The sequence below is a fragment of the Motacilla alba genome, chromosome 1A, assembly GCF_015832195.1.
Source record: "Motacilla alba alba isolate MOTALB_02 chromosome 1A, Motacilla_alba_V1.0_pri, whole genome shotgun sequence".
Taxonomy (NCBI): Eukaryota; Metazoa; Chordata; class Aves; order Passeriformes; family Motacillidae; genus Motacilla; species Motacilla alba.
This window is the reverse complement of record NC_052031.1, coordinates 59,921,533-60,065,711: the sequence shown is the minus strand read 5'-3', so window position 1 is coordinate 60,065,711 and position 144,179 is coordinate 59,921,533. Positions and strand designations below refer to the sequence as shown.

Genomic DNA, 144,179 nt, shown 5'->3' with positions numbered 1-144,179 from the left:
TCCTCCTCCTGATTTCCCTTTTATTCTCCTTTCTCTGTTAACGTAATTACTTGTCAAGATTTTTCTTTCTCTCATATAAATATTTTGTCTCCTGCCCCATTTTAGCTTGTGATGGAATCCAACCCTGGTTCATCCCCATTGCCTTTTCCCCTCAGTCTTCTTTCTGGACTTAAAACACTTGTGGAATAAATGCCACAAAACATTCACTACCCCTTTTCTATCTTTCTTCTCCAGTTAACAATTCTCCTCACATTTAGTGGATTTTCTCACCCCAATCATCAATCACCTTGTCACTGTCTTTGAGGATCCCCCCACTGCAGCCAGCATTTTACTGATTCCATAAATAGTCCTCTTGACCTCCCAAGAGGAGCCTGATCAAAGAGAGGGCCTTTGTATTGTTTTAGTTTTCCTATTCTAAAACTATTACATTTACCTGTTAAAAGCAGATGCTTCTTGACTGCCTTTTGCCCAACTCCTTTAATTGTTCCAATGACCTCACTGTGTAATTGTCCTCCTTGCACTCTTTTTATCTTCCCTTTTTCCTGCTTTCATTACTGAGAAGAGCTTCCTGGCATGTTTTACCTCACAAATGCATCTTTGTCTTTTACCTCTGAGACATCCCTTTTCTACACCATTACAGATGCAAGTGATCTATTTCTTGGGTTTGCAATCTAGGTTTAATCTTTAATTTAGGGTGCTTTTTAACACTGACATGTAAGACCTATTTTAAATGTGACAGGTTCTTTTTCAGTGGTGGTGGTGGTGGGAGCTTGCAGAGCACTGCAAAGATAGAGTTTCATTGTCCCTTTAAGTCCTTAAAGCTTTGCCATCTCACAATTCAGTTGCTGTGGCATCATGTTGTCTGTTCCTGTCAGAGGCACTTTTGTGCTGCCAGTGTGCATGTGGCAGGCTGCTGCTAAGGTCATTTTCCCAGTCCATCACTTTGACTTTCACACTCTGCAATTGCTCTCACCTTCTGGGTTGTATCAAAGAGAGTATTTTTTTTTTTAAATTTTCCAAGCTCTTCAGGTCTTATTGCAAGTATCAAGTTGACGTTTTCCTCCTGCAGGTGTCTGTGAGGCCAATTTTCATCACACCCATGTTAAATTCTGAACTTCATGCATTCAGGCCTCTGGTGACACCTTCACCTATCTTTTGTTTTGCACTGCCTTGCCTAGAACTCTGGTCATTTCTTTTAAAACCTTTTAAACCTTTTCTGGTCAAACCTTTTAAAACTGCTTAACTACCATTCTTCTTTGATGAGGTGCACACAAAAGCAGGGACTGCTGGGATTTGGGTATATTCTGATATCAGAAGCCAAGCACGCCCACAAATGTTGCCTCATTATTTTCCTTTACTCCTCTCATCTGTTTCTGTCCATCTGTTTTGTCATAAAGTTTAATTCTAATCTCTCTAAATGGAAAACAGATTTATATGTTCACAACACCAAACCTACAGCATTTGACACATCAGGATCCTAAACTGTGACTAAAATTCAAAGACGAAGGTCATAGGATAATGTAAAAATAAAAGTAGATGTAATTATTAGAATAATTCTACCACTATTTTTCTGATGATGCCAGTATCATCATTTCATGATCCTTTAATGATCTTTATTTTTAAATTATTCATCTAATTTTCACAGTATTTTTGAAATATTGGTATTGGGGGTTTTGTCACAACAAACTAATCAAGATTAATTTCTGTACGTGAATCCTGGCAGAATTTTGCCATCAACTGTTCATGAACATTTTCTCTAAAACAGTCTGTAATATTGTGACACAACAAATGTTAAAAGGACACATTAACATTCCTGCCAATAATGACAAGAGGGAGTTAATCCATATGTTGATATTCTGTCAGTCAAAAGCAAACTGAAAAATAAATCTGTGTTTAAGCAAAAAATAAACGGAACATTGCTTAATTTATTTTTTTTTATTTGTTTGTTTGGCTGTTGTCCTCACCCATGGCTTTCTGTACCTAGTTTGCATAAAAATAAATATCATAGCTCATTGTAGACATGTTATGGTCTACATGTAAGACCTATTTTTAGGTCTTCCTATGTTAGAAAGATAAATTAAATTTGCTTCTCTTTTTCTGAAAGCTCTTTTTCTTGTTGTATGGTCTAATAGTAGGAAGCAGAAAGAACAACAGGTAACTTTTCAAAGCCTTTTGTGCAGATCCATACATCTGCTATGTCATTTTTATACACAGGCACTTTCTCAGCTCATATGTCAGGGGCAGAGGTGTGCTAGGGGCCCTGACAGTGCAAAACCATCAGAGCAGAATTTTTAAAACTAAACTGTCCTACTGGTTATATGAAATGTACTGTACTTTTTAAAATTTTCATTCTATTTGTAATGTCAGGATTTGAAATTCAAGTTTTTCTGAAATTTCCCTCTCTCTACATGGCTATCATATCCTCCTAAACTTCAGTACTGAATTTCAAGGGACACCATCATGTCTTTAAAAGATCTGCTGAATTGAGAACACAGCTTTATTCTTAACAAGTTAAGATAATCTTTCCTCTGTGTGCCCTGGCTAACAAGGTATTTTGATAAAATATTCTCCGCATGTATAATGTCAGAGCCCCTAATGTCCCTAACCTCTGAAACAATTTCTAGAGCAGATAATGAAAGTCGGTGCCTGCGTGTCATTTGTGCCTTTGAAAATGTCCCCTGAAGCCCAGTGACACAGTGGAGTGCTGTTCTGATACCGAGTGCTTAGAAGAACAGTCAGTTAATGGTTTGACATTTTCTAATCTGGATGCATGAGATAAATCATAAAAGAAAACCCAGTGAGCTCAATATACTGGAAAATATCAAATAATTTTGTCTTTTATCCAATCAGGTGTTGTACAGAGTTGGATTTGGCACTGCATTGCTCGGGCAACTTTGGGAAGTGCTGTGTGTTTCACCTGAATTTGTATATGTGTATATGAGGGTTCTAACAAGTGAATGTCTCTGCTGACTCCACTGTGCTAACTCAACCCCAGCGTTTAAGCATCTGTACTTCCTAATGGTCAGAAAAACAGGGTACAGCCATGGCCTTGAAAAAACCCTGATGAAATTAGCCTGACCACTATATGGATTGCATTAAAAAAAAATTCTAATAATAAAAAAACCTATCTATCCTTCTGCATGAATTCCTTTCAGGCCTCCTTGGGCCTAAGAGGTCCTAGGGAGAAACTATGATTTGTTCTTGATATAAAGAACAAACTGCTGCAGCTGCCCTTCCCCGTTCACCCTGTGACTCTGTCTGCACTGAGGGTCAGTGTTTCGAGTGTGACAGAGGAAGCTGTAATAAATCCCAAACTGGGAAGTGACAGACAGCTGTGTTTGTGTGCAAAGTTTCATCTTAGCCCCCTCAGTCACTGGTAGGGGTTCTTGATGACTTTCAATGTGTCAGGCAGAAGCAAGAGCAATCCTGAATCCAGTTCAGTGGCAAATTTCCGGCTGACCTCAGTGAGGACAGATTTTTCTCTCTGGCACCTCCCTCTCAGATATCATCATACACATCTGCTCTATCTGCTTCGCTTTGAGAAAGGAGGCCTATCATCTCCTCAGGGATCAGCAGCAGCAGAGAAGACCTCTAAGGTTAACTCAGTAATTTCATGGAGCAGTTACTGATTAACCTCTTTCTGTTGGACTCCTGATATGAGGGTAAACAAGATCCGTGCCACTTGTTAGGTGGAAGACAAGAACTTGTTTGTGCAGTAGCTTTTATTACAGGTAGTTTTTGACTGATATAAACAAGAATGCAATGTATAATAAAAAAGTAACAAACAATACAGCCCTCTAATGGTAAAAGTGAAAGTTAACATTTCAAAGAATAAATAACAATTGCATGAAAGAAATTTTTTTATAAATCACAAAACAGTACTGCCCATAATCCTTTCTCTGGTACTATGGAGATCAACTGGACTAAAGTAAAGAAGATGTTAAATGCAAAGAGCAGGTGATGATGAATCCCAAAGCACAGCAAAAACATGTATCCCTGACTTTGAAAGGCAGCAGAACTGAAAGGGACAGGAGAAACAGGAAGGATGCAATGCTTGCTCTGTGCCTGCTTTCCATAACCACAGAGCTCACAAACTTGCACTGTGCTTTGGGGGTTCCTTTGCTGGTTTCAAAAATCAGTCACTCTACTGAGGACATTCATCTTTCCTAAGCTAAACCAGGATGTGACTTTGACCTGAATCCTACTTTTGAGTGCTGAGGAATGAGCCTAAAGCTGTTTTCATCACTGACTGTACTTATGGTAATGCCCTACAGTTTCCAAGGCAGTCATCCTGTGGTGCCATTGAAGCAGCAACAGAAACAAATGGATTTTATTCTCTTCATAAATGCAAGAAAACACAGTTGAGTTTGATTAATTAAAACAGGAGATGGTCACAGGTGTTGCACTGGGAGAGGTTCCTGGCTCTGTTCTTCATCCACATCTCTGAGCTGTTGGTTTCTAATGCATGCTCAATTCTTCCACTGTAAATAGTCCAAGGGTGAACAGAAGATGTGTGAGGAACTGGCTGAAGATACTTACTAATAAAGTTGTTTGTGTTGAACTATTTCTGTTGCTATGTGGGGGAAGCCCTCAGGTTTAGGGACATATTTCTCCCTGCAAAGTTTTCTGCTTGATGTCTGTTTTATGCCTTTTGCAAGAGTCTATCTCTAAATGAAGGAATGCAGTCAGTAATGAAGTCCTGGCTGGCTTGCTAACAATCAAAGTTGAGAGCCTCATCACTATCCCAAAAACTATGTTTTGTTCTCATACCCCTATAGCAGTCTCTACAAGTCTGACAGGATGATAGGAAACACAGACCATTTCCCCTCTTTGCTCATATTAATGAATGAGGAGCTTAATGTAATTTCTGTTTAAATCCAGACCTTCTACCAGAAAGTTTACAGCTGTGTTGGAGCTGGCCAACACGGACTCAGTGTATCATATAAAGATTCCTTAAAAATCCCTTTTCTCTTCTCCTGGCTGCTATGGCATTCACATCTTACATCATAAAAATAAAGCCTTCTTCTCCCTTGTCTTTGTAGAAGAGAGCACTGACTCCTCACTGATATAACTGTGTGCTACTACTGTGAAGATAAATCCATGAATAAAAGACTAAAATCTGCTCTTACAGCAATCAGTAAGTAGAGACATGTCCAGTTTGGACACTTTTTTAATACATTCCTACTTTCAGCTGAAGGTGTAATTTACTTTCTATATAATATAAAGTGTTCAAGGCTGGTGTATCTTTCAAAATATTTGTTTAGGCTGCTCTTTGCATTGAGGCATTTGGTGAAACCTGATTATTCTGAATGCTGTTACAATTTGAACTGCACATAGAATCTCATAAGTATTACAGAAGCTCTATATTTAAACCATGACTTAACAAGACCTATAGGTTTCCAAAAGAGACAATAGTTTTTGACTGGTTTGCACCTTTTCTAAAATGGGAAGAGGCAGCAAATACTAATATCAGTTTAATTAGAAGTAACTCCAGGAATAAATCCATTAAAATTGCATCAATGGCAATTCAGTGCATTTTTTCAGCTATTCTGAGTTTGAAATAGAAGACAGTCAGGTTTCTGCAAACCACTTACTATTAATATTATTTTTTTCATGTTGCAACTCAAAAGAAATCCAGGCCAAATAGATCATATTTATTCAAGTGAGTGATACAAACGGTGACAAAGTAGACATGGAACTTGTCAACTTTGCCACAGTATGTCCCATACCATTCACACATATGGTGACAGGACAAGGGGGAATGGCTTCAAACTGACAGAGAGTAGTTAGTTGTGAGGATTTCTTTACTGTGAGGGTGGTGAGGCACTGGAACAGGTTGTCCAGAGCAGCTGTGGGCGCCCCATCTCTGGAAGTGTCCAAGGCCAGGTTGGATGAGGCTCTGAGCAACCTGGTCTAGTGGAAGGTGTCCTCACCCATGGCAGAGGGTTGTTCTTCAAGGTTCCTTCCAACCAAAACATTTCTATGGTTCTGTGATCCCATATCTTACACTCCTGCTATTTCCTTTGCTACAAAGCAAGATGTTGGAAAGTACAAGGGTTTACATGAAACGAAAATAATTTTTCATTCTTCATTTTTATGAAAATAATTCCTCAACTGTTTTTCTTTGAACTGCCAGATGGGATGTGACAAAACAAAATACCTAAGGAAATAGTAATGTAAGAGATTTAAATTATATGTCCAGGTTCTACCACTGGCAGTCTAAGTAAACATCTTTCTTAGCTTAGTAGGATAAAACTGATTAGTCCTAATTGAGTTTCCAGCAGATACAGTCTCTTTAATTGATCTCCTGTGTAACAAGATATTTTTCTGAATGAAATTATCTCCTGTGTGTGCAAACATATTTAATAGGAGCAACTGTGCTCACTGAAATTTTTAATGGTTTGAAATTCAGATGGAATTCAGACACCAATGGAACTTTGAGGCAGTCCTTTTACAAGCACGTGAGGGCAGGTGGGTACTACTAGATCTGAACCAAATATTTCTCATATCCAGCAAAATAATGGATGCTACCAGAGAAAAAATATCCTCCATCTAAGGAAGATGGCCGAGACTCTAAAATAACACCTGCAAAAGGGTTCACAAGAATTAATACACACAAGCAGAGGCCAAATCCCAAACCAGTCCTTTGTTATTTATCACTTTAGGCTTCCCTGTCATCAGGATGTCACAGACTCACTGCTATGAACCCAGGTCCATGTGAACGAGCATTTTTCTCACCATCAGTTCAGGTCTGTGGAATGAAGAGGGAGTCTGATCCAAATAAAGAGGGTGGAAAAGAAAAGGAAAGGTGTTTAATTGAGCCTGAGGCATCTATCCTCACTCTGAAAGAAAAAACATGCCAGAGGAAAAAGCAATAAGGAGAACCTGGGGAACTACAGGCTGGTGAATCTAATCTCAGTTTTTGGTAAGATTTTGGAGTAAATTCTTGTGTAAAATATTTGCAAACACATGAAAGACAATAAGTGATTGGGAGCAGCCGGGATGAATTTAGCAATAGAAAGCACAGCTGATCAGCTTGATTTGTTTTCCATGAAGAGATGACTTGATCCACGCACAAGCAGACACAGCAACAGATGTTGTTTACCCTGACTCCAGGAAGAGTGTCAGCATGGTATTCCATGACGATAAACTGGAGAACTCCATTTTGGATGGAGTATAAAGTGGAAAACTGCTGGATTTTTTTTTTTCTGGCCTAAAAGGCTGATGGTCAGAGGTTTAAAGTGGCAGCTGGGTACCAGTGGCATCTCTTGGTGGTTGGCACTGATATTATTTAAAATCTTCATTAATTGCTGGCAGTAAAAAATACTCACCCAATGGGCTGCCAAACAAGAGCATATTGGGAGAGTGGTTGATATACTGGATTGTAAGGCTGCCATTATGAGGGCCCTTCATAGCCTAGAGATGTGGGTCAACAGGACTCTTGATAATTTCAGCAAGGAGAAATGAAAGTCCGGGAATAACCACATAGACCAGAGTAAACTGGGACTGGACAGCTAGATAGAAACCATGAAGGAAAGAACTTGGGAGTTTTGGTGAACAACAAACTGAATATTAATCACCAGCGTGCTCCTGTGGTGCCAAAAAATGCAAACTGGATTTTAGTACTGAGATCAGAGACAGCAGGTAAAGGAAGAGATTATCCCCTTCGTGTTCCCATAGAACACTTTTTGTGCAACGCCTTATGCTAGTTAAAAGCTGCAGGAGTATTAAAAATTGTGACCCAGATGAAAAAAAAAGTGTTTTTACAATCTAATGACCCAATAGAAAAAGTGCCTTTAAATTGAACACTTTTCTCCTTCATGAGATCTCTTTATTTTGGGGGATCTTTATGTTTTACAGGGAGGAGACTAGTTATGAGAAAGTCTAACAAATAAGGAAAAATGGGATTTTGTCACAGAACATCAGAAAAGAGCTCATTAGGCTTGAGAGTTCAGGAATTCCAGAAATTCAGGTAATTTGCAAAAGCTTTGGTGCATCTGCTGTTTTGATGGGTGTCTGAGCAAGGAAACAAAAGCCTCCTCTGCTAGAAAAGGTTCTCAGCATGGACATGAAAGGAGACATGAAAGCTACCAAAATAAACCCCAGTTTTATATACTTGATATCTTCCAATGCTATAAGGAAATGGCTCATTTCAAAGTTTGAATCTCTCTAAAAAAAGCAGTTGATCCATTACCTGTATCATGATCAGCTCCTGCATCTCTGGATTGCATTTACTGTTTAGGAAAGCTGGATGCAAGGTTCATCAGTACTCCTGCCGTGGTCAGAGTTCCTCTTACGGTGGGTAACAATAGTATTTTTTCCAATACTATTTTCCCAGAATAGTGTCTCAATGGCTGATTTCAGATATGTTTGCTCCCAAGAAAATTTTGCAGCTTTCTTTTACCTGTCTGACTTTTCACTTCCTGACTGGACTGCTAGTCTACACGGGGTGCATGTTGAAATGATTTTGTTTTTTCTACCATAATGTGGACCTTCAGCTGTAAGGCAAAAAATATTACTCTCACCTCTTTTTGCTCTGACTCTGCTGCATTTGCCAGAGATGTTTTGGTATTAGACAAGGCACACAATAGGACAAATAAAGGTTGGCCTAGCCTGATGTTATTTTCAACTTTCAAACAAAGATTCTGCTCATTAATAGTTCCCTTCAAAGCTGTACAGAGCTTTATGGTCTTGGTGCACTAAGTCAATGTTTGCAGGTACCTCTCTCTTTGAATTGACTCAAGAGGAGGAATTAAAACTCATGTCTGATGAATACCAATTTTACTGGAAGAAATATGAGATAGATTATGAGAAAGAAAGAAAGCTGTAAAAAAATTCTAGCAGAATAGATGGGTTGAAGAGAAATTATTTTTATTAAGCCAGTAGCCTCCAAACAGTTCCTTATATAATTCCTGCTTCCAATGTATTATTAAGATGATTCTTCTGAAATGAAAATCATTGAAATTGATATTAGAAAAACCAGCAGCTCAGAATAATAACCAGCAGCTAAGCTACTGGTTCTGAATAAGGATTTCTAATTCTCCTTAAGCTTTTCTCAAATTCCTCTTATTTATGACCAAAGACATCCACAAATTGGAAAAGCTTCAGCCTGAAGAATATGGCTTATGTGCTTTGTGTGAGAAAGAGTCAGCACAGCTTCACAAAGGCTCTTCAGGGCTCTCCCAGCAGACTCTCAAATGACCAAAATCAGCAGCTTCTCAGACAATCTTATCTTTAATAGGTAAATCCAATATTAGTCATCACCTTGCTCAGGGTGTTTGTGGATCCTCTGGCAGCTGTATTGCTCAAAAAGCCCAGGGTTTTTTGTTATAAAGTGGATTTCTAGAGGAACCACATATAAGAAGAGTTGTAACATTTAAAATGAGAAAAATTATTTTCTCACATGCACAAAGAACAAACAGTGGTTTCTACAAACCACTGGGTTTGTGGGTGTCATGGTTGAGCAGAGCAGCACAGGATATGTTGCATTTTGGAGGCCTCTAACTAAGGCCCTTGCAGAGAGTTGTTTCAGTTCAACAACTGTGCAGCTCTATTGCCAAGAGAGCTATTGTGCTGCTATTGTTATACAATTTAATTTTTCAGCCCAGATAAGGAATTATCTAGTAATGAACCCTGTTACATAGATGTGGTCATTTATATTATAAATGGTGACAATTATTTCTGTCTGTGAGGCACTTGTACATCATGCAAGGTATTGCAGTCTCACAGGATTAAACATGCTCTCTGTTCCAAATCACTGGCCAACATAATTTATTACATGGGGCTCCTTTTTGCTGTATTCAGCTCCTTCAAACCCCTTCATCTGCTCAGAAGACTTTGGCATGTTTTCTTTTGTGCTCTTCCATCCTAGTTTTTCTATTTTTTTACTTTCATTTTGCATCAATTATTTCAATATAATGAAAAGGAGATGACGAAAACCAACTGGTGTGAAGAAAAGACACCTAATGATTTTCATGGAACCGAGCAATTGTAGCTCAGGTTCTTTCTCTGTGGAAATGTTCTGTCATCAGATACCACCCTGAACTGCCACCTACTGCCTGGTGTGTTTGTGCTTTGTTTTAAAGCCTTCATTGTGAAAAATGTAATTTTTCATGCCAGGCCTTGATCCTGCTGAGGGTTGTCTTGACAATGAGTTATCCAAAATTCTCCACAGGACAGGAAGCTAAACCCCTGTACCAACAAAAGGAAAATGAGGAGAGTTATCATTTGTACTCCCACTGTTTAAAAGGAAAACTCATGTGCTTCAAAGGTAAAGGCAAAATTGAATCAGAGGAGGAAGCACAACTCACTCAGGTCAGCAATTTTAACCACGTCACCAGCATGAGATCTTGCACCTGCAGAGACCTTGAAACAATAGCTCAGAGTGGGATTAACCACTGCACTTAACTCTGCTAAAAGTACATAAACAGAGTACAAACATGTTTTTAGCTGCAACCCTCTCCCCTGAATTCCTCTGACAAGGGATGCAGCTCCCTGTATCCCAAGGCTTAGCTCCAATGCAGCCCAGCTACAAAATCTGGGGACAAATTTCAGAGCAACGTTTCATTGTCAGAAAGGGCTTTAGAGACACAAAGGACACAAAGTAAAGAAGCTGAAACTATGAACTCACGGGTCTAAGAGGAGAGCATGGAGACCTGGTGTGTAAACCCATGAAAGAAACAACAGGGAGCCATAAGACAGTAAAATAACAATATCAAGGCTTGGTGCCCTTGCCCTGCCCACTGCCTGACCTGCAAACTCTCAGGGGCTTCTTACTAGGAAATGAGAGCACACGAATTGTTTAGACTAAAAGTTTGGTAAGTGTAGCTGTTCCTTGCATGTATTAGCTAGCAAATTACTTCTTTGGCTTTTCAAGTAATCTGTGAAGCAACTGAATAAATGCTAAAGGCTGCCGGAGTAAAATGATCCATGGAGAGTTAAAACAGCAATATTGAAAAGAGCTTTGTAAATTTTACTTTGTTTTTCCATTTGGAAAATTACTATCAGCTTCTCTTTTCCATACTAAGCTCTGACTGATTAGATGGGAGTATAAACCAACAAAAAAAATATAAATCAACTCAATCAACTAAAATACTTCGCTATAGTCAAATGTTTAGTTTTACTTCCTACACTATGTAAAAGAGACCCCTTAAATTGGCAACTCCTCTTCCACATTTCCAACCTTTTATATTTCTGATGTATTCTTTGTTGTTCTTATCAGAACCTAAAACTCTTAAACTTGATATAGAGTTCATGGATAGGAATAAAAAGTCTAACATGGAAGTTTATATTTGATAGAGAAATAGGAGAAATATAAATGAGATGATACCTACAAAAGTGTTCATCCAACCAGTGGAGAGAAATATGTGAATTGATCTGGTTTTGAAACTAATTTATCTGTGAAAATCTGATGAAATTGTGCCAAAAAAATATTTTTCTATCTTTCTTTAACTCAAGGAATTGTGAGTTGAACGCAGCCAAATCTTATTTAATGATTAGAAGCCATTCAGAAAGATGGCAGCTCAGCTCTGTAGAACTTATTTAACATTCAGACTATTTTTATTATAAAAGTAGTTATTTTATTTATCTTTTTTGCTTAGATAGAAGAAATATGACAGAGGTAGATAGAGGTGGGAGACAAGACATCTTATTTCGATGAATAGAAAGTTCTTAGGCTGTGTTGTGGAAGACAAGTTAAAATGCTACCCCATAAAATGAATGTGCAGTGTGTAAAATATAGAATAGCAAGTGTCTTCAGCTTACTGTAGTAGAATATAAGATGGAGTGGATGTGTTTTAGGGTAAAATTATGCACTGTCTGCTCTGAGAGCAAGAAATGGGAATGGAAATATTGAAATGTAATAAAGCCACTATTGAAAAATCTGATGGGAGGAAACTTGTCTACAGCTATTTTGTTCTCAGGTCTTTATGTGGCCTGACATTTCTAGCCAGACTAGCAGGCAGCAGCTGCACCACATTGGGAGCTACACTAACAAAGATTGCTCTCCTGTAGAGCTGAGCCATCAGGACAAGTTTCTGAGCATTTCTGGCATGAAACAGAGACTTGTGCTAGAATCCTTCTACAGCCTGGATGGAGAAGAAAGAAGCTGACACCTTGCAGGCTCCTTTCAAACAGTTTTGAAATACTCTGTGCCCTCCTCTGTTGGCCCTCACACTGTAAACAATATACCTACATCTTGGATTTTAACACCTCTGATACACCAGGCATAGTTGGAACACCCCTAGCTCTGTTCCATGCCTCACTTCAACACCTTTTCTTTCCTCTTTCATGCCTTCCCCATGCCCAGGAGCCTTTACAATTCTGCCTTAGAACAGAAGCCTCTGCATGTGTGAGAGCTGGGCAGAAGGGCAAATGCATCTTTGTGCACTCTGTGATGAAAAGGTACCTGGCAGTTTAACTCCTGTGATTTCATTCAACTCCCAGCAAAAGGCACGCCATGGGGTGGATGTGGCGTCTAACAAAACCACTTTGATAATACAATGGATAAAATACAGGTAGAGAAACAGGCAGAGGCTTCATAGGAGAATCACCTTACTCAGAAGCCCATGACAGCATGGCTTTGACTGTCTTACCTGTCTCCTGTAAGATTTCCAGGAGTCTCTTTATATCTGGTTGATGCCCAGCAGTAATTTCATTGTATTTCTTCTGTTTCCAGTAAAGGTAACCCAACCTTACAGACAGAAGCCAAGAAAACCCTTAAATGATGTTTGTGAATACCCTTTTCTGGGAGTCTCTGCTATCAGGGCGACCCCCAGATGTGTTAGAAAGTCTTTTTCCCAACCCAGCTGTCGAAGAAGGAGTCAGAAGTCTTTGGCTGAATGTTGCTCTCAAGGTCGTTTATTAATTGTTATCTAAAACATTTTCTGTCTGGCCGGCAGCAATCTGTTCAGCAGGTCAGCCAAAGGCACACTGCCCTCCCATGGGGACGGTGTTGTCTTTTATGCTCTAAGCTACGTACCTGATATTTACAATTATGTTCCAATACCTATCACCTATGTTAGACAGTGACTTTCTACTCTAAACCAATCTGAAAGTCCCAACATCGCCCAAATCATGGAGGTTAGGAGGAAGAGAGAAGGACAGGGCATGCCCAAATCCCTCCATCTTGGGACTTCAAACCTCCGTTCTAAAATCCCCAAAATTCCACTTTTCACCCTGTGACAACTGCTATTATGCTACTTAAACTTTTGTGACTTGTAATTCTTCATACAGAGTTGGTAGTTTGTTCCATGGGCTAAGATCGAAATCCCATGTGTCTTTGGCTTCCTGCCAGGGGCTCAGAGCCCCCTGCCAGGGACTCAGGCCATCCAGGGCACCCAGAGGGGTGTCCTGGGTTCCAACACCCTCTGACTGCTACAATGTGCTTTTTGATACTAAAACCCCCCCTCTGGTCCTACAAAGACTGCCCTTTTTACAGGACTCCAGTGCTTTTTTTTAAAACCAAATATTTCTGAATTAGGAGCCTTCTAGAAGTGCATGGAGAAATGCATTTTAGTTCTGTTCCTAGGTTTGGGTCTTTCTACTCCTCCACAAAAATAACTGGTGGATAACATGAGCAAACTGTCCCTTGCATCCCAAGAAATCCAGTTCAGGCTGTCTCACAAAGATAAAGATATCAACACAACAGCATTCACATATCACTTGCAAATAAGACACAATTATGTAATTTTGAGATTAAAGTAAACCTGGAATAAGATAATAAGTTCGCTTCCCTTAGAGATGATTTTAGGGATTTTGTAGCAAGAACTGAATATGAAGTTCTAGCAGTTTTTTCACTAGTATAATATTCTGCATCACTCCTTATTGTCAGATGAATATTTTGTACAAATTTCTCTGTCCAGACAGTGTGATATCCCGAGACTGTTTCAGGATACTTTGCAGTCATATTTTTAAATTGATATGTGCAGAGAAAACAATTTTTGAAAACAATATGCTCCAAGTATAAAATCAATGGTTTCCTTGATTGCATGTCTACCCAGAAGAAAAGTTCTAATTCATTTACAGGCTATTAGATTCAAACCAGAAATGACTGGATGAAATTCAGTGAGTCAGATGAAGTGGTAAGTCAGAACAGATAATGCTTATGTCTTAAAATATATTAAATATATTAGAAAGAAAAAAACAACCCTAGTAATCTAGATAGATATGTAGCACAATGTTTTGTTTTTCTGAAGGGAAAGAGTGACAGCTCAAGTCCAGAAATACACCTTTTCCTCAGAGATCTGTTTGGTTTATCAAACTAGCAGTACAATTCTACATATTTTCAAAGGCCAAGAACTGGAGCTGAAAATTTGGGCACTGATTCATCAAGGTACCTGAGGATGAACTCAGTCTTGAAATTGCTCTAATCAAAGACAAAGTTCCTGGTGCTACTGCCTAGTTTTAGAAAGCAAATTTAGCACTAATGAAAGGGTTCCAGAATTAAACATATGAAAGCTGTCATCTCTGTCTGTGGAGAAAAAAAAAATTACATAAGCAGAAGAAAAGCAAGCTTTTTTTGGCCTTTCTTGCCCACCCCATCCTCATCACCACTACCCCCATGTGTTTAAACTTAATTTAATTCCTGATACAGTTTTTGATGTTCTCAGTGGCAATTTTAGTTCACACCAACAATGATAGTGCTGCATTGAACAAATTCTGACTAATAATGGAAAAGGCAGTTTGTTGTTCTAGCCAGTCCTCTTGACCAGCCTGTTCCCTGAAGAGTTCAGTATCCCTTTTTCCTCTTCTTGTCCCAGATTCATTGCTTGGACTTGTTTTCCAAGGTTTCCACATTAGCAACACCTCAGCACGATGTCTGCTAGGTTTTTCTCTCTCTCAGAACAAGTCAGGACACTTGTCTGACTGACAGGTTTAATTAGGAGTAGCTGGAGCATGATGCAATCAAATACACAAAGGTGACAAAGAGAAATGAGATCTGGGGTGGATTATTGGAGGCCTTTAGCACCCTCATAAGCTTCCAAAGGTGCTAGGCTGTGAAAAAAGTGGTTTTTTTAGGTAGAAAATTTTCAGAAGAGTCATGGTTTCTCAACCAGGGAACATTTTTAATAAATAATAATGAGTAGCTTAACTGAGACCCCAACTAATATTCCGCAACAATTCCCTGCCTTTGGCATTGATAAGCTTCTCATCAGTACCAAGTATCAACATGTCTCTAATGCAACACTGAAAACCAAAATTCTTCTGTGTGTTATGATCAGGGAAGGAACTTTGGTGGGAGTTGGTTTGGAATGTTTTTGGTTTTTTTTTTCAGTGCGTGTTTTCCACAGTGTCCTGCTACACTGAATAAGAATTCTGCAGCTTCTGCAAGCTCTTACCTGAATTTGATGAAGACATGAACTGTCATGAGTTATCCTGCACCCATAGGACAGGACAGGGAATCCCCCCACACTTCCCACATGGGACACAGGGAGGCTGTCCTGAATTACAGTCCCTACCCTGAAAAACTGCAGAATTTCTACAGCCTCCTCAGAAATCAGGATTCAGGGACAGCTGGAGATAGAAATGGGAGACACATGCAATTTTTCTCTCCCAGCTTTCTGTCTTTGACTGTGCCTGGAAAATGCACAGGGAAGAACATGGCATAAAAGCAAGGAGTGGGTAGTTATTCCTGAATGTTGGCCTTGTTTGGAGATATGAATAGTTACAGGATATAGATAAATTTGTCTTATGTTTGAATGGGCTAATAGTTTCTATACCCATGATGTTCTGGAGGAAAAGTTCCAAAATTGCCAAATCACCATTGAAAAAATACTTCCCAGCGAATAAGTTTGAGATTTAATTTTTTACTATTATGACTAATTTTGTGTCAGCAAACTATTTTATTATCTCACTAATTTCCCCTTCTTTCTGATCATTTATGATTACGAGGAATAGCACAAGCTCTACAAAGACTCTTGAGTGAAAATATCAATGGCAAGCCATTTATTTACATTTGCAATAGCTTTTCAAAACTTCAATAATTGAATTGAAATTCAATAATGCTGTATTAACTAAGGTCCTTTTATTGCTTGCTTGTTAGCTGTTACAAAGAATCTGACAGATCTGTGGTGCATGACAAAAATGTTGATTTTTCCCCAATGTTTTATACTTGTATATCAGAAACTATTCCTGTTTTATTATAAAGTCTGCCGGTTTTCCTGCTATGGAAATCAGATTTACTGAGATGTTGTTTTGTGAAATCACTCTTAAAAACTGGCTTAACTTTCTCTGTTTTTTTTTTTTTTTTTTTTTTTTTTATCAGAGCCTTACTGAATGCTTTAGTAAACAATTTTAACAGCTATTATCAATTGTGTAAGTTTGTTCTGAATATCTCTTCTGCCAATATTTCCTTTTCTAAAAGGTTCTCAAACTTCTACCTGAATGCAGGACTCTCTTTTAAACCTCTCCACAGTGAAAACTGGGGTACAACCTCAAATTTTTTTTTTCACTTTTTTCCTCTTCCTTTTTACACCTGGATAATTTTCTGGTTTGGCTGATTCTCTGTTTCGCTCTCTGCTTTGATGTATTTTGAAAAATTCCTATAAAGTTTTTCTGCCTTCAGCAGGCTTCTTATCAAGGACATTACTGATGTGCCTCCTTGCCATTCTGTGTGTCATGTGCTGCTTTCTGTTCTTTTTTTTACATTTCTTATTTGGACAAAAGAGGGAATGCAAATACTTATTTTTCATCTGAATCCACCATTGCCTGGCAGTAGGATGAAAGGACTACATTTCACTGGACTTATGGAAGAAATCTCTTCATAGAAAAATAGGGAGGTTTGGGAGACAGTTCTTTGAAGAAAAAGTAGCTTTTGGGGACAACTGCTACCCTGAAATTTACTACTCTACTCACAGTGCTTCCACACACTGAGAAATAGATTTGTTTTTAAACTGTAGGTATAACCTTTGAGTACAGATATTATATACTGCACGAAATATGTGCTGCTGAGTGACATTTGCCTAAAATGTCATCTTCTAAACTCCTGAATCAGAACTGAATCCTTAAAGAAAGCACTTAAACTCTCGATTAAACTGACAGTCACACTGGTTACTAAATTTCCCAGGTCTTTTTCTGTGGGTGGATTTTTGCCGATTTTTTGGGGGAAAGTATGAATTAGCCAAGCAGTGGTAGTCACTGAAACAACTTCACCTGGGCACAGCAACAATAGAATGAACAGACCTACAAGCAGGGGGGAAAGGTTTGTCTTGACTCTTCAGGCTTAACACAGCAGACACTGCATGGCTCCTATCCAACACGCTCATGGTCTTTCAGTTTACTTTTTATTGATGAATCTTCCCCTTTTTAGTTTAATATCTTTTGCCTTTTGTATTTGTACTCATCCACAGTGCTGGACCAAGACCACAGACTCAAGCCAAGTGAGAAATCCTGTCGTCCACCTCCAAGGCTTGGTGAAATTCCACTTTGTTCAGTTTCCAACATCATGTAATCTCTATCTAATAAACTGGCAGCAGAGCACTTGGTATTTCTAAAACATTTGTAAGCACTTTATCCAATTTATAAAATATATTCAAACTTAGCTGTATGTGGAATTGATAGAAATTGAGGCACTTGGTGTTTTAAATCACTTGGTGCCGATTCTTTCATTGCATTGGTTTTTTTCCCATTTCAAAACCAGAAAATAATTATGTGCACTTTTTTCTACTAATTATACAAAACTCTTCAAATGTGTGTTCTCAGGAGTTCACTATCTGCTATAAAGAAAATTAACCCTATCCCAGGCAAAAATACCCTTTAAAATACCCCCCTCCCCCGCCTTATTTTATGGCATTGGACAGAGTGGGACCTGATGTTAAGTGATCAAGAAGGTGCACTTAGGATTACAGGGAGTTCACAAAGGTCCCCAGCTGTTCTTCTGATAACACTGCTGGGCTCTGACTCTTTCTACAATATCTGACAAATCAATTTCCAAACAATATGTCCCACATTTAGGGAAGCATCTGAAAAAGTTTTGCAAAGTGATCTGCAGGGGACTACACCTGCTGACAGATTCAGAGCCTTTGAAGAACAGCTGGACTCAGATCTCCCTCCGATGCGTTTTCATTTTGCAGTCACAGAAGGCTCTTCCTACAGCTGAGCCTGTATGGGATGCAGGAATATTGTTTTTCTGTTCTACATGGGCCAAATAATTTAATTTCAGCAAGGAGGTTGTCTGCAGCAGTACCCTATCTGGTGAAGTTGCAAGGCCTGTTACTAATTTAAAGCATTCTAGTTTCATCTCTCTTCTATGCTTACTTACTTTTGCATAATATTGGCTTTTTCATTAATATATTCACATAAACTTGGTTCTTGAATCTTCATCCAAACTCACAGTGGTTGACTGCCTTAAATCCAGAGGAAGTAGTAGGGTTCTGAACACTTAGAACTGCTGCTTTGGTACTGGCACAACAATGACATCGTGCACTGGTTAACCACTCTCGGCCCTTAGGGAGGGAAAATATAGAGAAAGGAAAAAATACAACTGTAATAAAAAAAGGTACTTTCAATAACCTTATGCATAAGAAGAAGCACCAAGGTTGACCCATGGGATACAGCAACTGCAAAATTTTTAAGAGAATGGAAGAGAAATTAGATTTACCTCTTTCTGGAGGAGAACTCTGAAGAGCATAAACACAAGTGATGCTGTAGGCTGAGGTGACTGTTAAATAACAGGGGAATGTAAATTATTGTCCCAATAGAACAGAAGCAAACATACGTTCAAACAGGTTTATTTTTCAGAATATAAACTTTAGCATAAATTACAATGGCATTCCTAAGAAAAAACTCATGTACACACTAGATGATGCATGGAATAATTCCTTTTTTTATTTTCTCATATCCAGTGTATTAATTAAATTTGAATACTAGTTTTAGGCTCTTTCTAATGGGGAAATTTGAATAGACATCTTGACAATTTGAATTTGAAGTAAGTACAAATTTTTTAGTTCTGAAAAGCAAAGATTTTCACTACAGGAATCCTGAATTTCTTCTTCAGGGTGCTTTGAATATATTGGGACTTGGTTATTTTCTTTAGAGTACCTAATTCCTAAACTGCAAAGGAAAAGCAAGTTATAAATATTCATCTTCTCTATTATTCATATAAACATTAGCTGAATCTCTGTCCAATTAAATTTTTTTAAAAATAAATCTTCCCAGAAAGGGCAAAGATCTCTTATTCCAAGACATGGGTGCAGAGCTTTAAAACTGTGAGATGAAAGTACTGACAGAAGAAGAAACTGGTTAAAACTGAGTTCATTACTTGTCTCCTATAACACAGCATAAGTCAAACTTTCCAAAAAACAAGCAGAAAAGAATGCCTTGAGAAAGAAAACTGTGTTTACAAAATGAAGTATGGACTCTTGGCTTTCCCTCAAAGTGTTGCTAATACTTGCTGCTCTCACTCTTGCCACGCACAAATCCACACTCGACCTCCTCTAATCTGCCTGTAGCCTGGTGGCTGTCCTGGCAGCCAGTTCCCCAGAGCCCTCTCATCATTCTGCTCAGCCTTCGTCTTCCCAGCACTTCTGGCAATGGCCAGCACCACACCAGCTGAGCCCCCAAACTCAGATTTACGTGGCACAGGATGAGCTGGGGCTCCCAGACCCACTCGTGGCAGCTGCTCTGGCATCTGCTCTCCTGAGCTGATGGTGCAAGTGCTCAGTGCCTCCCATCACTGAGCTGCGTCTACTTCTGGCTATCCAAATGCTTAGTTGCTCCTTTGATTTACCCCAAAAGGAGAGTATTTAGCTTGTCCTTTGGCTTTTCTTAACTCAATAACTAGTACCAATGATTAATATATTCCAGTATAATACAATTGCAGTGAGGTATCATAGACAACTTTTAAAACATCATCTCTTTTTTCATAGAAAGGTAATTCAGATACACTGTCAAAATGCTTGCTTTACATCCAAGACTCCTAATAGCAACATCTTGGAACAAACTAAGGAATATCTCAGCAATACAGTCAAGAGAAAAAACAGATTCACCACTGCTAATTTGGCATTAACTTGCAGCTTACTTTTCTTGACAGCTTAAAGAGTCACCTAAAGGAATTTTCAAGTTTTCTTTTTTATCTTATCTTTATCCTTGTTTAATTTATCTATCTGTCTATCTATCTATCTATCTATCTATCTATCTATCTATCTATCTATCTATCTTTATATATTTATCTTCCTCCATCTATTTTTGGTGCTAATGTAAATTAAGACTATCAGTGTTTCATAGAGTGAATTTGGAGATTTCAGCACTTTGAGATGCCTACAGGGTTAATTGCACATCACCAAAGTAGGAAATAGCCTAGTAATCCTCTGACACTAATTATACTTTGAAATCTCTCTAGTGACTGGTCCTGTCCTGGTGTTTTATGAACAATAAGGCTTGAAAAAACCCTTGGAAGGTTTGATTTCCTTACGACTTTCACATAGTGATATAAAGTGGGCTGCAAAGACATCAAGTTCCTTGCTCAGTGCTGTACTGTCAGTCAATGATAAACTCTGAAATGTACCCAAAATGACCCACAGCAGATTCCTTTCCATTAACTGCCAGGCTGTATTTTCTCAGATACTGAATTATGAGATTCACAAGTCTTCTCTTTTCTACTATGGAATACAAAGGATCAGTAATTGGAGGTAGGCAGACCTTTTTATTTTTGTTTTATAAAGCTGTATAATGTTACACAATTAAGAAATTTCTTCATAGGAAACTTCTGGGTCTTATGGTTTTGCAAAGGTTTAGGGCATTATGGAGCATGGGCCTATTTTACTGTTTTAGCTCTTATTTTTGTGGGGGAAAAAAACCAAAAAAGTAAGCACACACACAAAAAACGAGAAATTTTTAGCTTGAGCTCATTTGTTTTGCCTCTGCTTTAAAGATCTATACTGGAAGATGAAAACTGAAATCTTCAGACATATTCTTTTTCAAAGGTAGCAATTATGAACAAATTGGTTTGAGAAAGGCAGAGAGAATGGCCTTTCATTATGAGGATTTCAGAAGGAGAAACTTCTCCCTGGAAAAATATGTAGGCAATTGTTTATTTCTTTCAGTCATTGTTAATAAAATGGAAGTACTGTTTTATAAAACTGTGGGAGAAGTACTGTCAGAAATCTCTCTTTAGTTGAGACATCAATATAATGTATTCAATTTTTCATTCACATCTCATTCTTTTCTTCCATTAACATCAGCTCTATTTTTAGACCCAGACTGCCATGGTGTGGTGTTTGTGTCTGGGACAGAGTTAATTTTCTTCACAGTAGTTAGTACAGGCTATGGTTTTGGTTCGTGCTGGAAATACTGTTTATGCTGCAGAAGGATGGAAAGCTACTGCTCAGCTGGGTTTACCCAGGGTCAGGGCCTTTCCTGCCTCTCCCTCCACAGGGAGTGGGCTGGGGGGGCATGAGAAGCTGTGAGGAGGCACAGCCAGGATAGCTGATCCCTCCTGAACCTAGGGATAGCCCATACTGTGCATTGTCATGTTCACCAGGCAAAGCTAGGGAAGGGGGAAGAGGGGGGATGTTGGGAGAGATGGAGTTTTTCTTCCCAAGTCACCTTTACCTGGGAGGGCACCCTGCTTTCCTGGGGATGGCTGACCTCCTGCCTGCCCATGGGAAATGGGAAATGGGAAATTAATTCCTTGTCTGGCTTGGCCTGTGTGTGTGGCATTTGCTTTACCTGTTACAGTGCCTTCATCTCAGTCCACGAGTCCACTTTTACTCTTCTGATTCTCTCTCCCATCCAGCCAGGGCAAATGAGTGAGAAGCAGTGCGGGGGGTAATTGCCAGGTGGGGTAAACCAATACACTCAGCAAGCACTTCTTGTGAGGGAAAGAGCTGCTACAAAATGAGGCGCGAAGTCTAGAGTGGTCTCAGCAAAGAACTGCACACTCTAGTGCCATAATGGTGATGAATGCCTTTCTCCTCATTCTGATCAAGCAAAATAGTGGAAAATGACCTTAGCACTGAAGCTCTTCAGCCTCTTAAGTGTTTGTTTCATATTCTTTGATGATATATGTCAACCAATTTCTGTTAAACAATGTAACAAAGAGTAGGAACCTCGTTTTGCACAGCAAACTCTGGTGACTGTGACCTGGAATTCAAAAGCTCTTCATGTGCCTGCCATCTGATATCTCCTGATATTTCCTAGCTGACTGACAGCTTTATCAGACCTCCAACACACTGGTGACTTCCAAGCACTACAAAAAGCATGTTCAGCACATCTAGAAACAGCATTAGGATGATTCCCAGGTACATTCTCACTATGCAACACCCTTCCTTGACCACAAGCGTCGTCTGCTGGTGTTTGCCAGCTCTCCACTGGACAAGAAGTGTGTTGGATCAATTAATGCATGCTCAGCATCCTCTCTTAGTATTTTATTACTTTATTATTCACAGGCAGTGAACTTCAGTGAGCAAATTCAGTCTTTCCCAGGAGATGCATGATGCATTTTGGTATAACACGGAATCCTACATTTCCCACATCCTATATTTCCCACATATACTCACTAAGTGTGAAAGACTCTTTAAGGCAAACTTGTGTTGGTATTAAGGAAGTCTAATACATTAAAATAACTCGAACAAAACCCCTGAATTTGAATTGAAAGTTTTAGAAGGAAAAACAGGCTTCTGAGAATTGAATCCTTGTTTTTCAAAAGGCTTTAGATACTTAGGAGTTCAAGTCTCCCTGATTTGCAATGAATACTAAGCTTTCACAGGTTGTGGATGATTGTAAAAATTAAGATAAATGTCCCAAATTACTGGGGTGCTTTTATGAAGTTTCCACTGAATCACTGTGCTAACCACTGCTCACAAATCAGGCCAGGATCATATACACACTTGCTTCTCGTTGATAAGAAAAAGATTTCACCTTTCTTTTCACTGCAACAATCACAATGTGTTAGTATAACTTAAAGGGTAACAGACTTTTATTTTCATAATCAGCCTATGGTTTAAGTGAATTACAAAGCAGAAAAGTGCTGTTAACAATTCAGTTCACAGAACTGCCATAGTTATCCTATGTGACATTTTAAACCTAGTATTAAAGCAAATCGTCTAGCCATAATAAAAGAAAGATTATGGATGTTGTAGTGCATGAATTATTGAGAAAAACAATTCTAGCCAAGATAAAATGGAGAGTACTGGAAATCATCCCTTTATTCTACTTCTATCTGTAAAGTCAGCTTAGACCAAATGAGGTGATTTTAAGCTTTGATCAAAGATTTGTTTAAGATACAAATTTTGCTGAAATATTAACAAAAGCTTATCTAGTCTTTCAAGCTGGATAACACAGAAAGCATTACAAACAAATAGGATTTCACACATTACCCCTGTGCAGCTGTGGGGCAAACAGGGCAGCCCTTCTGCTGATCAGCATCTAGCACAGCATTTAAACTTCTCGGTCATGCTGGTACCCCCGACTGAAATCTCAATGGGCTGTAACAGGAAACATCAGGCTTGCCAGTGTTGTTAAAGTGGCAAAGCAAACCAGAACCTTCTGATCTCAAAGTCAGGTTACTTATTTGCAGACAAATCCTAGAACTTCAGTGCATCTTTTCCATGTAATAGATAAAATTCACAGTCTTCCTGGGAGAAACTCTGCTACTGTACATGGCCAGTAACTGCTTGTGCCTCAGTTTACCCATCTGAAAAATTAATATAAGTAACATCTGCTTTCCAGGTCTGATTTTATTTCAGAGAGGTCTTGAGATGCAGAGGTTCAAATGAGCAATAGATATTATTACATATTTTCACTTCTGCCATTTATTTAGGTTTTCTAATAGCAGATTCCCAACAAGGGCAAGTAGGCAGAGCAAAACAGAGCATTCAAGATGAGCCACACAAAGCCACACAAAAGAGGCAGGTCTGAAATAATAAGTCTCTAACATACCTAAGGAAAAGTCTTAGGCATGGAGTTGCTTCTTTTAAGTCAGAACTTTCAAAGCTCAAGTTTTTTTCCTGCACTGCAATCCCAAAAGCACAGTCCTGCCTGTGCCTCTTGCCTGGCTAACATAGTTGCAAGCCTGTGCCCCTGCGGCCACACCACTTTCAGGGTTGGCATCTTCCCTACAACCTCGTGGCACAGGCAACACCAGTATCTGCCCCACTGGGTACCTCAGCTCTGCCAACAAAGTTCAAGTGACACTTTCTTCTCACAAATAAACACTTGTGTGAGCCCTTGCTGGAAACTGCATAACAGGGAAACGGTTTTGCCAGATAGCAAAGCATGGTTTGGATCTTGTTGGCGATTTTCCATCAGTATTTATATATTTTTGCCTTTCACCATTCTTTGGCATATCCAGATAAACACTGGCAGCCTGTGCCCTGCCTCATCCCCACACCCGGCAAGGTGATGTTCTCAAGTGCAAGGCATCAAGTTCCTGCCAGCTTAAGGATGCAGATCTCTGTCTGACTGAAATGTCAGATACAATATTAGAAAGGTAGCAGATTGTGGTGATAATGAAGTGCTGCAGCCTGTCGCTATGTTACCAACTGCTCTGAACTGACATGTCAGAAGGAACAGCAAGGAAAATGCCCAGAATCCCTGTTTGGATCCCCTTCCCACGCCTACCACCAACTGAACTATTTTAAATATTTACAGATATAGCCAGCATGTTTCTTTATAAACAAAGCCTAAAATGATAAATAGATAAATATGTTTCCCCAGCAAGCCTGCTGTCTAAAATCATCCTCTTGCCTCTCCAGTTTGGCTCAGATTGCATTCTTCACTCTTCACAGAGAAGCATTACTTAAGGAATGGGCATTTCTCTGCCCCTTATCTGTCCCTTAAAGAGGCCAACTTCACCCCGCCCCAGCACTGTATTCAAAAGCAGATTGAAAAAAGTAAGGGGGATGTTTTCCTGCCAGCTGGGGATGAGGTGAGAGCTGTAGATGTTCTTTAAAAAGGGAAGGGGACACTCTCCATCCCCCAGCCTGCAGATTTTACCTATTATTGACTTAGTTATATAGTGTTAGCATCACCATCCTCATCAATGAGAGTTGCTGGATAATAAAACTGGCTGCAGCTGGCCTGGGGAAGTGAGGGCAGAAGGAAGGAGAGTGATGTACAAGGGCACAGCCAATGCCTTGCTTTCATCCAGTACACAGCAGCACAGAGCTCCCAACAAGCCTAATTCCTTCCCTTTCCTCAGCAAACCCACCTACTGTGCCAAGCAGAAAACTCTCCCAACCAAACTGCTTCTGCTCCCATGGCAATTTTCATAAATGAAGAGAACAAAGCAGAGTCCTTATCACGATGCCAGGGATTCACTGTGACTTGCCTGGCAATTTTGATATGAGTCTTCATCACAGGCAATGTTTGCTGAGGAGAGATTGCGTTTGGAAGAGCACCACGTCAGGATGGGTCTCTGTGCTCATAGGCCTCAATGCCATTTTTAAAACTCTCTCCTCAGTCAAGAAAACAAACTGCTTGGAGTCATGCTTTTTTTTTTTTTTTTCCTACTGCCCACTATGCAGAAATGGAATTCTTGATTATTTTACCAGCTGTGGCTAAATTTTCAGTTCCATAAAATGGTTGGCTTTCCCAACACTATGTAAAGTGATCCGTTCTTTTAAAACCTACAACATTTAAATTAGAAACAGGTTCATTTTCTGCTAAAAGATCTAACATATCATTATCCTAATTCAGCACTAAAATATTTTAAACTGGTTTTGGGTGAAAGTAAATTTGTGCTAAAAATATGCAGCAGATATATTTTCGAGAGTCATTTTCATTATGGAAGTAATTTTGTTGTTTGTGAAAATTGCACCCAAATAGCAGTGGCTGCTAGGCATTAAACTCCAATAAAGAATTGTTTTCTAGATAATATGAATGTAAGCATCATGAGGAGAGTGTCTGGATTTCTGCAGGGTACAACCCCTAAGCTCCAGGTGCCAGATGAAATGAAGGAAATAATGTGATATTATTTGCTGCTACTTGACATGGTACTCCATAGGTAATGGAAAATGCCATTTAAAAAAAAAAAAAAAGACAAACCAAAACTACCTAAGTCAAATTCCAGGTACTTCTGACTGTGTTTGAAAACAAATTGCTCAGGGCATAACTGAAGCTGTGTGCACCCAGGAGGGTCCAGCTATTGTCCCTGACCTTCTGGTGGTGAGGGCACATGGTGACAACAGCTGTACGAAAAAGGAGGGGAAAACAGGCATTTCACCAAATTTCTGATTAGCAGTGCATGAAAGCTTCATGGCCTATCACACATGATCATCCTATTTACCCTCGTGACATATGCCATCAGTTCTCATTGCTCCTGCCACATAACTCAGAGGAAAATTGGCAGAACTTCTGCATCCAATGCCAGGGCACACCAATATCTTACAGATGCTGTATTTGCTCCTCTCTCAGCTTCATTTGCTGTTCCTCCTTCTTGCACCCCCACTCGTGAATGGGCAGAATCCAGACATACCTGAGACAAATGTCTGAGAAAACATGTTATTCTTTAGGCTCTGCTTAGCAACAGCTGCCACCAGACCTATTTGGATAGGGTAATATTGCATGAAAAGGAAAGAAAGAGACTGTCAGGGCCAGCTCCAATGCTCTACAGGAGCTTCCAGTGGTACTGTAAAAGGCTGGGTTTGCTAGAACAGGACAGGGCTTCAGGGGAATGTGTGAGCTTTCTTACAAGAGAATTACCAAAGACAAGGAATTGTTAGTCCAAAAAAGCTGTGGTATGTCCACTGCTCGAGGTTTTCCAGACGTCTACCAGGTATATTTTAGGCATGAGGTGTCAATATGAGCTTGATGATTAAATAAGATCCCTTCCAGCCCTATTTTCTATGACTGTATAATTCTGACATATATTTTAATATATTTTCTGCTCCCTATGAAAGAGGAAATGCTGCTGTACAGTTATTTAATAATATTTCATAGTATATTTTTATTGACAGCAAGATCCCTGGAGTGCAAGATGTCAGGTACACTCACTTAAATATAAATAATAAAATAAGTTTTTTTCTCCTCTATTAATTCCACTTAGCCCTTTCTTCCCTTCTTGCAGACAGATTCCTGATTAACATAATTGAAGCGGAGAGTTTTGTTTTCCCCTTTCCAGCAGAAAGTTTTGTTGTTTTTTTCCCCCATGGGAATTCAGTGCAGGAGCTTAACAACATCAGCCTGGTAGATTGAAATGTGCCTTTTAACTTTGTCTTAAGAGAAAACCTAGAGTAAAAACGTGAAAGAAAAACAACTAAATGAAAAGTGCAAGGTAACTGCTACTCCACAGTGGATCATTGGCAGAATATTGTTAAGGTCTGTCTGCATCAGCAAGGTTTGTAATGAAATAAATTGTCAGGGCCTTCAGACAGTTTGTTGTAATAAGGAGAAGTCTTCTGTGGTCAAGTCTCTTGACTCTACTTGTTTTTATCCATTTACTGGCAGGGTGTGTTTTATAGATGAACCATTATTGGCAGATGGCAGACAAGCACATGTGCACTCAGTTGGACACCCAGGAGCCTCAGTAAATTGTGAGATATCCATAAGACCAAATAAAGCATTGTCTAGGTAAATTTTGGCCATAGGGAAATCTGGTAAAACAACAGTCTCTCACATCCGAAGGCTTAACAAATACTGTGTACATCGGAGCTGATACCTTTATGTTCTCTGTTTTTCTGAGCTTGAGATGTCCTTTGCATTGTTAAAATTCCTAGGGGCATTCTGAGTTACCAGCAAAAGAGAAGAAGCCTCACAGATGCATCCACATTTTCACATTTCTCTTTATGCTGGGAAAGCAACAGAATTCATTTCCTAGCTCATAATCAATAACTCCAATGGAAGAAGGAGCATTTAAATGATTATAGAAATGTAATTTCATAAATGCAATTTGTCTTAGATATCAACTTACACCATGTGCTTTAATTTCACAAAGTTAGTGCAGTAGGACAGAGGCATCTGTGAATCTTTCCCACTGTGCCCAGGCTCTGCACAGAGACTTTGTTCTTTTTCAGTTCTCAGAAGTGCAGCTCTTACTCTATGCAAGAAAGACAAGAACATTCCTTGATGTTTTCTACTTCTATAGCGCTTCCTTGACTGGCTTTTTGCTCTTGTGGTAAGAGAAAAAATTAACTTATATGATTAAAAAGTTGTCCATCTCTTCCCTCTGCTTTTTGGAAGCATCCAAAACATACATGTGCCAGAGAGGAACATTACAGAGAGTTACCAAAAGATAAAATGGAGATGTAATCAAACGGGTCCAAAGGTGGCATAGAAGAGTGAGAAAAAGCTGCTCTCTCTTTGCAGCCAGAACTTTTCTCCTGGGTTTTCTGAGTTGAAAACACAACACTTAGATGAAAACTCTTTTGTGTTGGACAGTGGATGATAATAAGGCTGTTGAGATGGATTGCAGACCAACAGTGAGAGTGCAATTTATTGGTTCAGAATGGAAATGAAGAGGGTTTTTTTTGTCTTGAGACTACAGATGGGCAAACTGCAACGAATTGTTTTGGAATTGAGCAGATCCCTAAGGAAAACAGCCTGCAAAAGAGGGCAAACTGAGTGGCTTCCAGCAGGCTCAGCCCCTTACTGTCAAGCGTGCATCCATATCCAACCCCAGACTCAGGCACCTGCTGCAGAAGGAAGAATATCACCTCCACCACCAGGAACACACAGACTTACATGGTTGAAAGTCCCCAGTCTTCATCTGGCAGCCCAAAGGTGGCCTTAGAAATCAGAGTTTCTGGTGATCTAACTTAGTAGTATCCCCAGTAGTTAGGATCACATTTACCCTCTGAGCATTTCATTTCAGTGCACTGGAACAGGGTGCCCAGAGAAGCTGTGGATGCCCCATCCCTGGAAGTGTTTAAGGACAGGTTGGAAGGAGCTCTGAGCAATGTGGAATAGTGAAAGGTGTCCTTGCTCATGGCAAGGGAGGGTTAGAACTACATGACCTTTAGGGTCTTTTCCAACCCAAACCATTCCATGATTTTATGATCTTTTTATAACATTTCATCTAGAAAATTTCTTAAAAATTAACAGCAATCTCAAGGAAAAAGAAGTTTCTGAGAAGTTATACTAACACCCACAGTAATATGGAACCACTATACTACCATTTCTTATAAAAATATAAACAAATATCCAAAGAAAGTGTATAAAAAGGAGATTTCTAGTAGAAGTACTGCAAGAAAATTTCTAATCAGTTCTGATTCTTAAAATAACAGAGAATCAGAACAGCATCACAACAAATTAAGTAAAAGACAAATATAAAAGGGAAAATAAGACAAATCTGATTTATTTCTCTGGATGGCTTGCATTCTATACTTGCTAAGTTATTATTTTTTTATAATAGCCAATATAACTTTAATTTTCAGGGTCTGTGGTAATGCAAATGTACTTTTTAAAAAATAAAAATAGATGCCATTGTTCCCTTGGGACAATTTTAGGCAGGATAACTTCAGCTTGCTTGAAATGATAAATTGCAGCATTTATAAAAGTAGCCATTGTACCCAAAGGCAAGTGCTGTCCTTTACTACACTGAAGTATTTTTTAAAAAACATGATGAAGAGTAATCAAATATTATTATAAAAATAATATAAGTTGCATGTTTGTTTATCAAAAAGATTCTATTTCAGATTCTGCCAGAATCCTGGCAGAAACACTGCTAGAGCCATTTAGGAGCATACAAACAAATTAGTAATTTGGAAGACAAGCTCAGATCAATACATGTTAGATCAGTTCGGTCTCTTAAAAAAAAAAAAATGGATGGAAGGCACAACAGAGATGGGCCTCTTAATGGATTGAAAAGGTGAAAGTGACTAGAGGTAAGAGGTAAGATTATTCTGCACTCTAATAAGATGTGCTCAATGCCTTCCCGACAAGGTGATTACTAGTATGGGATAGTAGAGAACTATACTTCCAGTTATTTCTAGAATATCTGCTAGTATAAGTGTTTGTGCATAGATGTGTGAGCATCTGCATGCCAAATATCACCCCACACAAACTTTCAACAAGATAATGTTGAAGAAAATGTGGGATTCAGTCTACAGATTCCTGGATTGTATTCACTGTGGTACTGCCAGAGAGATGGGTGACCTTGCATCAAACTCTGTTACTTCTCTATACCTCAATTTCTTAATTTCCAAAATTACGACAATCACACTGACTTTGTCATGGACTGTATTGAGATCTGCTGACGAAAAATATGTCATGTTAATGGACTGAAAATCACTTACAGCTATTTCTCACTAGTATGAGTTGGTTAAAATAGTAGCCATGAGTTTGATTTCACTGTGCCAGTGACAGGGTTTTTACCTCCTTCTCAGCACACTGCTTTTCACTGCACTTTTCTTTCCTATGGCATTGTGTTACAATTCAGGAGCCTTATCAGATTACAGCACTTGCAGAGAACACAGAAAGGTTTCATTACTCCAAAGAACTCAGGGATCCATAATGGGAGTTTTCAGTGTATTTGTGTCAGCTACATTTGTACCCTTTAGCATTGCTTTCTCCACAACATTTCCAATATTCCAAACTTTCATGTTTTTCCCTGTGAGTCTCAGAAACACAAGGGGAAGGAAGAAAGAATAGAAACTCTCTCTCTGGGTCACTGATTTCTTTTCCCACTCCTAGTCTAGCAGGCCCTGAATAGCTACCTGCCTGACTGGCCTCAGGATCTTCATGCACATCAAAAGCTTTACTGTAGGATGGTTATTTGGTACCTTTTTAAATGTTTCCATATGCCTCTCTCAAAGCAAAAAAGAATCCGAATAACACCTGACAGCCAACGTATGCACGGTCTGTAGATAAAAAAAACATTTTCAAATTCTGCTACTAACAACAAAACAATGGTCAACAACTGTTCTTATTTGCAAGATATGGAATAGAAAAAGAGTGAGATGAGAATATGCATAAAGGGTATGCATGCCTTCCTTCCAATACTCAATTGTTCAGGATGAGATGTGTGAGTTCCTCAGAATAGTTTTTCCTGTATCCACTCTCATTGCCATGTTGCATGGGTTTACTGGAAGAAAAAAGGGACACAAAAAGAACAAATTACATGACAGCTTTACTGTCACCTGTGCAAAGAATGTATTATAGTGACACTTTGCAATGTTGTATCTTGTTTACTGGTTTTCTTCGAAGAACCATATTCAAATACTATGGAAGAATATGCTTATTTTACCTTGTCTGCAGTCTGGGTTTTGCAGCAAAGGCTCTTCTCAAGAGTTTCTGAGCTTTAGGCTTTAACCTAAAGCTCAGGAGTAAGGAGGTGAAGGAGGTAGAGGAGTAGGGAAGTAAAGGAGGTGAAACCAAGGAGTAAAGAAGGTGAAAACAGAGGTAGAAATGTCATGACAAACTGTGTGGGACCGCTTGGCAGAGGGCATGGAGGTAATGCTGGAGAAAAGATGCTTAACTGGTATTAAAGTCAAGGATAATTTATGAACAGCACCAAAATTATATTTTCCAAATAAAACTTGCATAACTCAATTATTTTTCTTCTTTTTCTATGCACCATTTTATTTGAGGTGGGATGGAAATTTGAAAATCATTTAGCTTGTCCTGAGGCATTTACCTCATAAATAATATACTGCATGCAAAATAATTATATAGTTCACAAAAATAATTAGGGAGTACTAGGATTGAGAAGACCTTTTTAGTCACACTTCTTCCCTTGTGCAGTGCTGCTCCTACATAGTCGCTTAAGCTTTCATTTCATGCTTACAACTGTTTTTCTCAGCAGGCACCCTTCCTCTTACAAAGAAGTCTCAAGCCTCTCTGGAGACTGTGTTTAAGCAATCCTGCCTGAGGTCCAGGCCATCAGCTCAACAGACCATTCCAAATGATCTTGTTTTATGTGTTGCTGCACATCAAGAGCCTTACCAGGGCCGTGTGGCATGACACAGCTGTGCTTTTCCAATTGTTTTAGACAGAAGGAAAATGAAACTTTTGAAAAAAAAAATAAAATATTGAAATGAAGAAAAAAAAAAAGATAAACATTTGGTAAAATCTAAACAAAAGGAGAGTGTCTAGTAAGGCCTCATTAACTCCAGGGTATACTGATGCAAAGGGCTCTGACTGTTAAAACAGCTCAGAAGATGCATTTCATATAGTGCACCCTGCTACACATTGAAGTGTGTTTTTTCTTCTATAACTGCTTCTTACCAAGGTTTCTCAGCTAGCACATATCTGCTGCTCAGGGATTCACACTTCCTCATGTCCCTGAGCAATGCCAGCACAAATTTTTACTGTAGGAGTTCATCTGATATCAGGCTTTTTAGGGGCCAGTTCAAGAAGATATGAAGGAAGAACAGTTTGATTCCCTTTCTCCTTTTATATCTTTAAGATATGACAGTACATTGTGCAAAATTCCCTGAGTACAGAACCAGCCCCAGCTCTAGCTTAACACTTAAGTTCTTTGGCTTTTTTTTACCTTAAGCTTTGACATAATTCTTTTCATGCCTTAACAGATGTAACTACAATAATTAGAGGCAGCTCCTGGAATGAGCTTCAAGGACAATTGCCCGGGTACTTGTGAAATAAGGGACAAAAAGGGGAAAATAATATTATCTTCCTGGCTTTGCTAAACACTTTGCTAAACAGAATCAGTAACTTCAAAACTGTATTTGTTTACCTTTTCACTTCCACATAAAGTCATCCTTAGATGTACAGTGAATTTTTGTGAAGCTTTTGACTCTCATTGTGCATATTAAACAGAAAGGGTGCAGGAAACTGTCCTCTACTTAGGTTATGTAACAGGTGAACAGGGAATTGAGCCAAAGGTTTGCTATAATGTTACAAATTAGCCTCTGTTTCTTCCAGCAATTTCATTCAGGCTCTAGGAAATGTTTCCCTTTACTATAACAGGGAAATATCATGGGTTAAATTTACATTGCATAGTGGGTTAAATTAAATTCTCAGTGGGGAAGGAATGGTTACTAAGGCAACAGGAGCATGCATTTGATACCTGTTATTCAAGTCTGTAACCTCATGCTCACTACCTATCACATTGTTTTTTAATAGTCACTCTAAAATGGATGTTGCCAGAACACCTTACTTTGACCTAAGTAGCAAGACATGAACTAATGTGAAAAGAACTTGCAACTACTATCAGTATATTAAAATACTTCTTGAGAAATAGAGATCTTCTTATCTGAAGAACAACTTTTACTTCCACTGAATAAAATTATCCAAAAAGCATTTGTAAACACAGTTCTGAAGGAGTTCTGAACTAGAAAACAGTAGATCATATTGTGATTTCCTGAAAAAACCTGTGAAATTAGCAAAACTGAAATACCCACTACCCCTTAGTAGATACTGAGCACTGACAGGTCAGAACTGCCTGCAGGAGAAGATTAAGAGCATCTAGCTGTACACATTGTTGAAGACCATGAACAATATTAAATGTTTGAGATTAAAGTGAAGCACTTGTGTCTCTCTATGTTTTTCTCCCATGTTAGATGAGAATAATACACTCATTATGAGAATATATTATCAGAATGAGAATGTACATGCTAGTTTTGGTCTATGGTAGTTGACAGAGGTCAGGAATATTATGACAAGAACTTGCAAGAAGTAGTACACATTGTACAAGACAAAAGCACTTCACAAAGCTCTTAGGACACCCTTGTGTAGCCTCCCACAAGATCACGGAATCAAACACACATAGCAATTAATCTCTAAGCTTATTCAAAACTCTCTGATTCAGAAATTAAATGTCAACATAAATGGGTGCTTTAACTTGAACAAAAAATATATATACTTTGAAAATATTTCCTTGAGAGTTAATTTTTTTCCTTCATAATCATCAGATTGTGTTATTCCATTTATGTTAGACTTTTAAACCACTCAAATATAAGTATGTGATATTATACAAAATGTATATGACACACATGAACACAGTGTTTTATTTTAATAGCATATAAATTTGACAGTGTCTTTTCATGGAAAGTGTGAGCTTGCCTCGCTGTTTCTTGACATACTACCAGAAAGAAGGTAGAATCAGCTGGATCATCTCAGTTTTCTACTTCAATAACCTTTCAGAAGGCAAGACATTAAGTTAGTCCTTCGGTGAATTAGGCCTTAAATGCCCAATGCTTTTCATATTTTGGAGTTCGGCCTCTAAGTCTATCACATTTCCTCATCCATGGAATTTACACCTTTGCAGCCTCAATGCTCCCAAGTAAAACAGAGACATATCTATCATCCATCTAAAAGAATTGTGCTATTGAAGTAAAGGATCTCATTGTCTGCATCTAAATGAGCCTATGAAAGGGAGCCCTCAGTTACTGAAACAGAAGGAAGTTACATGTTCTGAATTACATATTACAGACAAGTACAAAGCATAGATTTGATCTTACATTCATCAATCTGGTTAAAAAAATCAATACATATTTTGCTTAAGCTAAAATCTCACATCTTATAATATTCTTGACTTTAGCTGTATGAAATCCCAGGGATTTGAATGCTCCCTGTAACACCACACTGGCCTAAACAGAAGAAACATTCAATCAGTTCAAAAAGTCATTGCAGGAAAAATTATGTACATAGTACGAGTTCCAGACTTTTTATTTTGCTTTTATTAAGTTCTTGTAAATATTCCATTCTTTAAAGGCAGCTGTCACATGAAGCATGGGTTTTAGTAGCATTTGAAACTCTAAATCCTTTTTGGACTCTTTAAATCACTTAGCCCAAACCCTAAAGCCAGGAGAAGGCTTGAGATGCTCTGGAGCTGTAATTCTTCAATAGAAGCACTCACACGCACAGCAGTCGGGGCAGGGCTGCCAAAGAGCATTCATAGAAGTTGTGCTTCCCAGATTTACTTTAATGGCTTGTCTTGTACAGTGAGAGAAACTTGGGAAGTGGCAGCACAAAATTTCTTGGTAGCTTGGTAACTGGGAGCATTTGAACTCTGATTGCTTGCCAGTGAGTATGACAGTCATCAAAGAAAAACAGAAAGTGAATGAATACCAAATAACTGTAATCAAGTAAGTGGGGTTCCTCAATTCTGTGATGTGTACAGGTTATTATTTGCACTGAAGACTGAAAAGAAATGTGTACAGGACTCAGCAGAAAGCAACACTGTGGATTCTCTTGTGTCAGAGTTAAATTGCATATTTAGAGCCTGCAAAGTCCTGTGAGGGCATGACATCTGTGACTTGTCATCTGAACTTCTCACTGCATACCTGGAAGTCGCTTCAAGACAAGAGTCCTGCGGCATTTAAAAAAAAAAATATTCTTTTTGACATTACTACTTAAGGAGAACAGGTCACTCTTTAGTTGATCTCTATATTAATTCAGATTATTTTAATTAACTGAAGAAATGATGTCTAATAAAATAACACCAGGTAGTTCAAGGGGCTTGGGATTTGGTGGGTGACATGTTGGCTTTGTTTTGTTTTTTTTTTCATAAAAAGCAGAACAAACAATCTCTTGATAGAAAGAGGAGAGCTAATTAAAATCTGGACAGATAATCTTATTCTTTCTGAAGGGTTGCTTTTTAAAGTGCAACACCACAATTAGATTATTTCACCAAGTTTAATGAAGTGGGTCAGTTAAACCAGTGCCTCTCTGTCTCTTATCTAGTGAAAATCTGGAGTGACTTTTGGAAGGAAAAAAGTGTTTGAAACAACCTTTAATAAATATTACCTAATTCTGGAATAAAAAAATGGAAAGATATTGATAATATTTTTGATAATTTTAAAATATTTCTTACATTCTTACTTGGCAGAAGAGCACCATCTACTGATCATCACTCTGAAATTTCTGTATCATGTTTCCCTTGTGTGTGTTTTATTTGTGTGCAACGTCATAAACTTAACTCCAGAAGTTCTGGATGACTCCTGAACACATGTGAAAGAAAGCTGGTTTACCTTCAGCCATCAGCTAATACCACTGTGATGTTTTAGTAGCCAGCAACACCTTAGCAGCAGGAAGCAAGCTCAGCTTCAGATTCAAGGCACAGAGGGCCCCAGTGAGGATTCTCACAGCTTTGTCTCACAACCCAGGGGTGGTAGCCAAGACTGTAGAGCCTGTGTGTGCACTCAGGGCCTTAACTGCAGCAAGAAAGCTTAGCTATAAATAAGTTTTCTTTGCTCATTTTTCTGCACTTTTGATAGGATTTGAGTTCTTAAAAAGCTCTAGTGCTGTTCTGAGAAACAATTTCAGAAAACTGGTGTGCTGCTGATTGCTGTCATCCTATGAGTGATGGGACTATTTCCCCAGTGTCTCACACCTGATGTGATTGTGATGATTGTCTCTAAACCAGAATGTGAGGAGCTGAACCAGGAGCTCCCACAGCTGCCTGCATAGCTACAGTTTGAAATGCCAGCTAAATCTGCATGACTGGCACCCAAGCCCTCTGTGGGTCTGGCACAGAGTGGAATTCATTTCATACCTATTATCTGCTCATGCAATTATCCCTCTCTGTGAGTCACTGGAGAATTATATATTCCTCATACATCATCTACTTCTCATAAATTGTCCCTGTCAGGCCACAGCCCAGCAGCTAGAGCTGAAAGGTATCATTACTCAATAATTTCTTGCTTGACTCAGCCTTCAATTTTTGAATTTCTAGTCCAGGGCCATATATTCATGGGGACATCTCAATTGGCTGGGGGAGTTGTTGTTTAAAGAACATTTCTAGTTGTTGTCAATCCAGGGTAAAAACTTAAAATCATGACTCATTTGCATTCAAGACACTCCACTACCCTGCCTATAAATGAAATCATCAGTGTTTTGGGGTTTTTTAAAATTATACACTGGAACTTATATTGAACAGGTTTACATTTCTCCTGGCAGGGTAGATGGTAGTGCTTTATTACTGTATGCAAAGACTGAAAAATCTCTTTCCTCCATTAAAAGAAAAAAGAAAACCTGAAAGATGGATATGGCACAGCCTCTCTGACCTGCACCATCATCTGACTGATCTCATGATGAAACAGTTGAAAGCTGAGTCCAAGTCAAATATAAGTTGCCTATATATAGAAATATACTGAAGGAGTGGAGAAAAAAGAATAAAACAGAGCCATTTACATGGGTAAAACCAGAGGCTCTAAGGTGTGTGGTCAGATGTTAAGCACATAAATTACAGCCATCTGTAGGCTTATATATCACAGTGTGAGATAATTTCAAGGTATATGATAAATTCATAGACAGGGCTTGCAGATCACCTTTTGTTGAAATGCAGGATTAAGTTGCAATGCTAGGATGGAATGAATGGCTAAATGGGTCAGGAAATGCAGTTTCATGCATCTACAGGTAACAAAAAGTGCAGCTGAATTATCTTTTTTTTTTTAATTTAAAGTATTTTAAATTTCCATGGTTGGTCTGTTGGAGGAGCATCCCATTGCTATTATTTTGCACAGATAGAAAATTTTGCTTGTATTTTCTGTCTTTTAGCTACTCCTCAAGTCCCTCTGATTCCCTCCCCTTATGCCAAGGGTCTTGTGGATTTACTCTAGAGAGGAATAAGCCATAGATGTTTAGATTCACAGATTGAATTAGAACGTCCATCATCAGACCACGCCATGAGAGTAAGGACCACTTTCTCATTTTATTGGAAATGCAGAAACAATCTTCACTGAAGTGGGGCCAGGGTCCTGTTTGTAGGGTCCTGTTTGTGGGGTCACCCCGGGAGGGTGACAGATCCCTCAACTCCAACTTGTGATTCATGCTGCTCTTCACCCCTCCTGCTCAGAGATCTTCTCTAGTTTTATCTCTTCTAGTTCTCCTGGGGCTCCAGTTCCTCATGCTTTAAAGTTTCCCTCTTTCTGCTAAGGAGCACTTTTAGGAGAAGACAGTGCTCTGGGAGTGCACTCTGAAGCTCACTCTGAGCCCAGTAGCGCCTGACATCTCCCTGTTCCAGCTGCTGCTGAAGCCTGTTTCCTCCAGGGCAGCAGAGGGGAGCACACCCTGCAGGCTGGCTGAGGGCTGGCACGAAGGGCTAGGCTGCTCTCTCTGCCTCTGACAAATCATTCACACAAAGCCAGGCAGACTCCCGTGTCCAGAATCAGCTTTGGCTTTCAGACAGCTCTGTGTAAAAACTGACTTTGAGAGGGTCAATATAAACCACTATAAACCAACTACCTCTTCTAGTCATAACTACATTTGAAAATTTGGCCTTAAACAATCTGACTTACACGGTGAGTCAGGGATGCTTTCTGTGCTTTCTGTTTTTCTGTCAAAAATGTAGTAGGCTATTGATCTGAGAACTCCAGAGGGCCTTTGGGATACAGCCACTAAGAGGAGACAGAAGGCACTGGAAGTTATTATGGAAAAGATGTTTTCAACAACTTTGATTAACAATAAACTGCACCTCCACCAGGAAAGATTTGAGATGAAAGGCTACATACTTTTTTTGAGGTAAGCAATTACACTTGGTGCATTGAAAGGTCATAAGTTCTACTAAATTTTTGACAAGATAACTGCCCCGCAGTTCTGATTTCTTATTACATATTGTTCAATACATGTCAAGTGCAGAATACATTCTGTATCTATTGTGTACTATAATAGTGCATGTCTCCATGGCAAGACAAAAGAGTCCTGGATAATTACTTTCCAGAAACCTTGAAACCACATCACAGATTATAAATGATATTTTGCTAAAATAAAGCAAAGAAAATGGGCAGAACTAAAACCAAAATGTACAGATTAAATACAATAAAATTTTAACAGAAGTTTTAGTAGATGGTTTTCTGGCTCCATCTGGTGTTTATTTTACAAAATTTCTGTCTCAAGGCAGTATGATTTCCCTTTCCAGCTGCACACAGGAAATGAAGTGGTATTAAAAAGACAGTTAAACATACATATTCTGAAGACTTACATTCAAAGATGTATATTATTTATTGTGAAAGTAAAAAGAGAATACTTTTTAAAATTAGTTTTTATATCCTGTGACTTAAATAATTTTTATCTCTGAGAAAGGTCTTCTACAGCAAATTTATCATTTCTCCTTGGTTAGAATGCCAAAATACTATTCCTCCCTACCAATCTTGCTTTGCTTGCATCCTCATGATGGATAAATCAATACTACCACTTTATTCAAATAAACTCTGTTGATATTTGCAACACAATTATCATAAGTTTTCACATCAAATATTTTATTGGTGCTGCTTTCAGATATGACAATCACATATCTACTGCCTGTACAGAAAAATCACCTGCTTCACTTGGTTTGTAATAGTTTCAAGGAGGAGTTGATCCATCTCTGTCCCAGGTGTTGAAGCAACACTAATGAGTCTTTAGTTTTCTGGGCCTTCTTTTCGGCCCTTCTTGTAGATGTGTCTGATATTTGCCCTCTTCCAGTCATTAAAGATATCCTCTGAGCTCCATAACTTTTAATTATAAATTTTAATATTATAGACAGTGGCCCTGCAGCCATGTCAGCCACTTCCATCACACTGTGGCAAATTTTGTCCAGGCACATAGACTCATGAGGATATCAAAATATAAACTCTTTTTTGTTAGCAATTCTCACAATATCATGACAGAACACCCTTCTTTTTCTACTGGGCCTAAATATAAAACATCCTTGTCCTAGTATGTTCATAACCCAGCAAACTTATTGCAAAAGCAGGGTAAATTAAATGTTATCCTTTAGAAAAGGTATTCCCACTTTCCACAGAGTGGAGTACATATGTACTGCACATGCTCTATAGAAACAATATTAAATCAACATGAATGCACCTTCAAATATGATTTAGCAATTGAGAATAACATTGAGTAGCCAGTACTTCCTGACAAACAAGCTTTTTGCATGCCTCAGAGGCTTGATTGTACTTGCAGAATACCAGAGTATAGTAGATAACATTGAGAAAGTCTTCCCTAGTAGAAAAAAAAGTAGGTTTGAGTTGTTTTTTGGGTTTTTTTGGTTTAGCTTCTCCTCCCACCTAGCCCCATTTATAAAAGCATAATTGTTGCATTTATAACTACCAGACTGAGCTCTTTCTTCCACTAATGTATGCCATCCACAGCACCCACCCTCTACACTCTCTGACCCAAAATGATTCAGCATTGGCTGATGCAAATAGAATAGTTTTACTTTAAAGGAAAAAAAAAATAAAATTGGCAGTCCTCTAAATGTCACAGAGGAAATTTATGGCATGTAGGAAAATAAGTGTGTAATTTTGAGCCAAGACTGTGTAACACATGTTGTATTCATTATAGCCTAAGCATAATAACAACATTTTTAATGAACCTTATGTCCCTGTGATGATACCGAGGAGGCATTATAACTACTAAAAGCCTTGTTTGCCCCATCTGTTCTCTGACATGTGCTGAGGCTGGAGTCTAATATTGTCTCAGTGCTCTGATCCTGCACACATGGAGAAGGCTTCAGTATTAGGAAAATAGTTTTTAGCAGCTCATTTGTTCTTTTTTACAGAACAAAGCTAATTTGGGAGACCCCTGGAAGAGTCAGTCATTCCAAAGGACAAGGAAGCCCAGCCCTGCCTCTTGCGCCACATCCATTCAAATCTTTGAGTCACTTCCAGGAGTCAGCCCTCTCACAGGGAGGGAAGAACACAACAGCTTTGGGACACCCTGAAATTCAGGAGAAAGTGGTCTCAAGTCCAAGTCCTTACCAGGGTATTATGAGAACAAAGAAAAAAAAGATGTTACTTAGTATCTTTCTGTGCTTTTTTTCCTGAAGTGGGTAGGAGATACTTTACTTCACCAAGGTACCTTCCTCAGAAAGGAAGATGCTACATATTTTCCGTTAGATGCAGCATTGGAGCTTTCTGGAAACTGAGATGTAATGAGAGTTAACTTGCTTTCAGGGGAGAGTTTCCCAATAGCTCAAAAATATACGCATATCATGGGGAGTTTTTGGTTTGGTGGGGTTTTTTGGGATTTTTTTTTTTGTTTTTTGGGTTTTTTTTTTGTTTTGTTTTTTGTTTGGGTTTTGGGGTTTGTTTGTTTGTTTGTTTTGGTTTGTTTTTTTGATTTTGTGGTTTTTGGTTTTTGGGGGTTTTTTGTGTGGTTGTTTTTTTTTTTTATTTTTTTTCTTTTTGTTTGGGTGGTTTTCTTATATTTTTGGGGAATTTTTTTTGTCTGAAAATTTGCTGGGAGGGGGAGGAGTTTTGCAATAAATTGCGATAAAGCCTGTGTGATCTCTTACTGACTTGCAGCAGGAGAAATCTTCCTAACAGATATTTACTGCCCAAATCTCAATGAATTAAGTGTAGCCATTAAAAAAAAAGCTGAACCCACAGTGATTCACAAAGAACAACTACTCATGCAACCTAAAAAAAACCCCAAACCAAAACCAAACAACAACCACCGCTCGGCATCCCCGCGCAGCCCCTCAGGAGGCGCCGGGCATGGCGCGGTCCCTGCTCCCCCTCACGCCGGGGCGTGGCGGGGCCGGGCCGGAGCCTTCCCCCGGCCATGGCGGCGAGGGCGGGCCCGGAAGGGGAGCAGCCGCCGCCCGCCTCACTTCCCCGGCTGTCGGGCGGGGCGGCGGCGCGGGCAGCGGGCACCATGCTGCAGTTCTTGGTAAGGCTCTGGGCTCTGAGGCGCGGCGCCGCACCGCCGCCACGGCACGGCAGGGCATGGCATGGCATGGCATGGCATGGTGGGGCCGTGCCCGGCCGAGGGGAAAGGACGCGGTGTCCGGCCGCAGCACAGTCCCGTGTCCGACCACCCCGCGGCCCCTATCAGCGGGGCGGCTGCGCCCGATGTTGGCTCCCCGGCAGCGCCCCATCCTTGGGCGACTTCCCTTCTCCCGCTCCTTCCCACCCAGCCCCCTTGTTCTCGCAGAATGGTGCCATAAAGCTGCTCTGAAAATGGAGTTCCTCGGCTTGTTTTTCCTTCCAAGTGCTCTTAATTTGCCTTGGAGATTCTGCTGGCTCATGGTGATGCTCCCCTTGCTGCTCACATTTCTTTGTGTAAGCATAAATGCCTCTCCCCTTTGGTGAGTGCAGGGACGTCAGCCCTTGCCTTGTACACCCTTCAAAGTGTACCGCTGGAGATGTGGATTTTTATGTATGGAAATTAAAGCAAGGGATCGCGCTTCATTACTGCCCCGAAGAACAGCAGAATTATTAGACTGAATATTAGACTTCATCTTTCGTTGGGTGAGGTGAGATAATGCAGCCGGCCAGCGAGTTTCCTAGCAGGTGTTGATACAGAGCAAGAAATGATGGCCTGTTGTAAATTGGGAGAGTCTTGCCTGTTTTTATATAATAAATAAATAAATTAGGCCTATTTCTCACCCTAGCTTCATAATAACAAGTATGAAAGCCTCAGTAATTTCTGTAGCTGTTTATAATCCCCTCTGCACCCCAATGGAAACCTTCAGTAAGGCTAAACAAAGTTTCTGTGTTTATCAGCTCCACTGCTTTCTGCTAATTGTTTTTGTTTGTTTGTTTGTTTTGGTTTTTTTTTTTTTTTGGTGTTGCTAGATGAAAATACTTTATAATTACAACTTCTCATTTGTGCATGACAATTAGACAAAAGATATACCAATTCTGGGTTTCTTCCCTGCTTGGGTGTAGGTTGGATGTTTGACTCTTGCTCTCCCTGGTTAGGGCTGTAGCAGAGAGATAAAGGAATAATCTCACAAACCTTGTGTTTTTGCAGTCCAGAGTTAAGCTTTAAATAAGCCATTTGTTTACAAAGCACCTTGAAATGCTGGGTGGAAATTGGAAGACCCTGGACCCTCATCAGTGCTGTTGTTTTTATTGAATATGCACATTTTCATTGGCTGTGTGTTTTGCTTTCCATATACTTGAAGGCTTAAGTAGTGATTTTTTTTCCCCACTGCTGGGATTGTCAGCTCTAAAAATAAATGTAGCTGGGTGGATGCAATGCTGGACTTTCCAATAAAGGAGTACACTTCAACGGAGTATTGATCTCAGTACTATCACTACTGAGTAAGAGTTGTCTCTCAACAGAATATGACATACATTGGAGAGGTTCTAGGTAAAAACCTAGAACACTGCTAATAAACAAGGATCTGGTTTGTGCTTCCAGGTGGCTTCCCAGACCCTGCTAAAGATGCAGGAAATTCTCCTCTTCTAGAGTGATACTCTGAATTAAGAGGAATCACACGTCTGGTTTTCATCAGTGCATTATTTGTTAGTATCTCCCAGAGTACCTACTTAGCTGGTAATTGAAACTACAAGAACATTGATAACCAGGACCATACACACAGGAATAATTCTTCCTAAATTGTTAAAGCTAAATTTTAAAAAGTAATTATAAACAAGGAATAAGAATGAAAATGTGTTTAAGAAAATACTGAAGTAACTTGCAGTCAGAATTCATTTGCCAGCTTTCAGCCAATTTTAGTTTTATATAGATAGATTTTCACCAGTGCTGCTTATGGAGTCTGGATCACAGAAAAGATGAGCTGTGCTGCTTTGGGCCTGGAAAAGATGTCTGGTCAGTAAGTGCTGGAAAAACTGTTTGGTGGACTGTGGTTTTATTTTTCTTAAAATAATCTTATTTTGACTGCAGTGACCATGAGCAATAACAATTTTTTAAAATAGAACTGTCCTCAGCTGTTACAAAGAGTGATTTGTCTACTAACAGTGAACAAAAGCACAAAATTAGTTAAATGAGCTTTCATGGTATAGGGCAGACTTATTTTAAAGTGTAACAACAAAAATAAAATGTAGGATGCTGAGCAGTTGCTGAATGAAAATCTCATCACTTGCCTTTGAAGAGAGGATTTTTTTTCACTCTAGAAGTGTCCTTATGCTTCAGGATTTTCCTCAGCTGGCAGGCAGGGTCTGGGCCAGAAACTGTGCTTGTATTTTACTCTTGCTCTACTTCCAGAGTGCATTTTTATGGACACACTTCATCAGCTATAAGTTTGCACAGTTGTCAGAAGAGGTTGTGCCCAGCTTGTAGCCAGCTGTACTGCCTTGGAGGAGCCCCTAGATCAGAGTGGATTTGGCTGAGAACTAATCTCTTGGGGTCAGAAGGGTTTGTCTGGAAGATGCCCAGCTGTTGCTGCAGAAGAGAAGAAGCAGGTTTACATCAGTTTGAGTTAATATTGTGAAGTTTTGTTTGTTTTTTTTACTTCATACTAAGACATGTATGTCCCTTTCCAACACTGAGCAGTGTTCTAGTGGGGTGTTGCTTTAGGCTTTCCCATCGTGGACCAAGAGCTCTGTGATGTGTAGGTCCCTGCTGCTGTCTCCCCCATTTTTCCAGGAGTTACTGCCTTTGTGGGTGTGTAGATAACATACAAGGATGAACACAGCTTTATCCAAATAGTCTTGGGGATGTGGATTGAATAACAAAACTGTGTGGTATTTTGGAAATGATGGCATGGTGTTTCTGGTGAGGAAGATGGGGAAAATTGCACGTCTGTGGATGAAAGATGAGAAATTACATAGAAGTGGAGTTGAAGCTCATTAAATAACTTGCAATATCCCTTTTTCTTTATTTTAGCCAATAAGCTTTTGATGCAAGGATGTTAACTCTTCTCCCTTTCTTCCTTTTTAGCTTGGTTTTACTCTTGGCAACGTGGTTGGGATGTATTTGGCTCAGAACTATGATGTGAGTATCCTGCTGTTACTCAGAGGTAAACCTGTCCTGAACTTGAAAATATGACTGTTTTCCCTCAATTAGAATTGAATCAGACTTTATTTTGATGGTTTATATTACTTGAACAGAATGTAGATCATGCTGACTTGAGTTACAGGAGAACTGAGACTTCTTCAGGAAGAATTACCTCACTGAAAGAGTGGCCACTGGAACAGGCTGCCCAGGGAAGTGATGGAGTCACCATCCCTGGAGGTGTTCAAGGAATGACTGGATATGGCACTTAATGCTCTGGTCTAGTTAACAAAGTGGTGATTGTTCAAAGGTCGGACTCTGTGATCTTGTAGGGCTTTTCCAACCTAAATTGAAAAAAAGAAAAAAAAAGTGTAACCAAAACACCATCAGTGGTAGTGTAGTGCTTAAAGCCTAAACTTTGTTCAGTCCTGGAGCCCAGCCTTCTACAGGCAAAGACAGGAGAAACAGAGAAAGGTTATCAATTGCTTATGGATTTTACCAGCACTAAATACTGGTTTCCTGTCTCAAATAGCCTGTCTTCCTACAGTATTCTCCACTCAGTATAGCTGGTAATAAGAATCCTCAAAGTATGTGAAATGTCTTTCTTCTGGACCTATAATGAAAATAAGTTTTGCCAGCTTTTTTTTGTAAATGTGATACTTTCTCCTACTTCAGAAAGTGTATTGACCTGCAATTTTTATTTCTTTCTTTTCTCACAGTGAGAAAAGAAATGCAACTTTCTTTTTTAAGTTCTCAGTTTACAGTTTTCAGTGTGAGAGGGCAGAGGAAAAAGATATGAAGCTGAGCCTTCAAAATATGCTTTTACTTTCTGCCTAGTCAGCAGAATCTCTTGTAAGAGCAATGCCACTTTACTTACTGGCTAGAGGAGTTAATAACATTTGACATATAAATCTTTTAAATTCTTAGGCAACCTGTATTAGCCCTAATTAAGAAAAAAACAAAGTTTTTGAGGCTTTGGTGACATTTATGTTTTGCTTTCCTCTCATCTTCAGTATTGAACTCATCTTGCTTAAGAAAAAAATCTTATATTTTGCTCTTTCTTTGTGTGCAAACTTTGGTGATTTTTCCTGTCAGTCAATCCAGTAAAAGGACTCATGAAAGGCTGGTGTTTCTGTCCAATACATGTTTTACAGTGTTACAAAAATGTAGTCATAAGAACATATTTGGATGTATCAATATGTATCACAAACATTGTATGGTGCTTTTCTGGCAGCACTGATAAAGTATTGCCACAAGAGGGGGACTCAGGCTTTTGGTTTGCTGGAAGAAGTTCCCTGGAAATGCAACACTGACTTGCAGGATGAACATGGAAATTTTGCTGCTGGTGTTGCTGATTGGTTTGAGGTGACATTTAATATAAGCTTGTCATAATGAGGTCCTAATTCTGCAGCTGTACACACAATGAGCTTAGTAATAAGTACATGGAGAGTTCTGCTGACAGTGGTGGAGTTCTCTTGATTTAGTTTAAATGTCAGGCGTGTTAACAGTCTGGGCTCTTAATTTCATTTGCTCAAACAGAGCTTAATTCTGAAAAGGAAGGTAAGAGGAACTTGTTACCAGTTCTGTGAGCCTCAGACCATTCAATAAGAGAACTGCATTCTGTTTGGATTAACTTCTGCTCTGTGGTCATGTTACATATGAAGTAAAAACCCAGGATTTTTTTTTTTTTCACAGCTAAGAGCAGAAAATTTGCTTTAATTTTGTTTTAATCATACATTTTGTAAAATCACACATTATCACTTCCCAGTTTTAGCTAGTCATAATCTTTTCTTTGCTATTAAGAGCTTCAGCTTTTTTCCCCCTTTCAAGTTATCAAAATTTACTGTTGGATTATTTATCAAAATTATTTTATTTGTAAGAGAAAGCTGAAGATTTTGAGCTCACAAGCAGTAAATTGAATTTTCATTCAAGTGTGAAACTGCAAAAGGGTGCCAATTTGCAGTGCAGTAGAATTCCCCAGTGCGGAATTTGGTTTCCCACAAGATGAACCAGAAGAAATATTTCTTAATAAATTTCTTGAGAACATATTTGATGCTCTTGAACGTCTCTTTTCTCTTGGGATATGATCAGTATAGTGCAATCTAATTTCCCCTTCGAAAGCCTGTGCATCAGTGTTTAAATCTGCTTATTCTTGGCAGTTTGTCTTCTTTCAGTCAGGAAGCCAGACTGGTCATGCTAAATTTCCTGTAAGGTGATCCTTTTTCCTTCCTCCTGTTCCCATCAGCACTGACTTATAGCCTTAATAATCTAAGTATTTCCTGAAGCCTCATGTGTGGTGCTCTCATCTGCTGCTTGCCTGATACTGCTTAGATTTAATCTCTGTGCAAAGTAACAGATACTGGAAATATCTTTTAAAAACCAGTTTAAATGTCATGGAATTTCTTGCTGTGTGTATGGTATTGTCTTTCTTGATGAAACCCATGTAGCCCAGGATTTTTCTATTCTGTGGGTTTTGATTGTTTTGTTTTGTCTTTAAAGATTCCTAACATTGCAAAGAAGCTGGAAGATTTTAAGAAGGATGTGGAAGCCAAGAAGAAACCTCCTAACGACAAGTCCTGAAAGAGCAGTGTTCCCCAGGTCAACTCTGTGTATGCACCAAGGATGCAAGTTACCTTTCAGGCAGCAAAGGTCAAGTAGAGGGTTGGCATGGGAGGTTGCTCCACTCTTAGTCTCCTAGAACTGGAATATCCTTGTTTTGAAAGGGCAGCCGTGAACTTTTCCTGGGACTGATTTTCAAGGGTTTCAGAATTTGGATTTGCAGCTGATGTGTGACTGGATGATATCATTTGTATTTTTCAGTATTTCTTTTCCTAATGTTTTGTAACCTGTTTTTACCTGATCCAACTGGAGTGCTTTTGGTCCTGTTACAATTGTAACCTCCCACTTGATAATACCCTAGCTCTTAGAACAGAAGAAATTAAATGCATCAAGAAGTAACTTTCAGAGTTTCTTGTCATTTGTTGTGAGCAGTAGTACTTTGCTGTCCTTAAGCCACACACACAAGCCAAGCAACAAAAGCGGCCATTGAACCCCTGGTGTGTGAGAAAACACACATCCATTGTAGAACTCTTGTCTTCTGCTTGAAACCATAATTCTGCAAAAATCCTGTTGTAACTTCTGAAAAAAAAAGTTGCAATGATTTGAATAGATGTCAATTTGTCAATTTTATTAATTCAAGAATCTATCAAATAATTTTTTTCCCTTAAAATGGAAGAGGTCTATCAACTCTGTAACATGGCTTAAATGACAGAGTCTCCTTGACAGCTTTTTGCAGGACGTGAAGAACACAGAAAAGTGCCAGGGAGGCGTTCTTGAGAATGCCTGGTGATGAAGTGCTACAGCAAGCACAGAGAATGACCTCCATTTGTTCAGGCTCTAGATTAAAGCATACCTGGAGTGCTTCTCCATTAATGTTTTAATTAGGATGAGGATTGTGCCTTCAAAGTGGTTTGTCCCTCTACTATGTTTTTATTCTCATCGTAGGAAAACCCGTAGAGCACGTGGTCTGTATTCCTCTCAGAAGAGACTAAATCAGAAGATGTGCTTTGATCTCTAATGGGTGTTTAGTCCATTAGACAGGTCTAGGGGCACTCAGAAGGAAAAGAACCCAAGCTCTGGGCACTAGTTGTCTTGCTTTGTTAGTGAAATGTGCTGTTTGATATAAACATAGCATCAAAGCTTTAAAGTACAGAACTCTATGTACCCATTGTAATTTTCACTCTCTATGCCAAAGCCTTTAATTTTTGATGTGTCTGAGTGGACTCCCAAGTTCAGGAATTCTCACTGGATCAGTAAAGACACATTTACGGAGTACCATCCAGCAAGCACTTGCATCCTTTGCCAAAGTTTGGTGGTGACAAGAGTTCTTCACAATGCATTCCTGAAACAGAGGAAAGTATTCCTCATGCAAAGATTCTTCTTCTTAAGCAATATAAATATATATAAGGAATATTGCACCTGTAATTTTAAATCCTTCCTTTCACCTTTGCCCTGAAATGTGTAGCTGACATAAAAGCTTTCAGTCTTTGCAAAGAGTTATTTGAGAAGATTAAAAGCCAGCTCAAGTCAGACAATCTTAGTCGTGATGCAACCAATTTTCTCTACAGGAAACACTCCAAGAAACTCTGACAGGGAAATGGTTGTGCCACCTGAACCCAGCTACCAGAAACCCTGTGGTAGCAGCATGTGTGGAAGATACCCAGAGAGATTTCCATTACCTTCAGACTTCAGACCTGACTGAATTTTGTTCCATGCCCAGAAGTGTTTCCCTAGAGTGATAGTGCTGCACAGCTGTTTTGATGTTTTCATGAACATGATGAACTTGTTTCCCCCAACTTCCTCTCCCTCCCCTCCCTTTCCTGTTCTTGAGCATTGAAAAATACTGTCTCTAACCCATTCATTTTTCTTTGCTTGCCATCTAAAATTATATTAGAGTTTAAAATTGGGTTATTTCTTTGCTCAAACATACTTTATGTTCTTCCCTTTCTTTACATGGGGATGAGAAGTGAAATAATGTTCAAAATCTCTGTATTTGTTGCCAAACAGGTCAGTTACCCTAGAAGTGTTTTAGGAGCTGACTCTTCAGCTAAGCATTCCAAGCAGATGTTAGAATTCTTTTTATTTTCCTATCATATTAGTAAGTGAAAAGCTGCAGCTGAAATACTGTGGAAACAATATATGCTCATTAATATTAAAGACAGGATTTTTGAGGTGTGTCACGCTGTTGGCAACGCTTTCCATTTTAGCTCAAGCTGGGTTTTTTCCTTCCACATAGTAAACTGTAAATCTGGATAACATAACACAGCTGATGTGGATTTTGCAACTTCTGTATTACACATTTCACCTGGCCTGAGGTTGTCCTAGGTGATACTAAAATTTGACCTCACCTTTCAGAGGGTGAGCACAGATAATGAGTGCTTGATGCAGGTCTTGCATCTGGTGGCTCAGAATGCTTTGGATGCACTGGTGTCATAGCAAGGCACAAAAGATGGATGCTCCATGAAGTTACCTAGGAGCAAGTTTCCCACTTAACATGGACTCTGTGAATGTCCATTTCAAATGCCTATGTGGATTGCTAAAATTGCCAGCTAAAATATGCAGTCTTCCTTCCTTTCCTGAAAACAGTTGTGATCATGTATTGATTCTTTTGAGACATTCTGGAGCTGAAGGTTCAGAACAAAATGGGAGGAAAGGACTATATGAGCTACTGACAGACTTCTAAAACATTTACTGTGGGTTGAGAGTATTATCCTGTGATGGAAAAAGCTGCCCCAAGGCTCTTCTGCCATTAAACAGTCAAGAGTTAATAACCAAAATAAACAGACAGCAAAGCTAATTTTTTAGCTTATTGGGTGCCAGAACCCAAATAAAGTTGGTGGATGCGCCTCACAGAACTTCACTAACATGAATGTTCATTGGTTTTACATCCCAAAACCACAGCCCATTGCCTCATGCATCTGCCTGTTGGGACATGGCAGTGACGAGTGCCAGCAGCTGTTAATGTGGAAGTGTGCCAAGAACACCAAAACAGGAGAAACAGTCTGTTGGGGACTGTTTGCCTGCGTCCACTCCAAATGCCTCTGTACCAATCTCGTGAGACACAAGCTACGCCAGAGCCTCCTGGAAATGTTTCTGAAGAAGTATTGTTTGAGATGTGCAAGAGCACCGAGCCATTTCATTTACCTACTGCCATTGCTGTTCTTACTGAAGAGCATTGCTAGGCACCCTGTTTGATTTGCGAGTAATCCCAGGTCTCCCTAAGGCTGGCTGGATTGCCAGCTGCTGGTCTCTCACAAATGAGAATATCCCATGTTTATATCCCCTGGGAAATCTCTGGGATAGCAAGGTGTGGTGGGAGCTGAGCAGAGCTGAGAAATCAGCATTAGGAGGGGAGAGAGTGATTTGTTGCTGAGCAGCAAAGCAATTGGAAGATGCTGGTGGATGAAGCATGAAGTGAAAAGGTTTAGAAGATGAGTGCAAGTGTAAGGTGCAGAGCAGCTAAAGCCCTGGGAAGAAATCAAGCCAGAAAGCTTCTCGGCAGGGGGAGAATGGTCAAAAGGAGCCTTAGACGCTGTGAACAAAGAGATGTTCTGCTTGCTGTGTGTAGGGACAAAACTGTTGGTATTGCAGACATGCCCACCCACTGCAGTGCTTGTCCTGGAGGAAGTTACCCATGTTGGTGAACAGACATTGCAGGCCCTTCCTCTCCTGCTCCTGGGGCTTCAGGATGGAGCTCCTGTCAGGGGAGGCCAGAGTGCCTCTGCCTTGAGCACCATTTTGGGGTCCATGTTCAGAGCAGCCTCCTGCTGGGGAACAGGGAAACAGCCTGAGCAGGGAGGGGAGCAGAAAGGATGAGGAGGCTCTGCTTGGCAGAGGCTGCCCTGAGCTTTGTGTGCTGGAGTGCCTCAGAGCAGCAGGCTCAGGATGAGGGGAACACAAGAACAGGTGAGGTGGGAGAAGGTTTGAAAAAGTGAGGCCAAGGTCTTGTTTTATGCTTTGGGGGTCATGGGGATGCTTTAAGTGACTGATGCACAGAAACACCTTGCTATTCAAAATTAAATTTTCAGGAACTACCAGGAATAGCAATTGTTTTGCTAAAGGATGCAGCTTCCTGCTTTTGGAACAAGGGCTAAGACATGGTTTTTGATTTTTTCCCGTATTTCTCCCTTCTGCCAGCCTAAGACCTTTTATTGTACCTGTTTATTTCCAAGATAAGTCTGTAGGATCCCTCTGTTTTGACAGAAGCAGTAAACCAAAACCTCCTGCTGTCTCAACACTGCTTCTTTAAGGTTTTTGTGGGTTATGGGTGAAAGACATCCAATTTGTATGCTCATGGAACACCAGAATGTGCAGTAGTGAATAATTAATTTTACTGACATTTTATTTTTGCAGAACACATTCACACCTAGAGAGCCTAGATTAAAAGTGGAAAGCACAAAATTCATTAAAGTGTATGTGTGATTACATGAGATTATATCATTTTAATATACAGCTTAAATGTATTGGCATTAAAGAAATTATTAAAAACTGGACATAATACATGAGAAGACTTAATGAGTGTCACAGAGATCCAGTGAGGAAAGCAGGGGATTCACTTTATTGATGAGAGATAAAGAAATTGGCCTTTTGGCTTGGTAGTTATTTACTTTATGCCACAGTTTCCTACATTTGAAGTTCCTGCTCTCTGGGCTGCTAGAGAGCAGGGGGGTGTGAGATTCAAGTGAATGCACAGGATGGGGAGATACACCAGCACCACTCCACTTCAGCCCTCTCCCTTCTTACTCATGGAGCAGCACTGAGTGCCATCAGGAATGAGACTTTCTCAGTCAGGGGAATCATAAGTGCATAATTAAACAGCAGCCAAAGAGACAGGAGAGTGATAGGGGCTGTTGGCCTGATACGGTTTTGCTGGTCACAGCTTCCCCTGCTGAAAGAGCTCCCACTGCAGTAATGATGAAGAATGTCTTGAACAAAAATTTCTGTTCCTGAAACTCTTCCTTCCAAAGGTGAGACTGCAAGTACTGCAATATTGGAAATCTATACTAGTGCTGTGTAGGAAAAAAAACACCATATTCTTCTTCCAAGGAGATTTCTCCTTCCTCTCTGGAGGTTTCTGTTATCCCTTTGAAGCGCTGTAGCTGGTAGTTGGTAGCTGAATTTCTGTCCAGGTCATATATGAGTTAGGTGGAAAAATGATTTTTGCAAAACAGTGATGAGTCATCTCAAAAAAACAAAAATAATTTGCCTTCAAAAGAAGTAGGCTTATAAACTCCTCTGGATTTGGGAATAAGGCTCACCCTACATTCCGTGTAGGAGTCAATAGCAGGACTGAATGTGCTGCTGCTGAGTACAGCAGTGTATGTGTACTTGTCTTCTGCCACTGGAGTCTTGCATACAAGTCCTAGGTAACTGCTCTAAGGCATAAAAAAGCTATAGGGAAATAACTTGGAGGAGTTGATTTTTTCTGAGTTATGGTATCCCAGAGAAAGCAACAACAGAGCAAAGCTAATCTCTCCTTTTAACTCATGCTGATTTTCAGAACTGAAAAGCTGTTGCAGAAGACCTTCCAGTGGATTTTCTTCATGGTTTTACAATGGGTCCTGGTTCAAGCTTCCTTCGTTCTTTCATATGTGAAATGTAGGTTCAATATTTTGTCCCAACTTGCTTTGGTCTTGCAATTTTGCTCTTTTTCTCATTGAAGATTACGTTTGGCTTGTAATGTTGCTGACTGCTGCCCATTCTGGAAAGGTGTTCAGCTGGAAGAGCCTAATTCCCCACGTATTGATGGCCACCATCACAACAGCCAGGCCAATCAGATTTACACCCAGGCCAGCTTTCACCTGCAAAAGCAAAATGCATCAGAGCAACTTAAAGAAAAACATTTAACATAGGAGAAAAAAAAAAAAAGCAATGAGATTTACACTGACTCATATATAGTGTGATAATTTATGTATAGAGATTTCTAGAGCAAAAAAAAAAAGCATAAATGAGAGCATATGTGTCAGGGATGGAGTATTGTTGGAGTATTCAGGAATGACTGTTCAGCTTAGAGACTGATGCAGTTCATTGTGAACTGCTCAGTTTGTCACTTGGACTTCCCAATCAGATAATCAGCCTGGGGAGTTAAACCACACATAACAGAGTGATACACGACTTGCAGATGTGATAAATCTAATTTTTTATGCTCTCTTGTGCTTGTCTTAGTAGGTCAGTGCAAAAAGGATTGTATACTCCTAAAGCTCTTTAGACCATTACATTAATTAAAAAAATACAAATAAAAAATGTGTACATCCTACAGCAGATGTATGGTTGTTCTTAACCGGACAGCTCTATTGCATAAAAGCAGTTCAGACATCACTACTAATATTAGCAGCAAAATAGTCATTATTATTGCACCAATGCTACTGTTATAATGATAATGATAATGATAATAATAATAATAATTATTATTATTATTAGCTGCATGATGATGGATTGGGTGTTGGAGTTGCATGAAGCATGGGAGGATATACCCAGTGCCAAGACTCACCATATCTTGGATCTGGCAGTGCCCATAACTGAAGACAATGGCATTTGGAGGGTTACCCACGGGCAGCATCACCGCAAATGAGATGCACATGGTGACAGGAATCAGGGTGTATAAAGGGTTGATAAGCAGGGTTTCTGACTGGAAGAATAGAGGGAGAGAGGTGTTTCACCTGATCAATAGAAGTCACACAATGACTATGAAAAGTCCCTCTCTGCTGTGAATCACAACTGCCTAATTTCTAAACTTAAGTGTGAAAGTATTTTTTTGGTTGGTTGGGTTTTTTAGAGCAATGCCATAATTTTGAGCTGGTCATGCTCCAGGGATCTCTCTTGAGACATTTCACACTGAGGGAGGGAGGAGTTTGCTACTATTAGGACATGTTTGCTCTTTCTCCCAGTTGTTTTCTGTGTCATTCTGCTTTGTGTCTTCTGGACCTTAACTTCAGTCTTCATCCATGAGAAGTCACAAATAACACACAACTTAACACAAATAACTTGCTTCTTCCAGTTGTAGAATATGCTGAGACCATTATGTGATATCCTCCTGAATACTGGTTAAGAGAACCAGCTGTTCATGATCCAAATTTGCATGGTGAGAGGGCAGAGATGATGGAATATTTTTTACAGTGGGCTAAAGAATGCAGTTTTCAGTGGTGATAAAATTTTCCATTTTCATTTGCGTTGCTTTGGCCCAGTTTTATATGAGAGGGAAAGGGAAGGATAAACAAGACTACAATCATTTGGGGGAGGGAAGTGTCTCCAGGTCATTTTTGCAATCTTAAAAGGGAGCCTGCCTTAAGATGGCAGTTCACACTAGAAGTAGATTACTGCTCTAAATATTTTTCTGGAGAATCTCTTTCTGCATGGAGCAGAAGCAAATCTGGACTCCTAAGCCACAGAAACATAATCACATATTGTGATGTGACCGCATCTTAATATTAACTCAGAACTGTTCACATAATATGCTTTGGGAAAATTCCATAAAATAGTTATAATAGGGAAAGATGATTAATGACCTCCATTCTTGGACAGAAAAGTTTCACACTACATTAAAAAAAAAAAAGGAAATTTTCTGTAACTGCCATTCCAATATAAAATTAAATTACTCTCTCTTTCTTCTACCTTTGTCAGTAGCATCCTGATTTTTTTCTGCCCCCTTAAAAACATCTCTGTCTTCCATGGTGGAAGACAGTATGCTTTACCAGATCAACCCCTTGAACACTTCTAAATCTGAAATAAAATTTGGCACTCCAGTCTTTTCTCACAAGTAGGGAGCAGGTGACTACTAAGTAATGAACAACACATTTAAAATAACATTGACAAAAGCATCTCAAGCTTCATGTGAAATTCACCTAACTTGTTAATTCCATAGTCACCTTTTTTTCTACCTGGCATATGAATTCCTCAGTGCACTTTGTCTGAGATGTATTATAAATTCCATGATGCTAAAACATGCTTTTGGCTGCCCAATTATGGTTTTGTTCCTAGTTTCAAGACTACGGAACAGTAGCTTGGGAACTGAGGCTGAGTATCATGTGGATAGAGTGCCAAGACCCTGACATCCTGAAAAATTCCCACAAGCCTGTGAGGAAACAACAGACTAAAAATGTCACTATTTTAACTCACCATGCTGCATAAAATTGGCAGAAAGATGGTTATGGTTGCTGGATTACTAACAAATTCTGTTACCATGGACACCAAAATGCAAGCCAGCAGAGTTACAGCCCAGGAGGGAAGGCTGCTCAGGGAGAGCATTTGACGTCCAATCCATGTAGAGAGGCCAGAGGTCTGAGGGAAAGAGAGAAGCACAAGAATTACAAAATATTTGGTGTGTTTGTCAAACAGATTCTTCTTTCTGTGGCAGTTTACATCAGAGAATCCCACCAGCAAATAAACAAAGTTCAGGTCAATGCTTTCTGCATTTCCTTTTGCTCATTAAACTAGATTTCACTGCAGTGTTTAATGAATAGCAATAAAGACATATATTGAGTGCAGGGAGTGCTGCCTACTGCATTATGTACAAACTTTAAAGTATCCACATCATAAATCCAAATTGGGGGCATGCAAAAGAATAAAAGAGCAGGTTGATAATATGTTTAAGAAGGAGGATTAAAAAAAAAATCTACACCAGTACCTTGCATCCAGCTGCTAAGGCATAACCTCCTCCAACCAACACTACAATTTCCCAGGGCATGGTCTTCTGAAAGTCCTTCCAGGTAATGATGGGCTCCAGTGTGTTAATTTCTGTAGACTTTTCACCATCTCCTATATCAAATAAAGTGTGTGACCAGTATTTTACTGCCCTTTTTGCAAAGACCTTCACATTTTTCAGAAGAATAGAAATAATTGAATCTGCGTGGGACTACCTGAGAGGGAGGCAAAGAGGCAGCGCATAGGCTGTTTCTCTGGATAGCCTGGCCTTGCAAAATGCAGCATATTAATTCCAAACATCCTGACTTTCCCTTGGCTGCTCTGTTAATGTAAATAGTTGTAAAACCCAGTGTTCTTATGTTACAGCTTTTTGAGGGACTGTGTGCTGTGTTGTGATATGCATGTGCACATATCTGTAGACCACAGAGATGGTGTTACAATGGGGTTATATTATCAAAGAAGGGCTATGAAGTAGGCCATGATGCTTGATAAAATGCATTTAGGCCCCTACATTTTATCTGAGGACATTAGGTGTTTTTTTTAGTTCCTGAGTATTTTCTTAAAGGAGGAGTTAGAGAGTGTCATATTTTCCTAAAACCTGTACAATATATGACAGGATAAAAATATGTTTCTGTACATTTATAATCTTTATATAAGACTGTGGAGAAAATTATGCTTTCATACAGAACTGCTGAAAGACTGGTGTAGCAAACTGATCAAACCACTGAGTGCTACCCAAACACAAATGTGAAATAATCTCATTATCAAGAAGACTGTGAGAGAAGCATTGCACAAAATTGGGACATTGTATGGCACTCTATGACCTCTTTTATGTTTATCTTAAGATATTACAGTAATTTCCACTGTATAAGTGATGACTAATTTTTTTTTTACTGAGGTTTATCTTGAGCTGATTTTGCATTATAGTTTTTTAATGTGGAACTCCATCTAAACTTTTCCCAAAGCTCAGTCCTCAGTCCTGAAGTCTAATAATTCTGCTAGCACAGAAGAGGTGGCAGTCTTAGATTCAAGACCTGTTTGTCATCCTCTGGATGAGACAATATGAATTACAGCAACGGAAAAGGGGGTTTGGTGTAGGAAGGGCTGGTATCAGACAAGCTGAACCTTGACTTACCAACATAAAAGTACCTTCTTGGAACTTTTTGCAGACAAAAATAACGGAAAAATCATTAGACATTGAAAAATGTACCAGTTCTCTTTCTTACTGCCTTCTCCTCACCTTTTCTCCTTTTTCCAAAACATGGCTTTTTTGCTGGAATCAGGAAAAGGAGAAACCCAAGAAATACAGAGACAGTGGCATCAGTCCGGTAACCTTTCCTAGGAAAAAAATAGCAATGTTTTCACATTAACAGAAACATTTTAAAACACAATAACAGAAACATTTCAAAACCAGGTACACAGCTCCAAGCATATTTCTGCAGGTGCAGTTGTATTCCCACATCTGAAGTCGTACTAACAGCCCACTAGAAAAATATGCCTGCATATCAAGGGTACAAATTGGATTTTTTCCCACTTATTAAACTGACTCTGGTAGGCAACTTCAATCACAGCTCAACAATTTTTAATATTCTGGTTGAAAAACAAATAATCCCTTTTGCTTTACAAATCTATTAACTTGGAGGTACAAAAAAAATAGTGTGTTTACTGTAGCGTAAGAAACAGTAAACATATTCTGGGTAACAGCCAAACCCAGGTGATCCTTTAGAAATGAACTGTAGATTGATTTTAAATTAAATGTTTAAAACGCTTTCTTAAAAGTATTCTCAGGCGTACCAAACTCCAGTGATCATCAGAAAATCACAGTATTAGAAATTGTTTTTCTGGTAAAATTGGAATGAAAAATTAAAGTGATTTTATACTGTAGCAATATAAAGAAAACTTACATTCAAATCACTTATTCTTTGGTGTGCAAAGTGTGTTATAGTAAGCTTTAATATAATTTGTTTCAATATTATTTAAAATAAAAGAAAAATTATTTGCTTTAGTCACCATTCTCAGTAATATTTAATTCAATGGACATTTTCTTGATAAAACACTTTTTGTCAAAAATTTTAATTTCAATTATAGTTGCAATATATTCTAGTGAAAACTTCTTTATGAATACCCTAAAATGTTTTAAGCTCAAAATCTGACCCTCATATTCTTTTACATTTGAAATGGTTTAATTTACTTTCTCTACTTAATTCACTTTGAATACTGAGAAATAATGGAATTTTTCACTACATGGAAAAATATAATTTAAGGAAAACAATCCTAATTTTTGAATAAAGACTCCATTTTTCACTGCTTTGTTAAATATGTCCGATAATGTCTTAGGGGGAAAAAAATATTGTAGAAAGTCATAAGAAGCAAAGTTGTATTGCTGTGCAGTTGTTTACAGGATTTTACTCACTTCTCAAAAAAAGATGACCATCCTGGCACAAAGCCAGGCTCACGAGTGAACCACAGCAAGGTCATCAGGATGAAGAAGAATCCAGTCACCATCTCAGGATAGCTAGAAATAAAAAACACAGAAAGCAAGGAAGTAATTCCAAGGTCTCTGAGAACTCAAGAACACATTCCAAAAGAAGTAAGAAAGCAGAAACTGGCTTCAAAAAAGGATAAAAACTTAAGAAAAAATAGAAAGGAAGATTAGTTTGAATTAAAGAATTCTAGATTTGGCTTCCAGCTGGGAACCCCCTGAACCCAGTAAGAAATAGGCTAAAAATATCCATCTGTATTTGCAATGCTATCATTTATGGGCAAGACCTGAAGGAAAAGATTTCTAAATGCTTGTTTTGTATTTGCATTATTATCTGATTAAATGTGTTAACAAGGTGAAGTTCATATTAGCATTCCACTGTAAACACATTCTCATGCATTTTTTAGAAGGATAGAAAGCCTAAGAGCAAATGACAATGTAAATCAGCACAGATGGTGCGCACAAAGTGACTTGAGGATACTTGAGGTGGCTTGAGGATTTTTAATTTAGCACAGATTTAAATTAAGAGCGATTTCATATTTAGGCACAGCCTGAACAACGGTTTAGTTTCAGAGTTTATCATATTCAGGCAGTTGATCTTTCAATATTTCAGTTAAACAGCACAAAAATGTTTTGTGAAGAAGGAATTCTGTGCCATATCAGCCCTTTGGAAATGAAAATGTTGCCAAATAATCTTTTCAAGAGACATTTCTTGCCATTGTACATAAATATTATGGGCAACTGGGAAAGCTGGACAACCCATGGAATGGGAAAAAGTCTTTTTTGAACTTATATCCACTAAAATAAGTATGTGCCTGAATTAGGAGAAGGGATCCTTTAGGGTTCAAAGACAAACCTGGACTCAGATGACCTTTGAACTCCAGAATAAACTCGAATCTTTCCTTTCTTTTCCCTTTTCCCTCAGAAATAAACGAGTTGCATGTTAGCATGCATGGTTGTAACAAAGTCTTTGATTTTAGTTCATTTTTGCATTTTGTTCTATTTCTATACTGGAGGGGAGGAAAAAAGAGCTGAGAGTTTTAGAATAAGCTACATGAGCCCAAGGCAACACGGAGGGCAATAGGAGACAATGAGAGACAAATTCCCAAGGAAGGCAGGTCTGGTTTACCTAACATTTCCCAGTTTCTTGTATTCCTCTTGAATTCTTCTCTCTGACATTTCTTCCCGTTTGGTCTTCTTCTTCTTGCTCACAGAACAAGTCTCTTTAAAACTGAGATAGCACAATAAAATTAGGCAAGGGCATAAAGAGGGGAGGGGGAAAGTAATTAAAAACCCCCCAGCAATGGGGTAGACTGAAAATTCTGGTATCAGGGACTGTTGGGAGGAGATGTGACTGAAGCAAGGCCTGATGGCAACGGGAAAGGAAATTACTGTGCATGCTATTTGATTAATCTGGTTTCAAGTTCTTTTAAGATTCAACTCTAGACATAGTTGGAAGGTTCCCAGGGTGCTCTGACTAGTACTGATTGGTATCACTGAGCCATCTTGAGCCATGGCTGGGCTCCCTCTGCGTAGGCTTCCTCAAAGAGCTGCCAGAAACCTCCCAAAGCTACAGCTAGTGTCTATCATCACGTGGAAAGATTGTGACAGAGGTCAGCTATCAATAGAAATTTTTCATGGGCTAACTATGCTTTCCTGGATCAGGATTATCTAACATATTTGGGGTCTGCTCTGGCTTCTGAGACCATATTTGCCTTGAATATTCAGGATTCATAATGAGGGAAAGCTGTGCTTGGGATCCCATTAGCTGCCATGACCTGTCTGCTTCTGCTTATACTGTCATAGTAACATTTGTTTATAAATCAGGCACAGCCAGAAAAGCACCACAGAGGCCAGGGGAGCCAGCCTGGTGTTTTGTCCAGGTGAAAAATGCCTGTGCTTCTGCCAGGGACATGAAAACACATTTCCTAGCTGGATGTATTGAGCCTCCTGTACACTTGTATGGATGTTAAGTGAATCCCTTAATTTATTCAGTTTTCCTTCATTCTGAAAGAAAGCATGGACATTCTAAATTGAAATCAAGATGCTTTCAAGCCCACTTTAACCCTCTCCTTTTCTTCTTTCCAGAAGCGTTACCTAGCTGTCTTTTGAGCCACAGATCCCTCCTTTCTCCCTCCAGCCGTACCCTCTGTCACACAGAGGTGCAACAGGATCTAAGCCAGTCTAAAAGAGGCAGCAGCAGTGACTCAAGTGCCATGGCAGCGCAACTTTTATGGTTCTTTAAGGTGATAATAGGTGCTTTTATGGTTCCTGCTATTTTAATATCTCATTGGGTACCTCACTAGGCACCCAAGCTGTAGCACTGGCCAAACCATGGACTGCAATCTCCCTCAATGTTACCTGCTTAAGGCCAGACTCACAAAGGAATTTGCATTGCTCGAGAGCCAGACAGGCCCTGCCTGGTCAACAGAAGGACTTAACCAGGGGTTGCATTTCACATGGGCAAATATGTAACACAATTTTTTAGCTTACTTAGCATTGCTCTTCGTCTATAGGTATTTTAAATTTCCTTGCAAATCTTGCTGTTAGACTTTAGTAAAATCTACCAGCAGGGAGAGACGAGGCTGGAAGAGCCCTCCAGGGTGGAAGAGAAGAGCTTTATGGTTTATAAAGAACAGTTCTGTAGTAACTGCCACCCTTATCTCTTCTTTGCTGGCAATGATCCTTTCACTTTCACCCATTCTCTTTCACCCTTGACCTGGTCTAAGGCCTTAAAGTCTGGAATGCTGTTCCAACTAAGCCAAGCAATAACAGATGGATGGCACAGGGCTTCCTAGGAAAACAACATTACGGGAATTCATTAAACATTTATGCAAAAGCATTAGGCAGCTGTTTCAACATGTTCCAAGTGTTTCCAGGCTCAGGAGAATGTGAAGGCAAAGAATTGAAGCTCAGCTCCCAAAATAATATGCTCTTTAATGAAGTGCACTGAATAGAAGTCAGAGATTAAGGAGCCTTGGAATCAACTAGTACTTCTCAAGAAGTCAATAATGCTTCAGTCTCTGGTATTATTTATAACAACATTAATCAGCATGAAGTCTTGAAGTCTTGGATGCAATGTAGAATTTCAATTTTTTGTTTTCAAACCAAATTAATTGAGGGTCATGTTAGGACCTGTTTCTTCTCAAGATTAAAAAAAAAACATGTGGCAGAGGGAATTTATATTAGCCTTTTTAATTTGGAGCTATAAGACTCAGAGACTGACTGAGAGGGGCACGGAGCCATTCACCTCTAAATTACTTCTTCAAATCTAGTCAAGGTCAGCAGCAAGCAGAACTCATTATCAATTTATTCATTGTCCTGAGTGAAATAGTGATGTCAATTCAGTTTACTTTTAAGAGTGAACTAAATCAAATTAAGGCAAATTTAATTCAGAGTAAATGTGTCTGCATCACAATTCAATGCAGATTAACAAATCCATTCTAAATGCACACATTTGGCAGTTTTCATTAACTTTGTAAAGACAATAAGTGGTACAAATGACCGAGAGGACTGAAACTTTTTCTTATTTTGGGGCTTAGGGACTGGTATTAAATGTATTTGTCTCTTAGGCTGTGAGTCCCACTTTAAAGAAAAATATATATGGAGTCTATTTACCTTTAATTTTAATTGGTTTTATGTTAATTTCATTGAACTGGAGGCAGATCTGAAAAGTAACTTGTTCACTTGAAGATTTTTTCCTATTAATATTTTAAACTGTGCTTTTCCAAAAGGACTTAAAACAGGATATTTGGTCCACGAGGGAATCCTCATTGTCATAAAAGTGAAAAAAACCCCAAACCAGTTGAATGCTTAGTATGGATTTCTATCAGCAATACCTGGGCACTTCAATCTCAAGCAGCAACACTCTACACTGCTGTCTATGCAGGGCAGCTAAGCAGTGAGATTTCCTCTGGTAATTGTTCTGGCAAGAAGAAGGAAATTGTGCCTTAAATTTTGTCATTTGCCAGTCAAAACTTCTTTATGAGACATGTTTGAGAGGAGCTGCAGATGCCCTGCATTTGTAATCTGTATACCTTGAACAACTTTCACTCACTTGCAGCCCAAGAACAGCCAGTGCAGCCAGAACCACGTCAGCACCAACATGATGAGGGAGATGGGGAAACTGAACAGAAACCAGGTTCCAAAATTCACCACTTCAGCTTTTGGGTACTGGCTGTAAATTAAAATAGAGGATGCATGAGAAGTTAGAACAGTACAGGGACAGGGACCTCCAACAGATATAGCTGCAAACACATCTATGGGCATATTTATCGGTCATAGCATGAGAGAAAAATTCCATCAGTTTGCATTTGAAACAGCTGCATTACCTATGCAGAATGAAACCAGCAGACAAACAGCGTAGCTCTCCAAACCTTTAACACCAGAGGGTCTGGATTGTCTGACCAGCTTCAAAAACACTTGGAGATACCTGAAGTGAAACTCCATTCCTACCTGTGGTTTATATTAAAGCTTCTTTCAGAGTTGGCAGTCTTCAGAATTATTTCACCCAGAACTTTTTTCTGTGTTTTCTCATGAGCCACACAAATATTGACTACATTTTGCTGTGCTCTGACAAAGGTGTTGGGCAAGTGCATTTGATGCAACTGTCATAAAAGCAAGGTCTTGGAAAATTCCATAAAATCTAAATCCTTGGATTAAGCATGACTTCTGAACTTAGTCTCTCATGCTACCACCATTTAAGAGAGAGAAATGAGAGATATCAAGGCAGTAGGGGTAGCAGTAGATGGTCAGAATCAGATCTGAGCTTGGATATGTTTCTGTGCATGAGAAGTGCCACCAGTCTCCTAACAGAAAAAACAGTCATGTTTCTGACATTGAAACATTCATGTCTTTGAGAGCCCTGGGCCTATGATAAAGGAAATACTTAGGTGATCAGAGAGCTGCTTCTCATCTTCTCTGAAGCAAATGCCTAAGGCCACATGTCTAAGTTGGTTGTTTGCGTTTTTTTGCACTACATGTTGAGCAGCTGTTTTTATGACATTTCTTCTTTTATATGTCTTTGTCTTTGCTATATCTTCATAGCTTTAGTGTTTACTTTTCTAGAGTGTCCGCTGCCTTTCACGATAATCACTGTGTTAAATCAAAAGAAGTTGCTGGAGAAACTTCAGTGTTACCACACTGAGGAATTTTTACTTTGCGTGAGAGAAAGACATGGATATGTAGCAACCTTCAAACATTAACCATTGGTAATAACATTAGAATGGAGGAAGAAGCAAATTTTCCTTCAGGGAGAGTGTTCTTCCTAGGGTTCCTTGAGGCCCACAAGGATCATAGTGATTCTCACCAAATCCCAGTGCCACTTACTTGTTGAAGTGCTCGAGGAAGATGAGGCTGGTGGAGGTGCCGATGATGGTGGTCAGCCCCCCGATGGTTGCTGCGTAGGAGATGCTCAGCGAGAGGCATTTGCAGACCATGTGGTCATGCCTGCTCTGGTACCGGTACCTGCTGCTCAGCCCGAGCTCCGAGGGCTCAGGGGGCAGGACCAGGATCTGAGCCTGTGAGGGGACATATTCACAAGCAAAGCAGGTGATCAGAACAGCAGCCCAGCTTGCTCTAATGCCGGAGTGATACAAGGCCCAGAGAAACAACAGGTTTGTGTAAGGGAGGCCAGGTTTTTGTTTACAGGGATTAACTGGGATCAGTCCTGGAAACTTGTCCCAGGGCCTAAAATGGCCTGGTCTTTGACAAAAATGTAGGACAAGCTTCAGACTTCTGGCTAAGGTTTGGGCCAGCCCCAGGTCTGACTGGAATATCAGTGGGAAACCAAAAGCCTTTGAGGACTGCAGGGACGGGATGCCAGCACTGAGCAGAAGGAATCCATAATCCTTGAGGCTTAGGAGCAGCCACCACACAAAGGCTTGGTGAACTTTTCACACTTAAACTAGCTCAGGGCCTCTAATTAGGGATGGAGTGCTCAGAATCTCCAAATGGAATGGAAAAGGCTGAGCGATGGGAATTTGGAAGGAAAAGATGCCAGAAAATTTTGCCCTAAAAGAAGCTTTCATATCAGTGACAGGAAAATATCTATATTGGTAGATAAGTCCTTATACTGGGAAAAAAAGGTACAGTACCTCAAGGCACTTCTCATGCAACCTGTAATTTAGGAATGAGGAAAAAGATGACAAGTGGTTCAGAAAGGTTTGTTACATTTACTAATTTTATTTTTATTTATTTTTGAACTGTGAATGCAAATTCATGTGTTGATTTTAGCCTATTCTTTCATGGACATAAACTTATGCCATTAGAACACTACAAAATTATCATCCAAAGAGCAATCTCTTGGATTCACTTTAGAGAAGTAGAAATACTGGAATGAATTGATTTAATGGAAGATTTTGAGGCTGGATAATTTGGAAGACAAAAAGGAAATGGATACTAAGAGTACCCAACAAAATGGCTGAACAGATTAATGGTCTGCTTTTTTCATTCTGAGTAGGGTTTTGTGTGCCAGGGGTTGTTATTTTTGAGTTGGGCTATTTTCCAAGGAGGATTTGCAGAAACAAAGTGGCTATTACAGTCAAGTAATAAAGGAAACTCGTGATCACGTTACTGGATGTAAAGCTAAATGAATTGTCCCAGCCATTGGGAAAGAGTCTTCTGAACATACCTGTGCTGGATGCATCTAAATGGGAGCAAGAACTGGCAAAGGGCCAAGCTGTGGCTGTGCTGAGACAGTGGAGAATGATTCCTTTCAAGGAATAAATATGAAACAGTAGGGAGCAGGTGATATTCACATCTGTCTTTTGCCTGACCCCCAGGTCTAACATTTCCTTACCTGAGTTAGGTGCTGCCCATTGCTCGTAGAATTCATTGTTCCAATAGGGTTGGCTATCATGTGCACACCATTCATGCTCTGCAAGGAGGAAAATGCCTTTGGATTATCTTTTCTTTTTTTCCTAGGGGCACTTGTGAATTTGTGATGCTTGATAAAGGTACTGGGTGGCAGGCTTTGGGGACAAAAAAGGAAAAAGAAAAAAAGGTTCCAAAACTACAAGAAAATCCAACCCAGTAAAATCAGCTGTTAATTTTACACTGGAGAAAAAAAAAGTTTAAACTCTCTGCTTTTTTTTTTTTTTTTTTAAGTGATTTTGAAGTCAAACTATAATGAGATGAGGTCTTCCTCTGGCATGTTGGAGAGTCTAACAGGTCCCTTGAGCCTGTCACTTTGTGATATGTACAAGCTGCTACAGCAACTTGAGAATTCTTAGCTTCAGAAGCTGGCAATACTGGAACAACAAAAGATCATATCTGAATTTGCTGGAAACCACATGGAATTGTTAATTCTCTGACTGGATCTCAGGATCTCCAGCAAGGAGAACAACAGACTTCTATAGTTTTGTACTTCTGTTGTTGCTGTTATGGAGCTAATGTTCACCAACTGATTTGTGCAAGCAAACTGACAGGTTAAACACAAAGCAGGACATTCTGCAATACCTAATTTCTGCCAACAATCACCACACATTCAAAATAAAGGGACCAGCAGTTTTTTTCAGAGCTGTGTGCATTTTACTCTGCTGGTTTCTGCACTAGAAGACAGTGTAGCACAGGAGATATCACCTTTGACAATACCTTTGAGTGCATCAAGGAGCTGAAGTCAGTAGTAGTAGCACTAAAAACAAAGAAAGGAAAATATGCTTTAAAAATGCCTTTTCATCCAGCTTCTGCAAGAGGGATACATTATGGGTAGGAGGGGCAACATCTGCAGGAGAGCTTGTGCCTACTGAAATGCTGAATACCACTTATTAGAACCTCTTATGTGGGCTCTTGGCCAAAAAATAAGTCATTATTATGTTTCATAGCTCAATCTCTAGCTGTGTAACAGTGGAGTTCAACCTCAGTGTAAGAAAAAAATTGTTTCTTGGTAGTATTTACCCCTATCTAGGAGAGGCTCCATTCTCTGTGGAGTGGATCAGCAGGCAATCCAGCACCTTTGCTGCCTGTTCTAGTCAAGTTCTTCCTCCGCCAACTTTTCCAATGCTGTTTCTGAGTACCTACCTGTACCACATAAAAGCCTTCCCTAAAACCTTCCCTGTGTGGCACGTGGATCATGCAAACAATCCACTGAACTTGTTTCCAGAAGATGTGCTACTTTTCCTGCCAAATTCAAAGCTCTTTTTCAAGTAATCCTATTTTAATAATAGTTCTGTTTGAAATATCCCACATATACTCTTGAACATGGGTTAAAGGGATTAATGGCACAATGCCAATCTGAAGGTTTGATTCTATATTGCATAGAAAATATGGCTGGGATAAAAAGAGGTAACAGAGGGAATATTGGAGAACCCAAATAGTCTCTAGACTAATCAAAAAACTATTTAGATCTTGCCAGTTAACTTTAAGTCATCAACCTGTACTGTTTGAATTATAATATTTGTTTAAAAGCAAATTAAATTTAAAGTAAAAGAAACTTGTTTCTCTTTTATTTTGAGCAGTTGCAAATAATACAGAAGGAGCTCAAAAAGGGACTGTGCAATTTTGTTCTCACACTTCATAAGATGCACCTCAGAATTGGCCTATAATAGATTTTTATAACATTAGCTTTGTATACTGTCTTGTATAGCTTGAACTGATGCTTAATTATATAATTTGACAAAGAAATTATTCCTTTACTTGATTTACCCTTTCCCCTTACTAGATTCTTCCCCAAATAGAAACTACTGGTGTTTCAAATCTCTGAAGAAATTCGTCTATATTTAAAGAAATTTTCTACACATTTTGTGGGAAGGAGGGGTCTTTTTCTGTGGGTTCTCCCTCCCCCCATGTCCCCCTGCCCTCCACTCTCATCTCTCTTGAATGTAGGCAGTTCAGACTTTCCTCAGGAAAGCTCTGTAAGTGATGTCCCTCTGGATATGTCCTGTGGGTAGTCTGTGCTGTACTTGGATCCTCTTCATCACTGTTCCTTCAGGGGAACAGAATAAAAGCCTGTGGACAGCACTTTCTTACGCAGCACAAACTCAGATTTCAAAAGAGCTTTCAAATCCCTTGAAATATTTTCCTTCTCCCTGAAATATCCATAGTGTTAAAAAATAAATGAATACTGTGAAGTTTTAGTGAGATCCAGACCATTGCATTAATCCCATTTATCATGTAAGCCTTCCTTGTCAGTCACATGTGACACATTCCCTTGTAAGGTTTTGCTTGCCCTTCCTGGCTCTGCTGCTGGGTTCATCTCATTGCAACCTGTGTAGGGCTCAAATGTCCAGTCCTGGTGTACAGGGTTCATTCTTACTCCTCATTGATGAAGATAAGCTCCAGTGAAGGTTGGCTGTGCTTTTCACCGAGACCTGCAACAGAGGAACAGAGAGCAGCCCTTGGGGTAAGAACTGAGCTGAGCCCCTGGCTCACACCACTGCACCTGGAGGAGCTGCTGCAAACAAAATCTTGTCCAAACACTCTCAGGTGTTCTCTTGATGTGGCATTTTATTATTTTGTATTGCACTGATCATGTGCATCTGGCAATTAAAAGACTATGATAGCTACATGTAATAGACAAGGTTGGATGAAAAGATTTTCAGCCTGGAAACTGTAAAGTGAGAGAAAATAGAGATTATTTTCTTCCTAAGCCTTCTTCTTCTGGGAAGGGATGAACAAAATGAACCTTAGAGCTCTTATCAATTTTTTATTATGGGATTGTCAAGAGAAAACTTCTGAGCCTCTTCTAAATTTCCTGGATTTTATTCCCAAAGGTTTCCTTCCAACCCTGTAAAATCCATTGACCAAGAGTTTATGACACACAGCTACAGCAGATGCCCTGATTCAGTAGTTTCCCAAGTCCTGTTCTTCCATCACTCCTAAAATTTCCTTTTATTTATTGAAAGGAATATCAGAGTACAAAAAGGAGGACTACATATCAGTGGTTTTGGCAGTATAAGTCAGACAGATCTGACCTCAATAGAATTTCAATAATACGTATCAACAAGTCTGGTCACTGACAAACAAAGGAGAAAAGAGTGAACGCCAATACTGACAAATACCTATTGGCTTGTTCTCTTCAGCAATGGTGCTGCCTGCAGTCGTGATGACCTCGCACTCCTCCTCAGCATTCACCAGCTCCTGGAGCACTGCCTCCACGATTGGCATCACCATGGCTGTGGTGGAGGTGTTGGAGAGCCACATGGAGAGCACCGTGGTGCAGCACATAAAGCAAAGGAGCAACCTGGAGTGCAGCGTGGGGAAACACGGGGAGTTGGAGGTGGCAGAAAAAGGAGGGGAAACTTTGTAAGCTGTCAAACTCTGAAAGGAAAGATGGGTATCAAAAATGTCCCAAACCAAGGTAGATTCTGCCCATGGATGGGAAGACCAGAGTGGCTGCTGCTCTCAGCTTCAGACTACCCCAAAGCCAGAGGTTCACTCACATGCCTGGCTTGGCTCCAGCCATCATCACCATGCGCAGGGCAATCCGCTTGTGGAGATTCCACTTTTCTACAGAAGCTGCCACACAAATCACACCCATGAGGAGCAAAGTTGTGTTCTTGAAATATTCAGCAGCCACCTGCATTAAGGGCCAGGGGGAAGCAGACAGTGAAAAAAGCAGTAAATACCCTACACAGAAAGCATGCTGAATGAGAAGAAATACAGCATTTTTGCTCCCTCAAGTAAGAATGACAGGGAGCTGGAGAAAAAGAAGAATTCATAAATCAAAATATTCTCTTTAATCTCTTTCTTGTTGTGTTTACAAATAAGGCTCTATCCCCTATTGTTTATAGGCTTCTGAGTTTTGAAGAGATTAAGAGAAATGTTATATTTGCAAGCAGGATGTTCAGTGCCTGCTGTGAGTCAGTATACTCAGCTAGGCTCAGAGGGAAACAAGCACAGGCAAAAGTGCACTGAAGGCAGCTCATTCATGTGCTTCATCTACTTTTTTCATTCTGAAGGTATTGTTGTCTATCTTGCCTATATTTATTCTATCTTGTTCAGCTTTTGGGAAAAATGTGGCATCCCTAGAACCTACTGCATCAGAATAAAAGTCCTCTGGGATTTGCTCTTTGAATGCAATAAAAAAAGGGTTGGTACATTGCTGCAGTGATCCACAAGTCCTGTGTCAAAGAGTGTCACATTGGAAATCCATTTCCATTTTATCAGGAAAAGAGGGAAAAGTTACACGAACACGAGCTTTAATTTAAAGACAATGAGAAAAAACCATCACTGGCTCAGGAAAATATTCAGACACCACCTCCAAAGCAGGAATTGTGGATGTGGGTCTTGCTAAAATATGAGAAGATATTCTGTGAAGCAACTGCAAGAATGAAACATTAAGTAAACCATAAAATTCTTACTCAAACATACACACATATTTCTGTAAAAACAAACAAAATGGGAGAAAATAAGAGTTACAAAGAGATGCCTCGTGTCTAGCAAAATTTTTCATTTCATTTTGATGCAATCCTTCCTAGGCTGGAGTATTTTTCAAAAAATGTCATTTCTTCAGTTTAAAACTAGTTCTCTAATGAAATGTAGGTGCCAGCATTTTAAAACAATTAAGATCAGAGGAAACAATAATTTTTTCCATGGTCCTCAGTTATACTGATGCTCCTCCATAAAATGCAAGAATGACAATAATGTTATTTTGTGAAATTTGCAACAAGTTATATATTTAATGACATTTATTTAATAAATCCCTATGTTGACTAAATAGACTTGGCCATCATAATTGTTCTCCAGAACTTTTAAAAATCACCTTTTTGGCTTTCTTCCACTGGTTTCTTTCTCATAAACTTTCTTTATTTTCCTGCTACCTTTCAAAAAAATAATAAGGTGAATGAAGGAAATCCATCAATCCAGCAGCATGAGGAATCTGGGTTTTTTTCCTCCTTTTATTCCTTTCATAGCCATTTTGGAGCAATAAGTGAATGCTAATAGTCTCATTAATACCAACAGACATATATATGACACACCGGTTCATGCTCTTAAGCCCCTGTGAGGAATTTGTAGCCTAAATAGTAGTAATTTTCTAGGCAAGAGTCAATCCAGAACAGCAGATTGGAAAAAATGCTTTAGAGTTGTTTATTTTTGAATGCAGGGATTTATTTCAGTTCCTAAAGCAAATAATACATTCTTTGCAGTAGTCTTACTGTCACTTTATTTTCTATTGCGTTGAATTTCTCTCAGGCTGACATTAAATTTCCTTCTCCAATGTGCTGCCAAATTTTTAATGAAAATGCCCAACTACTTTACCTTTATGTTAGGAAAAAAAAGCTTGTGAAAATACTGAATTGTGTTGGTATGAAAATGTATCTCATTTTATTACAAAACTTGGGGGAATAAACAGTCATTAAACTCTCAGCTCATGCTTGTTTCTATCCATTTATGGGTATTCCCAGAGCTAGATTGTGAGAGAAATCCAACAATTTTATGTTTGCTACATATTCCTCTGCGTTCTTATCTGCATTACTCATCCTTAAATCAAATGTGCTGTCCCCTCTACTCCCCAAAAAGAGATAGAGAAAAGACAGGGGAAGAAAAGTTGCGGAGAAAATAAAATAAATTCTTGGCATATAATGAAAGAAATCAACATTCAAAAAAACCTCAAGTAAGCAAATTCAGGACTGATCATAGAGGCTTTTTCGTACAGCTACTCCTTTGCCTGAGAACTTTTGTCTACAGTGCAGGAGTAGGTTACAGCTTTGAAAAAAGGCTAGACATTCACCTGGATAACAAAATTATCTAGTCTTTTGCAGTAAATGGTAACTTGTTTTAGCATATGTAGCCTCTTGCCTTATATGACATCCCCAATAAATAAAATTGGAGGGAAATTTGACAGTGTACCCTGTGGCTGCTGTTCACATGGATTTGAGGAGGGCAGAGGTGGGATCCTGTGGTGCAATAGGTGTTGGTAATTGTTGGCGATTCAGGAGCTGAAAGGATGCTTCTCCTGGCTATTGTAGCCTATCTCATATCCTACATCTATCTTCAGATGAAGAAAGGGCTGGTGGGACCCCGTTACACCTTACACGATGTACACTTCTGCCTCCCATGCCTCCAAGGCTTGCTGCTGCACTAAGATCAGCCTTGTTCAGATAATTAGCTGAGAGCGAGTACATTAAATGATAAAAACACACAATGGTCTGACCTCACTGGACTTCATGACCCCAAAGAGAGGGTACAGGAAAGCAGGAACCAAGGCCGCTGCCCCAAGAGGCACTGCTTCAGAGACCCAGTACACAGCTGTCACGATGAGCACGTAGGCACACGAGGCTTCCTGCAGGGACAAAGCACAGAGGCTGAGTGTTACTGCCCCACCACATGCTCTAGAGAGCCCTGGGAACTCACCCATATGATTTTTCAGACTGTGGGTGCCTGGGTTTAAAAAAAACCAAAAGGACTGCATTGGGACCTCCAAAGGTGAAGCTGTTTGAGTGTGAAATCTTGGCTACCTTCAGAAAGGAGAGTGTCAGAAGATGATGCTAATGAAAGTTTTCACATATAAACCAAAGCAAAGCATTGGGATAAGCCAGTTTATCAGCAAAATAAAGGCTTCAAGTGCATTTGCAAATTTGTTTGATTTCCATAATCCAATATTTACCAAGCACTCAATCATGACTCCTCAGAGTAGACCTGTTGACCTGTTATCTCAGCATATTTTTCTCTCCAGTGCTGTGCAAAGACAGGAACTGTTAGTTTTCAGGACCAGATGGGATCATTCATATTTGCCATAAAACTGCCTTGTAGTTATTTTGGGAAATGCTCTGGAAACTTGGGTTAGGGGTTTTTTGTTGTTTTTTTAGTTTGTTGGGGTTTTTTAAAGAAATGTGTGAACACATTTGTTGGCTGATTTTATTTGGTCAGGTAATTTCTACAGATTTTTTGAAGAAGACCACAGGCCTGTGGGGTTGAAGGCAATGGGTGAATAGAGCTAATCAAACAAATTTGCTGCTGTCCAAGGTTCTGGTTGAAAAAGGCATGAGAGCATCATGGTGAGCAGTCATGGGGAGGTGGGATATGTAAGAGAAAAGTGCTATCTCCTGAATATTCTTACAGGAAAACACAGATAGTGAATGGAAGTCTTCTGGTCCATTTCTTTAGAAATGTCTTTTTTTTTATGTCTCTCATTGGTGCTCTCCTTACGCTCAGTTTCTTATACTTAGCAGTAGTTTCTGTACTTAGAGACCTGGGGATGCCTGCTGGTAACGATTACAGAAACTATCCTCAAGAAAAGGATTTTCCTTTTCTTTCCCTTTCTCAAATTTGAAGCCAAGCCCTGTACTTGCCTTAACCTGCTGTTCTATGGCAGTTAGTAGGTCTGCACTAACTTACTCCATCTATAAATTTATCTGTTCTTCATTATGCGCCAGATGCTCCATGTGAACTTATCAAGCCATATGGAGTCCCAGCTCAGAAATGGCTGTTGTTTAGAAAATTCACTGTTCACAAATGCTATTTGAGTCTCTTAAAACACAATTTTATATATTATATATTATATGTCCATCCAGGCTGGAGATGACTTCTAAATAAAGCAGCTTTCAAGAGGTCTCACAAGCAATTCTCACTGATCCTTGTGCAAGTCAAAGAGCATGTTTTACATTTCATTGTTTTCAATCAGTTTTGTGAACAAGGTGGTAAAGCCTAGTGAAATTATACAGGGATGTGGGCTTAATGGAATTAATCAATAGCTTGTATTTAAATTCATCTTTATAGATGTCATTTTTATATTCCTATAAAAAAGACCCACAATCAGATATTCATCTTTTTTTTTTTTTAAGTACAGCTTATATTAACAACAGGCATAACACAGCCCAGAGAGGAAGTTAAGATTGATTGGTATGTACTATTTCCTTTACTTGTGCAAGAATTGAAGCAAAAGTTACTCAGAAGCTTGGATTTAAATTAGCTGCCAGATCTTGCTCTGACTCCTGTTTCAGAAAATTTTAAAATTAAATAGTTATAATTCAACAAAGCTAGGGTAGGTTTATATTGGATATTGGGGGAAATTTCTTCAGTGGTAGGGTGGTCAGGGATTGGAATAGATTGCCTAGAGAGATGGTGGGTCCAACATCCCTGGAAGCTTTCAGAGGACATGTGGATGTGGCCCTTGGGAACAGGGTTTAGTGGTGAACAGGGTGGTGCTGGGTGGGCAGTTGGACTTGATGATCTTAGAAGTCTTTTCCAACATTAATGATTTTCTGACTCTGTGATTCCATTAAGCAGGGCCACCAAAATAACTGAAATAAATTTATAAGAAAACCTAACTTCCTTTCAGCAGATAAACTCCAATTACTTCAGAGGTTATAAAGAGTATCTGAAAGGCTGCTGGAGAAATTTATCTCTGGATAAGCCAACTTGCTGCTCAGTCACGTTTAACTACGTTATACCTCGAGGTTAATATTCCACAGAGAGCAGAGCATGGGGCCTTTTTTTGTGACCTAGTGACTCTGACATATTTTTAATTTTTAATTCATTAGCTTCTGCTAAAATTTGCATGGGCTCTGTATCAGATTCAGCAGTTGTCTGAGGAGAAAAATAATTTCTAATTAAAGAAGAATCAATTATTTTTTTATTTTAGAGCAGTCCAGATGTAAGATCCAAGGGATATCCAAACCATTTTCTCACTCCAAAAATGTACTTCTCTCTAATTTCTCTGAGCAATTATGCCATTTTCTATTACTCCTCAGTGTGTGGCAAAAAAAAAGTAGGCTGGTAGTGAAAATGGAATAGGACAGAGGGAATTCGCATCTCCACCAAAACCTTACTGGGATAGGCACTAAATCTTTGTGTTTCCTATACACTAGGCTGTAATCATTTTACAAAAGAAAAACCCAAATAAATTGCATTTTTAAATGGTACAAAACTGTAAGGAAGTACTGGGAAAGCCAAGCTTGCTAATCTCCACTAAAAACTTAATCGGCTTGTCTGGCAACCTTATTTATTTTTTCAGTTGGTTTCCAAGAGAAACCATATTAATCTCTTCTATTTAATTGAATGGAGTTTATGTATTTAATTAATGGTTACCAGAGCTACTAAATATTACACTGAAGCAGTGACAGTGTAATTTTAACTGTTTCACCCTCCTCACTTGTTTTACAGCTGAAAAACTCTGTTAACCCCACCTCAGAGCTTGAAGCAGGGAATGGGAAAACATGTAATGGTTGGAGAGACTATCATTCTAATTATCTGTCTTCACTCAGTCCCTTGGGTTAAAAGAAGAGCTGAAAGGAAGCCATGGCTAAAAACTCCACACTAAGGGTCATGCATAAAACTTCTGTAACTAAAATATCCAAGGATATCCAAGGAGAATGATTAAAAGGAAGAATAAATTCTATGTTGAAAATTTGCCCGCTTATTTGCCCATTGCAGATCTTGCATGCAGACATGTGGTTAAGCTCTGCAAAGATGTAGTCCAGCCTCTGGAATAGCTGCTTTGATTTTATGAGGTCATGCTGAAATTCCATCCTTCAGCTTGTGTAAAAAAAAAAAAAGGTAAATGAAAATGTGTCAACTGTGGCTCTTCAGAGCATGTTCTGTGCTTTAGGGTCCATTCTGCTGATTTGGCATATCAAGATGCCGACACCTCCTGATACTACATTCTCACAGCTCTGCCAACAGGTGACTTTCAGGAGTCATCCAAATGTCCTTGACAGGGTGCAGTGTGGCCACAGCAACAGTGCTCACAGAAAGCCTGTCCCCAGCTGACTGAAATCATGTGGCAGGCCTTGTGGTTTCTCTGGTGGCTTCATGACCAAAAAAAAAAAAAAAAAGGCTAAAGATGACAAAAAAGAAGCAAAAATGCTCACATGTCACTGTAAACAATGAAGGAAATGAAGAAAGAATGAAAAAGACCCTCAGGTTGTAAAGCACACACATTTTTTTGACCTGAAAGGCATTCATGTATGTCCAAACACGTGGTACAAGTTCAGTCATAACGCCAGAAGGGGAAAAAGAATTTGAGCAAATTTTCTCAAATTTATTCTTCACCCAATCATTTCTTTTCATAAAACAATATAAAAGAAGCTGTGGACTTTATTCCCATTGGCAACATCTACCAACAATTCTGAGCCCTTGTGCCGCCTTTGATCTCTCTTGCCACTACACATGTAATGCTCCTTTGACCTTTCCAGAGAAGTGCTGGTATCATCAAAGAAACTGCAAGCTGATTCCCTGCAGAAATGCAAATATAAATGACCTGGTAATTTTAATCCCTATTAAAAAGACAAAAGACCTACTATAATTGTAAAAATACAAGCATGTGGGCAGGCGTCAAATTTAATCTTAATATTTAAAAAGTAATCATAGCCAGTGGGTTGTAACAAAATAAAATCTACATAAAAGCACTTGGATAGTGTACCATTTGCTCAGTTTAAATGGTGTAGATGTTTTCTTAATAGCACTATAAACATTTTTCCAGCTCTTGGTCAGACTGTCAGCTGCACTTTGCCCTCTGTGGTCACTCACATATATACAAAGCGGATGTAAATCTCCACTGGATGGATTTTCACATCACTTTGCAGCAAAGCAGCACAACGAGGTGCAGAGTGACAGTGCAGAGGAGCTTGTACTGTACAATAGCAATTCTTGCAGCAATCCTGTCAGTGAACTCCTGCTTCAGCAGCCATAAGGTGCTTTACAATCCCCTTGGCTGAGCATGCCAGGTAGCATGTCTTTTCATGTCACCCTTCCAGTGACATCAGGGGAGATTAAACTCCTCTGCAGAACAAGCCTCTTTGAAAGGGTGAGCCTTTCTGTTCCCTGAAGAGCACAATTGTCTGTTATTCATTGCCTCTCTTGAGATAAAAGAGATGAAAAAGCACTGTAAGAGAATAGCCAAGATACATCGAAGTTCAAAGCAGGAAAACTCAAAGTGCAGCATACAGTTCAGTGGTGCAGGAACATTTCCTTTCTATGAATTCTGGTTTATTTTCCAAGCAAAATGTTACTGTTTTGTTTTTGAAATCAGCTATGCAATTTCTAATCCTTTGCATTTCTATTGGGTAAAGTACTACTATTCATTCATTCCCTGGTACTTTAAGGAAGAATGAATCTTTAAGCGGGGTAGAGGATGGAATGGATATTGCTGCACTTTTTGGACAGATTTATGTCTAGGTCTATGGGGAAGGACAAGCTGCATATTTTTAATACACTGCAGATTTTGATAAGTTAAACATCACCACCTCTCTAAGGCAGAAAAACATTGCTATTTTGTGGGTTACAACTGCAGAGATGTGCAAAGAGAGGACTTTACCCTGTGGTCAAGGCATTCAGTATCTCCAAAGCAGTGTCAGGAGCACAGCTGCACTAACTCCTTTCCCTGGTCTGTGTGTTAAGCGCAGGATATTCCTCCTGTGCATTGCTGTGTATGCCAATGTCAGAGCTGCAATGTTCCAGCTACACCTGCTCTGGAGCAGTCAGTGCCATGCATTGTCACCCAGTACCCAGCTCCTGCCACAGCTGAGTTGCTGTCTTTATAAACCCACATTAAATTGAAAGTCCCTCTATACATACTTAGAACTAAAAAACTAAAGACTCTATAAGCATTCCTTTTAAAGACCTCTCCTTCAAGAAAATGTCATGGATGTGTTTGTCCTGTTTCCCCTTCCACAAAATATTATTGTAGGAAGAGATCCAACATTTCTGCTTTAAAGCAATGCTTTTCTAGCTTCACCTGGCTCTTCAGCTCTGCTTGTGACACAAGGTAGCTCTAGCTCTTAGTGATGGTAGCTCTAGCTCAAGGTAGCTCTAGCTCTTAGTGATGATTTCTCAGTGACCCTCACAGTCCTTCAAAGATGAAGGACTTTCAAAGATGAGTCTTGATTTTTCTAAGACCTGTTCTTCTTGACATCTTTGTCTTTCTTTTTGCACGCTGCAAACTTAATCAGCAGGACTACCTGCTTCACTCAGAGGCTCTGTTGAAAAGAAAATGAAAATATACTTACACTGCTGGGGTATATGAGTGGCAGAGGAAGCAGCAGGAGTGGAATGAGAACAACGAGCAGGAGATTTCTGGATCGGAGAATCTCCTTCATCACTGCCATACTCCTGGTGGCTTTCTTCTCCTTCAGATTCTTCTCTGGTTCCTCAGATATTCCAATTTTCATGCCACGTTTTCCTTTACCTGGGCCTGGATTTCCCCCAGAAAACTCTCACAACCTCATCTCCTGTCCCCACAGCCACCTGAAATATCTTTCTTAGTTTATTTATTCTTCAATCTGTGGTTTTGAAAAGGTTTTTCTGATTAAAAATACATTCAGTTTAGGTAGGGCTCACTAGCACATCTGAATTATTATCACACCATAACATGCAGAGGTTTGCAAGTTGGAGCATAGTGATCTTTTGACAAATTTTGTTTTTTCATTCAGACTCACAGCTGTAGATGTGTTGTATCCTTATTCCCATGTTTTATAAAGTTTTTTTCTTCCATCATCGAGTGGTATTTCCGTTTTCATAAACCAGGCAAGATATGTTTTGAGCTGCTGCTTTTCCTCCTGTTTGACAGTCTGAAAGTCTCAAATGCAGTTTCTTTTCTGCTGGAAGATTACTAAACCAAACAATTTACTTTCCAATGCATAGAAGTAAATTTTCAGGTACTTCTTCTTTAAAGAAAAGACCAAATTCCCCCTCCATTTGCAGGTCCTTCAGATTTTATTTCTTAGCTTCTATTTTGAATCTACCTTTACCCTACTTTTGCCCTGAGCTTGGAATTCACAGGGCAGTAATTCCAACATGGATTATGCTTGATCTCAAGACAAAAAATTGTTAAAAAGCTACAGGCAACTCTAATTCACCAATGAGGACTGCAGAAGGTAGAAGTTGCTCCACCCATTGTCCCAAACCCTGTCAGAACGTTTGAGAAAATCAACAGCCTTCTGACATTCCAACAGATATATAAAAAGACCTTTTTTAGGCTGCTGAACAGTTTGTTATTGTTTCAAGGTCCCTGTACTGATGATAAATAAATAATTGTTGTTTTCTGAACAGTATCTTTTGTCTTCGTGTTTCTTCCATCACAACCCTTGAATGTCACTAATTCAGAAGGCATGGGCTGATCTCTGTACTGACTCCTGTGCCTTGAGTAACCATAGGATTCCAAATAAAATTGAGAATTTTTAGACTTTCTACTCTTGTCTTCTAGGGGAAAAAAAACATTTCTCCAACTCTTCCGTTACTAATGCTTTTTTGTGGGGCAGAAAGCACTGGAGATTTAGGAGTGAACCCACTGTCTGGTAACATGCACCATCTGTAGACAGACAAATGTATATTTGCCCTGTATCTCATGGGAAGAACACATCTAGGATTTTCCATGCCCCTCAAACTTGCTTGCCTGTCCTCTGCCCACCCTCTTCTACTCAGTGAAAAACTGAGCTCACCTGACTGGACTGTGAAGCCTCTGTGACCCTGAGTCCTGGAAATCTGGCAAATGCAGCCTTGCAGAGGAGTTTGATGTGCAGGGTGAATTCTTCCTGAAATTAATAATTGTATCTTAGATTTCTAGATCTCAAAACTTCCATCAAGCAACAGAACCTTGAGACCTTTCAGGTAAATTTAACATCTAGATCTGGAAGAAAAGCTATCATTAATGTGAAGATTTTGGGTTGGCCAATACAGCTCAGGATCTCTTTTTTCAATAGTTTCAGAGAAACTAAGTAAATAACAAAAAAATCTAAAATGTTCATAAAATGAAAATTTGTTTTATTTTAAATGGAAAGGTATAATCTTATTTCATATTTTTTTGATCCATAAGGTCAAAGGGTGGATAAAATGTGCCATTTAGGGCCAATGGTTTTCTAAACTGTCAGATAAGAACTGCCCATAAAGAAGATTCACTCCAAAGTGATAAGACAAAAGCTGAGATAAGGAGAAGGTAACCTACACCTGTATCTTGCAATACTGAGACAGGGAAATGCCCTAAGCTCCAAGAACCTCCCTGAAGGCAGAGTGCTCCTTTCCACCTGAACCCTGCAAAAAGGAGGAACTCCCATTTCTGTTTATTATCTCCTTCAGAGGGAAGGGCTGTTCCCTCCTCTCTCTGGTACTGCTGCTGCCATGTAGAGTTTCACAGTCTGAGATAAGCAATTACTCAAGCTGAAGTAGCAGAATAGTAAATCTACTGCTGAAATCAATACAATGCAAAGGCAAGGACTTTTTTTTTTTTTTTTTTGTAGAATGTTTTTATTATTACATTTTGAATCTCTGTTAAATTAACCTGGGCAGTCCAAGCACTTTCCCAAGGAATAAATCTTTTTCTTACATTACACACAGTAAAAGAAAGAGGGAAACAAACTCATAAAACCTTTATTTTCTGTTGAGAAGATAAATGTTTCAGTTACCAATTTGTAAGTATGGTAAGGTATGTATGCCATAGGGAATTATAAGACATTAAAAATTATCTGTAATTCTCTTTTATGGGATATTTTATGATTAGTAAACTCTGCTGGGCCATCCTGTTGTGGGGCGAGGTGAATGGCTGAGAAGTATTTCTCTGATTGGTGAGATAGCAATTAATATTTGCTCTAGTTCTCTCATAGCAATTAATATTTGCTCTAGTTCTCTTTCTGGCGATTTTTGCAGACTTGGAGTAGTTGGTTATCAGGCATTTATGACTTGCCCTGGTTCCAGGCCCTTCCAGCAAGTGGTGTTTTAGGGAGCCAAGAAGCAGAGCTGGAAAGGCAGTGTTGAACTCTGTGGCACTTCCCCTCCATGTGTTTACAAAGCCTGGGGGGAAGAAATCACAAGCAGATCATCAGTATTAAAGCTGAGGGCTCAAAGGGCATGTGGGCAGGAAAGCAAGGCTGCTTTGGGGGTGCTGAGCTCTGTGTGTGCAAGCAGAGGAGACAGAGATATTTGTGACCCACAACTTTGTGCCTGAGGTTTGCAGTTTCCTTTGCCATCTGCCAAACAGGCTTTGAAGATGGTCAACAAAATCCTCCAGGCACAAAAGAGCACTTACACGCTTGTGTGTCTAAATGAATGTGCACACTCAAACACACAAATCCAGAAACTCCTGGGAGAAACAAGACTGAGTCTGTCTTTTATAAGCCCTTTGTCCACTGCTAATGCCATGGCCAGACTGCCCCAAGGCTGCTGTGCTGCCCCATTCCCACAGGTGTTTGCCAAACCCAGTGCTCTGACTGCTCGCACTGTGCTCTTTGCTGTGCTTCTGGGTGGATTTTTTCAGCTCCAATCCTTGAAGTACCCCTGTTAAGGGACACAGAAGATTTAATTCCTTTTGCTCAAGTGATGCAAAAGCAGTTAAACACGATTCAGAGCTTGGGCTGGAATCCTTAGGTCTGTTTTAGTCTCGGGGATTTGTGATTCGGACCTGCATCCTTAATATATTATGCAATAGAAAAATATAGAATGATGATATGAAAGGATGAAATAAATGTTCAACTATTTTCCCATGGTCTGGAAGTAGAAGCACCTCTAATATCAATAGAAACACAGAGTTTCTATCTCCTGTGCACAAACATTAGGGGGTTTGATTTAGAGGAGTTTGGATTTTTGATAGCTAGTCATCCTTCTGACAAAATAGATCTCCTTTTTCTATCTATTTTCCGTTCATGACTTTTTTGGGAGTTCGTTATAATTGGTTGCAGTATTTCTACAGTTTTTCCTTTGCTGCTCCCAACTTCATAATTCGCACCACTGAATTGGTAAATAGCCTTTTCTGCCAAGTGGTCAGATGCAATTGTTCCCTGACTGAACAATTTGGGATTCTTCTACGTACTCAGCACTCATGTGCACACACATGCATGAACATAGACACACACACACAAACACAAGGATACTGAAATGAATATACAATTTACTGTTTAAAAAAAGAGCCACAGTGCCAAATTCAGCACCAGGTGTGTTTTAATGCACCTTCCTCCCTTGCCCCAGTGGGATTCTGGAGCATAGGTTTAGATGACCTACGTTCAAGTGATAGAACCAGGAAAAATGTGTCATTATTAAATTAAATAGGGCTTTTGTCTTGCCTTGGATTCCACTGAGGACAAATACATGTTCCTTTCAAAAAAAAAAACAAAACCAAAAAACAAGCAGCAGAAGCAAAGTCATGTGCAAATAATGAAAGAATCATTGCAGACTGTTTGGAAGGACAGCTCCAGGAAGCGGGGAATACGTTCACAGGCATTGTTTGCTGCTGGTCTTCACAATGCCCTTTGTCTTCTGAAAATGTTATTGCAATTAAACACTGGCTCACCCAAATAAATTGAATCAGAGGGTGCTTATTTATGAGAACATTTGGAATGGATAATATGTGGCATAATTTCAGAAGGCTGACAGTTATGAAACCTCTTCCTTTTACAGTGGGCCTTCATCTCTGTGTAATATTCTTTTACTGGCCAGCCAAAACATGAACTTGTTTCCCCAGCTAGGAAAGCAGCACTCCCCAGCACTTACACACCAGCATGTGAGCACAAGCACAGTATAAATATACAAGCACAGTATATTTATGTATTGCTTATAGGAGACCCAAGGGATGAATCAAGAGTTTGCCTGAAACAAGGGTCTGTCTGGTTGTGCACCAAACTGCCTTCTTCTCCTGTCACAGAACGTGCCTCCAAGCCAGCACAAAAATCGAATTCTCAGGACTGAAGACGTTATTCACCCTTTAGCATGGAACTAGTAAGCAGACTCCACAAGAGGGAGCCAGAAAACGAACAATCTTACACGAAGCAGGCTATTAAACTCTTTACAGAATAAAGTGGTGGGCGTGCTACAAGGTGTCCTTCACCAACCAGAGCAGGTGGCTGAGCTGCTGCTCCCCTTCCACTATGAGGATTGTTTGTTGTATGGGAGCATCAAGTCGTTCTTTAGGGCTTTGTAGAGATTGACAAAGGATTCAGCCCAAGTGTCTTTCTGGTGCCCCTGGGACTGAGCAGCTCTGTAGGCCGTGTAGACCATGGTCAGCACTGTCCTTTCAAAGTCTTCCTTCTTGAGGACCCTCGGGTAGGAAGACAGCCTGCTGCTCAGCCTGCGGATCTCTGTGATGCTCTTGGGGATAATCTCGTTGCAGATGGTGTCAAACTCAGCAGCCTTCCTCAGGGAAGCCAGCTCCTCATCTTTGATGGAGATCCTCTGACCTTTGTCAATGTCAAGCTCAGCTAAAAGAAACTGGTACAAAATCAGAGCACAGAAAGCTATTTATTTTCTCCAAGAGACTCTAGACAGAGTATATGTGAATTAACAACATGTCCTTAGGTCTTTAATTTTTGTCAAATGGAGACAGTTGCACTGTCTGGAGGTGGGGAAGACCAGAAAGTTGCTATGTGTTCCCACCTTTCTGGTGAACTATCACATAGCCACAGGTTTACTGCTGGGGTGAATAAAAGTGACACAAAGCCAGAGAATGGATAACCCCAGTATGGGCAGTACCCCCAGTCTTGGTTAAGGCTTAAGACACCATATACTGAACCTCATAAAGCAGGACCACATCTTCCAGCGAGTTTTGTAACACCGGGTTGAGGAAGGCAGCTGAGGACCTCTTGAATCGCTGAGCAGCTGGGAAAAGCATAGCTGGAAAATAGCAATGGGAAAAGACAGGTTCCATAAGGTGACAAACACTGACAAGAAGCAGCATTTTTCAATAGTAGAATCAAGTAAAAAAAAATGCCTCCTGCAAAGTCTTACTGTACAGTATGGCCTTCGACTGTAAATGAAATGTCTGGCAGGGATTGCTTTGACCTTGATTGACCAAGGATGGAGGTTAGCTGGATCCATAGGGTGCCTAACACAGGGTGCTTTGTTTTCCAAGCCTGGGACTCTGAGTTGCACTGTCAGAGGTGAAAGGAATAATGATAATTGCAGCATTAACATTGTCTGAAATACAGTCCCTTTTCCTGGATGTGAAGGGGGAAATCAGTACTGATACTCAACAAAACCTACTTTATTTGGTCCATTCTTCTACTGTCATGCTTCTGAGAGTCTACATTTCTCCTGGTTTCAATTGCCTCTCCTTATTTATTAGAGACAGAGAGTAACCAGAGAGTAACCAGCTCATCTGCCCTGGGCATTTACACTTGGAAAGAGTGACTCATCCAGATGTCTGTGTCACTTCACTGAGCCTGTTACCAGCTTAGGCAAGGCAGCTACATCCAGTGAGGTGAATCCCAGCTTAGTGTGACTTTAATACTTTGCAGTGTAATAACTGGAGAAAACAGAGCCTGCTACCATCAGGTGTCTGTTCACCACTGTGAAGTGCACTACAGACATTGTCTCAGGGAAATGAGACAGGAAACATATGTACAGTCCCTGAACTCAGCACCCCAGTGAAGTAGAGCATTTGTGGAATCAGTGACCTGGACAGTCCAGGGTATAGAAAACATCTGATGCAAATTTAGAGAAGACCTAAAGGCTTTGAGTTATTAACCAGGTTACAAACCATCCATGTACTGTTAAAAAAATCTAAATTACTTTCAGAGCAGAAAGGAAAAAAACTTTGTTTAATGTTTTATTTGTATATTATTTCGATTTTGATGTTTGGGTAATCATAATTTGAGTTTGTTGGATTTTTTTTCTAACATTCAGGAATAGGAAGGGTTTGTTTTTAACTTGTGCTTATGTGACTGTTGGTATGTTTCCCATAAACTTCACTTCTCAACTTTAACTCTGTTTGCCAACTGATAAATTTGGAAACAAGTCTAAGAATAAAGGAAACAAATCCCCCAAATTTTGATAGGCATTATGATTCCTCTGACAAAATTAAGATTTTTTAGAGTTATGAGTAACATGTATTAGAACATGCAGCTTACTTTGAATTTTTGGAAGGTTTCAACCCATCCTTCCTCTACCAGATTTTTTCCCCATGAAACATTTTCACTAAATCAATTTTGCCTGGTTTTGCCAAAGTTCTTGTGATGGATTTTGCAAGCTGCCTGTAGAAAACCTGAACATCATTTAAAGCTCTCTCTTCTAGACATTCAAAAAAAAAAAAAAAAAAAAAAAGCTGAAGCAACTGTAATTATTTGTAATTATCTTATGGAAAAGTTGTCCCAACTCTCTGACTACATGGTTCATCAGACAATTTGCCTCTTTGGGGTTACCCAAGCAGATCATATATATGCAGTTTCTTCCAGACTCTGTACCCTAAATGCTTCCTGCACCATTGGCAACTGCTGACTTTGTTATAGTTTGGCTTGTTAATTCTAGTGAAGCAAGAAGAGAGAAACCAGAGCCTCAGGACCTTTATTATCCCGCACATGGAAAATGAATCACGATGATGCTAGGTATGAAGCAATTCATACTTGAAGATAGAAAGGGTATTTTGGCCTTAAATTAGCTAGGGAAAAGGTAAAAGATTTCATTGAATTGCAATAAACCTACTGTAGTTAGATAGAGTAGTTAGGATGGGTTTCAGGCATAGCTGCTCCATCCCTGATGTTTCCCTCTCTTGCTCAGAGCTTTGGTGAGGCACACTGGAGCTACTCCATTTTTTTCTCTTGACAATTCAAGGATACAACAGAGTACATGTGAAGCACTTGAAACTTCAAGCACTAATTGCTGAGTAATTAAAACTTTTATTACCGGGCAATTAAAACTCTAATTACTTAGCAGCTGGCAGAAATCCAGTCCATAATGATGATTATTCATTTTTATCCCTTTTAGCTTTTAGATGCCCTTTTGGTGAAAACACCTTGAGAGTATGGAATACCTCTACGTCTGCAGATGGTTTACATCTCAAATATCCCCTGAGCCATGGGAAAAGTGTCTGCGGCATCTTGCTTCAGTGCTCTTGTGCTTCTTGTCATAACACTGATTGCTTTTAAGCTTCAATCCAAGCAGAGATTCCCTCCATGGAGCTGAGCTGGGAACCACCAGCTTCAGCCCCTCACCACTCACTCAGAAAAGCCACAGCAAAGGACTCACACAAAAATGAATGCCATGCTATTGACTCAGTACTGGCCCACTTGCTGAGTCACAAGTAACACTTCAGACAGAAGAAGGGTTTGTTAGGAGATTCAAAGGGCTTGGGCTGCTTTTTCGTGAGAAGGGATTTTTATGCATATCAGAAGCATGCCAGCCTCTGTAGCACTGATTCCCTCGTCTCATTATCTCGTTCCCAAAACATATTAAAGTTTGTTATATTTCTTGGAGACTCTACTCAGAAAGTCTTTTGTATTTGTCATGGTTATCTGATTTTCTTGATCTGCATTTTATTCAGTCCTTCCTTTTCTCTTTCTTCCTGCTCAGTAGTCAAATCCTTCCACCATCACTCCCTCCACAGTCCTCTCCATGAATTCACGAGTTCCTCCAAGTCTGGATGAGCACTTGGAGCAAGCACTCTGATTTTCATTGTACTGACTTAACACATGTGTCAGCTAAGTACAAAAGCTGAGATACTGAAAGATTTCCAGTCAGTTTCTGCATTTAATGATTGCAAATTCCACTTGAAGCTTTTTTGCTGACTTTTACTTCTTCCTGCATTTACTTCCATCTCTTACATGAGTTGTCTGGGGACATCAAGGAACAGTAGAAGAGTTTATCACCCTTTACTAATTTCTTTTGCAAGGGACTTCTCTATAAAGCTCTCAAGCAACTGGAGATGCAGAGTGATGTGCATTATTATCATATTGCAGCCAATTCATTTCAATGGCAGTAGCCATGAACATCTAAGCAGCAGAGATCCCCAATTAGTATTGACAGAGAAAGCCCAGCCTAGTGATCTTTGAAGTCAGTGGAGAGTATCTAATTGATTTGTTGTTTTTATTTCTCTTACAAATGTGTTAAGACATCTCCAATGCAGATATGGGTGCTTCTGTCTTAAGGGCTGGTCAGTCGTGTAACAAAAAAACTTATGATTTGCAGATACAAGTTAGGAAAAATAAGCTTTTCATTGTCCTTACTGAAAACATCTTCTATTGTATATCCATATATAACTGCCTTGCTCATCCTCTTCAAAATCCCTTCTGCAGAGGAGCCTTGGGAGTTCTGCCTTGCTGCCTGCTCAGGGCTTAGGGCTCAGGGCTGGAGGTGGAGCAGCGAAAGCAGCATATCTGAGCATAGCCACCCCCTCCAAGCCTCCCTGCCTGGCCCTGCACAGCCTCATCCTGTGCCTGGAGTGCAGCACTGCCTCTGCCTGGAAGCTGCAGGCAGCCCACACATCTCCTGCTAAGGGTGGTTAAAAGTGCCCTTCAAAACTGGCACAGAAATCTCCATTTTCTTCTTGCTGCAGGAGCCCATCCAACCTCCTACTGCTCTGTTGACTCAATTCCATTCTCCAAGGCTCTTAAAAAAAAAGCCATGTTTGCCAACTCATTGACCTGCTTCTAACCACTGAGCTAAAGCATCTTTAAGGCTTAAACAAAACATCACATTTGAGGCTGACAATAGCCTCATTTTAAAGATGTTTTCATCTCTTTTAAGAGATTCTGCCAGAATCTTCTGCACTTCATTAGCCGTGTGGTAAATATTTGTGATCCTCTCCCAGGTTTTCCCTGCAGTTTGATTGGTGAGGGTACAGATGTTTAGTTTTGCTTTCCAGTTCATGCATCTGTTCATTATTTCCCAGTTGCTTCCTGTGCTGTGTTTGCTCAATAAGCACAGAGCATAGCTGCAGGAGTTCTCAGTTATTTGTGCATCATCAATGCCCTTTTCTTCCCCTATGAAAAGGTATGAAGCACAATTTGGGACCCGTGCAGACCATGCTCCAAAGCAAGTACAGCTCCCCAGGGCTCTAGGGCATGAACAGTTTAATTGGGGTTGTGACTCAGAAGGAATGATTTTGATTGCCATCAGAGGCATGGGAAAGAGTTATCTCTTTGCTTCAGAAGGACACCTTTCATGAAGGACAGGAGGAGAAGAGGAACAAGAAGGATTTGATTCTTCAAGATGGATCCAAGTGTTTGACAAAGAAAAAAAACTAAGCACTGCCCATAAAGTGATTGTAAAGGCAGATACATTCGTCTTTATAATTAATGCCATGCAGAAAATGATGAGAGGTCGAGGCTGACTGAATCTATTTTGTTGCAGAGACTGCTGGGCAGATCCTAGAAGCTATTGTTTTGGATTTTAGGACAAATGACTGAAATGCTCACAAGAGGATTCTTTACTGTGTGGGCGACTGCACACTGGAGCAGATTGTCCAGAGGGGTTGTGGAATCTCCTGCACTGGAGATATTTTCAATTGTCTGAACACAATCCCGTGCCATGTGCTCTGGGATGACCCTGCTTGAGCAGAGGGCTGGGAGCAGGTGATCCACTGTGGCCCCTCCCAACCTGGCCCATTCTTTCTGGATGATTCTATTACTGTGTGTGCGAAGCAAAGGTTTGACCTCTCCTTGCCCAGACTGTGCAGAAAAGAAAAGGACACAAGTGTCAAAGTTTGCATACATTTGAAAAAAGCTTTTGTTTCATGTTTCTCTTTGATAACCTTATTTCTGAGGGCTTGCAGACAGACCAGAAGTCTCTTTTATACATAAAGAACTTTATTTCTGTCTAATGACACTTTGGTGGATCCATGCTGAGTTTCTTCATTGCTGGAGTAACAATTCACTACTTGAAAATACCTTGAAAATGGCACCTTTTACCATTCTGCAGTGGCATCAAAAGCTTCACTTACACCAGGGTGAGGGGATGCTAACCTGTGACAGGTGTGTCCGGCAGTGAAAGCGGTAACGTAAATCACAAAAAGGGCAGGATTCTTAGAGCATTAATGTGTTTTATGCATTTTATTCCTTGTCCTGTGCTTGGCTCATCCCCAGAAGGATGCATCTTCACCATCTGCAAGGTGTTTGCACTGTCCTGGGCCTGCAGCTGTTGTCAGGGCAGCACATGAGCTTTGGCTACACTCCCTCACTTTTTGCATTTCTATATCAAAACTGCTATATTAGATATCATTGAACACTTTGTCCCAGTGCAGGAGAAATTGACGGACTGGGGATTTGGAGGAAGAATAAGGGGCATAAAATATGGGGAAACACATACAAAATCCTAGAAAGACAAGGAAAAAAACCCCAAAAAACGCTGCAGTGCTACAGTTTAGCATCTGAAATTTGTGTCTGGATTTGCGGTTATTGACATAATCAGCTTCTATGACAACAAGTGCAATGCAAAGACTTTTATCCAACTTTGATACATTTAAATCTCCATCATTGGGGGATTAAATCCCAGTGCCCATTAGGAGAACACAGCAGTGAGATGGAGAAAACATCTTAATTACAAAACAACATGAATTAGCACATGTTTAAAAGCACCTACCAAGAGAATGTGCCTCTTTTTGCCCTCAGTTCATATCCTTGCTATGTTAGCTCCTAAAGCTAAACTTAATTCATAATTTTTGACTAAAATTGAGAATAGACATTAGCATCATATTTAGTTATTAAGAAAAAAAATGGTTAAAGGAAAAGCTTTGTCTTGAAAAGTTTTGTTAATAAGGATGTAGGAAGTAGATCTCCCTAAGAACAGAATACTGTTCTTAGGAAAAAAAAAAACCACAACAACTTTAAAACACTTAAAATTAATAGCATATTGTATTTCATTCCATAGTGCAATATATTATCAGGTTTTTTTCACAGTAAGTTAGATTTTACCAATTTACCTCCTTTTACAGAAACAAACACATTCTGAAAGCACGTCTCAGTTGCATAAAACAGAACTCATTCCCACATAAAACTTCTGCCCTTCGTAAATGACCAGAGATGTGTGAGATTAGATTAATGTGCAACAGAATTCCCATTAAAAAAAAAACTAGAGTGGTAATAGCCTGTCTAGCTACTTGGCACAAGTTAGAAATGCAAAGGTACATTAGAAGGACCAAAAAACCATTATGCCTGCAGAAATGGATATTGCTAGAGAAGAAAATGGTTCGCCTGAGCCTGTATTTGTGAGAGGTGAGGATATTTACATTCATGACTTAAGTGAAATGGTTTCAAAAATATCCCAAGCACCAACCAACTAAAATGGTCTGAGAATTTATTCCCTCACATGAAATTTCCATTATGCAGCATTTTCACCTGTTCCCAGGCTGAAACAATGTATGCTGTGTTATTTATTCAACCCTTGGTGTGATAAGGAGCGGTCCCCACCTGGAATTATTTATGCTCATAAGAAAACATTCCAGTCAGCCAGGAGAGACCTTTAATATACTGAAGTCACTGCAGAAGGTGTGAAGAGAAAAAAATGCACACAGAGAAACTGAAGGAAAGAAGAAGTGAAATATATTGTTTTCTTATCCTTCAGTTTGCTGCTATATTAGCACAAACTGGAATAGACTATGGCAGAAACTGTGTAAGTGAAGGGCAGTAATAAAGGAAAGAAATATCAACCCTGCTCCACAGGTTCAACTTATAGGCAATAAATAATTGTGGTAACACAGTTAATTTCAGGCAGAGTCAGGAAATGGCCCAGTACTTTATATTCCTGTCTTCATTGCAGAGCCACCTCTCCTTCCCTGTCTTTGTTGCTTACAATGGTTCTGATCCAAGGGAAAGACACCAAGCAGTCTTAATTAAACACATTTGAAATACTTTCCTATTTCACATTTCCTCGTTTCCTACAAATGAACAGGCAGAGGGCTACAACGAGGCTCCAATCTACTTCCATTTCTCCCAGGAAGCAGCAGAGAAGGGAGGGAGCGAGGGAAGGAAGGAAAAAATACAGCAGGGTGTTTGTGTTTGGTGCTGAGCTGTGGGAAAACACCCAAGGAGCAGAACGAAGCATCTGCCTCTGCTGTTGAGCAATGGAGAGAGAACAAAGGATACCAGAGCTCTGCTTCATGGGAAAAGACAGAACTGCAGCAGCTCCAAGAGCTTCCTGAATGGTGCTATTGCTGCTCAGGAAGGAAAGCCCTTCAACACCAAATCACTCTCACCGGTTGGTTCTCTGCCCTTTTTATATCAACATCGCAGAGCCCAAAGGGGTGGACTCAAGCCATGCACCACCTCCCAGGTACGCATTTCCTCAGAGCTGAGTCACTGGGCACGCAGAAAAGGTATTCATTCAGTAGTTAAGAATGGCTGGGTTTCCTTTGTGTCTTGGCAGGCAGAGGTGACAGCTTGGCCAGGGTTTTGCTGAGCCTGACCTAATCGAGCTGGAGCTGCAAGGGGCAGCTCCTGCCTGGCGCTCCCTCCTTCCCTTGGTGCTGACACCGCTCTGAGTGGCCACACAGGCAGCTGAGCCAGGAATCTGCCTGGTCATCAATGAAGGGAAAAAGCAAACAAAAAAACCAGTGCTGGTTTTTAGCTGTCTCACTTCACAACACATCTGCTACGCCAGCAGCATTTCTGCGTGTGAGAAACTCCCAGTGCAGTTGTGCTCTGTTCTTGGTGTAGCTGGTGATAATTCAAGTCCTCAGATGACCTAAGCATGGAAATCAGCCCTGGGAGGAAAAGCAGAAGCCCTTCCTCATGCCTTCACACTCTTGATCTAACCACCAGATGGATAAGATCCTTTTCTTGTTGTTGATGGCCACCTCAACAAGGGTAGTCATTACTCCTGCTAGAGGAGAGGGCTGGCTGCAGGACCTTCAGCTGCCAAACACTTCCCCTTGTATGCTTACACCCCCCTGAGCTTTTAACAGAGGAAATTGAACTGGCAAAAAGAATATGTAAATTTTTTTCCCAGACTGGATGAAGAGAAAAGAATCAAAGGTCCAGTTTGAACCACAGACCTAGCAGGGAGTAGTATGAATTTTTTTTTCATGATCACATGACAGCTCAGAAATGCCAGGGACCCTGGAATTATTCACTTAAGCCATCTGTGATTGGTTTCAACTGGTAAATAAATTCAAGTGTCTGACAGTGGGTCTAGGAGCAGTCTCTCTATTATTTTATTCACATGTGAACTGCTCACACACATGAAACAAGGAGGTACTCCTCATCCTCACTAAGTATGACTATCACAGCTCAGAACTGAGGAGAAATAAATAATAGATTGACCATATCTTCTCACTCTAATTCGAAAGAACCAGACATGTCTTCCCTTTTTCTTCAGATCCCCATCCAAATTGAAATTAATTGTTAGGAAGTGAATACATAAATACCAGTTTTCTGCTTCCTCTGCTCTGGGATTTCATTTGCTCTTTGAAAGCAGGGAAACCCAGCTGCCTTTCCAGCTGTTCATTGAGCTCCAAATGTCAGTGCACCTGCTGGGGTTTTCTTAATGACACAAATATGTGCTGGATAAGAAAGAGAATAAATCAGCCTTGCCCAGAAAAAAAAAAGAATAGGGGTAATGGGTCCTTTTTCTAAAAAAATGTGTTATTTTTTGGAGGTAATGCCTTTTCAAATCATTGTATGATTTCTAGTAGTGTCAATAAAGGTAAGAAGTCTGAGAAAGGGACTCAAGACCTGAAGATGGATTTAGGTTTGTCTCTGAACTGGACTGCTACAGCTGCTTTGTTACATAAGCAGAGCATGAAGAATGGAAAGCTGGGCTGTATCCCTGGTGAGAGTCAGGGCAAACACGTTTCTCCTGGAGAGATGAGTGAGGATCAGCGTGGGAAGACATCTATTCTGTCAAGTACACACCTGTGAGCATGTCTGGGCCCTGTTATGGTAATGTCTGCATCTCTGTTGAAATAATATTGAAATGTTAGTAAAGCTCGAATATAATTCTCCACTAAACCTGATCAGTGGATTTCAATGTGTGCAGATGTGATGTTGTCACAAGACAGTCTTTGTGATATTGCCACAAACATAGCAAGAAATGTAAAGGATGAATGCAAAATGGGTTTGGTTTATAGCTGCATCCCCCATTTCACAAACACACATATGGGATTTCCATTTTACAAAAGCTGACATTTTTTCAATCTTCATTTTTACTCCAGACTCTCCTAAAACCTGTCTATTTCAAGATCTTTCAGGTTTCAAGATCTGCTGAAATAAAGCTGAGACTGACGTACAATGGATTCACCATTAAATACAGAAAGTCCTGCTAAAACTTGGAATGTTGCCAATTGTTCAAGGCTGCTGGACACTGTAGGTGAGATCCTCAGATGACTTGAGCTGGCACCACCAGCCCTATGCTCTGCTGGCAGCCAGGTCACAGAGAAGCCTGTGCTGTAAAAGACTAGCTTGAGATCACAGACGAGACAAGAACAGTTGAGTCAGGGTTACAGAAATCTTACAGCAAACAGAACAACCCAAATATCCTGTTTCCTGAGGAGAGAGACCTGAAAGGCACAAAATGCTGACAACTGTCCCTAAAGTTGATGGAAATTCAAAACCTTTCTCAACATCTTTCACTGTTGCAGTCCCTGCCCCTACAGGTGCCATTTCCCAGTGGCTCCCTGCCAATTTGTCACATGTATTTGATTCAGTGCTCTTCTTCCTTAATGTACACCCTCTTCTGGAGCCATTTGAGCTGAACTTTACAAATTTACTTTTACAAATAGATTTTGGCTTATGGGAAAATATTGTAAGTAAATGTTTAAGGAAAAAATGACCTCATCTTCTAAATTTAGGATGAATAAATTAAGAGAAAGGGAGGAAGGCCTGATTTCCACGAAACTGTTTAGGATGCTGCTGACTGAAACCAGCTGGGAGTCAGTTCCTTGGTTTAACTCCTCTGTGTGTGAGGGCTGTGTGTGAAGGCACTGTTACCGTGGAGAGGCACTTTAATTAAGATGCTGTGATATCGTAAATCTCATCCTGTTGTTTTCTACATTTGGGATTTCTCCTTGCTAGCTCAGAGACTCTGAAGCTTGCATAATGAAATGAGCTTGCCTAGCAAGGTTTTGCTGGTGTGTGGGTTACGTCCTGCTAGCGAAAAATCTTCTGGTCCATCTGCTGTCTGTTGCTTTGGCCTACAGAATCACTCCTTGCCAAAGCTGGACTTCAGCATGTGATATATCTGCATGACAGATCTTCCTCAGCTTTTTAGTGATGGTGACCTCCCAGGTAAGCTTATAGACACCACCTGGTTATGAATATGTGATTGATGCCCATCTTACATCATCTTCATATGATTTCCTTTTGCCAAGTTAGAGTAATCATTGTCTGAGATGCTGGAACACAGAGGTCATTTGTAGGGGTAGACTGACATTTAGTACGGCCACAAAATAAGGCAGGGACTACTTGTCTACTTATTTATAATTCCAAATGCTAGCCCCATTAATCTTTAAGTTCTGCTTTGACCTCTGAGTGCCAAGGATTAAGGATGGATGAAGGAGAATGAAAACTAGCTTGTCATGGCTGAGCTCCTTGGATTAGTAGCTGTTAACCACTGTGGTGGGTTACAGACAGGCTGCCATGAGCACGCTGGCTTGTTGTGAAAGGAAGGCTCAGAAGGTGATTTATAACTTTGCCTGAATAATACATGTGTTAATTTGTCAGCAACAGCATCCATAGGGAAATGCACTGGGCTTTGGAAACAGCTCAGTAAAGCACAGTTTGCTCCAAGCTGGAACTGCAATGGGAAGGCCTGACACTCTTTTCCACCTCAGCAGGCAGACATCCAGGGGGTGATGAGCTCCAGTCTCAGGTCCGGCTGAGGATATATCATATCATGGCCGGTAGCATGAAATCAACCAGGAGGGAAAAGCTTCTGGGGGAACATCACAAGTGGGTGTGAAAAGCCAGCTGGGCATGACACACATTTCCATCTTTGAGAATGAAAATAGAAAGGGAGTATTTAAGACATGTGACAAGTTGGTTACGTTGCCGAATTTGTGCAAGTAAAAACTGAGCTCTTTGCCTTGATGGTGATATTTTACTTCAGAGTCCCTCTATGTTCCTTTGGAGGATCTAAGTACACATGTTTTTCAGCTCTGGCATTCCCTTTGGCTGGAGCACACTGGCTGTGAGCAGCACGCACAGGGAGCGGGGCTGACAGAGCTGGGTGCATGATGGATTGATGGGCTATGGCACATGCAGTTAGTCATTGAGGGCTTGAAGGGCATCCAGAAATTCCCAGCAAGTGTCCAGCAGCCAAAAAAAAAAAAAAAACAGCTTCTGGCTAGAAAAGGGGCATCTTTCTAGGGAAATACAATTTGTTATGGTATCCCTAACACTTAGGTGTTTACCAGGCAGATTCTTCAAAACCAGACTTCATCAACTGAAGCCCACAGCACTTCCCTGCTGTGAACATGGAAAATGCAGCACCAAAATGCAGCACCACTACTCCCCAGCCTGTGTCACTGCCCCATCTCTCAGTCCCTCTGCTAAACATTTCCATCCTGCTCTGCCTTCCTACAGGATTCTCTCCATCCCTACAACGCAGCAGTGCCCAGGCCTCAGCCAAGTGGCTGCTGTCTTCCCTCAAAAGAACAGGATGGTTTTAGGGAGAGATCAGATGCTGTGATGCCTATTCATTTCACCCTGGCTTTTCCCAGATGTTCTGTGTGTTAACAGGCCACATCATCATCATCCTCTTCTGCTGGAGAGCCCAGAAGAACAGGCACAGAGTGTCCCCTGCCACTTGGGCCTAACTGGGGCTGGTAGATCTGATTTTTGCTGATTGCCACTGATTCCTGCAATGGGATAGCCCAGTGTGGAAAAGTCTTTGGATACTTTTCTATCCTCATTCCTTTGTGAGGACCCAATTGAGCTTTATATTTGCTAAGCACAAGTCAAGGTAGGGCAGCCCCTTTGAGTTCTGTTTATTAAAAACCTGGCAGTAGAAAGCAGCAGAACAAATAGTGTATACATTTTTATCACTAAACTATTACCTTCCAAAACTTTCTGCCAAATTGGCATGGTAATCTAGGAAAACAGAAGTTGCTGCAACTATGAAAAATAGATGGTTTCACTCAACACATGCTGTACTATATTAGGAGGTCCACAAGTAGTGTTTAACTGGAAATGGAGTTTGTTCGGTGCCAAGCCATGAATAATTACATAAATAAAAAATGAAGCATGTTTTAAATGTCTTTTATTTTAAAAGAGGGCTTAAAACATGAACGCTTCTCTGAGACATAAAATCTGTGCTTAATAAATAAATTCAATAAACACTTTGTGTTTCTTCAGAGCCAAGCATAAACAAAGAAGTAATGTCATGGCTGTGAGCATTTTGAAAACCAGGGAGGAAACTGAGGGCTTTCAAAACTTGATCCATCCCTCCAGGGACTGATAAGGAACTACAAGGACTTGTGCAGTTGTGGTGCTGTTTCTTATGACTGATGTTAATGGGAAATGCTGTAGCTCCACAGTCCTGTAAAACTGCAAGATTCCTGCAGCTTCTGTGGAATAAAACCAGGCTGTTTCTTGGGCAGTGGCAAGAGTCTTTTTGCCTACATAGTGTAGAAGATCAAAGGGAGGGGTTAAAAAAAGTGAAGAAATCCTAACACACTGGTGATTCAGTAGCAATAACTTTAATTTTTATACTGTAACTAGAGGTCAATTGCCCAGACTGGAAGCTCTCAGTATCCTGGTAGGATGAGAGCCTGTTGGGGACTGGAAGGTCCTGCTTACATGAGAAAAAGGCAGAACCAGCTCCAAAGGAAAGCAACCATTCCAAGAGGAATGCCTGAGAGGCAGATGGGTAAGATGGAGACCAGCTGTGACAGATGGGCATCTGCTGAAGTGTGGGTTCAAATGAGGAAGCATACCGTGCTGACAAAGGAGACAATGCTACTCTAATCTTGATGTGGTGCCCTTTAATATTTTCCATCCATATTTATATGTTCTCTCGCTTTGCATCTTTCCATTATCTTAATTTTTCCTCTCCTGTATACCATTTTTATTTTTACCTCCGCCCTTTTCTTTCTCAGCTTATCTGTCCTTTGCCTTGGTCTCTGTCTCTCTCTTTGTGGCTCAAACGATCCCTGCCAGATTGGAAAGTCTCTACTTTTCCCAAGACAAAGAAGAGATCAGAAGCATCAAGGTCATTTTTGTGGCACACCACCACCTGCCAAATGGATGGAGATGATTAAATCCCAATGTTCTGGCTTGCAGCAGATATCCACATCCAGTCCAGTGCAGCTTACTCTCTTTACAATTAGGCAGGGGGCAAGGGGGCCAGGCAGGTGTTACAGAAGACCCTGTGAGTTTGGGTCACCAACGTGAGACTGAAGCAGAGCATTGTCCTTCCACTGTCCCATTTCCTCCCAAATAACCTCTGAGCACTCAACAGCTTATTTTTCCCTTTCTCAGCATCTTTATTCAGCTACCCACCTGGCTCCTCCTGTGCAGAGGGAGACTCAGTGGTTTGGAACCTGGCTCCTGGCTGGTGACCTGCTTCCCTGTGGCCAGGGAGGAATTTCCAGAGAACCAGTGGTATGCAGGCTGCTCTCAGGGGAACTGGGGGGCTGCCAAACCTAACCAGCAAACTGGGCCAGGAGAGGCCTCACATATGCTTTCACCAGAGGAAAGGAATGTTTGTGGAAACTGGGAGTAGTGGAGCTTTTTTAACTTTGCTTCTCTCCTCCTCCCACTCTCAGCCTCCAGCCCGACTGAGCCTGTGCTGTGACAAGCACTGGGACAGGAGAGAAGTGCAGACAGGTTCTTGCTGCAGCCTGGAGCACCTCAGGGAGGGTGAAGGGGGTTACTGGCTGAGCCTTGGTCATAGGAACATCACAGCCTGTGCTGCAGATTTGGGCTGGTTTAACGTATCTGAATGAGCAAGCATGCTGTAGGGGATAAAGCTGCCATTGCAACTCCCAAATTAAACAGGATTTGGGTGTAATGAGAGACAGGCACATACAGGATCCTTGCATTGACTTTCTTCCCTTCCAGTTAGAGGGAAAACCCAAGAGATGACAGTCCCCTTGGGGTTTTTCATTTGTGTTAAATAACAAGTGTCATTTGCAGCTTATTCTCAAGTTGCCTTTTTTTTTTTTCCTTTTAATGATGCTTTGATACATTTCCCCCTCTGCTTCCCAGCATCTGCTCTCTGTACAGCTGACCCTACATCACCTTCACCCATGCCAGTGCCATTTTGCTGAAAAACCCTTTAAATAACAAATAAATACCTGATTTGGGCTGGAAGATTTTTTAAAAGCAAGGGAACGAAATTTCAGATAATGAATTGTGGCCTCTATCCTGGGAGCAGAAAAACTACTGTTGACTTTTGTCATGCTGGTTTGCACACTGAAATGCTTTTAAAGTTAAAGCAAGGGCCAGGTTTGTGCCCTTCAAACCAAGACACTCCCACAGCTCCCTGTTTTGCTGCAGCCAGGTCCATGGACCCAGCTGGCTTCTCTGCATCTTGGATGGACTCAGCTCCCCTCAGCAGAGCCCCTGGGCTGCAGGGAGATTCACAGAGCCCTGGCTGTGCCTGTGAGCAGTCACTAGTTCCTCCTCCTGAATTTGCCCTGTGGGTCCTGTCCTGCCTTGAACCCGGGCACAGGCGCTGCTGCAGAGTTAATTGCTGCCCCACTCAGTTCTTCACCTCAGCAATTTACATCTTGCCTGTCACCAGCGGAATAATCAGAGCCTCTGCAGCCTGATGATGTTCATTAAGGCCTGCTGGCTTCCCTTTAATTCCATTGTACCATTCAGTGCTTCTGACAGGATTCCTTTCTGCGTGAGAAGTCATTACACTCCTGCTGGATTTGGCACGATCCACCCCAGGAAAACAAGAAAAAGCACTTTATGCTTCAGAAACAGAATTAAAAAATAAAATAACTACAGCTATTAACAATACACAGGGCTAAATACACACACAGCCATCCTGGGGCAAGGCAATTAATGACTATTTACCCCACAACAAAAAGGGATGCTAATATTTCCTCTCCTTAATTACACTGAAAGTTCTCTGGAGAAGGACAGATTCTTTTTTATTCTGTGTGTTTGCATAATGCCAGATACCATTGAGGTGTCTGGGCCCAGCAGTTAAGGTGACCAGCAGGGGACTCACAGTGTTTTTCAGTCTTTGCATGAGCTGTTTCACTCATCACAGAGCTGCCTCACCTCTGGAAGAGAACACTGACTGATCAACAGGCACTAAGAGCAGTGAGATTGAGCAGCAGGTTGTTAGGGGTGAGCTGAAGGGAGCTATTTCCAGGTGAAAGCGGAAGGAGGGGCTTAAAGGGCAGGAGGTGCTTCCCAGATGAGCTTTGTTGGGGCAGGAGGAACTTTGTGCAAACTGATCCAGATCCCAGGACAGCTCCATCCCTGAAAGTGGGGCAAATAGATGGGACACTACAGCATGCAGGAATTCTGAGAAAGATGACCAAAGTGGCAGCAAATGTCCAACTGATTTGGCAGTCCTCAGTACTGGGATGGAGCTGGGATCACCAGGAAGATTCTACAGGTGCCACTTTTAGCAAATAGATCTCATTTGGTCCAGGACATATCAAAGAGAAAACAGCTTTACTTCTTGTTTCTTCCTCTTTCTGTTTACTCAGGTTTCCTCAAAATTATCTAGTTCCTGTCTCTTTTTAACTTTTACTGTGTGAGCAGTAAGCTTTAGCCATTTTTTGGCTGCTTCCTATGGTGAATAAAGTCTCAGAATCACTTGATCCTTCCTTCCTAACAGCATGACTGTTTTTAAAGAGAACAAAATCTATCTGTGATCTAAACTAAAATGTGAAAAACTTCCATAATCTATCTTCCCTCTGATTTCATCAGAGTTTAGCATCTTTGCCCTAGAAGAGATTGGAAACTTTGATTTTTTAATTTTTTTAAGCATCCTTTGCATGTCTTTCATGTTCAGGTATCCACTGTGAATTCTGATTCAGGGATCATCCTCCATGCAGGTTAAATTAATTAAGTCTGCCCCTAAAGGAGCATTTGGTGACTCAGGACACATTAGAATGGATTTTGATTACAGTCACAGCCCTGCCTTACTGGATATTTATCCTGCCATGGTTAAAATCCATTCAGAGACTCTGATATTCTAGCTACCTTTGCAACACCAAGCAGCTTTACTAATACCTAATCCCTCTCCAGACCTACTTTAGGAGATGCCTTCGTCTCCTCACAGACCGAGTTGCAATATTTGGTGCCGAAATAATTTGCGTCAGGGGACTCCAGCCCACATATATGCATTCCCAGGAACTCGTCAGACTCATGGAACAGACTCTGGGTAAGTGGGAAAAATGTCTGCAGGACATCAATCACCTTTTGCAGCTCCAGTGAGGTTGTTGGAATGGGCTAAACAAGCAGGGAAGTTGGGGCAATTGAGGCAGTTTCCCAAGTGATCACATGAGAGCCAGAGGAAAGGAAAATATTGCATTTTCCTCATAAGAAGTAATGTTCTTTTCACAGCCAGGCTTAGACAGAGTTGGTGCTGTTCCTTAGCATTTCATCTCTTTCATTTGCACTGCACATTTTAAGAATTGGATAACAAAGTCTTTATAGAAATTAAAAGAAGTTGGATAGATCTTACAATTTAAAAATTTCTGGTAGCTGGACCAGCGGATGTAACTTCTTTTTATGCTTGGACCAGATCTCTGGAAACCTCGTCACATATCAAATAACACAGACCATAACCTGGTTTACTGAAGGACCACTGGGTACCTAAATGTGTATGACCATTGACAATTTTTGTTGCAATTACAAGCTGTGTTCAGGCCACATTCCCTTTGCTCATGCTTTCCAAGCCAAAAAAGTCACCCAAGAGTTACTGTTGGTGGTGGAATCCCAGAAGTTGCTCAAGCAGGGAGAGCCTGGCTGTAGGGATGCAATATGAGATGCAGCAGGGAAGAGAGGGAAATAGGATGAAAAGGAGTGGGGATAAAGGGCATGTTCTAATTTCTGAGGCACTCAATCTTTACACATACAGCAGAGATCACCAGCAACCAAATGACCACAGAGATTAGAACATATCAAACAGTGCTTCCTTAAAAAAGTACTGGCTGGCTTTCTAGCAACAGCCAGTCTCTCTTTCTCTTCTACACAGTCTTCCCTCTCCTGGCACTGGAGAGCTGCCAGCCTGCTCAGGCTAAGCCCACAAGCAGAAGTAGCAGGCCAAAGTTGCTCAGGCAGCAGCTGCTCCACCAAACCCACAAACTGAGCTCCCACCATACCAGAGCAAATACTAAGAGTCTGCAATGTTGTGAGGAAATTAAAGAGGCTGGACCTTCTGTTCTTTCAAACAATTCCTTCTGCAGAAAACCTTTAAGGAGAGCAGACTGTTCCCCTGGTGCTCTCAAACAGCCATTTCACTCTCACCAGCCACTGGAGACTGGGTAGAAAATAATGCACATGGACCAGATAGATCTGATGGGACTGTAGTGATGCTTTTGAGGTCTGGAAGGAAGAGCACAAAAACTCCCCAAAAGCAGGCAACCTCTGTGGTGCTGATATATCCTTTTGACACTGATGGGTGATGACCTTCTACCTTCTTATTTTGTGTCTTTTAACATTTCCTTTTCCAGCCTCCACTGAGGAGTGAACTCACCCTTGCAGCTGCTCCTGCACTGTCCAAAAGCCACAATCATAAGAAATCTGCATCTTCCCACTCTGAGTAAACACACAGCAAGAATGCTACTATTTGTGTGTCCTATTTATTAGAATCGGGCAGCCTTTACAGCAAATAAATTCCTGCCAGCTGAGATGTGCTAGTAAGATTGCCTTAGGGTTTCTCCTCAAGGAGCAGACAACTCTTGTAATGCTCACAAGGCTGGCTTCTGCTCTCCAGTGGATTGGTACTTCTCAAAGTTTGATGGAAGCAACCAGCAAGCAGTGACACTGGTTGCCGTAGCTGCATGGAAGGGGTATTTTTGCTTATTTTTGTTGTTAAAACCCAGGATTTGTTCCTTGGTTTCTTCAGAAGAAACACCTCTTAAGATCTGAAATTCTTATTTGGAACTTGAAGAATTTATATAACTGCACCTCTGCCATTGCATAGGGAATAATACTTAGTCAGTAGAGACTTTTAATTACCTTTTTTTCTTTACCTTTTTTCCCTAGACAGGAGGGTCACAAAATCTGAGAGGATACTTCCATGCAGCTAAGCCTGCAAAAGGCTCAAGGAAACTTGAGGTGACGACAAGAAAATTATTTAATCATCATTCAGGATCTTTTCTTTGTTATTTTAAACACACCCATCCTAGGGAGTAAGTTTTGCCTGTGACTTCTGGACCCATGTCCACAGCTCAGTCAAGGCAGGCTGAGAAGTGTGTGTGAGATTTTTAATGCAAAAGGCTGAGGCAGTTTAAAAAGAAAAAGGAATGAATAAAGCCCTCTGTTTTCTTGCCAGAAAGGCTTATTTTTTCTTTTTTTCCCCCACTCATTGATACTTTCAAGCAAAAGGAAAAGGGAGTTGGGAGTTCCCAGTCAGCACAAGTGCGTTCATCTTTTCTCATGTCCAAGTTCTTCTTGAGCCAAGGCTTGAACGATTGGTTACAAGGGTTGGGGATCCCAGGCTGCCCCAGTGCTTCCCATGGAGAAATGGTCAAAGCCAGACATTGTTGTATACAATACTGACTGCTCATTTCTACTGCAAACAACAACTGCTGGCAATTAAAGCAAGACCTTTGCCCTACTGTTTGTAAACAATCTGGATGACAAGTCAACATGGAGATGATACACAGATCTGTCTTTCATTTCCCTCACACCAGATGATGATCTGTCTTTGCCTTTTCACTGCAAAACTCAAATCAGGACTCGGATAAGACTTAAATGACTGAAGGTTAACCTAAACAGGACTCGGTTGTCAGTTGTGGAGGGAGGGAAAAGCTCTGAGTGTGCAGAAGAATGTGTCATTGCTCAGTACTCAAATTTTATCCTAGGTTTCTAAGCAATTCAAAAATTAAGACAGCGCTTGGACCCTCTCAAGGCACTGCAGACTTGGTTGGGTTGACACACAGTTCAAGGGAGTGGAGGTTCACTGAAGTAGTTATTGCTGAAGGATTCGTGCCTCTAAAACATCTTTAGAGCAGAATAGTCCCAGTGGTTGTGGAAAAGAAATCTGATTTCCTCCACAGAAAATGCATGCACACACTATTTGTGACAACTGAACTCCTTATCACAACAGGGAATGAATCTTCTCTTCCCTCTGAAGCCTCCAAAAATAAGCCCTAGAGCTTCCAGCATGAAAAAAAAAACAAAAAACCTGCCTTCCCAAAAGGCACAATAGAGTTCTGATGTTTTTCTTTAAATATTCATGGTGATTAAAATGGAACTTTAATACTTGCATTAATTCCTTTTAGGGTTGTGATGTTGTTTAATTAAAATAAGTGTGTTAGCAAAAGTGAAGGACATCCTTAAATTGAATAGTGATTATTACATGAAATTGAACTCCTTTTCCTTAATTTTTTTCCATTTCTTGGGCAACAGGACATCATTCTTCCAAAGGGTGGAGCTGTGGGTTTTTTTATTAATATATACAGATCTAGTTCTCATTTTCTCACATTTTTGTGTCACCCGTGGAACAACAAATTCTTATCCACAGAATTACAGGATCTTCTGACAAATATTGGTGCTATTTCCAGTCTTATACCAGAAGAGAAAAGTAAGGTACATGCAGGTACAATGACTCATGCAATATCAGCCAAGAGTCTGATGAAAAAGTTGTGGAAAGGACCTGCCATGGTGAGTCCCAGGTCAAAGCCCTGCCAGTGAGCTCCCACTAAGAGGGATTTTTGAAAGGAATAATTAAGCATTGTAAGGAAAAATTAAGCAGCCTGAGCTGGATTGTGTAGCTCTTCATTAATTCCCTCAGCCATTCCCTTTCCTACAAAATCAAAACCAAACCCAAATGTCAGACTGGAATGGTACCAGCTATAATGAGGAGACTGGAGCAGGGAGGGAGGCATTTAAATGCTCTATTTTTTTTTAGCAGACTCTGGTTCCTTTAAATGTCTGTGAATCTCAATATCAGAATCAAATAAATCTTTTGGGAGGTGTTTCCTTTCTCCACTTCCAGCAGCTCCTGAACCAGTGCCAAATACCAGAGGAGAGAATAAAACCAAAAAAGGGAAAGTACATCATCACTAGCTTTAAAGCAAGCATCTCCTATGCCATCCAATAGTCCCCAAACATTCCATATGCTGCTGTCACACTTCAAAAAAATTACAAATGTGTCACAGCTGTGTATGGTCACATTGGTAGCTGAAGCCTGATAACACACCAGGTCACTTGCTCTGTGTTACCTGTGCTCCTCTGCCAGGGTAGGGTAGCAGCATTCCCCGGCACCTTGCACAATCCAGACAGTCTTTGCTTTACTATTGCCAGGTATCTTCCTGCTAGAGCAGATTATGCCACCTGAGACTGCACAAGCTTTCACTTAAAGGTTTCATAAGCTATATTTTTATTTTTTTGTTGATGCAGGAGAAAAAATTAGAAAGAAGAAAGGAAAAAGTGCAAGAATGTAATTTGGGTTCTTGGGCTATTTTATATATTTTAGTTATAATAGAACACATATATCATTTTACCTTTTTGCACGCATTAATGTGTATTTTTTATTTATCTGTATATTTTTATCTGACCTGTTTAACGGAGAAAAAAATTTCAGAGTTGGAGGGAAAAATTATAATTGTATATATATATCTAGAGACATGTATAATGCAACATAATTTGAGACCAAATCTACAACTCAAATTTTTCTCTTAAATAGTTTTTCAGGTTGAAATCTTACCTCTGCTCCATCTGTGGGTCACAGTGGCATAAGCACTGTAATAGAACAGCAGCAGCACCAAAGTCTTCCAAAGCATCCTTCTCTTTAAAATACGTATGTCTAGCTGTACAGTAGCTTTTTATTTTCCCAGCTCCCTTCTTTTCAAGAATAAATAATGGCTTTTCCTCTCCCCCTCCCCCTTTGCAGAAGAACCTGCCTGTTCTTCTGAGTAGAGCTGAAGTCAGCGCACAGCTCCTCTCCCAAACCAAGTCTCCTCGGGATCAGGAAACTTACTTTCACAGACAGACTTTGTTTTTATCCACATCTGGAATGACTCATAGTGCATGTGAGTTTGCTGGCAGCTGGGTGAATAAATATCATTACATTTTTGTAGTTGAGTTTCATTTGTTATATGGGCCAGTTGGAATTTATTTTCGTCCAATAAACAGCCACAAGGAACTTCATTAAAAGAGACTCTGGAATTGTAGCTACTCCTCTGTAACACAGTGGGGCTACACACTAACTAACCCCTGTCCAAGGCAAATCCCTCCCCTGGAATGATGGACAGCTGCCCTCAGACATTTAGGGAGTGGGACATGTGCTCTGCAAGAACATTTTGCTACTGTGATTCATATAATCACTCCTTTATTAAGAACATATCATGCTGCCTTTAGATTTCAGTTCTACGCATGACAAGTCCTGGCCTTTTCCTCCATTTGGCCAGTATGGATGACAGGAAAGGCCAAATCTTTAACTGGCTCTCCTCAATGGAACTTTGAGGAACACTGAACAATCCTAAGGACAGTCTACATTAGCCAGGCTGAATGTCTCCACATTCAGCTGAGAAAAATAAAGGCTGAAGCTAAGAAAAATAAAAGTCTACCGATAGACATCTCCTGGCTGATGCTGGTGCCAAGGAACACAGCCCTGGGAGAGTCTATCCCAGACTGACTCAGCATGGAGGAAGCTGCAGGTATCCTGCTGTCCCTGCCACAGCTTCAGCAGCAGCATCATGGGGTGCATTTTGGGAATATAGCACCAAAATAACAGCAGGCTGATGTGTGTTGGAACTAACTGATGAAAAATAGGAATACAAGGAGTATTTACAAAACCAAGGGATAGGGAATACTCCATTTGGTACCCTAAAGTCTAATTCTCTTTTTTTATAGGTGAGAGTAAGCCAGTAACAAACCTACAGACATCCATGAATTTATACTGGTGTAAAACTGGCACATAAGAAAGGAGACTGCAGCTCAGAAGGTATAAATAGAAGGATTAAGGAAAAGGATCAAGAGCTGGAATGACAGAGGGCACTGCGGCTCAGCATTAATGTGCACTGGCAGGAAGGCATGGAGAAAACCTGTTAAACTCCTGTGTGCCTGATGCCAACATCTGGCCTTAGCCTCAGTCCCCTCATTGCTCTCTGTCCCAGCTGAAACACCAACTGTAAAGGAAGGAGGAGGGTCAAATAAGGTTGTCTTGCTCAGGGCAATTCCACTTCTTTTCCTACATGCGCAGATTTTCCTATGCTCACACTGCCCCAGGTTACTCCCACATGAGCAGCACATGAATGCAAGACAGTATTTTACATGCCAAGGAGACGACAAAAGGTACAATTCAAGTGGAGGGTGGCTCACCAGCTCTCTCTAGATACACCCCTGTTACCATAGCATATGAGGGCTGGGTCTGAATGCAGGGTTAAATTTAGGTGTGGGCTCACTCCTGTGTCTGTCTAGAAATTACAGAGTTGGAGGAAACTGAGTTCTATCTTCCCTAGAGAGGGGGAGAGAGAGAGGATTATTTGTACTTTGTTCCGGTCACTTAGGATAAGATGAGCTGTTCTTAAAGGAGGTAGATTCAGTCATCAGCTTGCCCAGTTCTGGGGTGATGTGCATCAAGAACAATGACCCTAATGTCAGTAGGGTCTGGGAACAAGGTGTTTCAAAGTCAGGTAAACAAGGGAGAAGCATTACTTGGGAGGCACACTGCAGGCTTGAGAAAAGGAAGAAAATGATGAGAGAACCTAAAATCCTGTAGGGTGACAAAGGAACATCTTTACAGCATTATTTGGAGAGTGTGGATGGAAATTTCTGTGGTGCTGTATCATGTAATTTATTACATTTTAGGTAATAACAGCTGATAAGAGAGGATTAAGGAGGTCAGACAGGCTGAAACCCACCTAAACCAGAATTAGAGCCATGTTCTAGAGAGACCTTTGGAATGGCTTGTTCTTCTGGCTGGCAGCAATGGGACACTTCCTCTGTTTTTTAATTGCCACTGCTTTATATATGCAGCCTAGAAAGGTTGAGGAGAAGAGTCCTAGGAATTTCCTTGCCTGATTTCCTCCAGCCTCCAGCCTCTGGAGCAAGGATCCTAGGAGCAACAGAGGAGTTGCAGCTGATACAGAAGAGGTGTGTGGTAAGACAGATCAAAGGGATATGAGAGTATGAAATGATTACTGAGCTCTCCTTTTTCAGGCCCTGGAGATGTTGCTCTGAAGTTACATAATATATTTTTTAATTGTTATTTATTTCTCCTTAATCTGAGTCTGGCTACAGAATCCTCTCTAGCAGCCTCTTCCTCATCTGAGCTCAAACAATCTCTACCCACATCCCACATAGCAGTGCAGTCTTCAGGCACCACAGCTTTGAGTGTCTCCCTGCATGTACCACAACTGTATGGCAAATTTGCCTGTAAGACTGTGAATGATGCACTCACATCTGTTTTCTTACAGGAAATTCAGCAGCTGTAAATACAGGAGGTCCACAGAAAATAAAGAATGCTTTCTCTGGAACACATCCTCAAGAAGGGTCAATGTCCCTTGCCCCCCTCCTTAAAACTTTAAAATACTTTTCTCTCTTATATGGATATATATACACACACAGAGTCCAATCCTCCCTACTAAAAAAGCCCTCCAGAGGAAGCCAGGAAATAAATCTTTCAAGCATCCTCAAGGCACTTCAACTGTATAACTCTATTCATCTCATGACTATATTTTATTAGATAGTTGCTCAATTTCAGCTCAAGGCAGTTCCTGTCTATGCTGGAGGTTTGAATCACTGCAACTATAATGAATGCTGAAGTAGGGTAGAAATCCTTGCTATTTATAAATATCAACCATGGCTACATTGCTTTGGAAGTATATAGCAGGGGAGCTTTAGAGTGAAGAATTCATCCCGAAGATGCACCCAGGAGAGGGTGCCATGCTGCTGCAGCCAGGAGGCTGAGGGCTGCTGCCTGGTCAATATTCAGGTCTGAAATCAGTGTAGTGCTAGACTTAAGTGTCACAGTTATGGCAAGGTAATATTTATGTTTTACCAAGTCTCACAAATTTAGGTGTTGGAGCTGCAAGTCCTCTGGTGCTCCCAGCACCTGTGAGACCTCTCATATCCAGGAAAGGTGTGACTGCTGCCTCTGGCAGGCTTTTTGAGGTGAAAATGGACATTTCTGTAACTCCAATGACTAGATACTAACTAGCAGCTTTTCCATTTGAGTCCTCCATCCTGGTGCTGTCAGTGACTGTCACTGCTGTTCCCACATAGTCCTTTTGAAGAACCTGGAAATAGGGCAGGGTGGAAAGAAGTGCATGAAGACCCAACAGGAAAGCTGTCAGCTGGGCACTTTGCAGCACAGGAAGGGTGAGAACAGGGCTTATAGTGCTACTCCAGAGCTGTCTTTCTTCCCATCACAGATGCTGTTATGGTGGTAGAACAGCCAGCTGGATACACAGAAATCCTGAATTTGCCAGGAGATGTTCCGGAGTGACCAGTGTATCAAGTGGGGTATCTCTTGTGTTCTTTTTAGTAGCTCATGGTGTGAAATAACATGATCTAAAAAGTGACTGGAAGGGGAAGCAAGGCAATGGAGCCTGTGGGTCTCCCAAGGAAAATAATCTCTGTTTCACTGGAGAATACCAGCTGATGATACCAGCTCTGGCTCTGATGAGCTTCTCCCAAAGCCAAGGCAGGATTGCAGTCTGCCCTGACGCACCAGGCACTGTGGGTGTCCCTTGCAAATCTTCTGTCAAACTGAAAGATTTTTTTTTTAAAGATGTACCCTGCTTCAGTAGGAAAACAGTGCATATGGAAAGTTCCTCTGAGCCAGAATCTCTGCTCTGCAGCCAGAGCCCTGCCCTGTGCCATGGGCACTGCAGGATCTGCCTGTTCCAGCAGCGTGGAACAACGTGCCTGACACAGACACTGCTGTCCTGCCCACCACAGGGATGGAGAAACGGAGACATGCACACAAAGTGACTCACACCCTGAAGGAACTGATGGTGGAGCTGGGGGCAGACACTGAGAGCAGATCCATTCCTCTGCCCAAAATATTAAGGGCTGCTCTGACACTGCAGGAGCTCACACAGCACCACTGCCATCTACCAAAAAGAGAAAGTGGCTTCTGCAAGAGGAATAGAAATACCCTCTTAACAAGGAGAACAAAGAAAGGGGGAAAAAATAGCTGTGCACAAGCTCCTAGGAAAAGAAAATATCTTTTTAAATTAGTCTACTGGCATTTGAACCCCATAGTCCATAGTGAGTATTTCTGGCCTCTCAGCTGAGCTTGCAGCTTCCTGCAGCAACAATTTGGGTGCCAGAATCCCACCAAGCCTCAGAGACGCCACAGGCAGGATGGACCTTATATGACCACACAGTGCCACGAGTTGGAAGCTGGAAGGAACTTTAGGGCACCTTCCAGTTGTCCTTGTGCCCCAGAGCTCCCTTGTTGCCTTCATCTAGCTGCCTGAGCTCCCATTCACAGGAGCACTTAGATGCTGAGCTGATACTTTACAGATTTACATTTAAATAACTGAAATTTAAATTCTGCACATGCAGCTTTGCAGATATCTGAATTCCTTGTGTGCCTGAGCTTCCCCTGTGAGGCTTCTTAAATGCTTGTATCACTGTATCTAACTTAAAAACAGAGCTTCTTACTTCCTAGTTCATATTTCAAACAAAATGTTGAGACTTGTCTTACTACTCACAAAAACATTTGACTGCAAAGGCCCCTCTCAAGTCCCATGTTGCACATTTCAGTTTTTTCCACATATTCAGGAAGCAGATGGGGAACACATTTTGCTCTGTGACTTGTGTGTTTGAGAAGTTGTCTGCTTTATAAGGTGTCCTGGCTCAGCCCATTCTCTGCCCGAGGAGATGTGGATATACACTACAAGAAACATCCCTGAGACCCAAATTGCAGGATCTCTGGGCTGAGCTTTTCAACTCTGCTGCTGAATCTCTTACTGTCTGTGGGAGGTAATGAAATATTTATTGTGGCAGAGAGAAGGAAAAGGAGGGTGGTGCTTTTTGCCATGATCACAGCACTCAGAAGTAAGATGCAGGTTTTACTGCTTAGCCATCTTTTTTATTTGGAAGCAGGATACATTCCATCAGTGTTGCATTACTCACCAAGCTCATATAAAAGACGAAAGTTTAAGTTGCCTCAAGTAGAAGAGATATTTGAATCCAGGTTCTTGGTTCTTACTTGAATATGTTAAGTATCTAAGAAAAGCTTTCCTGCTTTAGACAAAAAATAGGAAGAGGACTCATGTTTGCAATGAAAACTTGAGCAGAGAGAAATAACTCCCACTAGCTTTAAGCTCCAAAGAGACACAAAATTTAATACTCCCCTTTCTTCATGGTATTTCCTCTTGACTAGCTCAGAGAGTCTCTGTGTTTCAGCCTGGATTATGTGAAACATTCTCAGAAATCAGGCTTTCTCCCCAGGCACTGTACAGATAGCCCAGATACTGAAACTGGAGCTGTGACTACAGCTCAGAGTGATGCTCACAGTTTCAGCCCAGCAACAGTGAGCCAGAGTCTTCCTTAAACCAAAACTTCATAAAAAATGATGTTTCAGTAAAGCAGCTCTGGTCAAATGTGTGTTAGACTATGTAGAAATTAATGATGCCACCTCATGATGCAGATGCAAGGGCTTTTTTTTGTTCAGTGCCTCAAGCATCAGTCGGGGTGCTGCTGCTGACAGCAATCTGCAGTGGAAGGAGCATGGAGACAGGAGAAGGAGTCAGCAGTCAGCAGGATTTAGCATAGAAGTCACTGCTGGGAAGCTGATTTCCTTCTCTTGCTGCACTTTATAAAGTGCAGACTGTTAACTTTCCTTGTGGCTGCTTGGGCATTGCTGATGTAAATCACTACAGCTACACCTCCCTGAGAGACCCTCTGAGGACTGATAGCAGCCTCTAAGCATGCAGACCTTGCTGGCTAATGCAGCACGAGCCTTTTGGATTGTTTAACTTTCCACAGATCCCATCAGCTCTGCTTTGTTGCAACCTGTTGGCTGCCAGTGTAAGCTCCAGTGGCACAAAGCCAATGGAAACTCCAGGGCCATGACTTACAGTTCAGCAACAGAAAATGCTGTTAGCAGTGCTACTGTAAAACGGGGTTTGAAATGCAGCAGACAAGAAATATCTGCCACAAATCACTGCTAATATCATAAAGGAAGGTCAGCTATGCAGAGCATTTCCTGCTTTTCAGCCTGCAAAGCCAGTAATGACAGCAGTGAGCATTCACAGGGGGAGTTTCATGATTAAATCCTCAGAACTGCAAGGGACAAAAGTCTCCTCAGTAAATGTTATGAAATGTTAAATCCAAAGCAAAATAAAAACAGAGCTTTACAATGCAAACTCAGGAATAACTGGTGCAGTCTCAGGAGCAGAATGAAACAAGAAATGCTGAACACAAGCTCATTTCCACTCATTATCAAGAATAGCCAGACCAGAGCATTATAGAGATTTTACATTTTAGTTCAGGGACTATGATTCATCAGCTTATCGAAACTGTGGATAAAATTGTTCTGGGGTAAGGAGAGAGACAAAGACTCTGGCTAATAATTATAAAATTGAGAGATTAGAGACACAAAAAAGATGGATTGTGTGGTGATGGTATTAGAGGTGGGGTGCAATGAAGGAGCATTGCATGAAGGCTCAGACTGGAGTGGGATGGGATTGGATCATGCAAAGAGGATGACAGAAGAGGGGAAGGGTTAGGAGTGGGTGCCAGATGCAGGTGAGGTTATGACATCAGCAAACAGACACAGGAGCTGGACAGAGTCAAAAGGGAAGTGCAATGTGAAAGTTTGGTTCATGATCTGAAAACTTTCATCTGCTGCTTCTCCCTTTTAACACACTGATATTCCTACTTGTTTACTCCAGGGGAACACTGGTGGGGCTCTTCAGGGAAGGGTGGGGGACTAAATACAGGAGAGATGAGAGGACAACTCAAACTATTCCCTTCAGGCAGAAGCAGAAGGGTGGTTCAGCTCTTCCCTTCTTCCTGGGCAGCCATGTGAACAAAGCAAGGAGAGATGCACCAGGTGGTCGGCAAAGCAATGCCTGACCCTCCAGATACCAAACACTGCCCTCTGGAAAATGAGCATTCCCTACCACACCAAGACTTTTTACGCTGAGAAATCACAAACCAATTGCATTTTTCCTGCAGAACTAAAATTGACTGCTCCTAGTCTCCCAAATAAGACCCTTAAACCAGTCTGCAGTTAGGTAGGATGCAGGAAGTCAAAACATCCTTCAAAAATGGGAGGTCTGATGTGTGTGTGATACCTCAGATCCACTGAGAATGTGCAGATATTTAGAGAGGCAAGAGTTACTTTTCCTTGCTACCAGTACACTTGGCTGTCACACCTCCAGGGAACCAATTCATCATTTCCTGAAGCAGCAAAGTTTTCAAATATGAGAACAACTTTGTGGCAAAGGTCTTCAAGAGTAATTCAGGGATACTTCCATTTCTTTCTTTGTGTGATGCAGGCAAACATTTGCTTCAGGTAAAAGGCAAACTTTGAGTAAAACACTGCCATTTTTTCTGCCTTGTTTACCTGTGAGCAGTAAAGGAAGGACAACGCTGTCCTTGTTCCTTGTCTGTTTATTTCTTTAGACTCTAAAATCCTTCAGCCACAGCCTGCCTGTGCCACACTAAGCACACAAAGCCCCCAGCTCTGCTGATGCCCTGGGGTGCTTTAGGTGTCTGACCAATTCCCCATTCTGTGCCTGTGGCTGCAATGAGCCACCAAGATGAAGGAAGGGAGAAAGGAATTTTCACTTTATTTTATTCAAACAGGTCACACCCTGAAGGATTCCCAGCTGACATAACCAACAGCAATATTTAGCACTCAGATCTGTTGAGAAGCCTTAGGAGATGAAAAAAGTGACCAGATTCTTCAGACTAAAAAACAAGACACCTGTTTCACCTGTAGAGAGGTGTGAGGACACATAAGAGAGACTGCAGATCAACTCACTTCTCCAGGACTTTCTTTGGCTGTATTTAGTGAAACAGCAACTATATCATAGTGATAAGAGCTGAGACACAGCTTTACTGACAGCACAGAAAATAACACACAGGTTGGAGAGGAAAAGGAGGTCAGAACCAATTAAATCTCCTAGGCTGCACAGACTCAAGTAAAAATCAATAACCTGAACCCATTAAGTGCTGGATTTTTGTTCAAAACACATTTTTCAGACTTGTGAACCACGATTTTTCTTGATAAACACTGTAAAGTGAATAGCATCTTAAAGCCCTAGACTGTATCTTGGGCTTCAGGAGAGGAGTGAACTCATTGATTTAACAACTCAGGCTTATAGCTAAAATCTGTCCAGGATGCAAGATTTGATCAAGGATAAAGAAGCAAAGGTGAGTGGAAAGCACAGGTAATGCCCTGGCTTTAAAAGAGCTCCCAAAACTGCTTTAAATCACTGCAACTTTCAAGAGACTCAGACCAGCTGTGATGCCTGGCTCTCTGCTCCGGCTCACAGGGCATCCCCCCACCCTGTGTGCACACAGGTGGTGGGGCAGAGGTGGATGCAACCCTCCAGCCATCCCCCCAGGCTCCTGGAGCTGCTGTGCCTGGGGCACGTCCTCATCCCCAGCAGCTGCAGCCGCCCAGTGCCACGTTGCATGACAGCATAAAATACTACACTGTGGTGACAAAACTGCCCCAGGGCCTTTATAAAACTGTTTCTAGCAGTGCCAGCTTCCTAAAAAATCTCAGAATAAACCAAAACAAACAGATTGTGGGAGTGAATAACAGGCATGAAACAGAGTTCTTTCTCTTCCAGAAAAATAATGGATGCATACAGCAGGCAATTCCCTTGCTGAAGAGGTCTGAAACCTCTGAAGTTAATGTATATTCCAGCTAATGGGAATTGTAATCATTGGCACCAGGCCCACATTTAGCTCAGTACCAGCCCCAGCACAAGGGAGGCATTCAGAAGCAGCTCACATCCCAGGGCAGGAGAAATGAGCTGCCAATTGTGTCAGACTTGCCTCAGGAGGGGGGAAAATTGAGCTTTTGCTGCTACTGCCTGCTTCCTTTCTCTGATCCCTCCCAGAATAGGCTGCCCCTGCTGTGCTAAGCACCCACAAACCACCCGAATTTATAGCACAGCATTCTTATTATTTGCAAGGATTTCTTGATCATGTTCGTCACAGTGTAGGGGTGACAACACAACCAAATACCTCTCTTCCTGCTGAGAAGGGTGTGGGCTGGTTCTTCGCTGAGGTGCTCTCACTTTCTTCTTCAGCTTGGCACAAAAGCTTGAGGGCAAATGTAATGGAAAAACCAGGAAATTCTCACCTCCTCTGTTTTCCTTGAAGAGCTATAGATGGAGACATGTACACATGTCTGTGTGGGATGATACAGCAGGACAGAGCTCACTGCAGCTTCCTCAGCCAGGGGACAAGTTGTCTTTCATGCCTGGGAATCCCAGCAGTACAGAATCTACTGCAACTTTCCCTCTCTGATGGGTGTCACTCACCAGAGGTTGTATCAGCTGCTCCTTTGCATGTTGGGAGACGAGGTCAGGCTCCCTGGCCAGCAGGGCTTCAATCTCTCCTGTGGCCTCATTACAGCTCTGGGGCCCCTCTTGGCCAATTTGCTGGTCAGGATGGTGCAACTGGGAACTGCTTGGAGAACTCACCGGCCTGGAGCTGCTCCTCCAGGTCAGATCTTGTGCCTTGTGTCAGCAAAGGTGTGCCTGACTGGTTGGGTACAGAAAACACACGTGGCAAATTTTATCTGAACACAGGTAGGTTCACGTACAGTGGCAAAAACAGCTCTGTGCATAGTGTGTGCTAGCAGGTTGTTAAGGAACCAGAGAAGACTTGAAAACAGAGCAGGAAAAGTTGCTCAGATAACAGTCCTCTTGGGACCACTCCTACATCCCAGTGATCTCCAAATGTAGATCTATGTCACTATTAAGGTCAGTATCAGATAACCTCCTTCTGTGATCTGTGAAATTGCTTGATCATTAAACTCAAACAAAGTATCCAGATGAATGGAGAGTCTCAAAGTGATATACATTTCACTTCCAACAGGTCCCTCTGTGTCCTGACATGATGCTGGCTGTTGACAGCAGAAATGAGGGGAAGCAAAATTGACACTGTACTCCCAAGAGCTGGATCTAATGGTTATGCCACATTTGAGTTAAAATAGGAAAATAAGGGAAGGAGACAGATTAGGCTTCTGGGAAGTATCAAAAAGAGATTAAATGTAAATTTTAATAAATTGGGAAAGCAGGAAAAAAATTTAACATAATCCTTTATGAAATTATAAAAAGAAGATGGCTGATCCCTTCTCTTTCCCCTCTTTCTCTCTTTCAGCCACTGTCTTATTTTTATTTTGACAGTAAGCCTAATAGAAAACCAACATCTGAGCGAAGTTGTTGAAACATTGGACAGCAAAGGGAAAAAATGAAGGCAGCTTTGCAGATTTTACAGGTTACTGCCTCTGTGACAATAACCTCTTTTATTCCCTCCACCCCCTCCCTCTGGGGATGTGCATGGCCATGCTGTCTTTAGCTGGAGAAGAGAAAGACACTGAGCAGATAACTGGTTTCAAGCATGTGTCCCAGGGAGATAATAGTGCTGACGTTATTCTAATTTTTCCTAATAAACTAGGGCTTGGTCCTGAAACACTTTCTTGGGCAAGGGGCCCAAACATATTTCAGGAGCTCCATTTTAATACCAAAATATTATTTGCAACAGAGCTGTTAGGTCTTCACTGATAGCTGAATGGGGCAGAACTTTGTGCTTGGTGTTTGCCAGGCAGAAAGGAGATAGGACATTCAGTGGTGGAGCAGAGACTGTCTCCCCACTGTAACCCATAGCTGCAAATTAGGGAGGATTCACATTCTCTCCTGCAGCTGTCCTTACCTCTGCCTGCCCCATGTCCCACAGTCTCCTCTAGCAGTGATCCAGTGCCTTGCTCCTTCCTGGTATCCAGCCCTGGGGCTGAAGGAATGGCAGGAGCCAGAGGTGGGCTGGGAGCCAAGCACTGCGTGCCAAGTTTGTGGCTTTGCAGTTTACCTGTGGTGGTTTACTCTGCCTCCCTCTTTGCCCAAATGCTCCTCTTAGTTTACTTCTAATTATAACAAATGCCATCTCTCTGTGGTTCCTTGTGGCTTGTTAATAAGTCTGTGAGGAATTACTGAATTCCAGGAGAGCAGAGAAGACACACATGCCAAAACCTTCCCCATGTTGTCTCTCTCTCCCATGTGGACACCACCAGAGAAACAGCTGACCCCGTTGGCACAAAAGGTAAGAAAAACGTTCAAGACCCCACCCAAAGCTATTGAAGTAATTAGAAAGACGCCCAAAGCTATTAGTCAGGCTCATAAAGTGCACATACTTTTAAAATAGTTGTCACCACTGCGGCAGGGAAAGGATAAATGAGTTTTATATAGCTTGTGGCTATGTCAGCCTGAATCTTCTCTTCACAGTTAAAGCAAGTTAAAGCAAGCTCCTATGTGGAGCAGCCTCTGACCTGGATCAGCAGATTTCCACACCTGGATGTTGCTCCCTGGGATCTGCTTGGGATTCAGCTGGCATCCTCTCTCCTTACTCTGAGGGGACGGACCTGTATGAGTGCAGAAGGACATCTCCCAGACCCTCAGGCCCTTTCCCAACAGCTCCTGTGCCACTCCCAGCCCCACAAAGGGCAGAATAATTTTCCTGATTTCAGGCGGGAAAGCTCTGTAAGAGACCTGGGGCTGGGACCACGGGCAGTGCTGGGGCATGCCGACACCTGGAGCAGGCTAACCTGGATTTGCACACCCCGGAGCCAAAGCAAGCTGCTCAGTGCCTGCTGGATCCTGGCACTCCATGCCCCAGCTGGTGCCACTGGGATTTACTGGGGTGGGAGAAGAGGTGGAAGCCTCCTGCAGTGGCAGGAACAGGCTGGGCAGAGGAGCAGAAGCTCTCTGTTATAGATGGACAATGAGATGATTGCCTCTCACAACTAGTGTGTGAATATTAAGAAAAGCTTTAGTGATGTATAGTTATGTTATTGTAGTTTAGGTGTCCTCTGTGCTCCCCATGGTTCCCTTTCCCCCCCTGTATTGTTGCCATCAGACAGCCAGGGTTGTCTAGGACAGGTAAAAGAAGGCGTGCACGTGTCCCTTACCTGAGGCAGTTGGGAATGGAAAAGCTTGGTGCTTAGGGGGTACAGCATGGCAACACCTGATCCCCAATCAAGTCACAATAAAGCAGTTTCCACCGATAAATGGCAAAGAAGAGCTGACTGACAGGCTTTGGGAGGGGCCAGGGCTGGCTGATGCAACCCCCAGGGGTGTAAAAGACTGAGCATTCATCTTGAAGATGAACTGGTTGTGTGGTATGTATGGGGGCAGTTCCCAGTGGTGCGAATTTTTCCTCATGTGATGCTTTGTTGTATTTTTGTCAAAGTTTAATAAACCTTTTTAAATTTTCAAAATGAACAGTTGTCTCTCACATCTCTGTGCACAGGTGCTCTGCAGCCTCTCTAACACCTGGAAAGGACAAGCATGGAACGTGCTCCTGCTGTCACCACGGCAGGTCACCTGGGAGGACGCAGGAAGTCCCTCTGTGGTTTGGAGGGCCCTTTTTTAAAATGAGGAAAATTGTGTTTAGTCAAGGAAAAAGGCACACTTCTTCCACCCACACAGAGATTAATTTTCCAGGTTCTCAAACTTGGCCTGAAAGTTACAAATCCTATTTAAATGAACTGTTTGTTCTTTGCAAGGAAGCATAACATAGATTTCTTTTTTTTTTAAAAAAAGCTGTTTGTGGTGAGAAAATGACACCATATTTGGTGTCTGTGCTAGCTAGGAAGGTATGTTGTTGTTTGTTGCATGCTTGTTGCATTTGGTTTTAATTGGAGAAAATTCACATCATATTCTTTACAGCTTTCATGACCACATGCCTAGGCCTGGAGCTGTTTTTGTATTTAAGATCTCTTGTCCCACAATTGCATGAAATTCCTTTTTTCCTAAAAGGGAAATTTCAATATATGACTGATTGCAAGACTAAAATTCTGCCTACTGTGTAAAAGCCCTTCTAACAGTATCTGTAACTATGTGAGGGCTACATGTAGTCAAGAGAAAGAAAATATCTCTTAAGTACAGATCAGTATTTGCAGACCCATTGGAAAAGGCTGAGAAATAAGACAAAGTACACTGTGAAAACAAATCTCAGATTGTGAGGTGGAAAGAAAATACTGTAGCTCAAGTGAGCAAGCACAGTGCTGGGATTAGATCTGTTGTGTGCCTCACTACGATGCGTGGCTGCTGCCAAAAGAGGGTGCAGGAAGGACACAGGGCATGGCGCTGGTCCCCAGTCCTGATGAAATTGAAGAAATAAGTTGGACTTCAAATTCAGAGATTCACATTTAATTTGAAAGCTGCATTTCCCACGTGCTGATAGCTCCAGACTTTCAGTCTTCCTTAAACTTTTTTTCAGTTTTTGGACCAAGATTTTTCTAACTTCTTCTTGAAATAGGAGGCACAAGTTGTGTTTCTCCTGTTTCCAAGTTTAGGTAAGATCAAAAGCATGAGTTTGAATCCATAAGGAAAAAAATTGGAAATGCTATTTAAATGATTATTTTGAGCACCACCATAAACATACTTTTCCAAAATGTGATAAAGCTTTTTAAAAAGTACTTCTAAAATATACCATAATTAAAATGTGTTAGTAGCAAGTATTTTCTTCATCATGAAACAGAATCCATATGCTGGGTACTTTAACCACAAGAAGTCTGTTCTGCTGAGTTTGCGGATTTGTGTGATTTATTTTATAAACATTTAAAGGAAACAAGAAATTACATTCCTTGTGGCTGGATGAATACAGAAAGAAAAATGTAGATTTGGATATAGATGCAATTTGTTAAGGCTTTTGAAGCCTAAATCTTTTCTGAAATAAAAGGAAATAATGATCATCAAAAAATAGCTAAAAACCAAGTAATTACAAAGACTGAACTTTAAATAATACTAAAGTGCTTCCATTCTTAATTGACTAATACTGCATTTCCAACTGGCTCATGGTCCTTTGCAGCTGGATCACACATACTTATTGCTGGAACATTCCATATTTTAGGATGCCCTCCACACTGCCATGCAACCACGTATTAGGTATACAAAATAACCAGTGTGTGAGCACTGCTGAAACAGCCACACAAAACATCCCTGCTGTGTTCCCCACTGCTCCTGGCACCTCTCCACAAATCCTGCCAATCTACTGGGTGGCAGGAGAGGGCATTTTTAGGTCGAGCCATCTTCATGTTTGGAATTTAACCAACCTATCAAACATCAAAAGGAACTGTGAAAATCCTACAAGGTGATCTATGGCAAAGCATCAGTCAGAAATTGGGTCCAATCAATTCTATCTTTGCTCCAGTGGGTATCTAATGATGTGGTTGACTTACACATGTGGGAAGCTGTCCCATCTTGGTAAATGATACAAATTTATGGTGAATTTGACAAGTGTTTTCTAAATTTGTTACACAATTCATTTTCCTCATTGTTGCAGCTGCTCTACACATCCTCCAGGTAACCTGAAGTTCCTGACAAAATGAAACAGCATTAAAGCATTTCTTCATTGTGAGAGTGGTGAGAGACAGTGGAACAGGTTGCCCAGGGAAGCTGTGGATGCCCCATCCCTGGAAGTGCTGAAGGCCAAAATGGATGGGACTTTGAGAAACCTGGTCTAGTGGGAGATGTCCATTCCCACAGAGGGAATTCAAGGTCCCTTCCAAATCAAACCATTCCTTGATTCTATGATTCTGAAGATAACAGGAACGCATCAGCTATGTCAAAATCTCTGACCATACCTAAACTCATACATGGCAAATATGTGCCACCATGAAAAGGCTTTCAAACTTTCTGAAAATGAGCAAAATCTCAGCATAAATGGAACCTTCATGGCCCTATGGGTGTTGGAAATGAAAAAGTAAAGAGATCTCCAAGAGTCAGAGCACAGTTATGTGAGCAAATGGGCACAGGTAAGGTACCCTTCACAACAGTGTGGTGAAAGAATATACTCAGTATCACAAAACCTGCTGAATTCACAGGAATTCATATTCTGTACCTTTGGCTCTGCCACCACATTTGTATAATACCTCACACCAGCTTTGTTTTTATGTCTCTGCAAAGCAGATATAAAAACATAAAGCAGGCTTTAACCACAGTGGCTGCACTTTCAGAAGGTGCAGCTGAGATTAATGTATCTCATAAAACAGTGTCTCATTATCAAGACATCAGTATTTTAATATGAAGCCACACAGGAAAGAACAAAATTATAAAATATTGGACCCTTTAAAAAAAAAAAAACAACCCAGCATTCTCACTTTTTGCCCATTATCTTTAACACAGGGTTGTCAAGGGTTTCTAGTAAAAAAAACCCCTCTAAATGAAGACTTCTAGGACTGTTCCAGGAAGAAACTGTTATGGGTTTGTCTTAAAGACAAGATTCTGTAGGTGATCAAAGGGCTGAGTTTGTGTTGATTTATTAGATAATTTAGCTCTCAGGTGTTTTAATGTTTGCTTTTATTGCTGACTCAAATACAGGCAAGTTAAGCTTAGAAATGGTTCAGCAGAGAAATGGCAGCAAGAATTGCTCTTGGTGCCCTTCTGCTTTCTATGTTCATTTGTAAATGTCTTATGTTTTAAGACTCTCAAGTTCATTAACTCATTTTGTAATTGGGCAGTATACACAAAAAGAGCCTGCATTTTCTTTTTACTTACAGCTTTGAAATTACAAACACCATTGAAGCAGACAGATAATTGATCATGTGTTTCTGGCAAAGTAAGACTGCTAATTTAGTTTTTTATGCCTCAAGATGCTTCATATCTATATAAGAATTGTGGTGAAGCTGTGTTATTACTGACTTCAAGGCTCCAAAAAACTTTGTAAAGATCAGTAAACCCATCTGTGTCTGGTTCACTTCTGAGCTAGAAAAAGGGGACATTATATTAATGAGAAAATATTTTGGCATGCTGGGCTGAAAACCCAGCTTCATGTCACTCTTTCCATTGTTAATTCTTTTTCTGGGTGAGTATTGGTAGTCTGACACAGGTCCCAATGTAGGGAACATCACTTATGGGCCAGAGAATGGGTGAAGAGAAATTTTGACATCTAGGGACTCTTTGGTTTAACAGCAAGGGAGTTTGTGCCAGGATCCAGAGGCTAATGCCCACATGGAACACTTGACTGGCATCCTAGTGGAGAATCCTGGTTTGAATCAAATGGCACACCCAGTGGCTGAGTGGCTCCTTTCAAGCCACCAGGTAACTTCACTTTCCTCCCAAGATGCTTTTTGGTTTTCCTTTTTATGAGACCTACGAGAGCAGATGTTTCTTGGTTCCAGCTCCAGTAGTTATACCTGAGATGTTTAATGCTTCCTGCATTCCTTGGACTTAACTTTGAAAGTATCCCTGTTTTGAGGAAGAGAACAGACTAGGTGATTCCCCAGAGTCCCTTCTGGACTGAATTTTTCTATGATTCTGTGACCTCATAGAATGGTGTGAACAGACCCAGCTTAGAGTGTCTAAACTGTCAGGTTACGTGTTTTTGTTGTTGTTGTTGTTGTTTTTATTTTTATTTTTTAGTTGTTGATGTAGTTGGTAAAGCTTTTGATTGTACAAATACACTGTAGCATGACAGAGGAATTGCATGAGCACAAAGAAGAACAAAGACATTTCCTAAATAAATATTCCCTGCATGGGAAATGGCCTTTTATCATTATACACCTTGAATAGCTAATGAATCACATCTATGTTTCTGAGAAGGATCCATCTGAAATACGGAAAACGTGGATTCTGGAAATAGCCCTAACACAGGAAATGTCATGAGCTATTTAAAGGCACTCTTCTCATGGCAGTGCATGACAGCACTCATAAGACCAATAGCAAGAATGAAAGATTTTAATAATTTTCAGCAGGGTTAATCAGTTGTTTTTGATTGCAGTCATTCCTAGGTTAACTGCACTGAGTGGAACTATTCCATGACAGCAAGTCTGCACTGTCCTTCCCAGCCACTCAGCAGATGTGCTATTTTATAGCACAAAAATGGCCTTGGGTGTTTTATGTCAGGGACATTGCTTTTACAGCAATATCAATAATTGCTGAACTCGGGGGTGAAGAGCATTTTCAGAGCTCTCAGACCGTAATAGAAGTAGTTTATGAAAATGCATTGAGTGTAGACCTTCTTAAGGGGTGTCTCAGATGCTGAAAAATTGGATGGAAATCTGGGCTGTGATAGCCAGTTTCATGTGAGGCCGTTTTTTCTCTATAATTCTTCTGTGTTCCAAGATTATTGGAACTCTCACGTTGATAGCTGAACATCTCTTTATAGAAAGAAGTGTAAAAGAAACATCACCAATGCAGAAACAAGGAGAGAACATTCCCATCACTGCCACAGCTGATAACCTGAGATTGAAGTGGTTTATTTCCTTTTAAATCAAAGAACTTGCTTGGTTTTATATGAACCTTGAATCACAGCAGGCTTAAGTAATTCCTGCATTGTAACCCCAAGCACAAATTACACAGTAGAAAAAGCTATTTGGCTTTCACTAGAGCAGTGTCTTCTCTAGTTCTCCCTGCTCTCTGTCATTTAGCAGAAATCATACTTGATGGGGTAGAATGAAAAAAAAAACAAAAACAAAAACAAAACAAAACAAAAAAACCAACTTTTTTTTTTTGGGCTGCTTTGTTTTGTATAATACTTCTCTTTTAAGATTCATCTGCATTATGGGTCTGTTTCTGTTCCCAGGTGGTGCATTTCACAGGTATGGTTCCTGATAATTTTAAAAAGCCTTTTATTAAGCCAAAATAATAATAGGGGGGAAAAAGATTAAGCTATAAAGAGAATAAATAAAAGATTCAGTTTTCCTTAAACAGATGCTGTTGAAAGAAAGACTGATGGTGAATACGGTGTAATGTTTTCAGCAGGAAAGGTCAGTGACAACAATACCAAATTCTCATAAAACTCTTGCTTCAGTAAAGGCAGCAATGAAAGGAAAGAAGATATTAATATCTGCTATGTGCTTTTAAGACTCATTGCAATAATATTGGGCTCCTCTTGTGAGCTTGAAGTGGCTATCAGAATGTTTATTGTTGTACTTGTCCTCTTCAAACAGCACTGAAAATGAAGGTGGTGTAAAGCTGGAAATAAATGTGTTCTTTACATGTCCTTGATTTTAAGTAATTATCCAAACATACCCCCAGTGCTACTCTCCAATTACCTTTGGACTTTTATACTGGGAACATGAATCTTTTATGTGAAACCAAATATAACATCTCTATTCTTTGCATGAAAGAGCTGAAGTACTTAGTAATTTATTTTATATGTATAGAAACAATTCACTGAATTAATTGTTACATAAATTGCTATTTTGCTGTACCAGAATCATTAATGGCTGGGGTTGAAGAGACATCTAGAGATCATCTAGTCCAACCATCTTGTTAAAGCAGGTTCACCTAGAACATTGAAGCACTGCTGATCTACATGCTGGTAATTAAGTTATAAAGCCTCATAAAGCAGTGAACCCAGGCACTCTCTTAATTGAAGCACTGTTATTTCATTTGCTGCATATTCCTGGGTGATCACCCCAGCTCAAACTAAGTAATTTCATGGGAAGGTAACTACAGAACACTGACTCCACCTGTTACAGAGTAAACAAACCCTAAAAGCCCAGTGTCAGGATAAAAAATGCTGGAAGAGAAAAATATTCTTCTTTTCACATCCAGAAAAGAATACTTCTAAGCTTCATACGGAAACGGTACTTGATGTTTCATATAAGAATAGTTTTTGGGATACCATGAGTGACAGAAACTTTTCCTTAAGCATAGCCACCCTCTAAACAGGATAATAGTGGTAGTCAACAGAATGATGTGTTTTAGTTATTAAAGGAAATATATCTACTTTTACCATGATAAACATGGACTAACCCAAGTGTGGCAATTTTTAATACTGTGAATCGGTTTTGGTTGATAAAGTTACAAAAGCCTTCTGAAAGAGAGGAGTGAGAATGTGCCTTAATGGGGGATGAGAAAGGAATAAGCTAGAAAAATGTGATGCTATGGAAAAGTTCCCTGGAAGCAACTTGGCTGCGTCAGTGTGTGTGGATAATTGCAGGATGAGTCTATTTTCAGGTACCAAACTCCAGCTAGACATCTGCTCTGCCAGTACTGAGATCAGCCCTCAAAAAAGCCCTGAAGCAGGAGAATCTTGTTGAGAGGGTGTGGAGGGCGCAGTTTGTGCAGTGATCTGTTGTGACCCAAAGGCAGCCTGAAGGAGCTGGGCTCTCCAAAAAGCAGCAGATTTCAAGGCCTGGAGAATCAGCTAAGGACAGAGACTGGGGAACCATTTGCCAACTGAAAATCTCAGTGCTGTAGGAAGGAAGAGAAATACACTGTTCAGCCTGTGCTGGACCTGCTGAGATAACTTGAGGTACAAGTTATTTGTCCTGATAGCACAAGGACTGCAATGCACAGATCTGTCAGAGAGCAAAAAACAGCTGTGGTGCCTCCCCTCCGCACAAGGTCATTTAAGTGAGGTGTTGGCTGGGAAGGGTGACCAAGCAGGCCACAGTTAGCCTGCCCAGTGTGCAGGTTGCATGGCACTAATCTCTTTAAATCCTGAAACAATGGGCTTGTATTTAAATTGCAAGCTCCTTAGCAGAGGATTATTCTTTGCCACATTTTCCCTTCCTACCGTTGGGACTTCACATGATCACAAAGCATCCTTCCCACTTGCAGCACAAAAGTGCTGTTCTAAACTGCAGCACCAGCAGATAAGATCTGCTCCTCAAGAAGCAGTGTTGACAGGATTTCATGTGCCACCTCCAAGGATTGCTGTCACACGAATTCCTCGTTCTGGAAGTGTCACACTTGGTGCCTTCTGCAGGACACCAGCTCCACCCTGCCAGGGAAGCACTTAGGGGGACTCTCCCCTTCTTCCAGGAACAGCAGCCACAGAAGGGTCTCACTGGGCAGGGCAATAAAGCAGGCAAGGAGCCTGAAACTTCCTCTCTGCCAGGCACGGATTAGGCTGGAAATTAATATTTGAACTTTACATCTGCTTCCTCTTGAAAACAAAGAAACAAAAAATCCCCAACCCACACACATTTCTCAGCAGCTTGCCTTGTGAATGCTCACTGATAACAAGCCCTTGCTCCTTTCTTACCCAAAATCACCCCAGCTTCCCCTTGCTGCTACAACTGCTCATTGCCAAGTCTGTGTTAGTCTGCAAATAATGTGAGAGATCTCAGTTCTCTGAGGTGGGTGTTTCTCACTCTCCCTACCTGCTGAGATCAGGACACCAGAGAATGGATACTAAATAGGAATTACTAACCTGGCCACAGTTCAAAAAGCAACAATAAAAAGCAGCCCTCAGCAGTAGGTAGGTATTGGCTTATTAACTGCTCCAATTAGTATTGTTGTAAATAATGGCAGAAAGATATGAAAATGCTTTTAATAAGGTTTCCAACAATAGCAGTTGCTCAGTGACACTAAACCATGATAAAATAAAAAATTTCAGCCCCTCAGGAACTAGATAGAAAACCACTAAATAATTAATTGTAAACCCAATAAAAATACACTTGCTAATGTGTCATAAATAAACCCTCAGAGTGAGGACTTCTTGATGATTTAGTGAATGCATGTCAAGGAACAACACTTCTGGGAAGAGTCAGGTTTATTGTATTTACTGTGGGACTGGGTGCAGAATCCCATCATGTCCCAGGCAGTGCAGTGACACAGGCAGAGTGGTGGCATATACCCTTCCTCTCAGGCAGGCAGGAAAACCTTGTTCTGGCTCACTCAGCCAAATACCAAAGGATGGGAATCATGATTTTAATCTGCTAAAAAGACTCAATCCTGGAGTTAGGAACTGGAGACTTGTCTCTTCCAAGTGAAGGCTTATATTTTCACACAGGTCCTAAAGCAAATTTAATGAGATAGTTATTCTTTCATAAAGTAACCCAAAGTATTCAGCCAAGAAATCTTTTTTTTTTTTCCTCGGATGATTCACTTTGCCCCCTTTAACTCAGTGGAGGAATAATGTTTGCTACTTTTCTCTAGTCCTGGGATAGTTCAGTGAGTCCAAGCAAAATCACACCTACTAATCCTACTGTGTAGGATGTACCTTAACAACTCTGTGTTGGGAAATTCTGCTGGAGTTTCTTTGAACCAGTATCAGATTATCAGGCCATAAGATTGGTACTTACCTAAATTTGTATGTCTTTTTTGCAGTCTGGGACCTTTAAAATCTTGTGGTTTTATTCCTAAACAAGGGAAGGCCTTTCAAAAATTATATTTGGTCTTTCCCTGCATGTTTACATATCTAAATAACTTAAAAGTTCAGCCTGATGTAGTTTAAACAGTTTTGACACTCTTTGTCATCTGTCACACAACTCGTGACTGTCTCAGTGTTTGATCCTGTGGACTGAGCACCCGGTGCATTGGCACTGCAACTGAAACTGGGGGATTGCACATGTGAAAACATTAAGGAACGTTTGTCAGTTCAGGAGACTTCTTTAGGGTCAGGAGACCTAATGTCATCTCTGTGTAAACAAAATAATTTTTTTCATGGTTTGTGAGGGGAGCAAAGGCCATGGAAAGAGAAAAGTGAAACTTGAGGGCATCTGTTTTCAGTGAGTGCTGAGACAAAGAGGGAGAGTGCTCTACCATCACTGTAACCATCCTAGGGCCTTGTAGGGGAACAACTGCAGCACTGCTGTGCAGCCCTTTTTCTTTCCTCTGCTCATCTGTAGATGAATTTGGCTAAAGAACAACCATGTGGAAAAAAACATGGATCTAAATTTTGAAAAGTCTAATCAGAAGACAAGAAAATCAGTATGGAGTGCATCTCTTGATGGGAGAACATAAAGGAAATAGTATCATCTATGGTGTTTGCAGGTGTCTGGGGAACAGCACAGAACAGCACTACATAGCACAAAGGTTGAAATGTGCATATGTGGAATCATGGAAGTGTTCATATGACACATAAATCCAGCACAGATTTTTTAGCACAAATCCTACATAACATTCAGTCTTAGGAAATACACCGGCCTGAGCTTGCTTGCTTTGCAGAGGGAAATGAATGCAGTGAAAAGTTTCACTGATCAGGATAACAATATCTGGCAAGACTAAATTCTCAAGACAGTCTGGGAAACTCCAGCCAAGAAAAATTCTGTGATCTACTTCTCAAAAACGATGTGGTTTAAAGGACACAGACTGAAAAGTGCCTGTGCAATTCATCCATAACACAACCTCGCACCAACTGGATCCAGCCTCAGAAAGCAGATGCCAACACCAGTGCAGAAAAGGGAGAAACTCTCTTACACAATGTGCTCGGGCTGGTGGAAACTACTATGAGCTGAAATAAGGTCACCTATTTTTCCTTTCTAGGGGATAGTAAAAATTATGAAAAATGCCAGTCAGGGTAGTTGGAGTTTGGATTTAAAACCTCAAGGAACTGGTTTTAAACCATACTTCTTTCCTTCATCTGCTGGTGGCTACTGGATAAGGTGATCAGTCACACACCTGTACTCACTTTCTGGGATCTTCATTGGCTCCCCCATGCTGTGACCATGGGCTGTGAGGCTCTGCTCTCCCTCCTCCACCTCACTGCGTGGCTGTGCAAGGGGAAAAACAGCCCATCCCATGTAAAATTGCTGCAGCTAGTTTTTTGTTTGTTTGTTTTCTTTTGTTTGGTTGGGTTTTTTAGACAACCTAGTATTCAAGCAGAACTTGTCAGTAGGAAGAGTAGAAGGCAGTTTTCCTAGAGAGTTGGGGCAGGGAGAAGAGATGGCCTGCCTTAGAAGTGAGCCTGTTAAACAGTGGCTGGGAGGTTGTCAAGGCTCTGGAGGAAATGAAGCAATAAATCCAACTTAAAGTCAGAAGAGGCAAGCATCAGCGGACTTATATGTCACTTCTTCATGGGCTAGACAGAAAAACTAAAGGAAAACAATTGAAATAATGTAATATGTGGATTTGACAGCAACAATTTGTATATTCTGAATATTTGAAAGAAGTAATTTTGTTATGAGAAGAAATCTTATAACAAGAGATGAGAGTAAAACCCTATCCCAAGCTTTGGGAGATTAAAATTGGATCAAATTTGGTGGTTTGGCACTGTCTTAAGTTGAATAGCTTGAACTGGGAAAGGGGCCAGTAGAATGTCTATTGCCAGGAGAAACAAAGAACGAGAGGTACATGATGTAGCCAGTGAACATCAACTAGTGGCCCATAACAGCTCCTGCTAAGAGATGAACTGTGAGCTCTCAACCTGTAAATATTCTTTTTCCTCCAAAGACCTTTCTGTCTGTTCCCTAGCACTTGTCATGGGCTCCCCAAGCTCAGTGAATGACCTCAAGGTACTGTTTTAGTCAGAGACTGGAGGAATTAAAAATGTTTCTTAGTCAAAACTCACATGTAGTTATATTTTCAGAAAGGTCAAAACCAGCAGGGAGGAATCTAAAGCAAATATGGAGGAATGTTATTGCAGTTTTTTAAAATCACACTAGTTAGGCTGTGCATGAAAAGGAAGCCAAGCAACCAGGATACAATCAAACATCTGTGCAGAACTGACAAAGAGGCCATTCAGCAGTGGGAATATGTAGTTGCTACTGGCCTGATTAGGTCTTTATTCAAATACATTCCTATTTCCTTCAGCAGAGTTGATGCTGTCATCAGAGGAAGCCCCAATTAATAGAGCTAAAAGCCTGAGCCTTCCTAAGTGAAGCTCACCAATGCATGATGTGTTCAGGATAGGTTTACATAACCCACCTTCACATGCAAAAAAGCCTATTGCAGCATGGTGCTGAAGCTGAATCCTTGCTAATTCTCTCTCTGTCTCACTCTCTTTTGTCTCAGTATCAGGGCCAGATCCCAACTTTTTTGGGTGGTTCATTTTCTGTTCTGTCTGCTTTAACAAATCCCTGTTGCATTTTTCTGCAAATGACTTGGTGCTGGTACAGGCTGACATCCTCCTACACCAGCAAAACCAGCAGCCTTCATGATTGCCCTGAGTATTAAGGCTGCAAGTTCCAAGAGCCTTGTTGCCAAGGCTGGCTCTGCTTTTTCTGCATGCCATTGGCTAATCCTGTGTGCCACAAGGCAGCTTTGGTTGAGAGGATGGTGAGATTGATTCTCTGCCCTTCCTGGGCAACCCCATGCAAAGGAGATGCCCTTCCAAAAACCCCAAACCTTCAGAGCTCTCTCAGCCCGAGTCAGCCTGGAGACAGCATTATTGTGGCTGCCCAGCACTCTGCCCAGGCTCACTTCAGAAAGTGCTGCCTCAGCAAACACATGAGCAACAGTTTGGCACAACCAGGACACATCAATAGGGTGAAGAATACATTGCCGAAGGCACAAATACACCACGTGCAGTTTTACTTTGGACTAGCCATAATGCCAAGGTTTAACCACACAACTGCTCATTTCCCTTGGGTGGGTTGGGGGAGAGAACTGGAAGAGTAGAAATAAATGTCCCTCCTTCTACTTCCCCTAGTTTATGTGCTCAGCATGGCAACATTTGTTCTGAGGTATCCCTTTGGCCAATTGGGATCAGCTGTCCCAGCTGTATCTCCTCCCAACTCCTTGTGCACTCCCAGCCCAGTTGCTGGTGGGGTGATGAGAGTGGCAGGAGGGTCTTGACTCTGTGTAAATTCTGCTCAGCGATTACCAAAACATCCCTGAGTTATCAACACTGTTTCCAGCACAAATCCAGTGCATGGCCCCATACCAGCTACTGTGAAGAACATTGACTCTTAACCCAGCCCAAACCAGCCCATGCGAGTCTGGGGTCCTGAACCATACATCCCCAATGTCAATGTGGCCACAGCAAAGTCCTGATTCAATCTGCCAAACTTCAAACATTGCAGAGAAATCCTTTACTTTGCTCTCTGGAGCCCTTCTTTCTATATTGTCTTCCAAGGAACAGAATGCACTCAATCTCCCTCTTAGCTTAAAGTTCAGTGTCTTGTGTCATGCCCTACTCCATGGACCTACTCTCATGTAAAGTAGGTTCTGTCAACATTTTGGGCATATCACATGAACTTTCTTTTTGTTTTGATGCTTGACCTTCTTATTTTGTGCTGTCCTTATTCTTAATGTAAAAATAACAAACCGGATAAAAATTTTTCTCCCTGCCATTGAACCCTCACTTATATCTCAAGGGACTGTTAATAAAAAAGGGAAGCTTTCCAAGCAGCAAAAAACATAAGTTTTCAGACTTCCTTTTTTTGTCGCTTATTAAGACTTCCAACAGTCTTTTATTTTTATTTTTTAATATCCTTTTTCCTTCCACTGTTCAGCATCTCTCAGTTGTTTTTATATTTAAAGCATATGTGTCCCAAATATTGGGATTTTATGGCAATGCATCTTGTCCTGACCCGTGTTCTTGTTTGTTTTCTTCTTTTGCATTCGAGAATCTTCTTCCATACTTTGCCTTATTTAAGTGGCTGTGGGAAAGCAGTGCAGCTAATAAGACACATCTGATGCTTTTTCCTGTCAAAGGGTAAGCCCAGCTGTGAAGCTTGAGCAGCTTGGGCTGTCCAGAGCTCATTAACCTCACCCTTTAGAAGCAGTGTGCTGCAATTATTGAAGCAGCTGTGAGTAGAGGGGCTAAGAGGTGGCTTTGGACCCTCTCCACAACGCCAGGGCCAGGCTGGAACAGTGGGACAGCATTCCAGGCACTGGAGAAGGAAGCACAGCCCTCTGCCACAGACTGGTACTACCTATTCTTTTCTAGGACAGTGGGCTGCTTTCCCCACTGTTTTTTCTCTGCCTCTCTGCAGTGGCCCCACAGATTCAAGTCCCTTTTATCTCATCTTTCCTGCCTCATGGTGCTTCTTGCAGCAGGATTCCTGAGCAACAGCAGCCCAGTAATATTCATGTCCAAATGTCTGCTTGAAAAGCATCACTGTTCCAAGCTATATAAATAATCCAAGGATTTGCTGTAGAGTGTTTGAACTCTGACCAAGACATTTGCTGCTATTATCTAGGTTTTATTTTTTACTGCTAATAAAACAGGATTCTCATGGATACAAAGTCTTGTGGACTTGCTCTTTGCCAAGAATTACAGAGACTGATGCTCTGATGATACAAGTTTTCTTTTGCCTGTTCTGATAGTCTTCTTTTCCCTTAATTTTTGTTTATGTCTCCTCTGATCAGCCTGCATATTCTTTTCTTAAATAGGCTCCAAATTAGGATGGTACGAGTTAACCGGCCTACACTGCTTCATTTTGGGTAAGAATTAGCCCACTGTGCAAGTTCACAGCTGGCTGGGAAAAATCTGCCAGACTGGCACTTTTCAGTAATAAATCACCTGGCTGAGTTTGTCTTCTCAGTCTTAGAACTACAAAGCCCACATAAGTGTTTAGGTCAGGAAGCTGAACCTGTCTTTTGAAGGTTTTGGTCCTTCAGCCTTCAGTGCTCAGGCTGGGGACTTCCCTTTACTGAATATTCCCTCAAGTATCTGATCATGGAAGCACCTGCCTTTCATTTTGCATAATGTATGTGAAGGTATGGTTTGATATTTTCTACATTTTCCCACAAGATGGCACAATTTTCTTATGAACTGTGCGTGCTAAAACACGGAATGCTTTCTGCTCTGGCAGTAGTACAAGGAACTGACATACTCTGCACAAGTCAGGTGCTTTATTTTGCTCAAAATTAATTGATTTACCCTGACTAGTTGTGTTGGAGAATTTTGCTTTCTCTCTCAACTTCTTCTTCTCCTCTCATTGGTTCTGTGTCCATGCCATGACAAGGTGGGCTTTCCACAGCATTGTGTTAGTGGCATGAAAATGTTTGCAAGAAATCTCAGACACTGTTTTTCCATCTGGAATGGGAGAAAAATAGAGTATTTCATAGACTACTGGGTCTTTGACGCTGTTTTGGACAAGTTATTACCAAAGTCACACACACTGAGTAGCCCTGTCACAGAAAATAGAGAACCCCACAGTAGCATCAGTATTCAAGACAGTGAGCTGTTATATCCCCCTACCCCTCTACTCACATTAACAGTTTATTCCACTTTTCCCCTCCTTTAGTCTCAATAAAGAATAATTTTCCCTGGAAAAAGAGTCAGTTACATCAACTGAGAAGGGATTATTTTAGGGAGAAGGGGAGAGAGAAAGAGGGAGTTCATATTTCGGTACCCTACCCAGTGCCTGAGTATGTTGAGTCACTTTGTGCAGGAGCTGGAGGAGAAGGATCTGGGAGAAGCAGGTGCTCTCCTGCTGTCTGCAAGTTGTTTTTTTTTCCCCTCAGACCTAATAACAAGCACTGAAAAGTAGGCTCAGTATTGGTGATTTTCTTTTTTTTCTTGCACACAATGAACTTGTCTCCTCTTCCTTAAAGTTTGCTGTGGATTGTTTTTGGAACAAAACACATGCTGACCTGCTGCAACAAGTTTCAGTGTTAGAGACTCAGCACTGCTCCTCTTTGGGTAGGAATGTCCTGTTCCTGTGCCTCTTCCATGCCAGTACATCCCTTCTCCCTGACAGAATGACTGCAGGACATAATCTCTTCAGAAATATGTTCTACTTGAACCCTTCAAATCCTATTATGTCAGAATTCACATGACTTATTTCTCATGCTCCATTACAGGCCAGACTCCTTTATCCCACCCTGAACTTCCCCCGGGTCACTGCAGCTTCATGCCAAAGCAAGTGGCAGGCCAGGAGCCTGCAGCACCACTGGCAGAGATATGCTCATTTTGAATTGACTTCAACTAAAACTCCAACTGAGTTCAGCAAGACAAACGTTCTAATTTGGGAGCATCAACATTGTTCATTTCAGTCAAAAATGTTAAAACAAAATATGTCAGTTATCCAAAACATTATTTTAAAAAAATGGTAAAATACCAGCTGTTCCTCTGGAATGGAAATTGTGATTCACACTTAGCCTGTCCATAGGCAAAGAGAACCAGTGTGTGAGTGATACAGAAAAGGCCTTTTGAGCCAAACCAAGGGAAGGAATGTTAAAGGCTTTCACTGCTGAAGGACACATCTGGAAGACAACATCCAAGGAACCAAGTGATTGTGCACAATGCCACATGATAAGATGATGGGAGCAGTTCAGATTTTCATAGACTCTGGCACTTTTAATGCCACCACTGTACAGCCCCCTAAATACTTGTTTGAGGTGAATGATAATGATTAAGCAGAGAGTGATGCAACATCCCTTCCTCACCCTCCCAAGTCTACCAGTCAGACAGGAGCCCATGGAACAGGGAAATTTTGTCCTTGATTGCTCCACAGAACACTCTAACACTTGCTCTTGTTAAATTGTCAACTTCTATCTTACTACCTGTATTTTCTCAGGGGTTTATAGACTTTTCATGTTAGTATTTTAGTCTTAAGTATTTGGATAACTAAAACTGAGTAATTCCACATCTCTCTTCATTCCACTCTTCTGTTGCAAGGCTTTAGTTACCTTTCTGCTACTACATGATCTTTCCCAGCAAGCTCTGCAGAAGAACAGTGGCTGTAGAGAGGATAAGATACCATTTCTAAGACAGACTTTAAGAGATGTTGTTGAGGGTTGATAATTTTTCAGTCACCTTAAACAATCTTTCCTTCCTGCTCTTCTTCTTTCTCATCACTTGGGATTTAAATGTATTCAAATCATGGAGAGATAAAAGAATGAATGTGATTGCAAGATTTTGTCTCCTGTGTCTCAAGCACAAGCGAGCTTCCTCCTGAGCAAGGTTATTCTTTTCAGGGTGGGGAAGGATAAGGAGATTCTGCTCTGTTTTGTTTTGTTTTACTCAGTATCCAAATGCCAAATAAGGAACTTCTTATGATGTCAACTCAGGGATCCCAAGCACAGAGTTACAGGGTTTCATCTAAAGGTGTGGTTGGATGAAATGGCTCCAATTCTTGCAGCCATCACTTAGATGTGTGACATTGGACCTGGTAATTTCCCTGCAGCTGGTGGGAGCCAACCTCCAGATCTCCTTGCTGCTTTTAATAACAGACTGAGGAAATCTCTTTGTAGCTAGAACTTTAGAGAAAAAAACGCTTAAACACAAGGAAGAGTGATCAGCTCCTTGACCTCAGGCCAGCTTACAGGGTGGAGAATTAGGTCCATGCTGAGATCTGAAAGTCACTTAATGAAGCAAATAGAAAGGCACTTAGTGAAACAACTAGACTTTGCCAGGCTGGGGAAATAAAGCAGTCCCAAGTGAAGCTCATGGAGCATGAATGATGCATTGGCATTGTCAACTTGGTAGAGCATCCAGCATACTAAATTAAATACATTTGAGACAGAAAATGGTAAGAAACTTGATTTCAGAGAGTACAAAACATCATCTAATGTGGTGACTAAATTAATGACTTCATTTTACAACAGGGAAGACCTCACTGGATATCCTCATTTTATCTGATTTTTCAAGAGCAGGCACCATTCACTCTGACAAATTACGTGTAGGCACACTTGGGCAGGGCTGTAGCAAAAGATGAATGGATGTAGTGGATGGGTGGCCACATGACAGCGCAGTAACTCTGGGAAGAGCTCTGGTTCCACACTGTCACCTCAGAGGCAAATCCAAAGTCTCTAGCACTGAAATATTGACCCACATTTAGAGCACTGTGTTGTATCACTGATGGTTACTAGTTATTATTAACATTATGTTTATCTGGAAGGGAAATGTGTTGATATGAAGCTTCAATAACCTTTTGCAAAATCCAGTTGTGCTCGCTTGAGCTGCCTAAAGTTGATATCACACACAGTTTATTGTTTGGCCTTTGGATAGTGAGTAAAACAAACCACATCCAGGTGCCATCTCCATTTTTCTGGTGTGACTCCCAACTTTGATGGGAAGAAGACTGAAACTGTGTGTAATAATAGCAGTGCCATCCCTTTTTGACATTGTTGTGAATATTAATAACTAAACAACATTATATTGGGCATACAGAGCAGCACTTTCAGACCTGCAGAGAGAACAGATTGCTTAAAGATGGTAATTCAGTAAGATAAATTTGGATCTCAACCAAAGGACACCTCAGTAATGTAGATGGTAGTGCTTATCTCTGTGGATTTTACCTTTAAAGAGTACACATTGCCAATTTCTCTGTCCCTCTATAGACAGAGGAATATGCATTAACATATAGCTTCTTATTGTTCCCATCAGATGCTCGCTCACAGAGCTGCTCAAACCAGGATTGTAGTGGAACTAAATTAAATTTATGGATATATTCCAGCTGTTGGTTTTTGTTTGGTCGAGTTTTGTTTCAAGTTAACCTTCTAGGACCAAGTCAGTCAAAAAGAAAGAAAATAAAAAAGGGGTCAGTGTAGCAGCAAATCCTTTGCATTGAAACATCCCTAATGTAATAATCTAGGCCTCAGCCCAAATGCTAATCCAGGCTTGTACTGTCCCAGTGGGGAAAGTTTAGCAATATTACAGAAACTGTGGTGAAAATCTTATGAAAGAGAGAATATCTCATGTGCTGAAAAAGGCAAAGTTGCTCCAGGCTTTGAAATGATTGCTCTTTTTGCTTTTTAATATTAGAAATATCCAGGACAATGCAGCAATTTATCTCTTTCTGCTACTGTAAGATGGAATATGAAAATCTGTCAATGCCCTGCCTGAAAATTTCTCATTTGAGAAACTCATGTCAGTTCTGTATCCAATGAACACCTTTAAGTTTCATTACTAACAATGATAAAAAAATACATATTTCTCTTTCAGACTAATTTTGAGCATACAGAACTGGATATAAAAAGAAATACATTCTTGTATTTCCTATAGTAAAGGAAATGTCATTTAAATTCCAGAGAAATAACAGTATTTTTTTTGTTTGTTTTGAAATGGAATTAAAGTCAGGCATTGTGCCCTCCTGCAGAGTTCTCAGTAGAGCAAAGGGACCAGCAACTGCAGTTTGCCTTTTGACATCCTTCTCAAAAAGTCAAGGTTTAACCTCCAGGATTTTATTTTTTGTCTTATAGTCCTTTGATGAGGGTTTTTATAATTTAGTTTCCTCTGCCAATACAGTTAAAGATTATTAATGGTGATGTTAGCAAGAGATAACATCCAGTGTTTGAGTTTGGGTGGGGTTTTCTTGTCTTGGTAAGGATTTTTGCTTCCGATAATTGTTTTAAATTTGATAATTGTGCATTTCCTGATTCACATGAAAACATAATAGAAGAGCCTGAAGTGTTTTATTTTCTTTTAATTTACATGAATGCGTAGCTCTAGACGTTCCTTTAAAATCAATAGGCTGAAAAAAGGACAAGTAAGGTAGAAAATGAAATAATTAAATAATCCAGAGAGATGGATTGCAAGGCATAGTGAAGGCCTTAAGTTATAAAATTACATTTATTTTGGGCAGTTATGACTAGCCCTGTGCTGAGTAATAGGATAGGAGGGAAAACAGGATTTCTCCTGGCTCTGTAGTGTTGACAGGCAGCACTTGCACTTCTTAGAGGTGTATAACCTGGAACTGAAATTTTTGAGGATATTCTTAGAACTGAGCACTTAGTCCAAAGGAAATTCCTGATTCTTCATTGCTTATTATATGCTTGTTCAGCTCCCATTTTTCCTTGTGCCAAATCACAGATTTTAATCTCTGTTCTAATTGCAATATATCCTTGATTTAATCAGCAATCATATGGATTATACAAGAGCAATAACAATTTGAAGATGATCAGTATTTTGGTCTTGATCTGGCAAAAGCATTAAGAGGAGTCTTACCTTCAGCACGGACACAGTTTCCATGAGACAATCCTGTTGCTCCTACACACAAAACATTTGCTCTTCTGGAGCCAGCAGCAGCCTCCAGGGAAGGAAAAGCAAGGGGCAGAGAGCAGGAAGCAAGAACAGTGCCTGGGAGCACCATATAAAACAGCAGTCACTGTGGGTTCAGGAATTTGGGAGCCCATCTGCCACCAAGCAATGACCTGATTCCTCTCTAGCAAATACAACTTGCTGTATGATTTTGAAAAACATGGGTTATTTTGGCAGTTTCTGACCTGCTTCCCAGAAAGCTTTTTGCAAATCCAGACACTGGGAACAGGCGGGTGCTCCCGATGTTCTCGGATACTGGAGACATCCTCTGCTGAGACTAGAAACACTCCTACAGCAAAACTTGCTGGGTAGTCTACTTCTGGAAAACTAAAGAAAGTCTGTCACAGTTTGAAATGATTTTTCATCATTTCACGTGATTTGAAATTGTTGAAGAGTGCTGTGAAATGATTGCCCAGAGCTGTCCATCTTGGCCTGACAGTAAGGTACAGCTTTGTGGTCGTGGAGCCAAACCTGGGGATTGCCAAGGAAGCCCAGCAGAGGAGCAAGCTGGGCTAAGGGCCTGCAGCAAAGTAACAGTGCCAAGATCAAATGTGAGTTACCTGACTTGGTGCTACTCACATAAACAAGGATTTCTGACTCTGAGAGTGATGTCTCTACAAAGCCACAGGTGAGAATGAATAGCTTCACTGAGGTCTCAGTTGGTGTAGATGAGCTTCCCATGCCATGGAGCTGAGATTTTGTGGGTGTCTACTTAGGTTATTCATCGGCTGGAAAGAGAGAAGAAATCACACAAAAGGACTGAAAAGGAAGACTTTTTCTATGTGTTTCTGGAGGATTTCATTGTGTAACCTTTGTGCTTCTGCTTTCAAAAGGAGATAGGATACAGCCTGGCTCTGTCAGTGAGCTTTAAAAATAATTTGATTTTAATCTCTGTACTGTCCTATCTAAAAAATAGACAACTGACAGAAAAGAAAGAGTCAAACTGCAGGGCTTTGAACTGCAGCAATCATTACTGTATCAATATAACAAAAGATGAAACTAGCAGCACTGGGAAACACAGACAATTGTGAATAGGCTGATGTAGGTATGAATTGTGCCACAGATTCCAGTAAGGCTCCTAACAAAGGTACAACAGACCAAGGCACAGTTACTTAAAGGCACTAGAATTGAGAACAATTAGGAGATGCAGTCCAGCATATCCAAGGCATCATGGTAATTTCACAAAATGGGCTAAAATTAAAAGGGAAGGATACAAACCCACAACCCTTTCTTTCTCTCTTTCTTACTTTTGGGAGATGAAAGAGCACTGCCTTATTGCAATTGCCACTTCCAAGCCTGGTTAAGTAAACTCCCTCTAGTACAAAGGGTGAAGACCATGAAGACTAAAGTGATATTTCATTGTTAACCACAATAACTGCTCCTTGCAGACCAATAGTCAGGAGATGCTAATTCATATCTCAGTCACACATTTCACTCCAGCAATTTGTCCATCCTGCTCTGCAGCAGACAAACTCAGAGTCTGCTGGGGTGAGCAGCTGCAGAAAAATCCAGACAGCTGTGTGCATGCAGTAAGGCTCTGTGCTAGTCTGTGCCGGAATGCTCTGGCTGGTTCTCCATGGTTGAAGCCTCTGGATTTCTGCAGAATTTATCCTGTGAGTTAGATATACAATGGGAGGCCTCTGCATGTCAAAAGGGTTTAAAAAGGAGTTCAAAGCTCTGTTATTGTAATGCTTCTTTCATTGTTTTTTTTTTTTTTTAATTATCACCTCAAGTTGCAGTAGGACTCAGGGTCCAACAAAATCCAACATGTCAGAGCAGTGGGACAGCAGAAAGACAGGGAAAACCCTCTCTATGGACATTGATCGAGGGAAATCTGGAGGGAGAGTCTTGGGAGTAACTGGAAAGTTTTCACTCAAAGTCCATAGATTTAAACAGAAAAATTTCCAGGTGACAAGCAACCACTCCAGATTGCTGATGACTTACCATCTCCAGAAGCATCCTGCCCTGCTCTCAGCTCTTGCAGAGGCAGAAGGTAAGACTACATCAATTTAGTAGTGAACCAGTTGCTGATCTGCTGACATTTGTCCATAACTAAAATTCACCATCCCTCCACAGGTTATTGCTCTGCTATTGGTGGCCTTTCAGACCACGTCTCCCCTCTGTCTTTTAGGTGGAACAAAATCAGAGAGACCCTAAGAAACAAGGATTACAACCTTTCCTGCGTGCTTGTCCTAGACCAGGGCAGAGTGAACTCATAAGCACCTTTAAATTGTTCCAAGATGAGCACAGTGGCAGCTTGTTTTTTCCAAAGTTAGCTGTGCTGAGTTGCTCCTTTTTCTCTAACAGGAAAAAAGTGTTGCTCATTGTCAGTGTTGTTCATTGTTACTGGTACAAAAGCTCATCTCAGAGCTCTGGCAGTTCTTGCAACGTTATCACAATTTTTCATGTAACTGGTATTTGGTTGCATAAGGTAGGACTACAGTAGGAGCAGTGAAGTTTTTAAAGCAGAGAATCCTCTGGTATATTGGGTCTTTTGACCTCCTTTACACAGTGCAGTCTTACCTAATGGAGTTTTCTGGGTGCTCATATATGAACATTTTATATTTAAAAAAATGAAGGAAGAACATTTCATTTAGAACTGAATGTGTGGGCTGGTACCCGCGCTGAGAAATAAATCATTGTATTATTGTTGTCATTCTCCTTACACCCAGGAGATTTAGTGTGTAAGCTGTATTTTAAAAGTTAACAATTTTTCATATGGAAATATAAGGTAAGATGTTTAAACAACTTTAACACAAAGAACTACATAGAAGTATTATTCAAAGCATTATTGATGGAAAAAAATGATCGTTCCCCCAGAAATAGCTCCTTGGAAAATATTTTCCCTTACTCTGGAAGCACGAGTATTGAGCATCTTTTATCATAATCAGTGGTTTTTCCCACCATTTTGTTGAGGAACAATCACCTTAAATTCTGAATGATCCAATTCTTGTGCCCATTTCTCATATCAGTCTGGCATAATTACACTTGCAGAGTGATGAAAGCACAGCTTTGTGAGCTTATTGTCTCTGAAGTAATTGCTATTTACCTTGGGATATAAAATTTAATTCACATCCTTTCTGACATAGACAATCTCACGCACAATACGAGACTCTGCAATCACAAGTGAATACACAAATCTGATGGTTAGTCAGAGGAACCAAGCCTCCAACTCCAGCTTTGTGTCTCATCTTCATTTCCCAAAACCATTCTAAATAGAGAAAAAGGTGTCAAGTTACCAACATGCTGAAAATAGAAGCCCTCAAAGCTCCATGTCAAAGGAAACTACAAACTCAAGTGGCCTTGTGATTTCCCTTCCAGCCTAGCCCAACTTGGCCTGGCCCATCCCAAGACAATGAGATTTGGGTTTCCTAATATTGCAGGTTTTGGGACTACACTGTGACAGTAGCAAGAGTTATAAAAGCAAAGCTGTGTGCAGTAATGGGAGACTTTTTTTTTTAAATAAAGTGCTTATTAGGGCCAGTGGAGTGATGGAATTTATAGCTGGCACAGTTTCTAGCAAGTGTTTACTTTTACAAGCCAAGTGTTTTTTGTTAAGACAAATTGTGTCAAGCAGCATGTTCAGCCCACATACTTGTCTGTTCCCTGAGGATATGAGGGCTGGCCTCGATATCCAAATGAGGTCAGAAGAAAATTTCCATCTCTACACTATCTTGCTGCTTTTAAGAAGTGAAGAAGAGAAAAAGGGACCCCACAGAATTCCCAGCAAGTGGGGCTTGTGTGGCTTCCACTTGGACCAGCAAAGGTCCAAGAGCCTTCTGTGTGCAGCCTGGGGTGCCTGGACAGTGCAGCTGGAGCTGGTTTGCCAACAGCCTCCCTGGAAGGTGAGGAACACACAGAGCGAAATCAAAGCCTGCCAGAAGGGACTCAGAGCTTTCAACAGTAACATGAGATTGCCAAGGACATAGCTCTGGATGACACACCTAGGGTTATTTTAGCAAATGAGTGTTTCCACTGCAATGTGGATGCCCACAAAGATGCAGCAGCCTCAAGAAAAACAGCGTGACTCAATTACAGCATTATGGATAAGATAGGTGTTATTGAATTGTATAGCTGCATGAGTCACAAGGTAAACTATCCCACATTGCTCCTAAAACAGCTTCAACTTCATAATCAGTGGGAAACACTTTTTCCCATTTCCTAGTCTCATTCTAACATAATTTTTATGGTAATAGAGCACTGAGGCCTCAGTCAGGAAAGTGACCACGCTGTACAGAGTGCTGAACAATCGAGGGATGGTTATGATGCAATGTTTCTAACAGCTCTTCCCCAAGTACAATTTTATGGGCAGCAAAGTGCTACAATCAGGACATAGAACCTATCAAATAAGGCCCAAGTTAGGAGAAAACAGCCTAAATGTATTTTCCTTAAAAGTACAGGAAGCAATATGTTTCTCTTAAAACTTGCCTCACAAAAAGTAAGCACCAGTGAAATGAATCTGTTTTCTGTGTGATGAAGCTGTCCAACACATTTTTTGGGGTAATAAATTAGCACTCCTGAGTGCAAATCATAATATATTCTTATGTGCAATAACACAGGCACAGCTGAACTGAAGAATGGCTCAGACACGGAAGTATTGGCCCTTCCCAGTCTCTTCTCTGGTTTTGGCAATCAGTTTAGAGACTGATCGATTTTCCTGGGCTACAGGCAGGTTGCAGGCAGGCAGCTTTCCCCATTGTTTGTTTGGCTGATTTTTAATAACATCTTTTTACTTTTCCTTCCTTTTTATTCACCACCTCCAGGGCTGCTTGAGCAGAGGAAAAGAAGCAGTGTCCTAAGACATTTCTTACCAAGGAGGGGCCATGTCCTGGAATTTGGCTTGGATGGTTACGTGCAGAAGTTGCTCCTCTGTGTGTGGGTTGCTATTTTCCTTTCTTTAGGATAGCCAGACTGTTTTAATCTTTTCAGTAATAATGATGTGTGCAAGGAATGATTTTTTTTTTGTCTACTGAAGCAGCTGGACAATAATTTCAAGGAGAGGGTAAAGGAAAGGAAATAGCTTTTTTATATGGTTCTTGATCCAATTTGTATGGTAATAGCACTCAAATTGATATGTTTGACAAAAAAAAAATATATATATATATACACACATATATATATATATGGGGAAAAACACAAGCAGGGCAGAAAAGGTGGCTAAGGAGAGATGAATTTAAAATTAAAATGCCTGGCTTAGTCTGAGAGGGTGGGAATAGGTAAGACAGAAATTGCAGGCTTGCCTGATTTCTTTCCTGGATACCTGACATGAGAAGCAGTGTTGGCTACAGCCCAGTTGATGGGACCATTTCACAGTTTGACTGCAAGCCAAAAAAGCCTGTTGAGTTTCTGTGCTCCATTTGGTTTGTTGCCACAAACAGAGAATACAGCAGCCAGCAAACACCCAGCAATGCTAACCTCCCCTCTGCAGCTGTTTAATGGCTGCATCAGCAGATGGGGGCTTTTTGGTGTAAATGTAGAGAGCTACTGGAATGATGGAATAATATTTTCACTGTTTTGTCACACAAGCATATTTGGAGGCATATGGGAGATGTGATCTGGTCATTCTTGTGTCTGTGATCTCTTAATTTATGCAACACCTGCTGAAGTGAAGGGTGAGATTAATTTTCCTTAAGTCTAAATGCCTGCCAGGTATTTCCCCTGGACTCTTTTCATGCTTGCTGGACACAATTTGACGTTTTTAGTGAGCAGATAGTCTTGATCTCCTTAAGTGTCCCCTTGAGCTTAAGTGAATTATTCAGTGTCTTTCTCTCTCCCTTGACCTCTCAGGGTGGTTAGATAAAGAGCCCAGACATAAATGTCTGTGCTGTAAACAACTTAAATGAGATCCCCCAAAAGATGTCTGGACCTGCCAGAACCATGATGCATCCATAAGCATCACTCCTGCAGTTAGTGGCAGCCTTGTCTCCCCAGGTGAAATGGTTACAAGAAGAACTTTTCAAGAAGACTTTTCCTGGGTCATGGCAATACTACCTACCAAAAAAAAAGTGGGGGTTTAATGGGCAAGGCTTTCTAATTACTAGAATAGTGCTAATAATACTAATACTAATGCTAATAATAATGTGCCTTGGCTTGCTATCTTCTCAGTTTGGATTTTTTTTTTTCCTGCAACAAGTCTTTATTTAGATCTTCTGTCACTATGAACTGAGAATGTCAACATTTTATTTACAGAACTGGAGACACACTTAAAGGAGAAAAACAAACCCACTAAGACTCAGAATATAGGTAAATCTCCTGATTCAGCTTGGTTTTATATCTTTTGTGGAGGGTGAATATGGAAAGACCATCTGTGCAGGACTCATGTACATCTTCATGCAAAAAATATTATTTCTCCAGGTCACTACCTAAAAGAGATACTATTCCAGTGTCTTCATTTCCATCTTTAAAGGGACATTTTGTTCCCTTTTGATTGCAAATGTATTTCAGAGATGTTTCAAATCTCTTTTCTGCCCTTGTCACTTCTCTAATCACAAAGCCTTGTGGTCTTTTAGGCAGCTGCCAGACGTTCAGGGCAGGAGTAATGAGATATCATCATGCTTACTTCAGAATGAATCTCTTATGAATAAAGCAGGATGTCAGAATTCCAGGTTTTATATGCTCTTCTAAATATCTTTTTCATAAAGTAAGACTAATTCATATTATAAGATTATATTATAATATCTTCAAACTCTGTATCACAAGAGGTTTTTTTTTCATCACCAGCAGTTTCTTGTTGCAGATCAGAAAGGCTTTATGTGGCCAGTGTGTGACACATTAGTATACACTGCTCTTCTGGATTCATCACATCACACACAGCAGGGCCAAGTCCTGTAGTAGTTAATTTGCAAAAAAGCACACATTCCATTTAGGCTTGAAAAAGTGCCTGACAAAATGAAATCCCATAATTTTCAGAATGTAATTTCATTCTGTTTCCATCTACAAAGTTTTTTTCCCCTCTCCCTGAAGGGAAAGATCTGCACAGGTGCAACAATCACTTTATTTCTGCTTCAGCATTTTGATTGCTGGGTTTTGTCCACCTCACAAATGGTGTCACTGGGGTCACCTGTGTTTGATCATTAGAGGGAATGCATGTCCTTATCTGCATCCCACATTGACTAGAAGTGCAGGCCTCCTCAGCAGGCTGGAAGTGATTAATTCAGTAGGAGAATCCTTTTCTTGATGTCAAGGAAAGAAAGGTCAGAGCCAGCAATTGCTGATTAAGTTTAGCAAAGTGAGGAAAGAAGATTAGCAGGATTGAGCTTTGCCACCTCTTGCTTTTTGGTTCAAGTCTCCAGTGAATGAAAAATCATCTGTGCCTGATTGGAATTCATGTCAGTCAGAACATATTTCAAAGAGACAGTAACTTCTACATGGCTCAGGCTGAGGTAAGTCTGGAAGATTCACCTCTCTTTACAGAGAGTTCAGCAAAGACAAATGAACATTGATGAGACTGGAAGATTATTGGTTCAGAGGAAGTCAATGAGAAACTTTTCCTGGAGTTTAACTGCAGCCAAGGATTCTTAAGGATGCTGTGGATTTTGACTGCCACTTCTCTACTACCTTCCATGAATAGCAAAGTGGTACAAATATGAAAGTGGTACAGAGAAAGCTTTCTTTAACAATAGCTAGAAGTCCAGGCTTCTTTTTATTTAATTTGATTTTGCCATTACCAGGGAGATAAGCCCTGGTTATTTCATTCAGGAAAAAGCTATACATTTTTTGAGGAGTGTGAAAAGTGAACTAGACCCCTTAAAGAAATAAAGCTTATAAAGGAGGAGGAGAGGAAAATATCAGTAATATTAAGCCTGCAAAAGTCAAGCTCATTTCTCATGGTCAATTGTATAAGAGTAAATTTTGGCACAATATTTTTAGGGCAAATATGATACACAGGACGAGTGGGCATGGAAGCCAGCCTATCTAAGATAACCTGCCTGATACTCAAGGGATTTATTAGCAAATTGCACAGCATGAGAGACTGTTGCTGTCATACTGTTGTACCTTACTTTTGTTAGGTATTGACTGATTGCACTGTCAGTTCATTGCCCCTGAAGAACAAAGAAATTGGAAAAGAGAGGCAGCATTCTGCTTTTCTTGAAAAGAAATCTCATTTTCTGTCTGTAGGTTCTAGAAATGTGAACAACAAAAAAAAAAAAAAAGAGAAAATTGAAAAGAGCAAGACAAAAGCTTAGTTAAAGTTCCATGTGTAACTTGTTAGTTATTTGTACAGTTTTACTTACAGCAATTGCAAAGTGCTGAGAACAAATCCCAGAGGATAAACTCCAAAATATTCCTTAAGGAATTCTTAACCTGACTTAAAAGGGCTGCAATACCTCACAAGCCATACATGTGAGAGTGAATTCTATGTATAAAATGTAAATGGGAAATAAGATATTTCAGTGCCCTGAGACAGTCACTTCTTCCAAGCAAATCTACAGCTCTCGTGACACCATGGTGGCTACTCTAATGTAGCCACCACATCTCTCAGAGGAGCTGCTGATGTGATTCCCTTCCATTGCACAGGAAAAAGCAGTCATATGTCGTAGAAGTAGCAGTGGTGAAGGAAGGAAAGATATTGAGTGCTACTCCCATTCATGAAGTGCTGGTTCCCATAAATCATCTGGAAGGTATGTGCCAGGACTACTGTTGGTATT

The 144,179-nt window shown here is 40.6% G+C and overlaps 3 protein-coding genes across 3 annotated transcripts; 1 reads left to right on the top strand and 2 right to left on the bottom strand.

The window, feature by feature from the left end:
• The first annotated feature begins 41,323 nt into the window (after positions 1–41,323).
• Positions 41,324–47,403, top strand: STMP1 (short transmembrane mitochondrial protein 1). Its single transcript, XM_038155561.1, has 3 exons — positions 41,324–41,430; positions 44,392–44,445; positions 46,945–47,403. Exons 1-3 carry the CDS (start codon positions 41,416–41,418, stop codon positions 47,023–47,025), a joined length of 150 nt encoding a protein of 49 aa, XP_038011489.1. The 5' UTR covers positions 41,324–41,415; the 3' UTR covers positions 47,026–47,403.
• Positions 47,404–50,808: 3,405 nt separating this feature from the next.
• Positions 50,809–77,794, bottom strand: SLC13A4 (solute carrier family 13 member 4). The gene is made up of 16 exons (XM_038155577.1): positions 77,014–77,794; positions 71,220–71,348; positions 68,506–68,642; positions 68,125–68,306; positions 67,380–67,434; positions 65,720–65,759; positions 64,926–65,003; positions 63,455–63,645; positions 62,184–62,303; positions 59,256–59,357; positions 58,058–58,159; positions 56,885–56,982; positions 55,628–55,758; positions 55,120–55,281; positions 53,495–53,632; positions 50,809–52,805 (listed from the first exon to the last, which is right to left on the bottom strand). Exons 1-16 carry the CDS (start codon positions 77,173–77,175, stop codon positions 52,668–52,670), a joined length of 1,965 nt encoding a protein of 654 aa, XP_038011505.1. The 5' UTR covers positions 77,176–77,794; the 3' UTR covers positions 50,809–52,667.
• A 1,452-nt stretch (positions 77,795–79,246) lies between these two features.
• FAM180A (family with sequence similarity 180 member A) lies at positions 79,247–103,765 on the bottom strand. The gene is made up of 3 exons (XM_038155665.1): positions 103,481–103,765; positions 82,497–82,597; positions 79,247–82,195 (listed from the first exon to the last, which is right to left on the bottom strand). Exons 1-3 carry the CDS (start codon positions 103,554–103,556, stop codon positions 81,854–81,856), a joined length of 519 nt encoding a protein of 172 aa, XP_038011593.1. The 5' UTR covers positions 103,557–103,765; the 3' UTR covers positions 79,247–81,853.
• Between the last annotated feature and the right edge of the window lie 40,414 nt (positions 103,766–144,179).

Coding starts and splice junctions, on each gene's coding strand:
- STMP1 (XM_038155561.1), top strand. Junction 44,446..46,944: donor ATTTGGCTCAGAACTATGAT/GTGAGTATCCTG, acceptor TTGTCTTTAAAG/ATTCCTAACATTGCAAAGAA.
- SLC13A4 (XM_038155577.1), bottom strand. CDS start 77,175: ATGAAAATTGGAATATCTGAGGAACCAGAGAAGAATCTGAAGGAGAAG. Junction 55,759..56,884: donor TTTTGGAAAAAGGAGAAAAG/GTGAGGAGAAGG, acceptor TATTTGATATAG/GAGATGGTGAAAAGTCTACA. Junction 55,282..55,627: donor CCTTAGCAGCTGGATGCAAG/GTACTGGTGTAG, acceptor TCTTTCCCTCAG/ACCTCTGGCCTCTCTACATG.
- FAM180A (XM_038155665.1), bottom strand. CDS start 103,556: ATGCTTTGGAAGACTTTGGTGCTGCTGCTGTTCTATTACAGTGCTTAT. Junction 82,598..103,480: donor GACCCACAGATGGAGCAGAG/GTAAGATTTCAA, acceptor GCTATTTTCCAG/CTATGCTTTTCCCAGCTGCT. Junction 82,196..82,496: donor ATGTGGTCCTGCTTTATGAG/GTTCAGTATATG, acceptor ATTTTGTACCAG/TTTCTTTTAGCTGAGCTTGA.